This window comes from Aquarana catesbeiana, linkage group LG01 (genome assembly GCF_042186555.1).
Source record: "Aquarana catesbeiana isolate 2022-GZ linkage group LG01, ASM4218655v1, whole genome shotgun sequence".
Classification (NCBI taxonomy): Eukaryota; Metazoa; Chordata; class Amphibia; order Anura; family Ranidae; genus Aquarana; species Aquarana catesbeiana.
The window spans coordinates 513,901,654-514,045,832 of record NC_133324.1 but is presented as its reverse complement, the minus strand read 5'-3'; the positions used below and the strand labels follow the sequence as shown (position 1 = coordinate 514,045,832).

The window sequence follows — 144,179 nt, the reverse complement described above, 5'->3', positions numbered from 1 at the left end:
CCCGTCGTGCCCATAATGCCCTTCCTGCTGCATTCGCCAATCCTAATGATTGGGAACCCACCACTTCTGCAGCGCCCGTACTTCCACCTTTCACATCCCCAACCAAATGCAGTCGGCTGCATGAGAGGCATTTTCTTTATGTCCTTCCGAGTACCCCTACCCAACGAACCCCCCCCCCCCCAAAAAAAGATGTCGTGTCTGCAGCAAGCACGGATATAGGCGTGGCACCCACTATTATTGTCTCTCCTGTCCTGACAATCCTGGTCTTTGCATTGGTGAATGTTTTGAACGCTACCATTCACTAGTTGCGTATTAGCGTAGGGTACAGCATTGCACAGACTAGGCACACTTCACAGGGTCTCCCAAGATGCCATCGCATTTTGAGCGACCCGAACCTGGAACCGGTTATAGTTATAAAAAAGTTACAGTTACAAAAAAAAGTGTAAAAAAAAAAAAAAAAAACACAAAAAAAATATAAAATTAAAAAAAATTGTTGTCGTTTCATTGTTCTCTCTCTCTCTATTCTCTCTCTATTGTTCTGCTCTTTTTTACTGTATTCTATTCTGCAATGTTTTATTGTTATTATGTATTATCATGTTTGCTTTTCAGGTATTCAATTTTTTATACTTTACCGTTTACTGTGTTTTATTGTTAACCATTTTTTTGTCTTCAGGTACGCAATTCACGATTTTGAGTGGTTATACCAGAATGATGCCTGCAGGTTTAGGTATCATCTTGGTATCATTCTTTTCAGCCAGCGGTCGGCTTTCATGTAAAAGCAATCCTAGTGGCTAATTAGCCTCTAGACTGCTTTTACAAGCAGTGGGAGGGAATGCCCCCCCCCCACCATCTTCCGTGTTTTTCTCTGGCTCTCCTGTCTCAACAGGGAACCTGAGAATGCAGCTGGTGATTCAGCCATCTGACCATAGAGCTGATCAGAGACCAGAGTGACTCCAAACATCTCTATGGCCTAAGAAACTGGAAGCTACGAGCATTTCATGACTTAGATTTCGCCGGATGTAAACAGCGCCATTGGGAAATTGGGAAAGCATTTTATCACACCAATCTTGGTGTGGTCAGATGCTTTGAGGGCAGAGGAGAGATCTAGGGTCTAATAGACCCCAATTTTTTCAAAAAAGAGTACCTGTCACTACCTATTGCTATCATAGGGGATATTTACATTCCCTGGGATAACAAAAAAAATGATAAAAAAAAAAAAAAAAAAAAAAAAAATGAAAGGAACAGTTTAAAAATAAGATAAAAAAGCAATAAAATAATAAAGGAAAAAAAAAAAAGCACCCTGTCCCCCCCTGCTCTCGAACGCAAGCGTCGGTCTGGCGTCAAATGTAAACAGCAATTGCACCATGTGAGGTATCACCGCGAAGGTCAGATCAAGGGCAGTAATTTTAGCAGTAGACCTCCTCTGTAAATCTAAAGTGGTAACCTGTAAAGGCTTTAAAGGCTTTTAAAAATGTATTTATTTTGTTGCCACTGCACGTTTGTGCGCAGTTTTAAAGCATGTCATGTTTGGTATCCATGTACTCGGCCTAAGATCATCTTTTTTATTTCATCAAACATTTGGGCAATATAGTGTGTTTTAGTGCATTCAAATTTAAAAAAGTGTGTTTTTTCCCCAAAAAATGCCTTTGAAAAATCGCTGCGCAAATACTGTGTGAAAAAAAAAATGAAACACCCACCATTTTAATCTGTAGGGAATTTGCTTTAAAAAAATATATAATGTTTGGGGGTTCAAAGTAATTTTCTTGCAAAAAAAATAATTTTTTCATGTAAACAAAAAGTGTCAGAAAGGGCTTTGTCTTCAAGTGGTTAGAAGAGTGGGTGATGTGTGACATAAGCTTCTAAATGTTGTGCATAAAATGCCAGGACAGTTCAACCCCCCCCCCCCCAAATGACCCCATTTTGGAAAGTAGACACCCCAAGCTATTTGCTGAGAGGCATGTCGAGTCCATGGAATATTTTATATTGTGACACAAGTTGCGGGAAAAAGACAAATTTTTTTTTTTGTTGTTGTTGTCACTAAATGATATATTGCTCAAACATGCCATGGGAATATGTGAAATTACACCCCAAAATACATTCTGTTGCTTCTCCTGAGTACGGGGATACCACATGTGTGAGACTTTTTGGGAGCCTAGCCGCGTATGGGACCCCGAAAACCAAGCACCGCCTTCAGGCTTTCTAAGGGCGTAATTTTTGATTTCACTCTTCACTGCCTATCACAGTTTCGGAGGCCATGGAATGCCCAGGTGGCACAAAACCCCCCCAAATGACTCTATTTTGGAAAGTAGACACCCCAAGCTATTTGCTGAGAGGTATAGTGAGTATTTTGCAAATCTCACTTTTTGTCACAAAGTTTTGAAAATTGAAAAAAGAAAAAAAAAATGTTTTTTTCTTGTCTCTCTTCATTTTCAAAAACAAATGAGAGCTGCAAAATACTCACCATGCCTCTCAGAAAATAGCTTGGGGTGTCTACTTTCCAAAATGGGGTCATTTGGGGGGGGGGTTGTGCCACCTGGGCATTCCATGGCCTCCGAAACTGTGATAGGCAGTGAAGAGTGAAATCAAAAATTTGCACCCTTAGAAATCCTGAAGGTGGTCATTGGTTTTCGGGGTCCCGTACGCGGCTAGGATCCCAAAAAGTCCTACACATGTGGTATCCCCATACTCAGGAGAAGCAGCTAAATGTATTTTGGGGTGCAATTCCACATATGCCCATGGCCTGTGTGAGCAATATATCATTTAGTGACAACTTTTTGTAATTTTTTTTTTTGTCATTATTCAATCACTTGGGACAAAAAAAATTAATATTCAATGGGCTCAGCATGCCTCTTAGCAATTTCCTTGGGGTGTCTACTTTCCAAAATGGGGTCATTTGTGGGGGGGGGGGGTTTGTACTGCCCTGCCATTTTAGCACCTCAAGAAATGACATAGGCAGTCATAAACTAAAAGCTGTGTAAATTCCAGAAAATGTACCCTAGTTTGTAGACACTATAACTTTTGCGCAAACCAATAAATATATGCTTATTGACATTTTTTTTACCAAAGACATGTGGCCGAATACATTTTGGCCTAAATGTACGACTAAAATTGAGTTTATTGGATTTTTTTTATAACAAAAAGTAGAAAATGTCATTTTTTTTCAAAATTTTCGTTTATAGCGCAAAAAATAAAAACTGCAGAGGTGATCAAATAACATCAAAAGAAAGCTCTATTTGTGGGAAGAAAAGGACGCAAATTTCGTTTGGGTACAGCATTGCATGACCGCGCAGTTAGCAGTTAAAGCGACGCAGTGCCAAATTGTAAAAAGTGCTCTGGTCAGGAAGGGAGTAAATCCTTCCGGGGCTGAAGTGGTTAAGGTACTCCATCCGGCCCTGGGCTTTTCCCTTTAGATGATTCTTTTAAAACCTTGTTTAGCTTTTCTGCTGTAATTGGCCTCTCCAATATTACTGCGACTTCCTCTGATACTCTGGGAAGATTAGCATTTTGAACATACTTTTTAATTTTTTCTTTTTTCTGGGCCTCCTGTTGTCCTTGTCCCTCCACTTGCCTGACCGAATATAGGTGCTCATAGAAGTCTCGGAACACACTTGCATAATCTTTTGTGTTATGTACCATTTCCCCATTTTTATTTTGTATTTTCTCTATAAAATGTATTGATCTTTTTTTCTTCAACAACCTTGCTAAGGTCCTACTGTTTTTATTCCCCCACAAGTATCTATCTTTTGCTACTCTACTGAAGGTTCCCCTCATTTCCAGTTCCAGAAGATCCTTTAACTCATCTCTTTTCAGTACCAGCTCATGCTGCAATTCCCTGTCATGTCTTTTATAGTAGTTCTTTTTTTGATCCTGTTCTAATTTAAATATTTTCTCAATCAATTTCTCCCTCTTCTTACTCCACTCCTTCTTTTTCTTTGCTCCCATTGATATCAAGATCCCCCTAATATAGGCTTTGTGGGCCTCCCACAAGGAATTCTCTGCAATCTCATCTGTCTCATTAACAAGGAAAAATTGTTCTAATTCCCTTTTCAGAATTTCCTCCCCATGTTTACCTAGGAGATCTTTACTGAGTTTCCATGAATATGGTTGCCTCTGTACTTCCGGGATTCCAATTGTCACAGGAGCATGATCTGATAATGAAGTTATTTCTATGTTTGTAGACACCACCAGATCCAGCATCCTGTGTTCAATTAACCAATAGTCAATCCTCGTGTATGTCCCATGCACAGGGGAAAAAAATGTAAAATCTAATGTTTTTGGATGTTGTATTCTCCACACGTCCACCAGCTGATATTGGTGTAGGTGCTGTTTTATTGCTTTTAATTGAGTGTCACTTATACCCTGTGCATGGGATGTGCTATCCTGAACAGGACCCATGCAGAAGTTCAAATCACCTGCAATTATTACCCTTCCACTTTGGAACTCCCATAGTTTTCTCAAAGTTTCCCCTAAGAACCTTGCAGGACAGCTATTTGGGCAATATATATGTACTAGGGTACACTCCATTCCCCATAGCCTCCCTTTAAGAAAGAGAAACCTTCCCTCCCGGTCACATAATCTATCCTCCAAGGAAAACCGCACCCCTCTATCTGTCCCAATAGCCACCCCCTTTGATTTATTTGATATCGAGTCACCATAGTACCACAATGGGTACCGTGGGGAGTACAGTTTTACTTTTGTTCCATGCGAGAGGTGGGTCTCCTGGAGAAAGACCACCCCTGCCCCATAGTGCTCAATCTCTCTCAGAATTTTGTGCCTCTTAGCGGACGTGTTTAATCCTCTAACATTGTACGTCATAAAATTTACTGTTGTCATAATGGATTAAAGAGAGCTCCCACTTCCTGAAGGTAGATCATGTTTCATAGTTGAGGTCTTACTTTGCCCGGTCTCGGCAGTAACCCCCCCCTCTTCCCCTCCAACCCCACCCTCACCCTTCCAACCACCCTCACCCCACCACCTCTTCTCCCCCCCCACCCCCCCTCTCCCCCACCCCCCTGGCCACCAAACGGCCTCAATCCCACAGTCTGGGGCCTCCTCAGGTCCCATACTGCGTTCTTGCCTCCTAGGGTGTGGCTCCATTCACGGCCTCTCGCGTCCGAACCCCCCTCTCCCCCAATCCCTCCAAGGGGGAGGGGGGGGTAGGAAAGGCACCCGAGAAAGGCTTAAAATTCCCCCTGAACCTCAAGACTCCCCACTTCTTCTGATCTTTGTTTTAGAGTTATGGAACCCTCTCCTCCTCCCCCAGCCCCCCAGTCTCTGCCAATTCCTCATTTTATTTTTAAATTATTTTAAGTTACTCACTATTCCTAATTGCAGGCGTGGACAACTTTAACGCCTTAAAGGAAATCCCCCAAAAAATAAATAAATAACAGTTCACTTCCTGGTATGTAAGGCACTCCTGTGCCTAGATCCTCACGGTTGTATACATGCAGTGTGTGTCTAAGGCAATGTTTCTTAACCTTTTTTTTAGTTGTGGCATCCTTTAACCACTTCAGCCCCGGAAGAATTTACCCCCTTCCTGACCAGAGCACTTTTTGCGATTCGGCACTGCGTCGCTTTAACTGACAATTGCGCAGTCGTGCAACGTGGCTCCCAAACAAAATTGACGTCCTTTTTTCCCACAAATAGAGCTTTCTTTTAGTGGTATTTGATTGCCTCTGCGGTTTTTATTTTTTGCGCTATAAACAAAAATAGAGCAACAATTTTGAAAAAAACGCATTATTTTTTACTTTTTGCTATAATAAATATCCCCCAAAAATATATAAAACAACTATTTTTTTCCTCAGTTTAGGCCGATACGTATTCTTCTACATATTTTTGGTAAAAAAAATCACAATAAGCGATTATTGATGGGTTTGCGCAAAAGTTATAGCGTTTACAAAATAGAGGATAGTTTTATGGCATTTTTATTAATAATTTTAGTTTTTTTTAAATGGCGGAGATCAGCGATTTTTATCGTGACTGCGACATTATGGCGGACACATCGGACATTTTTGACACATTTTTGGGACTATTGTCATTTATACAGCAATCAGTGCTATAAAAATGCACTGATTCCTGTGTAAATGACACTGGCAGTGAAGGGGTTAACCACTAGGTGACACTGTCACTAGACAGAACGGGGAGATGCTGTTTACATCAGCATCTCCCCGTTCTTCCTCCCCGTGAGGCAATCGCGGGACCCACGACCCGACTCACGGAGCTGGCCGCGGGCGCGCGCGCCCGCTGGCCGCCTCTTAAGGGGCAATGTACAGGTACGTGGTTTTGCCTGTATGAGCCCTTCTGCCGCAGTATATCTACGTGAGGCGGTCGGCAAGCGGTTAAAAGTATGCAAAATCCTGAGGCACCTTAATTCAAAATTTTAAAAAAATTGAAATGTTACTTATCAGTGGGAAAACCTGAACCTGGCACGATGCACAGGACCAACTTGATGAAATTAACATTACATAAAAAGTCCCCCTTCACGTCAGAGGTTCCCTTAAGGTCGGAATCCCCCAATTACATCAGATTCTCCCCATCACATCAGATTCCTCCCAACAATGAGTCTTCTCATCACATCTGCATCCTCCCATCACAGAGCCCTCTGAATTACAGAGACCCCCCACCCCCAATTACCCAGTTCCCTTGTCACACCAGAGCTCGACCTTTTGTCAACACAGGATCTAAGGCTTTTTTCCCCATATTAGTGAAGGCCATTTAGGGCTAGGGTTAGGTTAGGGTTAACCCTAAGCCCTAACCCCTAAACATGGCTCCACTACACACTCTCTAATTGTCCATCTACATGGACTAGGTTGAGGGATAGGGGTTATTAGGATTAGGGTTAGGGGTTAGGTTCAGGTTAGGAGAAGGCTTATGTTTAATCTTAAACCTTACCCTATCCCCTTTAAAAGATCAATTGGAGAGTGTTCAGTGGAGCTGTTAGCGTTAGGGCTGCACCACTGTCCCTCTAGGGTTAGGATTAGGATTAACCCTAATCCCAACCTAACCCCTAACCCTAATAACCCCTCACCTTAGACCACTTAGATGGACAATTGGAGAGTGTGTAGTGGAGCCCTTGGGGTTATAGTTAAGTTTAACCACAACCTAAGGGCTTCACTACAAACTCTCCAATTGTCTTTGTAAGAGGCTTAGGTTGAGGGTGAGTGGTTATTTGGGTTAGATTCTTCTTTTTCATTATATAATAAAATATATAATATAATCAATTTTGTATTGTGTCTTACAGGAAAAAGATGTTAATACAAGAAAGCGCTTTCTAAGTGACCGTTTGTGTTGCGTTTGTTACAATATGATTTTTTTTTTATTAATCAGACAGAAGATACATGGGACATAACATTACAATGGTGGTTGGTCATAGAGATATTGTCAGTTTTTTGGCTTGAGTAGATTTCTCAACAAATGCGGGTTCATACAATGGGGTTAGATACCATTGTTGTATTAGGGCTCTTTCACACGCTTGCTCAGCGGGGATCGCTCCGCCGATCCCCGATGAGCAGGAAGATGACAAGTCCGTCGCTGCACACTGTGCAGCGACGGACCTGTCAGAGCGCCGCTCTCCCCTATGGGGGATCGGATGATGACGGACCGTAGAGTCCATCGTCACCCGATCCGATCCAAAAACGGATGGAAAAGTAGGGTTTTCCTCCATTACACTTTTTCGGATCGGAGCGGGTCGGATGTCAGCGGACAATCATCCGCTGACATTATTATTATTATTATTATTATACAGTATTTATATAGCGCCAACAGTTTACGTAGCGCTTTACAACTTGAGGGTAAACAGTAAAAATACAATACAATTTGATACAGTAGGAATCAGAGGGCCCTGCTCCTTAGAGCTTACAATCTAAGAGGGAAGGTCAAGAGATACAAAAGGTAATAACTATGGGTGATGTGCTGATTAAGAAGATAAATGTACAGTTGTTAGGTGGGGGCCAGATAGGCTTCTCTGAAGAGATGAGTTTTCAGGGATCGTCTGAAAGTGGATAAAGTAGACATCCGCTATTCCATAGGGATACACGTATGTCCGTTTTTCATCCGAAAACGGAAGGATGAAAAACGGACATACGGATCGTCCGTGTGAAAGAGCCCTTACAGTTTGAACAGACTATTGTCTCTATTGTTTGAGGTCTTTTTCAGCTCTCAAACTGAAAGAATGACTGTTAGATTACTGTCAGGTGTTGGCTTGATTAGACAATGGGTACATAGACAGAGTTTTCAACAGTCCATTGTTTCTACAGTTACAATAAACAGGCATGTTTTCTGTTGTTTGGTAACTATGGTAAACAGCCTGACACATAAAAGGGGTGAGTAGAGACACACACACACACCATCATGCTGTAACATCTGACACCACTCATGATAGAAGAAACTTGCCTGATGCTCCAGGAGAATCATTGCCAATGGAGATCACAAACATACAGTAACAGAAGATAAGTAACCTTTAAGTGTATTTGTACTATTATAGACCATAGGCTGTTCAGTTTGCTAGGCATTTTGCTTGTTATAGATACCTGTCAGTCTTGTATTGTATTACTAATATTGTAATAGTTTTGTATGTACAGCATCTTTGTATAGTAAAAGCACAATTTACACACTGCAGAAATCTCAGCTTCCTTGCTTATACCACAGAGTAACCTTGCTAGATAGACGCAAGCAAAACACCGTTATCGCTGACTTAAAGTTTAACTATAGGCAAAACCTTTTTTTTTTCATTTTGGATACAGTATGGGGGGGTTATAACTCTTGTCCCAAATTTTTTTTTTTGCCATCTGTTTCTCATTGTGGATATTTCCCTTCACTTCCTGTCCCATAGCCAAAACAGGAAGTGAGAGGAAATCCCTGAAAATTAAGGGAATTTCTTGGGGTACCCCAGGTCACCAGAACATTTCTCCCATTGGAAGATTTCCCCTCTATTACCTTTTTGGGGACAACCCAAAACTTCAGATTTTCTTTTTACTTTCATTTTCCATAATAATAGTAAACAGGACAAATAGAGAGGGTGAATCTCCCTAACGGGGGCACAGACAGCAAAAAAAACTGACAGGTGTTCCAATTCCTCTCCACAAAAAAAAAAAAGAAAAAAAAAGGGGTTTTGCTTTAAGTTATACCTTAAATGATGAGGCTTCGGAAAATTGGAGTGGTGCAGGAGCTTCAAAACAGAAGAAGAGCGCCTACTTCAAAATGTTTGGATTCTTAAGGATCATGGATCTGAGATTGTAAATTTCACACTCTGAAATCCAGCACACATTTATCTAAATCCGGCTGCTCCATCCTGAAATTACTGAGTTTAGATCCAGCTATGGTCAGCTTAACATATGACTTACATGTATGTATCATTCTTTTTTTTTATAGTACCACATCAAATATCTCTGAAGAAGATGAATACAATGAAGAAAGAGAGGAGTGGGAAACAGTGGAGAAAGATGGGTATCAGGAATCAAAGGACATCATGTGCAAGTAAGAATTCAGACAACAAGCACCATTTTAATTTTCCATGTGAGCACTGTTGTTAAAATATGAATGGCTATAAAATTGGCATATATGCTGAACAACAACAACTACATAGAGTTTCTGGCTGGGGAAGAAGGCCTAAATACACACAGCCATGATGTCCTTCATGGAAGAAATGTGAACCTCTCGTAGAGAGGAGAGAAGGAATCCTTAGAACAATCCCAATCAGGGCTTTTTTTCTGCGGGAACGCGGGGGAACGCAGCACAGAATGTATTTAATGGCGAGGGGTACTATAGTATGCTGGAGGGACTACTGATGCTGGCTGCTGGGGGATCTATGGTCGCTGGGGGATCTATTGTTGTGGGGGGTCTAGTGTTGCTGGGGAGGTTTATTGTTGCTGGTGGAGGATCTATTGCTGCGGGAGGGGGGTTACTTGTTGCTGGAAGGGATCTACTGTTGAGGGAGGGGTCTATTGTTGCTGACAGTTGGGAAATCTATTATTGCTAGTGGGGGTCTATTGTTGCTGGGGGTGTGTTATTGAATGGGGGTTGTCTATTGTTGTTGGCTGCAGGGGATCTATTTTATTGCTTTTCTTGTTATCAGTATCAAATGCTATACAAATTACTTGTTTCTGTATTCCCTGGAAGGGAGGGTACTGAGAGGTGGGTAGGGGGTGGAACCCAAGGTCGTTGCTCAGAGGTGTGTAGGGGGCAGAGACAAGGGCTGATTCGAAAAGGAGGGAGTTCCTGCACCTATTCCCTGAGAAAAAAAGCCCTGATCCCAATATTGCAAATGCTGCATTACTTGCATATACACTCACCAGCCATTTTATTAGGTACACCTTGCTAGTATCAGGTCGGACCCCCTTTGTTGGAAACATTCCTCAAAGATTTTGGTCCATATTGACATGATAGTATCATGCAGGTGCTGCAGATTTGTCAGCTGTACATCCATGATGCAAATCTCCCGTTCCAACACATCCCAAAGGTGCTCTATTAGATTGAGATTTTGAGACTGAGATTGTGACTGTGGAGGCCATTGTAGTACAGTGAACTCATTGTCATGTTTAAGAAACCAGATTGAGATGATTTGAGCTTTGTGACATGGTGCATTATCCTACTGGAAGTAGCCATCAGAAGATAGGTACACGGTAGTCATAAAGGGATGGACACAGGGCCGTCTTTAAGGCAGGGCAAAAGGGGCAGCTGCCCTGGGCCCTGTCATTGTTGTGGGGCCCAAAGCAGCTGGCTCATACTTGCCAATTATCCCAGTTTAAATTCCTTGTCCCTTGAAGTTTTTAGTCCCTTGCTGTGTCCTGATATCTCAGTGTGAAGTGCTGCTACTAATGCTGCCCAGCTCTGCCCTATTGTTGTGTACAGATGACTCACCTGCAGACCCTGTGTTTACATGTAAATAACCATCATTCATATGTAAACTAAAAGCGGCATTCATATGTATATCATGCAGTGATAAGATGATGTGCTGTAACCTCTAGCAACCAATCAGTGAGCAGTATTACTGTACAGTAATATCTAGAAACCAATCAACAAGCAGAAATCATGTGCTGTAACATCTAGCAACTAATCAAGTGAGCCATAATCTGTGCTGTAACCTCTAGCAACCAGTCAGTAAGCGGTAATGATACACTGTAAGCTCTGGTAACCAATCTCAATCGCTGCCTGATCTGATACAGTAAACTGATTTTAAGTCTAGCAGCTATTTATTGTATGTCTCAGAGCAGGAGGAGAGTGAAATGTATGGGGGGGGGGGCCAAGAAAACATGTGCCCAGGGTCCAATCGATATTAAAGACGGCCCTGGATGGACTTGGTCAGCAACAATACTCAGGTAGGCCACAGTGTTTAAATGATGCTCAATTGGTACTAAGAGGCCCAAGGTGTGCCAAGAAAATATCCCCCACACCATTACACCACCATAACCAGCAGCCTGAACTGTTGATACAAGGCAGGTTGAATCCATGTTTTCATGTTGCTTACGCTGAATTCTGATCCTACCATCTGAATGTCACAGCTGAAATTGAGACTCATCAGACCAGGCAACGTTTCTCCAATCTTCTACTGCCCAATTTTGGTGAGCCTGTGCGAATTGTAGCCTCAGTTTCCTGTTCTTAGCTGACAGGAGTGGCACCTGGTGTGGTCTTCTGCTGCTGTAGCCCATCTGCTTCAAGGTTCGATGCGTTGTGTATTCAGAGATGGTATTCTGCATACCTTGATTGTAACGAGTGGTTATTTGAGTTACTGTTGTATTTCTATAATCTTGAACCAGTCTGCCCATTGTCTTCTGACCTCAACATAGCATTTTTGTCCACACAACTGACTCTCACTGGATATTTTCTCTTTTTCGGACCATTCTCTGTAAACCCTAGAGATAGTTCTGGGTGAAAATCCCAGTAGATCAGCAGTTTTTGAAATACTCAGACCATCCCATCTGGCATCAACAACCATGCCACGTTCAAATAGTATATGTGCAATGGAAAAAATCTGGACAGCCGCACTCCGGATTGGAAAAGTAAAAATAAAATCCTCTTTATTAAAAAAATAATAACATGATTAAAATCCGTACATGGCTCTGTTGAAATAATGCAGCATAACCGCTAACGCGTTTCACGCTCCCATAGAGCGCTTACTCATAGCTGGTTTGTACGAAAGTGATAACCTCTTATATACACACTATATGTCTACCACATGACCCCATATTAATTACTTAACTCTGAACAGCTGGTCGTGAGTTTGTGTGGGGTTTTGGCATTGATGTAATTGGATGTGCGTCCTATAGTGGAATCACTATTAAAGACATGAATGCATAAACGAAATGACTAAGTCAACATATATAAACGATTAAAAAAATTTCTTTTTTAAAGATTTCTGAAAAAACATGTTTCTTGTTCACAAAAAACAACAGAACTGAGATGAATGCTGGAGCTCTGATATTCAAAAATGTAGATGTGTGAGTGTGTAAAATGTAATGCGGATAGATGCAGGTATGTGCAGATCGTGTGAGCTGGCAGCTGTGGGACAATGTGAACAGTGCATGAAATAAACGTTAGGTGCATGTGCATCTGGTGAAAAAATACCAATTTAACCTCACTCTTAATATTTATTAAAAAAAAAAAAATTTAAAAAATGTAAGAAAAATATATAAAGAGAGTGAAATACGTGTATGTGTGTGTATGAATATATACAAAAAATTAAGCAAATATGAATATGAAAATAAATGTATATGCATATGCGCATTTGTTGGATAAAAAACTTGCAAATAATGTGAAGATGTGTGTAAACTGGTCAAAATATTGGCTCCCTATCACAGGGATATAACCAACAATGCCCAGACTCAAAAAATCCATGTGATGAGTGGATGTTTTCCAATCAATCCCTACATGTATGGATATTTATCTTTACAAAGCAAAAAATAATAAGATATATCACGCATTGAGAGTCCCTCCGCTCCCGCTCACAAAAGTGCACTTCTAAAAACATGCATCGCTCCGCATGAGATGTAGGCATCCTAACTAGGTAACCAGATCAACATTGCTAGGCGTACTACTTTAAAGCAATCACATCTCTTGATAAGTCGTCTCCGAATGTATGGGTAGAATTATATGAGGTAGGCAAGAATGGAATGAGATGCAGTGTCTACACACATATCATTATTTCTTCTATACAAAAAATACTGTTAACCGTAAGAATGTGCCGATCTCATTCAATATATATAAATACGTGAATAACAGTCTCACTAAACAATTAATTATATAAATAAATGAGAAAATAGATGGGAAAATAAACAGGTAATCTACCTCCTTGCAGGCTATAACTTTTAGATCTATTTGAAGTACCTGGAGACCTTATAAAGGTAAAAATGACCATGTTCATGTATAATGAAAAAATTTTTTATCTATGAGGCTGGTGTTATGGCCTGCATACAGCTGCCGTTAAACAATAATGTCTACTTAAAAACAGAGTTTGGACAACAGTAGGTATGACAGATATGACAGATATAACAAATGACAAATCATTTCTTCTTGGTATAAGTATATGTATGTATGATTGATCATTCGCTTATATAAATAAGTGAGTGTATGACCTAATAAGAAGAGTCAGTTGTTAGAGATGCGTGAAGAGAAAGGACCGATATATCAATATGTACCCTTATGTGTTATTTTTTCTTAAATATCCATCAAAACAAAGTATAAATATAAATATATAACCTAGAAGGGGGGTGGGAGGAGAGGGACATAGGTGTACTACTCGAGGATATGTCTTCAAGGGTATTTTATTCGTAAAAATGTGAAACGTCCCACTCAAAGTTTAACCCCCCGCGGGATTCTAGTGTCTAATGAGAATATCCATAGGACTTCTCGTTTGCACAATATCTGGAATTTGTCTCCTCCTCTCACCGGTGTCATGATTCTCTCTATGCCCTGAATAACCAAGCTGGAGGTATCTTTATGGTGTGTGTAAATCCAATGTTTTGATACATTTGTCAAATTCCCTTTCTCGATGTTATACAGGTGATCATGTAACCTGTCCCTGAGACACCGTGTTGTGCGTCCAACATATTGTACCTGGCAGCTGGTACATGTAATAACATATACCACAAATTTGGTGTTACAATTTATAAACACTGGAATCAAAAACTCTTTTTGATTGCTGCATGATTTTATATGTTGACCCGTTTTAATGTACCCGCAGTAATTACAAGTTTTTATTCCGCATTTAAAGTTGCCTGTGAAATTAAGCCAATTGGATTTGGTACGATTTGTTGAAAATAAACTGGGGGATAATGAACGTCCCAATGTGGGTGCTCTACCGGATACAACCTCGATCCCTTTAGAGAGGATGTTGTTATATATTGGGTCCTCGTACAAGACAGGAAGATGTTTCATAATGATTTTCTTTATTAGGTTGAATTCCAAACTATATGGGGTGGAAAAAAACGGGATTCTGAGTGAAGTCCCTTTTTTGTATTGATTTTTTCTGGATGTTTTTTTTTCTAGAAGTGAAGATCTTGGAATGGATCTTACTGTATTGAGTGCCTTTTGTACTGATGTTTCTTTATAACCAGGGGCTTTGAACCTGTTGGCCATATTTTTGGCCTCAGTTTCAAAGGTTTCAGGGGAACTACATAAACGTTTTAACCTCAAGAGCTGACTGTATGGTATTCCTCTGATAGTATGTTTAGGATGTGCAGAGTCAGCTCTGAGTAAGGTGTTGCCACTGAGGGGTTTTCTGTACAAGCTGGATTGGATAACATCACCAGACCCTGTCAATTTTACATCAAGAAAATCTATAGATCCGGATTGCAGATTTCCCGTGAACTTTAAGTTAAATGGGTTGTCATTGAAATATGCAAGCCAGACGTCCAGATTCGCCTCCCTATCTGATGTAATAAACAACAAGTCATCTATATAGCGACAGAAAAAGACGGTGTCTTTACGGCGGGGACTATCCGGTCCAAAGATGCGGGACCTCTCCCACCAGCCCATATAAATATTGGCCAGTGAGGGGGAAAATTTGGCTCCCATAGAGGCCCCGCATTTTTGGAGAAAATAGTCCCCGTCGAACATGAAAAAATTATGTGTTAAAAGGTACTCCAAAGCTTGTACAATGAACTCTTGGAGAATCAGAGTGAGTTTGCCCGTTCTCCTAAGAAAATAAGCAACTGCCTGAATCCCCAGATGATGTGGGATGCTTGAATACAAGCTGGACACATCGCAGCTGATCCATTTAAAGTTGTCTTCCCATTTGATGTTTTGCAGTTTGTTCAACAAATCGTTTGTATCTTTTATATAGCCAGGAAGGCTAGTGGCTATTGGTTGTAGATGGGAGTCTACCCACTCCCCTAAACGTTCATTTAAAGAACCTATCCCTGCCACTATAGGTCGTCCTGTAAGGGGGTTTAACCCCTTATGGATCTTTGGTAAGTGGTGGAACACTGGTGTTATGGGGCATTCTGGAATGAGAAATTCTTTCTCCCTGGGAGTGAATATGCCAACTTGTATAGCTCTGTCTATGAGTGTGGAGAGTGTATTTTTGAAAGAAATTGTGGGGTTGGAAGGTAGTTTCTGGTATGTATGTATGTCAGACAATTGGCGCAATGCTTCTCTTTTATACATTTCTACATCCAGAACCGCCACCATGCCCCCTTTGTCTGCGTTTCTAATAACAATCTGGTTATCCACGGAGAGGCTCTTAAAAGCTTGTCTCTCTTTGACGGACAGATTGTCTTGTGCAAATTTCTTTCTAATACAGCTGTGAGCCAGGTGTACCAAGTCCCCCTCCACCATTTTTTGGAATGAGTCAAGATTCTTACCTCTGGCAGCTACCGGATAAAAATCTGATCTACCTCTAGAGATATCAAAATGGACATCCGTAGGATGTGGAGGAAAAGGATCTGACTCATGTGCCAAATCAATTAAATCTTGTAAAGCACAATTATCAACAAATAATATGGGTGAAGAGGGGGACTCACCTGTGTCACAGCTGTCCATAGACCCACTAGACTCCTCTACTGCCCTAATGTTGTAAAGCGCTGTGTAAACTGTCGGCGCTATATAAATCCTGTATAATAATAATAATACTGCACTATCGAAAAAGTGTTTTCTAAGGGTTAAAGTTCTTGAAAATTTATTGATGTCCAAAATCGTTTCAAAAAGATTGAAATGTCGGCTAGGGCAAAAATTTAAGCCTTTAGCCAAAAGGCTAATTTCCTCTGTATTCAGTTGTTTTTTGGACAAGTTAATCACACTGTGTTTTACTTCCTCGGCGTCTTCTCCCGCAGCATATAGCGTGTGTTGTTCATGACGTTTGTGTTTCCTACCACCTCTTCTTGTTTTTTTTGTAGGGGGCTTCTTTTTCTTGGTTTGCCTGGACCTGTGAGGGTTTCCAGGGGAGCGGCTGTTAATGGCTCTAGTAGGTTCCGGTGGAGTTAAAGATCTGTCAAGTGATGAACCCGACATGGTGCGTGCTAAAGTGTTGTCGGCCGACTCTCCTTCATGGTCATAAAAGCTCACCCGTTTACCCCGATTTTTACGAGGTCTGCTGGAATTATAGATTGGCTTGTTCCAGGTGTAAACCTTATTTCCTTGATAATCATCCTTGTCTCGGGCCATTTTGCCTTTCTTAGTATCGATTACTGCTCTTTCCATTCGATCTAGTTTTTTATTTAGCCTTTCATCAAGCTCAGAAAAGCCTTTAGATGTTTGAGAAGTGGTGAGGTCTTTTTGTATTGTAGAAATATCCAGTTGTAACTTTTCTGTTTCTCTTTTCTTTGAGGCAATCAAAATCTCCATAAGTTTAAAAGAGCAAGTGTCCAAAGTATCTGTCCACTGTTTTTTAAAATCTTCATCAAATAAATCTATGGTAGGACATTTTTTAATTCTTAATCCTCGAGGAATGTGCAAAATTGATATATACTCTGTAAGAAAAGTAATGTCCCAATAGGCTCTGATTTCCTTGGCCATTAATTGTTCTAATTTCCTAAAAAATCTTATCAATTGCATCTCATCGTCTTCCGACGGTTGTAAAGTGTATGCTTGCAGTGGCTGTCTTAAAGGATTATTAGACGGTGCTGTAAGAGTTCTGCTGAAAGCCGCTTCCGCAACAGGCACTTGTGTACTAGGATAATCCATGATTGATATCCAATGTGCTCTCTTAGTCCGAGACCAAGAGTGGTCTTTCAAAGGTTGTAAGGTTATAATAAATGATATATACCTTAATAGTGCGGGGAAATGACTGAGCTGGTGGAAAGAAATATATATCAAAAGTCCAGATATTGGAGATAAACAGGATAGTTGCCACGTTCAAAGTCACTTAAATCCCCTTTCTTCCCCATTCTAATTCTTAATTTGAACTTCAGCAATTTGTCATCACCACATATAGCTGCCTAAATGCACTGAGTTGCTGCCATGTGATTGGCTGATTAGCAATATGTGTTACCAAGCAATTGAACAGGTGTAGCTAACAAAGTGGCCGGTGAATGTATATACCATGTATTAAATTAAACGCCAATAGAAAGGCTGGCGGAAGTCCAAATGGACGTTTTTAATTATGCAGGTGCATGCATAAGGGCTGCCATGGCAGGAAATTGCCAACAATTGTCACAGCTGTTTTCCCTTAGAGGCCATACTGGCGATTCCAATATGAAACTCCATTGATACACACTCCACCCTATCAAAAAACCTATACAAAGCAGCCCAATTCCAGCCACACATCTCCCTACAGCGGGCTCCTGGTTATGTAGCTTCCTCTCTCAGTAAGTCCACCTAGGGCAGTTACCATAGTTCCTCCAGCACCCCCTCACACTATTCTGATTGACTGCAACCACAAAGAAAACTATGGGAGTTCCACCGTACTGCCTTCACAGTTTTCACCCTCTCCTACACCTTTTCAGGATTTGTGAAATAAATTGACAAGACTTTATTTTGGTGTTAACAAATAAAACTAAGTTTATTTTACATTCAGCTTTATGGATGCAATTTTTTCTAAGAAAGGAAAATATTGTTTTGACCTTCATAATAAAGAAACATGAAGGGAAGGTATACAATATATTTGTTATTTAAAAAAAAAAACAAAAAAAAAAACGTGGTTAATGCATTTGAATAGCTACAGTACTATAGTGAGGAAAAAAATGACATATACAATCACAGGCAATGTTGTCTATGATTACAAATTCAGTGTAAAAATACCAAACATGGGGTTATACAGTTATGGTAATGGACACAATTTATATATACTGCATCCGTTCTTATGTTCAAATAAACAGGCATTGTAATTATGAGGAGCAGACAACAGACATTGCGTTACGTGCATTACATTATTTTATTTTTTTGTTTGGCTTTTTTACATTTTTGCTGACTGATTGTGTTTTATCCATGGAGAAACATCACTTTCACTTTAGCACAAGAGGTGTTTTAGAACTGACGAAAAAAAACAACCCTATTTTTTTCCTCCATAACATGTTTAGTATACAAAAAATATACATTTGGAGAGTCTGCTGAGGCTCAAGATACAAGAAGTTATAAGCTTACACAATTCATGGTAGGATCAACAAAGTTTTTTTTTCCCATATTCAAAAGGTTACCAAAACAATGCTTATGCTATATTTACAGGAAGTAACAAAGGTTAGGGTTTTATTTTATAGTGTTTATTCGTTTCAGCCGTGGATGCAGTTTGTCCAATGTGAAGTCAAATGTGGATACGGTCATTCTTGTGATGTTGAAGAACTTCATCTGTTAACACCTTAAATCACCATAGTACAGCGCCAAAAATTCTTCGCTTGGTTTCTTTAGCAGAATTGGATGTGTTAAGTAGCTGCAACATCTCCTCTCATAAATCTTCCTCCACATGCTCTCTCGTCAAAGGATGTCACATTGTCCCAAGATTTGGCAGAAGCCATCGCTCTCAAGCACAAAAAAAAGCAAGGACACAGCAAGAACACTGTAAAGCACACTGAGTCACTCACTGAGACCGCATTGCAGCATGGGAAGTACATTGCATCATGGGGAAAAGCAAAGTGTCTTGGGAACTTACATATACTTTTGTCCAGCATGAAAAGTGGACAGAAAAATGGATGTAAACAAATGTGAAAATGTGAAAAATTTGTGTTAACAGAATGGAAATAACTGAAACTGAATGAAATTCAAATGGATGTAGATTGATGTAAACTGAACCTAAAGTGTTACTAAACCCAGGACCCTGCATTCCCTATACCTGGTCTCCCACAGTACACAGAACATGGGAAAAAAAAATCTCTCAAGTAATACACACCGAACTGAGCATGCGAAGCTTGCACCCAAGGCTCTGTTCTATCAGGGGATGGATTGGGGACAGTGGAAGAAGGGAAGGATCAGAGAAGACAGGATCAAACAGCCCTTTTATACAATGCATAGGATTAACCCAGTTCTACAATGAGTAAAACAAACATGATTTACTGTATATACGGACTGATTTTACTGTTGTGGGTTTAGTGACACTTTAACTGAAATTAAGACAGATGGAAGACCCCTTTCATACTGGGGCGTTTTTCAGGCGTTTTAGCGTTAGAAAAAAGCGCCTGAAAGAAGCTTCATCTGCAATCCCAATGTGAAAGCCCGAGCCCTTTCACATTGCCAGTGCCCGAAAAACGCTGGTAAAGTGCCACTTGAGACCCCTTTCACACTGGGGAGCTTTTCAGGTGCTGGCAGTGTGAATGGGCTCAGGCTTTCACATTGGGATTGCAGATGAGGCTTTCAGGCGCTTTACAGTCGCTTTTTTTAACGATAAAGCACCTGAAAAATGCCCCAGTGTGAAAGGGGTCCAAAAGTGGATGTTAGCTGTTGTAAACTGATGTAAACTAAAACAGTTTTTTCTTTGAAAAATATGACTGAACAGATGACGCCAGTGTGAAATTGGCCTTAGGCCTTGTGCTTTTCACATTTTTTTTTTTTGCTGGAGGCTCTGATATAAGGAAGTAAAGCCCTGCCTCTATCAGGATGACTGCTTTTACACCAAGACACAGTGAAAAACAATGCTAAGTCAAGGAGAAAGATTGACTGCAGGGGGGCCACAGGCATTACTGATGGCTAGTCCTTTGCCCTCTGCCTGCCTTTTCTTTGGGCATAGCTTTCAAAGTTCAGTTCCTCTTTAAACCTCATTTCAGTTACATAACTGTGTCCAAATAAATGTTTACAAGGATTTATGTACAGTATCCATAAATTCATGGACAATTATAATTCTGTAATAATATATTTTGTGTTTTATACATATACTCAAATACATGGGAAACATCATGAATGTTACAGCACTCTAGGGATAAAACCATTAAGAGGTCATTATGAGATGAGATAGTCCTCCACTATTTATATCTGCTTTTTTTTACTAAAAGCAGAAAGTGGGATTAACAAGTCATAAGCTTGGTATAAGCAATGTATAAGCACCACTGGGGAATTAATTCAGGAGAGTGCATAATACAGACAAGCCATTGCCTTTTTATCCTACGCCTAGGTCCCTAACAGAAGGTATTTACTTGTCAATATTTTCTATCAAATACAGAACTGGGGGGGATCATTCACTATTTGAGATAATGGAAAAGACATACCGATGATGACTTTATAGCCTAAATGATTGTTCCTATCACTTTCAAAGCATGAGACAGGAGTTTATGATGCATTAAGGGAAAGCTTCAATAAATGTCATCAGAAAGGACCGCAGGAGCCCAGTGGAATGTGTTAAATTTACTTGCCCTGCTTTCTGAGATGCAGTTCTCCAAAAACCCTATGCTAGAGCAGTGGCATTGCTTCTGGTACCCTGCCATCATTTAAGGCTGGATTTCTACTTGCAGTATGTTGCATTGTCCATGAAACTGTGTTGTGTTACAGCAGCCCATTCATTAAAGCGGAGCTCCACCCAAAAGAGGAAGCTCCGCTTGTATGTTTTCTCCCCCCCTCCACTGCCACATTTGGCACCTTTCAGGGGGGAGGGGGGACTTGTTTTTGACAGGTACCTGTCCCCACTTCCGGGTGAATTTGCCATGGCAAGGTCCCCTGGAAGTTCAGCCCCCCTTCTCCTTCCCTCGCCGCTGAGCCATTCACAAAGTGCAGTGTGCTTCGCGCATGCGCAGTTGGGAACCGGCTGTGAAGCTGCAAGGCTTCACTGCCGTTTCCCTTTACAAAGGATGGTGGTGGCAGCACTCGAGAGCCGACTGAAAACTCGGCTGGGGTGCCAACATCGCGGGATCCCTGGACAGGCAAGTGTCCTAATATTAAAAGTCAGCAGCTGCAGTATTTGTAGCTGCTGACTTTAAATTTTTTGGTGGGGGGGCTGGAGCTCTGCTTTAAGAAGTGCTTCACAACAGATCAGAAAATGCGCACAACTTTTTTTAGCCACACGGTATGTGCTTTGTGGTGTGCAGCAGTACATTGTGTGTTGCCCTTTACTGCACAGGTTATTGGAGTGCCACTTACAATGGATTTCATTGGAATGCACTGTACATAAAGCAGGTGTGCTGCTGTACCTCACACATTTGATTGTGCGTAACTGTAGTGCATTACTCTAAATAGGCCCTGGCTCGAATTACTCGCCTCAATAAAAATCTATGGGGCTGCCATTGCAGTGACAAATTACATTCAAATAATATCAGGAAGAAAAAGTAGAAAGTGCAGGGACTGGAATCTGGAACATAGCCCATCCCCAATCAGGGTAAACAGCCAATGAAATTAGCTTTTTACCATGGGATTAGCTGTGTCCACTCACAGCCGGTCACAAGTGTAAATATACAGCTGTTACTCACTATTCCCAGCATCTCACACTGATCCTGTGTGAGGAGAAGACCGAGGTAACTGTGAGTTAACCCTTTCCTAACACAGTACAGTGCACAACATGTCCCCTCCAATAAAGAGAACCTCTCAAACAGCCCCATAAATGGATCTGTCACACAGCCCATCAGTGGATCTGTCAGGACAACTCCTTAGTGCCACCATCAGTGAATCTGTCGTACAGTCCATTAGTGCCACCATCAGTGGATCTGTCAGCGCAGTCAATCAGTGGTTCTGTTATACAGCCCGTCAGTGGATTTGTCATACCATCCAGCAGGCCCCTTTCACACTGGGCCGTTGGCGCCCTCGGCGGTAAAGCGCCGCTATTTTTAGCGGCACTTTACCACCCTTTTTGCAGGGGTTTTGCCCGCTAGCGGGATGGTTTTAACACCCGCTAGCGGCCAAAAAAGGGTTAAAACGACTCGCAAAGCGCCACTGCAGCGGCGCTTTGCTGGCGGTTCGGCAGTGGTGCCCATTCAGTTCAATGGGCAGGAGCGGTATACACCGCTCCTTCACCACTCCAAAGATGCTGCTAGCAGGACTTTAAGCGTCCTGCCAGCGCACCGCTCCAGCGTGAAAGCCCTCGGGCTTTCACACTGGACAGACAGGAGAGGCGCTTTATAGGCACTATGCAGGCGCTATTTTTAGCGCTATAGCACCTGTAAAGCACCTCAGTGTGAAAGGGGTTTCAGTGGATCTGTCAAACAGCCCATCAGTGGATCTGTCATACAGCCCGGCAGTGGATCTGTCATAGAGCCCATCAGTGGATCTGTCATAGAGCCCATTAGTGGATCTGTCATAGAGCCCATCAGTGGATCTGTCATAGAGCCCATCAGTGGATCTGTCATAGAGCCCATCAGTGGATCTGTCATACATCCCGGCAGTGGATCTATCATACAGCCCATCAGTGGATCTGTCATAAAGCCCATCAGTGAATCTGTCATACATCCCGGCAGTGGATCTGTCATACATCCTGGCAGTGGATCTGTCATAGAGCCCATCAGTGGATCTGTCATAGAGCCCATCAGTGGATCTGTCATACAGCCCATCAGTGGATCTGTCATAGAGCCCATCAGTGGATCTGTCATACAGCCCATCAGTGGATCTGTCATACATCCCGGCAGTGGATCTATCATACAGCCCATCAGTGGATCTGTCATGCAGCCCATCAGTGGATCTGTCATGCAGCCCATCAGTGGATCTCTCATACAGTCCATCAGTGGATCTGTCATGCAGCCCATCAGTGGATCTATCATACAGCCCATCAATGGATCTGTCATACAGCCCATCAGTGGATCTGTCATGCAGCCCATCAGTGGATCTCTCATGCAGCCCATCAGTGGATCTCTCATGCAGCCCATCAGTGGATCTGTCATGCATCCCATCAGTGGATCTGTCATGCATCCCACCAGTGGATCTGTCATAGAGCCCATCAGTGCATCTGTCAGGACAACTTCTTAGTGCAGCCCAGGTGTTGGGCATTCTATCCCTGATAACTGCAGATCTAAGGCCTGGTTCACACCTATGGGTTTTTGGTGATTTTTTTGCAGAAACGCACTACAGTCCATTTAACATGGTGTCTTAAGGGACACCTTCACATCTATGCTTTTTTCAGCATTTTTGCAAAGGGTCAGGTTGGATTCACACCTATGCATTTATAATGCTTTTTGCATTTTGCATATTTGCTCTACAGTTCATTCAACATGGTTTCCTATGGAACATGTTCTGTAGTGCAAATCTCCAAAATGCAAAAAGTACTAAAAATGCATAGGTGTGAATCCAGCCTCAGGGATTTTTTAAAAACAGTGCTTTTTGGTTCAATAGACTTCAATGGAGATGCCGCAGAAAAGCATGTAGTGCATTTTGTTACATGTTTTTGATGCGTTTCACATTTTTTCACCTGCCCAACAGCAAATTGGCCAAAAAAAGCATAAAAAGTGCAAAACGCATCAAAAAACGTGTGGGAAATGCGTGTGCAAAAACACAGAACGCACTGAAAGAAGCACTGCAGAAACAGATCAAACTGCAAAGGTGTGAACCAAGCCTAAGACTTCAATGTCACGGTGTCTATTTGTCTATTGGATAGCACTTTGCACTTTATTTATGAATGTTTTAAAGGCAACTCTTTCTATTTGCACATGGAATTATTAACGTATCCAATTGTGGATGTTGTATGATTATTTGAGTCTCTATATTTATTTAGATATTTATTTTATGGTTTTATTGATTCGTTTGCACTGTATTTCTAGTGTTGTTTTTTTATTATTCTATGCATATATCATTTCTTTGACACATGAAATCTGAATTTAGAGTTTTGGAGCTGCAATTTTCTCAGAGGCCTTTGGAATTAACAATACAATATATTGTTTCCTTTGCTAGCTGACCAGTCATCTATTAGCGCAGACTACAGGATTTTGGCTTTTTATCACCTTAACATGCAGGCACTGTTTGAATGAAGACCCAGTGATCGCTTATTCAAATATTTTGGAAACAACACTTTTCATGAGGTGTGCTTACTTTCTCACATACTATATATACGAGGGAATTATCACCATTCACTCACAATCCCTTGGGTGTAGGCAGGTTAAAAAATAGTTCATATTAGCAATCATAATAATGGGATACATACTACTAAAATGTAACTATTTGGAATATGTGAATTTATGTGAAGTAGAGGTAAAAAAAAAACAAACTTCTACACCAAATTGAGAACCTGTCTCCACCCCAACAGAGATATCAATACACTTAAACTCTGTATTCTTATGCCACGTACAGCCGTACACACGATCAGAATTTCAGCCCGCAAAAAACCAATGAGAGTTTTTCGTCGGAAAATGCGACCGTGTGTATACTCCATTGGACTTTTGCTGGCCGAATTCCAGCCAGCAAAAGATTGAGAGCATGTTCTCAATTTTTCGGTCGGGAAAAGTTCCTATCCGAAAATGCGATTGTCTGTAGCAATTCCGACGTGCAAAATCCCTACGCATGCTCGGAAACAATTCGACGCATGCTCGGAAGCATTGAACTTAATTTTCTCGGCTCGTCGTAGTGTTGTGCGTCACCGCATTCTTGTCGGTCGTGATTTCAGCAAACTTTTACGTGACTGTGTATATGCAAGGCAAACTTGAGCGGAATCCCATCGGAAAAGCCATCATATCTTTTTCCGACGAGAAGTCCGATCATGTGTACGCGGCATTAGACTCTTTCAAGTAAGAATTAAGGGCCTAAATTAGTTGGTTTGCCACATTTGAGCTTCCTCTTAATAAAGTACAGTTGATCCCTGAGACTTGTTGTAGCCAGTGTTAATTTTGTCGACTAATATATTTTTGTCTACTAAATTAATACTATTTTAGTCTACTAAAACTAAAACAATTCAGATGACTAAAATATGACTAAAACTAAAATGTCATTTTAGTCAAAAGACTATGAAAAAAACACCTGAAATTTGACGTCAAAATTAACACTGCACTACCACATTAGTAGGGGGCATTTACTAAGCTGCTGAAAGAAAACAAAATTAAGAAAAAGGCTTTTTTTATTTTTTTTCTTAATATTTAATGTTGGTAATAGATTCAGGTAATATGTGCAATGGCATTTCAGGCAATAGAGTTTACAGTTTTTATGTTTTTTTATATTTTCAAGTTGTACTTCTGCTTGTCAAAAAGCAATATTTTTGTTTGTTTATGAAACTTGGTTTTATTTATAAAGACGTAATATATCACAATGGCTAAATCTGTGTCTGTAGTGCATGTTCAAACCTTAATACCATAAATAATAAACATGTTATTAGATTATTACTCCAGGAGTATATAATGTTTGGCAATTCTAAAAAAATAGTTCATTAAAATTTAACTAAACCCATTCGATTTTAGTCGACTAAAATGTATTGGAGATTTTAGGTGACTAAAATACGACTAAAAGTAAAACAATTGAAATTACTAGAATACACCTAAAACTAAAATGGCATTTTAGTCGAAAAACTAAAATACGACTAAAACTAAAATTACATTTTGGTCAAAAGACTATAACTAAGACTGAATCGAAATTTGATGTCAAAATAACATTAGTTGTAGCTTAACAACTTTCAAGTGTTCTTTTAATTTCTTGCTCTGTTTGTGTCCTCCTTGATGGTTTGGGTTTCCACAGAACCTGGGATGTTTTTATTCTTCCTGTTGCATGTTCCATAATATAAAATAATTTTAAAAACCAACAGGAAAAGTTGGACTGCTTTCTAAAAGCCATGGCAGAAGACCAGATCTGAGAACTCAAGCCCAGAGATCTGCACAGCATAGTTGCTAATTACTGTATACATAAGAACAATTGAGTGGTGTATGCCGCTAGCATACCCAGAAAACTGTAATATCAGTGCTGGCTGAACTGAGTTTAAATATGCTTTTCCTTATTTTTATGTCCTAATCTTGAAAAACAATTCATATATGTTGTTTAAAACGTACCTGCAAAAAAGTGAAATCTAGTAAACTGGCAGCAGATAACTGAATGTATAATTTTAGCTTGCATGCCAATGGGATCTCACTTAACTTAAAGCAAATCTGTGTTTTCTTCAATCAAACGGGAGCCAAAGGATATATGCTCCAAAGAAAGATGAGATTTTTTTGGCAATAATATATGGCATACACAGAAATCTTAAGAACTTTTTTTTTTTAAGTTTAGGCCAGCTAGCACTTACTAACAGAATGTACAAAAGGGGGTGCATCATTGGAGCCCCCTTTTTTGGGATGGCGGTCACCCAGCCCTGGTTATGGTTAGGATACAGGTAAAATGTACTGTCTCTTTAAATGTATACCTGAATTTTAGGTTGTCCAATCGGATTCCAGGGAATGTTCTGGTAGTCCCTGGAAAGGTGTTAAAAGGGGCTGCTGAGGGTCTTTACTTCCTCTTGCAGCGGCCAGACCTGAAGGAGAAGAAGCTCCTTCCCTCCTTCCCCGTCGCGGTGTATTTTATGTGGTTGGGTCACCCCGGAATCCGGGGGGGACGTATTTCTTTGTAAATAAAGGTGGAGCAGCCCGTGTTCTGAAAACTGGGCAAAGGTTTTGCTGTTATATTTATTTTCATCTGAATATTTGAATTATTATGTTTATTTGTATGAATTTGTGAAACCAATAAAATTACCGCGGCCAATTTTTTGCCAAATATGGTGTACGTGTGTGTTTCTATCAATAGGTTTCATGGTTGTACCCGGGGAACTAAGGTTATGGGCAAGGTAGGGCCTGCTGTCCCATGATATTTAGTGATCTCTCTTCTCACTTTTAAAGTGTTTACCAGTCTAGAGAAGTATGGGCAGTAATGCTTGTAGCCAAAGGATATACTTGGGTATATGTGGTGTGTCACACACACACCATGTGACTGCAATGTCACACAGGGTGTCCGTAGCTCTGCTTAACCTATGACTCCAGAGTCTTTAAGCACTTGACCTCCGGAAGATTTACCTCCTTCATGACCAGGCCATTTTTACAATACGGCACTGCGTTATTTTAATTGACAATTGCGCGGTTATGCAAAGCTGTACCCAAATAAAACTTATGTCCTTTTTCCCCCTTTCTTTTGGTGGTATTTGTTCACCTCTGCATTTTTTTTTTTTGCGCTATAAACAAAAAAAGACCGACAATTTTGAAAAAAAAGAATTTTTTTTTTTTTTTACTTTTTGCTATACAACATATCCAATAAAAAGAATGTAAAAATGTCTTTGCAGGAACATGGATCAATGCCTTCCCTACTGACAGAAGGGCGATCTGCCTTGTTTACATAGGCAGATCTCAGTTCTGGCTCTCTTCCTAATGATCGGTGGGTGCTGGCGGACATTGAGTCCACGGTAGCCGCAGATCAGCTCCCACTGTGTATAATCACAGCGGGAGCAGGTCTGCCGGCGGCACGCATGTGCACCCCAGACTCAGAGGTGCAGGATCACATACTAGGTTAGGATAGGGAATTTGTTCACTCTTGGCAGTTAAATGAAGCAGTGGGGTAGTGTAAGCATATCTTGAAGAGAGCTCAATTAAACTGGTTACAAAGGGTAATGATAAACAACGTGTACTCAGATTGGTCTAAATTGGTATGTGGGGTGCCCTAGGGTTCTGTCTTGGGACCAATTCAATTCATTCATAAATTATATAAAGGAAGGGATAAATAGCTCAATCTCAGTTTTTGTGCAGCAGGGCAATAACTTCACATCAAGATATAGAAAGTTTACAGAAGGACCTGAAAAAAATAATGGAGTGGGACAATGCAAGGCAAATGACGTTTAATGTGGAGAAATGTAAAGTAATGCACTTGGGGCAAAAAACAAATGCAAACTACTCACTAGGGGGAGAACCGATGGGGGAATTAAGGATGGAGAAAGATCTGTGGGTCCTAGTAAAAGACAAACTGAGAAATAGCATGCAATGTCAAGCTGCAGCTACCAAAGCCGACAGAATATTAGCATGCATAAAAAAAGGGATATACTCCAGGCATAAACCATAATCCTACCACTTTATAAAACTCTGCTTAGACCACATCTGGAGTATTCCGTCTAGTTCTGGTCAAAAGTCCTCAGAAGGGATGTGCTGGAACTAGAGAGAGTCCAAAGAAGGGCAACAAAACTAATAAGGGGATTGGAGGACCTCAATTACAAGGAAAGACTGCAAACACTAAATCTATTATCGTTGGAGAAACAACACTTGAGAGGAGATATGATAGCGATTTACAAATACCTCAATGGTCATCCCAGCATAGGAAACAACTATTCAGTTTCAAGGAGTGTAAGAGGACACGGGACACACAATGAGATTGGAGGAGAAGCGGTTTAACCTTAAACTGCGCAGGGGCGGTTTTCCTTATCAGGGCGATAAGGATGTCGTACAATCTCTTCCACAATTAGTGGTGGCTGCTGGGAGTATTGACAGTTTTAAGAGACTCTTAGATGTGCATCTTAAGGAACACAACATACAGGGATATGGGAAATAATTAAAGACACTGACACCTACACAGGTTGAACTGGATGGACTTTTGTCTTTATTCGACCTTTAAACCTTGTATTAGTAAATAAAATTAATAATAATTTAATGTAATTAAGTCTTGTTGTGGAAACAGGAGTACTTAGACTCCTCCAAACAAATTTCCGCAGCATTCATTGTAGCATTCATTGGATCTCAGAAGGGATGACAAATGAGTATTGCAAATTTTACAGTATTCAGAAGCCTTCAGAGTTCCATTCAAAATACTTATTTTCTGTCATAGCAAGCATATCAACACTCCACCCATCCAGCATATATGCCCACTCTATGGTATGTACCTAGGTGGCTTTCATGCATTCAATAATGTATGCTGTATTGTAGACCCATCCTTCCATAATAACTTTGTAACAATCAAACATCTTTTCTTGATATACAGTTTCTTTCCCCATCTACTAAGACAGCTGATTGGTTGATCAAATGCTTTTGATCCTAACATAAAAATACCTTATTAGGGCCATTATAGTGTTAACAACCCTTGTTGCTTATGACAGTAAATAATTGCCTATTTGACCAATTAACATTTTTCCTGTTCAGTTACACAGTTATGCCCAATACACACGGTCGGACTTTGTTCGGACATTCCGACAACAAAATCCTAGGATTTTTTCCGACGGATGTTGGCTCAAACTTGTCTTGCATACACACGGTCACACAAAGTTGTCGGAAAATCCGATCGTTCTGAACGCGGTGACGTAAAACACGTACATCGGGACTATAAACGGGGCAGTGGCCAATAGCTTTCATCTCTTTATTTATTCTGAGCATGCATGGCACTTTGTCCGTCAGATTTGTGTACACACGATCGGAATTTCCGACAACGGATTTTGTTGTCGGAAAATTTTATATCCTGCTCTCAAACTTTGTGTGTCGGAAAATCCGATGGAAAATGTGTGATGGAGCCCACACACGGTCGGAATTTCCGACAACAAGGTCCTATCACACATTTTCCGTCAGAAAATCCGACCGTGTGTACAGGGCATTATAGTTTGAATAGAATTAGCATAGAAAGAGACTGACAACTTAATCAGTCTTGATGATTTCCCTTTTACCCTACTTTCACACGTATGCATTTTTAGTTCGTTTTGCAGTTTGCAGAAACACACTACAGTCTATTTAACATGGTTTCCTATGATATGTGTTCTATGCGTTTTTCAGCCAGTGCATTTTTGGAAAGGGTCAGGGGACTTTTTCCAGCAGCAGGTTGCACTTTGCGTGTATTAGACTTCAATGGAGCCGCACCAGAAATGCAAGTATTGCATTTTTGATGCGCTTTGCATTTTCTTTTTTTTTTCACAAGAAGAAAATGTTGATTCAATTTTTACAGTACAAGAGATGCATATACACAGTTGTTCACATAGACATTGTTACTTGAATTGCCAAAGAATGAATGGGTTACACATTTAAACAGGAGAAATATGTGCAGAGCTGTTAAGTCACATCACATTAGGATATGGGTTTGGAGATAATAGATTCCAGCAATACTATTTACGGAGGTCCTGGGGGGGGGGGACCAGGGAAGGCAGAATACGCGGAAGATGAAAAAGGGGGGGGGGGGCTGGGAGAGGAAGAGGAGGGGGGGAGGAGGAGGAAGGGGGCAGGGGGCAAAAGAGGGACCCCATCTAGTTTGCTAAGTTCAGAGAGCTCAAACAATGATTAGACATTCAGGAGATCATAGCAGTGGTACGCTATTGCAGGGGAGGTCCAGCAGCAATATCTCAGTGATCATCCGCCACTTCTGTGCCCCAGGCATCTATCCATCCCGACCATATCTTGTCAAATTTGCCAGGGCAGTTTCAGTTGGCATAGCCAAGCTTATACAATGGCAACACCGAGTTCAGTGTTAGGCGCCATGAGGACACCCTGGGAGGTGTAGCGTTCTTCCAATGAAGGAAAATCTCTCTGCGAGCATAGAATGTAGCATAATTTAGGAATAGTCTAGTACAGGGATATACAATTAGCGGACCTCCAGCTGTTGCAGAACTACAAGTCCCATGAGGCATAGCAAGACTCTGACAGCCACAAGCATAACACCCAGAGGCAGAGGCATGATGGGACTTGTAGTTTTGCAACAGCTGGAGGTTATCCCTGGCCTAGTATATTTGCCCCTTACCCTAGAGTCAAAAACATTGAGCAGCATCATTTTGGGGTCTGTTTCCAGTTCCAGAGAGGTAACCCGGCTAAGGGTGCCAGCTATCTCTGACCAATAGTCTCAGAGGCGGGGACAGGGCCATGTCAAATGAAAGAAGGAGGCGGAGCTCTGATCACATCTAGGGCAGGTGACCAGGGTGTTAGGATTCATAATTGTTAACCACTTTGGAGTGTAGTAGGCTCTGTGGAGGAACTTGACCTGCATAAATCAGTCTTTGGCCGAGATCATGTTAGTGACAAAGGAAGACACACGTCTCCCATTCCTCCTCTGACAGATCTGGGATGTCTAATTTCCACTTATCTAGGGTTTTTTCAAGTTTCTTCAAAGGAGCTATGGACAAGTAGAAGTATAGGGAGGAGAGGGGTTTATCTATGATCTTGGCTGTAAGTAGTTCCTCCACAGAGTCTGGATTTCAATATGAGTTGCACTGGGAACTGTTTCCTATACACATGTCGAAGCTGGTAGTATCAAAACAATATCCACCCCGGTAGTGAGTAGGCACTTTTGAGATCAGAAAAAGGATCTCAGTTTACCCCCGTAACTATATGCTTCAATTTTTTTTTTTATAATTCATTCTTTATTAAACATTTTTCTCTTATTACAATAAATATTTACATGGCTTATCTCCCCAAGGCAGAGGACAATATTCAATGTTGGCGCGTATATATATATATATATATATATATATATATATATATATATATATACACGCCAACAACAGGGATGGCTCCCTCTACACCCCCTCCCCCATACCCTAAAAAAAGAGAAGAAAGGAAAAAAAAACAAAAAAACTCCCAGTTTTATAAGAGTGCTATAAAAATAATTTAAGATCTTCCAATATTATACTCTGTATACATTGTTGACTTAATACGTGTTAAAAGAGAGGGGAAAAAAAATTGAAAGAAAGGGAAAAGACCTTCTTTCAAGTGCTGTCCTCTATATGTGTCATTAACTTATTACACGTGAAAAAAAAGTAAAACCAAAAACTCCAATTTTATGAAAGTGTTATAAAACTTATTTAAATTATTCAAATATTAGTGCTCTATATATATTATTGACCTGTTATGTGTGAAAAAAAAAGGGGGGGGGGGGTTGATAGGAGGGATAAACCCTCCCCTCGTTTATGAATGCATTATAAAATAATTCAAAAATGTTCAAGTGCTTGTGCTTTGTGTATGTTAATAACTTATTACATAAAAAAGGAGAGGGAAAAAAAAGTGGAGAGGGGGGTGAGGGGAAAACTTACCCTATTTTTAAGTTCATTATATAAGAATTCAACAATATCAAGTGCTTGTGCTCTACCTCTGTTATTACCTATTAAATGTGAGTGAAAAAAAAAAAAAAAATGGGGGGAGGGGGATAGGGGGGATAAACCCTCCCCTCATTTATGAATATATTATGATAATTCAAAAATTTTCAAGTGCTTGTGCTTTGTGTATATTATTAACTTATTACGTGAAAAAAAAAAAACAACCAAAAAAGGAGGGGCAAGGGAAGGGGGAGAAGGGGGGTAGTGGAAGAGGTAAGCAAATGCCTCAGAGGGAGCCATCCTGTACAATCAGCATACGCCACACAATCACAAATTTAATTTAATAATCTTATCAACAAATACAGAAAAAAAAAAAAAAAAGGGATATAAAAGAAATGTTGTGGATCATTCCCTACTTTTTTTTCCCTCATTATCAAATTCCCCTTTAGAGTTTATCTTGACTTCCGGCAATGGCTTCTAATTTTGTCCAACACCTTATCAGTTTTCCCATTTTGCCCATATTTTTTCAAATCTGTCCTGTTTATTTCTGGTCTTATAAACCCACCTTTCTGCCTCCATCATCTCCTCCACCTCCCTTTTCCATTCTCCTAATGTGGAGCATATAGCCTGTTTCCGGTACCTGGGTATTAACCTCTTTGCTGCGTTTAGTGAATGTGGTGTGAGACTATTTTTATAAGATCTTGTGGATCCAATAGTCCCATGGAACAGGAAATGTATTGGTGTTAGTTCTATACATTTATTTGGCATTCTTTTGATCCATGGGGCTATTTCTTCCCAAAATACCTTGATCTTAGGACATGGCCACCAAATATGAAGATATGTACCCCTATCTTTACATCCCCTCCAGCAACGATTATCTTCATTTGGATATATCTGTGCTAATCGCACCGGGGTTCTGTACCATCTAGTCAAAAATTTGTATGACATTTCCTGAATAGATGAGCTTACAGATGATGAGTGTGTTACTTCTATTATTTTTTTCTTTGTGATGGGGTAAATGTACAGTTTAGTTCATTTTCCCACTCTTTAATAAAATATGGTGTTGTGGTTTCTTGTTTGCTAAGCATTAGTTTATACATCTGTGACAATAAATGATTGGGTTCTGATATCTTCATACACATCTTCTCAAATGTGGTTAACGTATTTTGGGGCCTTATTTGGTGTTCTATTTTTTTTTTTAAAGTTTTGCATTTGGTTAAATCTCCATCCTGCCATCTTCATGTCTCCTTGTAATGATATCAGTTCTACTTGGGTCATAAGAGTGCCTAGGGGGGCATATCTTAAACACATTGTGTTCCCTCCTGATTCCCATGGACCTAGCGCTCCCTTTTCTTCTCCGGGGGGGAACCATGGATAACCCCCCAATGGGGCTAAAGGAGATATTTCAGGAGCATATTTACCGTTTTATTTATTCTATCCCATACTGCCAGTGTGTTTCGAGTTAATGGAGATGTCCATTTAGATAGTCCCCTGTCCTTGGCTGGTATCCATGGTGCCCCCGCTAAATCCCTTTCTGCCATGTTTTTTTCAATCAACACCCATGCTTTGTTTTTAGAGTCATAACACCAGTTTATTATGTGTACCAGAGTCATTGCTCTGTAATACATTGCAATGTCTGGCAACCCTACTCCTCCCTCCTCTTTCCTTCTGCGTAAGATGTTATATGCTATTCTAGCTTTTCCATTCTTCCATATGAAGGATAGGAATTCTTTACGTACCTTTTTAAAAAATACTTGGGGGAGTGGTAATGGGTACTGTGTACAGTATATATAATAATCTAGGTATTATGTTCATTTTAAGGGTGTTGATCCTCCCAAACATTAACATATGTCCTTTCCAGCTATGCAGATCCTCTATTATTTTGGCAAGTAGGGGACTATAATTTTGTTCATATAGTAGTTTTACATCCGCCGATATATGTACTCCCAAATAAAACAAAGATTTCCTGTTCCAGATAAACGGGTATTTGTTTTGCAGAGATGTAGTTAATGGTGATGGCATATGACAGGGTAGTAATATCGATTTCTCCAAATTTATTTTAAAGTTTGATAATTTCCCATATTTTGTCACCTCCTGCATCACTTCTTTAATGGATTCTTTGGGTTTTGAAAGGAAAAATAACAAATCGTCAGAATAAGCTGATTATTTGTACTCTCTAGGTCCTATTTCTACTCCCCTTATGCCTTTGTTTTCTCTTATTTTGCATAGGAAGGGTTCTAACACGAGGGAAAATAATATTGGGGACAATGGACACCCATGCCTTGTACCGTTTCGTATATCCAGACCTCCTGATAGGGTCCCATTAACTTTTACCCTTGCTCTTGGTCCGGTATATAGTGCTGATACCCACCTCATCATACGTTCCCTCAGCCCTATTCCTCTTAGTACTTCCATCATAAATATCCAGTTCACTCTATCAAAAGCCTTTTCAGCGTCAATGCTTCAATTTGACTATACCCTTCCTTGCCCAAACCTGGGGGTCTGGAACGGCACTCATATGTGGTAGGTTGGGATTGCCCCAGAGAGGAATGTGGGGAGAGAACGTTTCAGGGGAGACAAAGCGTGTCCTAGCTTTATTCCAGACATTGATGGTTGTGCACATCAGCTCCGTAATGTCAGGGTGAGACCTCGCCCCCCTGAATACCACGTTGCTGAGGGAGGCGTATGACCATGTGATATTTCAGTTTTTCTTTTTTAATAAATCTGCAAAAATGTCAATATGGGGTGCTGTGTGTACATTAATGAGGAAAAAAAATTAACTTAAAATGTGTAGCACTAACTCTCGCTGCTGGTTTAAAGCGGGCTGTTACCTTCACTCTCAATACCTCTGTTTCACCGGCACCGGGTCTAGGGTCCCATTGAGTTTACCTCTGGACAATGTAGGCACCAAACACTTGAGTATATTTTCCAATGCTTTAATGAACAAGTAATAAAGGAAGTAGCAGGGAAGAGGCAGAAGGAAAGTTGCAGGGAAGCTCAAATACCTTTCCTTAGTATTCTTTAGAACATTCTTTGGAATTGAACACTTGTAGTTGAATGCACTTCCCTTGTGGGATTCAATCTTTGCCCGCCTGGATAGGCCTCTCTCACTTGCCTAGCAGCCAGTACGTAGCACGAACAAAAGTCTCTGCCACAGACTTGTTTGGAATAAAACCTGTACGATCCTCTGCCACAGGATGTATTGGTTTGCGATGAATGTCAGACACAGTACTTGAACCTTTAAGCCAACCCGGCAGTACTATGCAGTAAGATTACTTCAGGATATGTCCTCCAACCGAGTCACCAGGCCCCTCTCCAGACCAGCATTCTGCATGATCCTTCCATGACGGGTCCTCCCCTGGGATCTCCTCAGTTGTCCAGCTTCTTCACTCAGGATAGACAGCCCAGGACCATTTCTCTGCTGCTATGGTAGGCCCCAGACAGGCTTCTGGGCCCACCCACACGTCACAGCGACGTGGGCCTCCGGAATGGAGGACCACGAGGTGGTACTCTTAACGCATACCTGTCGGCCAGGAGGGCCAGCAGGTGGCTGAAAATGAACCCCTAAACATGGCGTCTCTCCCATAAATACCCTCTCCCAGAATGCAACTGAGGACCACCTCCACCGAGTTGTCTCCGGGACAGAGGAGCACTCATACCCTTCAACACGTTGCCTTTCCAACACCAGCCCATGGTGACAACGACACCCACCGGCACAGTGTGGAACTACACGCAACTCAGCCAAGCTGGAACAGAGGCAAACCTAACTTCACCTAACAAGTAACCCACAAGCTTTACCTATCAGCGGTAGATTAAAAATCTACCAGCGCTACAAATGATTTTAGCAAATGGCTTCAATATAGCAAAGAGTGAAAAATTTAAGGGGGGCTGAATACTTTCCATCCCCAGTGTGTGTGTGTGTGTGTGTGTGTGTGTTATATAGATTATATATTAGATAGAATCTCACAAAAGTGAGTACACCCCTCACATTTTTGTAAATATTTTATCCTATCTTTTCATGTGACAACACTGAAGAAATTACATTTTGCTACAATATAAAGTAGTGAGTGTACAGCTTGTATAACAGTGTACATTTGCTATCCCCTCAAAATAACTCACACAGCCATTAATGTCTAAACCGCTAGCAACAAAAGTGAGTACACCCCTAAGTGAAAATGTCCAAATTGGGCCCAAAGTGTCAATATTTTGTGTGGCCACCATTATTTTCCAGCACTGCCTTAACCCTCTTGGGCATGGAGTTCACAGGTTGCCACTGGAGTCCTCTTCCACTCCTCCATGATGACATCACGGAGCTGGTGGTAGAGACCTTGCGCTCCTCCACCTTCCGTTTGAGGATGCCCCACAGATGCTCAATGGGGTTTAGGTCTGGAGACATGCTTGGCCAATCCATCACCTTTACCCTCAGCTTCTTTAGCAAGGCAGTGGTCATCTTGGAGGTGTGTTTGTGGTCGTTATCATGTTGCTGCCCTGCAGCCCAGTCTCTGAAGGGAGGGGGATCATGCTCTGCTTCAGTATATCACAGTATATGTTGGCATTCATGGTTCCTTTAATGAACTGTAGCTGCCCAGTTCCGGCAGCACTCATTTAGCCCCAGACCATGACACTCCCATCACCGTGCTTGACTGTAGGGAAGACACACTTGTCTTTGTACTCCTCACCTGGTTGTCACCACACTCGCTTGACACCATCTGAACCAGATAAGTTTATCTTGGTCTCATCAGACCACAGGACATGGTTCCACTAATCCATGTCCTTAGTCTGCTTGTCTTAAGCAAACTGTTTGTGGGCTTTCTTGTGCATCATGTTTAGAAGAGGCTTCCTTCTGGGACAACAGCCATGCAGACCAATTTGATGGAGTGTGTGGCATATGGTCTGAGCACTGACAGGCTGACCCCCCCACCCCTTCAACCTCTGCAGCAATGCTGGCAGCACTCATACATCTATTTCCCCAAAGATATGGATATGATGCTGAGCATGTGCACTCAACTTCTTTGGTCGACAATGGCGAGGCCTGTTCTGAGTGGAACCTTTCCTGTTAAACCGTTGTATGGTCTTGGCCACCATGCTGCAGCTCAGTTTCAGGGTCTTGGCAATCTTCTTATAGCCTAGGCCATCTTTATGTAGAGCAACAATTCTTTTTTTCAGATCCTCAGAGAGTTCTTTGCCATGAGGTGCCATGTTGAACTTCAAGTGACCAGTATGAGAGAGTGAGAGCGATAACACCAAATTTAACACACCTGCTCCTCATTCACACCTGAGACCTTGTAACACTAATGAGTCACATGACACCTGGGAAGGAAAATGGCTAATTTGGCCCAATTTGGACATTTTCACTTAGGGGCGTAGTCACTTTTGTTGCCAGTGGTTTAGACATTAATGGCTCCGTGTTGAGTTATTTTGAGGGGACAGAAAATTTACACTGTTATACAAGCTGTACACTCACTACTTTACATTGTAGTAAAGTGTCATTTCTTCAGTGTTGTCACATGAAAAGATATAATAAAATATTTACACCACACAAAATCAGGCACAGCAGACATCGTTTGTAGGTGAAAAAAAAAAAAAAAAGCAAAAGGTGCAGTTTATTTATACTATATGCAGTGAAAAATATAACAGCAAAACAAAAAGAAACATGAAAAGAAATCCTGGTCAGCTTGACCGCCTACTACACATGTAGATTCCCTATCTAACAACTAGGTACAGCCTGGTGCTGCCCCAGTCCCTATTTTAGAAGTTTGCCACACAGGCATTGACTCACCACACAGGACAGGACAGGACAGGACAGGACAGGACAGGACAGGACAGGACAGATCCCACACTCCCCACTCTTCACAAACACAGAACTGGTTCCAGGATGGAGCATCTCCCTAAGCATGCTGGGTTTTTTTTATAGAGGTCTTAATGAGCCCACTTACTTTAGCTGGGCTCATTAACTCTTCCCCCTCCAACTGGTCAGTAAGATTGCACTTATTTACAGTATATGCTGAAGGCAGACAGGACAGACTACTTTTTGCATATTTAAAAACCTTGGATTTTATGGCTCCCCTTGCAGTTAAAAAGGAAAGCTGCAACCCATGTATGAAAAAGCTGCCTCTTTGCTGCTCCCCTGCCATTGCATGTATTCCACACTTCAGGTATATGGGATACCTGCTTCCCTGCTGCACACAGTGGCTCCTCCCACCAGCTTAGTGGCAGTACAGGGTGTACAAGCTGGTGGGAGGAACCACAACATGCAGCAGGGGTAGCAAATTTCAACCCATTTCACCAATTGAATGCTTGCAGAGACCAGTAAATAGCGATGACATTTCAACACACGGGTCACTGGAAAGGTAAGTATATTATCCTTTATTAGGTATATTATTATTTCAAAGTGAACCTGTGCTGATAGAGTCTCATTAACTGTGGTACAAGTTAATATTAAATGTAGAACAAATGAAAGTGTCAGTTTTGCACATAGCAACCAGTTAGATTCTGGTTGTCATTTTCCTACTGCAGGTTTTCAAGATTTGAGCAAGAATCTGATTGGTAGCTAGGGTCAACTTCCGTATTGTTTTTCTGCTGGCATTTAAAAGTGTAATGACCACCAGAAATGATGCATGCTAACAACCAGTGGTATTCATAAGCAAATACAAAAATTGCTGTGCTCACCCTAAACAACCTCAACCCAAGCTCCTGTATGAATATGTGAATGATATTTAAAAAAAAAAAACGTATGCAACATACAGCGCTACCCAAGAAAAAAGTATATAAAAAAGGAATAGTTAGAACCATAACATATAATTAATGGGAATAAAAGGAAGAGCATTGCAGTGTATAGATTATTTGTTATGGTATGAATTATTCATTTTTTATACACTTTTTTTGGGATAGTGCTGTATGTGGCCAATAAAGTATATCAACCAGTAGTCCTGGTAACTTTTTTTTATACTATTACAGCAGTAAAACAACAAAACATGGTTTCCTCTTATGTTTTCATATACTTTTAATATTGCCTTGTTAACTTACTGTATGTCCTTACTCTGAGACGTTCATTACTATGTTAAACAGACTATTGTACATGGTAATAACAGAACGCACTGGGTGATTTATAGTAGTAGGAAGATTCCATATAGATCATGAAATTTTTAGGTAAAAAAAAAAAAAAAAGGAAACAAGAACACAGTTAACATACAGAAGTTCATTTATTAGATACAAAATTGAACCTAAGGCTACTTTCACACTGAAGCGGTGCGCTTGCAGGACGGGAAAAAAAATGCTGCAAGCAGCATCTTTGGGAACGTGCGGGAGCAGTGAATACAATGCTCCTAAAACGCTCCTGCCATTGAAATCAATGGCCAGTGCTGCCGAAGCGCCCGCAAAGTGCTTATGGCCGCAAAGCACAGCTAAAACGACGGTAAAGTGCCGCTAAAAAGCGGCTGCAAAGTCCTTATGCGGTGCTTTGCGGGTGCTTTTAACCCTTTTTTGGCTGCTAGCGGTGGTTAAAAGCGCCCCGCTAGCGGCCGAAAAGCACCGTTAAAACGAAGGTAAAGCGCCGCTAAAAATAGCAATGCTTTACCACCGATACCCCCTCGCCCCAGTGTGAAAGTGCCCTAAGTCTTTCAATATCCAGCCTTAGTATTTTATACACAATGCTAAACTGAGTGTGGTCATTTTTAATTATTTTCTGCAAAAACAGTGGTGAGAACTCATATCTACATTGTACATGCAGAATGCTGTGTCAAAATCACTGATTTTCCTTACTGATTATTTGTCAGAGCTGCGTGAATGTAAAATGCAAAGTCTTTTTCCCAAATTCAATCAGCATGTATCACACCCAATATAATTACATGCTAGTTTCATAGTAAATTAAAACTGAACGCCAGGCAGATAAAAAAACAATTAATGCAGTTATTCAATAATTAAAAGTCATTACATGTATATTAATGGAGCTAATGTTTATTGCAACAGTGTAAATTAGACCAAGCCAATGAGAGGCAGCAGTAGAGGTCCATCAGGTTTTGCTGCAGTACACAGGTGCTGGCAGTGAACATGCTGACAAGAGGAGAGAGCAGTGAGCACTGATAAGCATAGCTCCGAACTGTCCTTCTTTTGAGAACAAATCCCTTTGCCCCTCGTGCAGCCTCAGGTGTCCTTATTTTTGGTTGGATATGTATATTTCTACAACAAAATGTACCATTTTACTACTTAAAGTAGTACATTTGTTAGATTGAAAAGCCAATATAAAACAAAAAATAGAAGTAAAAAAACAATTGTGTGGTTTAGCCATTCATTTCCCCATATTAGACCTTTGTGGTCCATGTAAGCAGGATCGTGGCAGAAATGTGTCATTTGCCTACATATTGTGTGCTTAAGGGTGTCCTTTATGATTTCAGAAAGTTGGGAGGTATGGATGAGTAACATTACTGTGCTGCTTCTCCCTCATTATCCAGTAACCAAACTTTGGGGTATATCCTTGACCAGGCTATGCTGCTGCTTTACTGGAGATGCAGTACCTGCATATGCTTTCTGGGATGAGTGCTGGATCACAAGACTGGCTGAACATAATTACGAATCCCTTGGTACATAAAACAGTTCACATACAGTAAGTGTGGTGGTTATAAACCCCATGTTTACTTGTCTCTCTCCAAAGCTCTAAGTTTCGTTTCTCCCTGGTGCTTCGTTCCTCATGGGTCACTTCTGACAAGTTCTCCGACACATGAGATAACATGAGCTAAAAATTTGTGTCGGGGAGGGTGCTTAGAGAGAGATAAGCAGGGACCTTGTCTATTCAGAATACAGCTCTGCATGTTCCTTCGTTCCTCTGCCTATGTGGGGGGGGGGGTCCCTTTCCTCCAATCAGCTCTCACACAGTGTAAATGTAGTCTCTCCACCCTTCCCTGTGTACTGCTGAGAGATAAAGAAAGATTTTTAATTTTTAACGCAATCTGAATTTTTGAAAGGGTATAAGAAGGGGAAGACTGCAGATATACAAGTAAAACGTATGTAGGAGGATTTGTTTTATCCCTGTGTATAATCTGAGGCTATTCACTTCATTGGGTATATATGAGGGTTTACAACCACTTTAAATGAAACTCTATAATGTTAAACATAGATCAGGTTGTAACATTTGATGCTTGAAATGGCTTTTGATGACCCATTTCTTAATATCTCAATCATTGCGTATGAGAATCAGGCAGTTTCTGTTGCCTTTGGTGGTAGTCACAGATGCCTATTATCACATAAGAAGGTTTTCCTGGTGCCTCCATGGCAGCATACCTGTGACAAGCTCCGCCTTGGCTCCTCCCTCAGGACCAGTGAATATTATAAAAGAAAATGATTAATGCACTCCCAGCATTCTCCTTTTTTTCCCTTATGGTCAATGAATGGTGGTCGGACGTCCCTTACCTCTGCAGTCGGCAGCTTCCAGCTGGGTTCAAGCTTCTCCCAGGTGCAGTTCCTATTCTTGGGCAGCTAAATGCACTGATAACATAGGGAGTCCCTTCTGTGGGTCTTTTTGGGACAGCAGTTGTCTCTAAGAGCTCCTATCTGCATTTATATACTGGCATTTGCTCAAGCATGCAGCAGGGAAAGCAGCTATATCTATTTTTCACTTAGCCTTCCATTTCTCCCTCCTATCATCCATTCTATCTCACTTTCCTTTCTTTGCGTTCCTCTCTTTTTTTTTTTTTCGCTTTCTTCCTCCCCCACCATCTTCCCCTCTTTGTGATATTGTACCTTCAATTCTGGTTACTATACCGGCTTTTCTGAGTCCCCCCTCAGCATCTTCCTGCCCGCTCTGCACATGAGCGGACGTCAGGAGCCAGCTCGGTGGGCTGGGCTGAGTCGGGGGGCGCATAGGTCCTAGTGCCACCGACCACGCATGCGCAGTCTGGCCTGAGGTCGTGGTGGCCATCTTGAATAGGGCCAAATTTTACATTTTTTGCCCTTGATTGTCAAAATCATTTTTTTAGAGGGTTATATCTTCCACAGATGCCCCTCTCCATTTTTTATTACTGGGAGCTTTCAGCATGGCAGCCTGTTGTCATCTGAGGAGGTTGCCTATGCGGGGAGCTCCTGGAGGGGACCCTGTTTTTTTTTTGCCAACGGTAAATGTAATTTCTTTCTTTTTCTTTTCTCAGGAATACCGTTTCCTTGCTGAAATACCAGTCGCTAACTCCTTTATCTTTCTCTAGATGCCTTTTCCGTCTGTTGTCCAAAATAAGCAGTACGCCACCCGAACAAGACCCTCTCCAACATTTAAGGTAGGGACCGTCGTCCAGATGAGTAAAAAAAAAAGAGAGCACTTATGCTGGTACGTTTATGTATTTCAGCCTTGTAAGCCAGAAGAAGTCCAAGCGGACATCAAGGCGACATAAACAAGCCTATGAGAGCCCCAACCAGGGCACACCATCCAGATCAGGATACCATGCAAGCGACGAGGAATCTTCCGTGAAAATCCCTAAACACATGCGGGCCGGGGTCATCCCATTACCAGCCAATTGGTCTGCAAAAGCTGTTTTAGAGTCTATGCAGCAGACAGAGAGTCAGAGGGTTAGCAGGTAAGCTGTCCTGCTCAAAGATGGGCAGGGGATACATAGCATAACGAGCAACAGCAGTTCAATTGCAGCAATTAGCTCAATCTCCTCCAGAGAAGTTAACTCTTCCTGGCCCATCCTCAAGAGAATCCTCTCACCACACAGCAAGTATCTCTCCTAGACATCTGGATGATGGTAGGCCATCTGAGGATACCTCAGAAGAGCTCGACCCTCGGACTTCAACCTTTTCCTAGTTCAGACTTATGTCCAGGCTGTAAAGCCAGCTATTGCCTGGGAGAAAGCTGACACTACATCTAAGTAGTCAAAAGATGTACTTCCCATTTCTAAAGAAGCAGGTTTCCTTCTTTCGGCTGGGTTTCCACTAGTGCGACTTGTCATGCAACTTGGGACTGCAAAGTTGCATGACAAATCGTACCCCATGATTTCCAATGAGTACCGTTTATATGTGCAATTTCAAGTCGCGGCGACTTCAGAGTAGTCCCTGCACTACTTTGGTCCACTGTGATGCGACTTGAGGTCCATAGACCTCAAGAATACACAGGCATTGTTTCAAGTCGCATCAAAATCGTGGCAAAGTCGTGCGACTTTCAGGTCGCAAGAGTGGAAACATAGGCTTACTCTGATGGATGATATCAGAGACATTGTTGAAGAGGAAAGGAAAAAATAAAAAAATTATGTTTTTTCCTCTCAATTGCCTAGGAAAACTTTATCCACAGCAGAACAAGATTCTGCATTGCCAGACGGTCCGCCGGAGGTAGACGCGGCAGTGGTTCGTATAAGAAAGCATTTAATCTCACCAATCGATAATTCAACCTCAATTGAGGATCCTTTAGACAGATGAATAGACCCCAACTTAAAGGAGCTTACCAAATGGCGAGTAAATGCTGGGAAGTCAGCAATTGCCTTATCTGTATCCAAAGCCCTGTGATCATGGACCGAAAACATGGAAACAGTGATTCATCAAAATGTTCCTAGGGAAAATATAGTCAAGGCTTTGGACGAATTATGTCTCTCAGTAGGCGTCACTGATGAGACAGCGATGCATACAATTTGTTACTTCGCAAGATCAAGTTCACTACTTGTGATAGCCATATGAGTATTGTGGTCGGAACTATGGGCAGCTGACACTGTGTTAAAACAAAATTAGTATAAATACTCTTTTTTTTATGGTAAATCACTCTTTGCAGAAAGGTTACAGAAAGCCATTTCCTGCGTCACAGGAGGAAAGTCAGACTTGATTCCCCAGAACTGCAGAATTAGATGTCGGATCACTATCCAAGCTTCTTTATGAGAGTTGGGTCTCAGTTCTTATCACTAACCAGACGATATCCTCCTTTTATCAAAAGATCCAGCCCAGCTAGTAGAACACAGGTGGACGCTGTGGCCTACACTATCAAGATACAGTTGGATGGTAAATCGTCAAACGAGTCATCTTTTCTCCAGTTTAGGCGCCTTATTCAACACCGCAAAAGGGACAGTGTGCCTGCCATCTCAGAAAGTGTGGGCGATCATTCAGAAAGCAAGGAGAGTGAGGACATGGTCCTATATAACAGCCTCGAGCTAAGTCAACTTAATAGGGATTTTTGTCTTTTTTGTATCCAGATGGTCCCATGGACACATGGATACCTCAGGCACCTTTTAGCTAGAATTCCTGAAGCAATGGAGCAAACAGTCTATCCCAGTCCATATATCAATCAAGTTTGATGCACAGGGATCTGCACTAACATAAGTTCGACTCGAACATCGGGTGTTTGCTGAATAGCGAACAATTTGGGGTGTTTGCGGCAAATTCGAAAGCAGCGGAACACCCTTTAAAAGTATATGGGAGAAATCAAAAGTGCTAATTTTAAAGGCTTATATGACTGGTATTGTCATATAAAGTATTTGGGGACCTGTATCAGGGGACATGTATCAATACAAAAAAGACATTTAAAAGTACTCGCGGCTATAATGAATTGTCTATGGGAGAAATCATAAGTGCTAATTTTAAAGGCTTTTATGCATGGTATTGTCATAAAAAGGGTTTGGGGACCCGGGTCCTGCCCCAGGGGACATGTATCAATGCAAAAAAAGTTTTAAAAACGGCCTTTTTTTGGGAGCAGTGATTTTAAAAATGCTTAAAGTGAAGAAATAAGTGAAATATTCCTTTAAATTTTGTACCTGGGGGTTGTCTATAGTATGCCTGTAAAGTGGCGGATGTTTCCCGTGTTTAGAACAGTCCCTGCACAAAATGACATTTCTAAAGGAAAAAAAGTAATTTAAAAGTACTCGCGGCTATAATGAATTGTCGGTCCAGGCAATACAGATAAAAGAAGTCATTGAAAAAAACGGCATGGGATCCCCCAGTCCATTACCAGGCCCTTTGGGTGTGGTATGAATATTAAGGGGAACCCCGAACCAGAATTTAAAAAAAAATTGCGTGGGGGTCCCCCCAAATTCCATACCAGGCCCTTCAGGTCTGGTATGGATATTAAGGGGAACCCCGCACCAAAACAAAAAAAATGGCATGGAGGTCCCCCCAAAAATCCATACCAGACCCTTATCCGAGCACGCAACCTGGGGGGGCGCAGGAAAAGAGGGGGGACGAGAGAGCACCCCCTGAACCGTACCAGGCCACATGCCCTCAACATGGGGAGGGTGCTTTGGGGTAGTCCCCCAAAGCACCTTGTCCCCATGTCGATGGGGACAAGGGCCTCATCTCCACAACCCTTGCCCGGTGATTGTAGGGGTTTGTTGGCGGGGGGCTTATCGGAATCTGGAAGCCCCCTTTAACAAGGGGACCCCCAGATCCCGGCCCCCCCTGTGTGAAATGGTAACAAGATACAAATGTACCCCTATCATTTGACAAAAAAAGTGTCAAAATGGTACAAAAGACAAGACACAACTTGGGACAAGTCCTTTATTAAAAAAGAAAAAAAGAAAAATGTCCCACAAAGTCTTCTTCTCTCGCTCCGCCGACGGACCGAAAAAAAACCAAAAGAAAACAAAGCCGCGACTGGCCAGCCTCCATGGGAGGCATCCGCAGGTGACACTTCTTTTATAACTGAGGGCAGGGCCACATGGTGACGTTCCCGGGTGACCCCACCCCCCTGACGCACAGGGACTTCCCTATGGCTTTCCCGGGGTATCAGAGGGGGGCAGGGCCACTTGGTTATGTAAATGGGTGGCCCCGCCCCCTCTGACTCCCCAGGAAAGCTATAGGGAGGTCCCCGTGCGTCAGAGGGTGGCGGGGTCACCCGGGAACATCACCATGTGGCCCCGCCCTCAGTTATAAAAGAACTGTCAAAGTGAAGATGCGTCATACGGCAGGTGCCTCCCATGGAGGCGGGTCGGTCGCAGCTTTGTTTTTTTTTTGTTTTTTTCGGTCTGTCGGTGGAGCCAGAGAAAATGAATGGACTTCGTGGGACATTTTTATATTTTTATTTTTTAATAAAGGACTTGTCTTGTCATTGGTACCATTCTGAAACTTTTTTTGTGAAATGGTAGAGGTACATTTGTACCCTGTTACCATTTCACACAGGGGGGGGGCCGGGATCTGGGGGTCCCCTTGTTAAAGGGGGCTTCCAGATTCCGATAAGCCCCCCCGCCCGCAGACCCCCACAACCACCGGACAAAGGTTGCGGAGATGAGGCCCTTGTCCCCATCAACATGGGGACAAGGTGCTTTGGGGGGCTACCCCAAAGCACCCTCCCCATGATGAGGGCATGTGGTCTGGTACGGTTCAGGAGGGGGGGCACTCTCTCGTCCCCCCTCTCTTCTTGTGGCCTGCCAGGTTGCGTGCTCAGATAAGGGTCTGGTATGGATTTTTGGGGGGACCCCCACGCCATTTTTAAAAAAATTTTGGCGCGGGGTTCCCCTTAAAATCCATACCAGACCTGAAGGGCCTGGTATGGAATTTGGGGGGACCCCCACGCAATTTTTTTTTTAAATTTTGGTTCAGGGTTCCCCTTAATATTCATACCAGACCCAAAGGGCCTGGCAATGGACTGTGGGGGAATAACATGCCGTTTTTATCAATAAACTTTTATGTGTATTGCCAGGACCGACAATCCATTATAGCCGCGACTACTTTTAAATTACTTTTTTACTTTAGAACAGTCCCTGCACAAAATGACATTTCTAAACACAGGAAATATCCGCCACTTTAGAGGCATACTATAGACACCCCCCAGGTACGAAATTTAAAGGAATATTTCACTTTTATTGTTTCACTTTAAGCATTATTAAAATCACTGCTCCTGAAAAAATACTGGTTTTAAAACTTTTTTTTGCATTGATCCATGTCCCCTGGGGCAGGACCCAGGTCCCCAAACACTTTTTATGACAATAACTTGCATATTAACCCTTAAAATTAGCACTTTTGATTTTTCACGTTTGTGTCCCATAGACTTTAACGGTGTTTGCGTGTTCGAACAAATTTTTTGCCTGTTCGCATGTTCTGCTGCGAACCAAACCGGGGGGTGTTCAGCTCATCCCTAATCTGCACTAGTGGACAAAGAGAGAGATGCCTGTAAAGCCACATCCATTAAGGCATGTCTTCTGGACCAGAGTTACCACAGACGCCAATGCAATAGGCTAGGAGGCACATTGTAACCAGATGTTGGTTCAAGAGAGATGGGCGCTCAATGCGGCAGACATCATCGCAAATATCCTGGAAATCCAGGTGGCTTATCTCGCATCGGCAGCATTTGCTCTCTCAGATCAAGGACAAATCAGTTCAGATAGACAATAGAGCTGCAATATCATACATACATCACCAGGGCAGAACCAACAACAGTTCCTTACTAAGGGAAGTGGAACCCATATTCATTTGGGCAGAGGGGAATCTGAAGGACCTAAGAGTATTTTATCTTGCAGCCCACTCAAACACAGACGCCGATCACCTATCCCAGGATTCCTGGATCCCAACAAATGGTCCCTACAACTGAAGTTATTCAGTTGGATTGCGGGCCAGTGGACCTATCCTGAACTGCATCCTTTTGCTACAGCAAGCAATACCAAGGTGCGGAGGTTTATTTCACATCTACCTCATCCTTGGGCAGAAACAATAGATGGCATAAAACAAGTAAAAATTTGCGCTGAACTGAAAAAAGCTAGCGGCCTCTGAAGACATCTGTTATGATGAAACATGTCAGGCAGGCTGACATCCGTACGCTGATTGCTGCAGCCGTTTGTTCCTATCATTGATGCATGCTGTTTTAAGCTTCAATTGAAATCCCACGGATGTTGTGGTCTGATGAGGGGTTCCAGTGGGCTGGATTTGCTGGATGCTATTGAGAATTTATCATCTATGCCTAATCCTTAACACCTTCTGGTAAGCAGACTACATTACCACGTGGTGACGAGTGACTCTTTCTACATCTGCACAATATATTTGGTGATTGGATTCCTCCCACTCTTCAATTTCATTTTTGAACTTTTCAGCGCCGCAATAATTTTTATGCAGAAGCAATAGATGCCCTGTCAAGTCCTTGGGCATGCAATCTAATTTAGGCCTCCTCTGGACTCTTTCCTCAAATTCTCTCCAGACTTGCAATATCAACAATAAACAGTGATAACAGTCCTGCCATATTTGCAGGGAGACCGATGATTCCCTAGGGCAGTGGTTCTCAACCCCGTACTCAAGTCTCCCCAACAGGCCATGTTTGCAGGTTTTCCTTTATCTTGCTCAGGTGCTTTAAATCAGAGTCAATGGCTTGGTATTTTGAACAGCTATTTTATCTAAGAGAAATTCCCAAAACATGGTCTGTTGGGGGTACTTGAGGACAGGGTTGAGAACCACTGCCCTAGGGCAATATTTCTTAGTGTCCAGCCTCCAGTAAATATTCCTCTGATACCCTTTCTTCTGGCTCGAGGCATCACACCCATCAGAATCCTCACAGACTGAACCTTCACATTAGAATGTTAAAACAGAAGCTTTATTCATTAGGATATTCATCCAGAGTTGCTTCAACTCTGCTCAAAGCACAGGAGCCTTCAATGAACAATACGTGTGACAAGGTTTGGAATAAGTTTAGATCTTTTGCGAACAGCAAAACTTCAGTCCTGATGTACCCTCTTCCTCCCAACTCCTTGACTTCCTGCAAACAGATCTTGATTTAGGATTAAGCAACTTAAAGGTACAGCTGGTGGCAATCTCTGCTGTGACAACACGAGATGGGCTGAAGATCCTTTAATAATCAAATTCTTCAAGACAGTCAAGAAGATAAGCCCACCCATTAAAACAAATCTTTCCCACTTGGGATCTCTCTATCACCCTGGAGGCCTTATTCAAACAGCCTTCTGCCCCATCTGATTTAGCATCCTTGTGAAATCTCACTTGGAAACTATTTTTCTTTGTGGCGATGGCATCGGGCTGGGGAGTATCAGAACTTCAGGCTCTGAGATCAGAAGACAATAATATTATTTTTTGTACTCGGATAGAGTGGAATTTAGACCGGTACATGGATTCATCCCTAAGTTCTCCTCTTCTTCCACTATCTCCAAGCCTTGGGCCCTGTCTATCTTTTCAGATCCAATTTTGACCTTTTTCATGAAGACGATATTACTTCGGTACTAAGACACTATCTTCAAGCTACAACTCCCTTCAGACTTTCATCTAACCTATTTGTAATACTCCAAAAAAAAAAAAGACATCATGCAAAGAATCATCGTCTGGGGCCCTCCTGCCATTCCGGTACTGCAGTATCCATTATGTCTAGTCATGTCTGTGAATATCAGAGCTTTTTCAATACCTCATGGGACATGTGGTTCAGCGGCAGCTGGGGAGCCATAGTTTGCAGATCCCTGCTCTAGTACAATAGTTTCATGGATAATCAAGTTGGTTAAGAATGTGTACAGGGATAGGGCACCGGAACCCCCCTCTTCAGTTGGGCTGTATGCCACCCTGTTGTTTTCTGCTTCTTAGATGGCCAGAGCAGACGTATCCATCAAAACGATCTAAAGGGTAGCACCATGGTCATCCCAACATGCGTTTACGAGACATTACAGAGTAGACCCGGCAGCTTTCTCAACTGTAGAAACTGGCAGACAGGCTATCAGGCTGGCATTTTTCTATTTTAAATTCTTTTTCAAATAAATCTTTTACTCTGCATCATCCCACCCATTTCAGCTAGTTATTTGTCACAGGTATTGTCATGAAAAAGTTCACCCATTGGTGGCGCTGTCGGTCTCTTGGATCGCAGTACCAGTGTCCACCAGCGGGTGTCTTCCAACATCCAGGACCTGTAATAAGAGGGCTCAACTGCTGGTGGCACTGTTGCATCCTTGGGCCGTAGTACCGATGTCCACCAGCGGGTGTAATCCAGGAGTGTGGAGCAGGCAGCACCTTCTGCGCTCAGGTATAACGTGAGGTCAAATCACTGCAGTCTGATAAATACCCGGCAAGCCCTCACATCCTTGCCTTGGTGTCTCTCTCACTGTGCCCTGATCTTGCTGCCTGTTATCTTGACCTTGAGCCTGCATCTGTCCTGACCTGATCCGATCCCTATCCTGAGCCCATCTTGTACTTGTCCCTCCGGTTCCCTGATTTACCTGGATCCCTGCCCTGCAGCCTATCCATCCATCCTCTCCCTGTCCTGTTGGTTCCCCGTCCTTTCCCATCTGACTGAACGCCTTGTGTATGACCTCGGCCTGGTTTTTGTTACAATTACGGTATTTCCCATCCATTTGTATATACCATTTGTTTGTGGGTCTGTGGTTGGTTTGCACTGTTTATATTTCACTTATTTGTCACCCATTTAATAAACACCATTATTTTTCACTTACCTGTGTTTCTGGTTTCTTCTGTGCAGTCCACACAGTCTGGTCTACTAAATTCCCTGATAGGTATGCTGCCATGGAGGCACCAGGAAAACAGTAAATTGTTTCATACTTACCGTAATTTTCTTTTCCTGGTGCCTATCCATGGCAGCATACAATCCCACCCGGTATGCTATATTACGTAGAATGCTGGGAGTGCACTAATCCTTTTCTTTTATAATATTCACTGGTCCTGAGGGAGGAGCCAAGGCGGAGCTTGTCACAGGTATGCTGCCATGGATAGGCACCAGGAAAAGAAAATTACTGAAAGTATGAAACAATTTTCTGTTTTCTTACCTATCTGTGTTGGTTTTGAACAGATTTCCCTTTACCTGCTAGTCAGGTACAGGAACTAAGAGAAAATCTCACCAATCAGTATATAAACAGCAATTAAAACAGAGAGGGGTTAGAGAGTTATCAAAACTGGAGCAGACAGAATCTTTAGCAGTTGTGCATGGCAACCATTCAGCTTCTATCTTCAGCTTGTTCAATAAAGTTTTGAAAATTAAAGATAAAAGCTCATTGGTTTTCACGCACAGCTGTTCCAGATTCTGGCTGTTCCAATTGTGATAAATTTCCCTAAGGCTCTGTTCACACCTGAGTGTTTTGTAATCGTGGGCAAAATGCAGGACACATTTGCGATGCCATTATTTCTTAATGGCACCCCAAACGCAGTGCGATTTTGACGTAATTGACTAGTGAAAAAACACACGAAAGTCACGGCAAAAAAAAACCCCGCAATGCCAAACGCGCTTGGCTCTGTGCCAAAATGTGGTACATGGCTTGTTTTTGGAGCAGAGGGAGGCCTATTCAAATGAATGGTGCAGTTCCGCAAAATGCCCCACCAAAATTCGCAACAAAAAACTAAAATAAAAACATGGCACAGCAGGTGTCGCTGCAGTATGCTTACAGTAGGTGTGAACGAAGCCTTAAAGTTTCTAACCCTTCCCCACTATCTGAAAAAAAAAACGTTTTGTCAGAAGTTGAGTGCCTGAAAACAGAAAAATATCACCCCCAAGGTTGATGGGCCTGTCTTCCAACTAGATCCTATCAATTTCCCATTCTAGCTAGAGCTGAAAAATGTATGTGTGGAGTTGAGCTTCAAAGGCAACATAATGAATCTGCCTTGTCTTCTTATAATTAGTTTACTGTTTTCTTTCTATAAATTCCCTTTTTTCATACAGTTCATGGTCACTGCACGGGGGCCTCTAAAATTACTTTTGCAGAAGCCTCGTAATTCATTCTTGCCCAATATTTAGCTGCTAAGCATTATTGCAGATGAGAAAATTGTTTATGAAACCTAATTAAAATCATATTTCAATCAAGGTTTAACCTATTGCATACATTGTGGGTGTACACGGAATTAAATAATAAAACAGCAAGGTTACTTATCAATAGTTTATAAGAAGAGAATTTTTTGGGGGTTTAAGGAGGCCTGTTATGCAAAAGCCAAATATTTGTTATTGGTGAAAAAAACTGAAATGCAGTGTATAATGACTCTTTCAAGTACTTTCTATGTGAAGCATTACCATACTTCAGCTGATTTGAGAATATTGGCAGCAGATAATGTACATATCGTCATACTTCTGTCTAATATGATAAGCAGCCTGTTTGACATGATAAAAACAAGCTTATTCATATGCAGACACAACCTCCAGAACCTCATTCTAAAAAAAAAAAAGTAAATGTTTAGTGTTCTAAATACAAATATCCTGTGTTATGACTGCTCCCAACAATAGTACAATAGACAGTAACATTGTTTACCTTGTCTACATTTGCTTTGTAACAAGATGAAACAGCAGTAACATAATACAGCATGTACTTTATAACTTTGTTTTCCATTTCACTAAAATAATAATTAAAAATAGCCCGTAGATTTGATAATAAACTTTCAAACCTTAGCTAGGCAGTGCCATGGGGGACATGTACCAAGGAAAATAAAACAAACAAAAAAATAATAATATAGCGATCAGCTAGTATCACATAGTCCTCATATGGGTAAAATGTTTGAAAAAATGACTCAGTGCACATATGAATGCGTACAACTGGCTTTTTGGTTAGCAGTGCTGGGCAGTGTTTCTGCTTTATTACTCCTTCTTAAGCCTCATACACATCAGGGCTGAATGAAAAAAAAACCCGACAGCTTAACAGGAGCCGATGAAACTACAGTGCCTTGAAAAAGTATTCATACCCCTTGAAATTTTTCCACATTTTGTCATGTTACAACCAAAAACATAAATGTATTTTATTGGAATTTTAGGTGATAGACCAACACAAAGTGGCATATAATTGTGAAGTGGAAGAAAAATTATACATTTTTTTTTTTTTCCAAATTTTTTTCCAAATAATTATCTGAAAAGTGTGGCGTGCATTTGTATTCAACCCCCTTTACTCTGATAGCCCTAACTAAAATCTAGTGGAACCAATTGCCTTCAGAAGTCACTTAATTAGTAAACAGAGTCCACTGTGTGTAATTTAATCTCAGTATAAATACAGCTGTTCTGTGAAGCCCTCAGAGATTTGTTAGAGAACCTTTGTGAACAAACAGCATCATGAAGGCCAAGGAACACACCAGACAGGTCAGGGATAAAGGTATGGAGAAGTTAAAAGCAGTGTTAAGTTATAAAAAAAATCCCAAGCTTTGAACATCTCACAGAGCACTGTTCAGTCCATCATCCGAAAATGGAAAGAGTATGGCACAACTGCAAACCTACCAAGACATGGCCGTCCACCTATACTGACAGGCCAGGCAAGAAGAGCATTAATCAGAGAAGCAGCCAAGAGGCCCATAGTAACTCTGGAGGAGCTGCAAAGATCCACAGCTCAGGTGGGAGAATCTGTCCACAGAACAACTATTAGTCATGCACACCACAAATCTGGCCTTTACGGAAGAGTGGCAAGAAGAAAGCCATTGTTGAAAGAAAGCCATAAGTAGTCCCGTTTGCAGTTTGCGAGAAGCCATGTGGGGGACACAACAAACATGTGGAAGAAGGTGCTCCAGTCAGGTGAGACCAAAATTAAACTTTTTGGCCTAAAAGCAGAACGCTATGTGTGGTGTAAAACAAACGCTGCACATCACAATGAACACACAATCCCCACTGTGAAACATGGTGGTGGCAGCATCATGTTGTGGGGATGCTTTTCTTCAGCAGGGACAGGGAAGCTGGTCAGAGTTGATGGGAAGATGGATGGAGCCAAATACAGGGCAATCTTAGAAGAAAACCTGCTAGAGTCTGCAAAAGACTTGAGACTGGGTTGGAGGTTCACCTTCCAGCAGGACAATGACCCTAAACCTACAGCCAGAACTAAAATGGAATGGTTTAAATCAAAGCATATTCATGTGTTAGAATGGCCCAGTCAAAGTCCAGACCCAAATCCAATTGAGAATCTGTGGCAAGACTTGAAAATTGCTGTTCACAGACGCTCTCCATTTAATCTGACAGAACTTGAGCTATTTTGCAAAGAACGGGCAAAAATGTCACTCTCTAGATGTGTAAAGCTGGTAGAGAAAAAGGCTTTCAGCTGTAATTGCAGTGAAAGGTGGTTGTACAAAGTATTGACTCACAAATGCATGTCACACTTTTCACATATTTATTTGTAAAAAATGTTTAAAACCATTTATCATTTTCCTTCCACTTCACAATTATGTAACACTTTGTGTTGGTCTATCACATAAAATCCCAATAAAATACATTTACGTTTTTGGTTGTAACATGATAAAATGTGGAAAATTTTTAGGAGTATGAATACTTTTTCAAGGCACTGTATCTGAAATTAGTACAGCGATCTCCCCTGCTGTGCTATTGTGTTCTGACAGGGGGACAACCCCCACCCTCCCACCACCAGAACACTCCGGTCAGCGCTCTCAGCCATTGGCTGAGAGTGGTGATCAGGAACGGATCAGTAGGCCTTTTTTGGTCAAGCCCCATTACAGATCCCATTCAATTCCCATTACAAATGGGAAAGTTACATCAGAAATTACTTTAAAACTGAGATCAGGGCAAACTAACGCAGCTGTATATTGTTATATGTTTTTAAAATGTTAGCAGTGCGAGTACCTGAGTTTGGCATCTTAAGAAACATCCAGGATACTTTGAAGGACCAATGTGTGGGGGTTCCCCTCTTTGGATGGATACACCTTTGTCTTCTCTTTTACAGCTTATTGAGGATACAGTAGGTCCTCTTTTTATTGTATGGCCCTATATTGGCATAGTGTGCATTTGGGGAATACTTAGTGTTATTTATGGTACGAGTTATATGTAGGACATTCTTATAGTGTTGTGGGCATATTTTGGCTATATAAAGGACAATTTTAAAATAAGATTTATTACATAATATGGGGAGTAGGGGTGTAGTTCGAAGACCTTTGGGCCACCACGGCTATGGTTAGACACATAGAGATTCTTGCTTATACCTCCGAGCGCGTAGCCTTCTCTCAACCTCCCTGCTAGCCCTCCTCCCTGGACGATCCCTCCCCTGGATACCGAACCCAGAAGCAGACGGACAACCTGTGACGTCATGCACGCTCCACGTGCGCTCCACGTGCGCTCCACGCCGGCCCCTAGTCTCTTCCTGATGGCCACAGAAGGAGCTCCCGGCTGGTAATCCACCTTCTGCTGCCCAGCATCCCTGCAGAGTCACCACCACAGGATCAGAGGGAACACCGAGGACCACATACCTATACAGATGAGCCTTTTATACAGTATGTTTTTATCCTGTAAGTGTGTTTTTACCTGGTGTCATTAAACATCATTTGTTAATACTACACTCAGGTGGTGCTTCCTTCTCTACCCCTCTCTCATCCATCACAGAGCCAGCTCTCTGAGGACAGCAGCCGCCTAGCCTACCAGCCTACTTTAACCATTACATTACCGGTTACCACTTAACCTTTGAACTTCCAGCCTGTCCCCTATGGACTAAGTTGCTCAGCCCTTTATATCTCCTGTTATATATGGACTTGTGTGTTTGCGCTTACAGTTACCAATACTCTGTTTATACTATTTGGCCAGTATTTATTAGCCTTTATTAATAGTGTTTGAAGTTTGTTAACCTCAGTTCCCCCATTTCATTCAATCTCTATAGGATTTATATATGCTCCCCATAATTTAACATCAAAGTTTCCTGCAGGGATGGGTCCCTCTGAAACACAGCAATCATGGTTCCTTGAATTTGGGGTCAAGATATAGGCATCTGAGCATTCACAGTAGGCAGTTTCTGTATACAATTTATGCTATCTATTTAATTTGTATGATCCTGTATGATGCTCCTTACTCTGTTTATAATCTTAGAAACGTATGTCAATTTTCCCTGGGGAAGTCGGCGTTGTCCTGTGAAACATGTTGGAAACGCTACATGAGAAGCCAACTCTGATCACTGGGGGGCATGATTATTATTTACTGGCAAATATGTAACTGTAATGTTTACTATTGTTACCTATGTGTTAGGGTTTGCATTTTAAACCTTTTTAACGCTTGTAAATGACCGGACAGAAATTCACAGCTTTGGCTGGTAAAATAGCTCCCACATACATTTTTAATGCCCAGCTCCAAGCTTAGGATCCTCCCACACTTCTACCACCGTTAGAGCACCCCCCAACCTATATACAATGTATAACTTTTCTTCAGTGATCTGATGGCGACTCACTTGGGTCAGACAAAGGAGACATCGCTGGTGACTAGATGAATGTAACAGCCAGCGCTGCTGTTTTTGTTTACCCAATGTAGGAGAATTATTTTTTTTTTCAGCCCAGACTTGAGCTTTATTCTCTTTATTTAGTAGTTTACCTGTTCAGCTTAAAGGCCTCATTCATTTGAGCAAAATGTGTCCTCACGTAGGTTCCTCCGGCTAGTTTATTGCAGATACTTGTAGACAGGATCCAAGGTGCTCATCCTGTGCAGATAAATGACAGGTGGAAAGGAGGCGAGGCTCCCACTGCTGTAAGCATCTATATGCATGTATTCTCACATCCAGTGGTTATCTGCAGTTAAGGCCGTATGTTTGCCCTTGGACGCAGATAGATTGCATCTGCCCCTAACCGCAGGAAACAGGCTTATAGATGCTAACAGAAGCAGATAGCCAGGGGCGTGGCTAGGTGGCAAAAAGACCAGGGGCTTCAGCCCGAAGTCTGAGCCTGGAACCGGGGGGAGGTGGGGGGGTGTTACCTACCTGACACGCACTGACCTACCTGACGCACACTGACCTACAACTGAATAGAAGGCTGACAGAAGCCATAGCTATCTCAGATAGCTATGACTTCTGTCGGCCTTTTATTCAGTTGCGCAGGCTGAGCAGCCACCGCTGATAAGAGTACCTGGGATTCCATCAGCAAGTATCCGCAGTATACCTCCTGTAGGAGGGCACTTTTTGCTCGTGTGAATGAGTCCTAAGAAAAACACTGTCATAATAACTTAAAATATCTGCTCACTGTAACTAATCTATAGTTTTCTGCTACACATTTATTTTTGTCTACATATCAACATCATATTCCATAGCACATTAGAGAACACAACCATTACATGAGCTTCTGTCTCTGAAGGAACCCAATAGCCATTGTAACTTAATGCTTTGTGTACACATGATCCCTAGATGTCTGCAGATGTATTTTGTAGTGCTTTTTTACAACATGACATTGCAAAAACAGGTGCAGGAAAGGTCAGCACTAGGTAAAAAGTCACCTTGAGTATATGTGTCTAGTCATCAGCTGTTGGTGTCATATATCCCAAGGAATGTCTTGCTAAAAGACAAAAGATGAAAACTCCAAATGCAAGGCCTCACAATAATGAAATATTGAGAAACGGACCCTGTAATTTAGCATGTGTTGCGTTAATAACAGCTTTATCAAAATCACAGGGAAAATTACTGGATGTGGGTGTGATATTGACATTAACTGCTAAGGAAAAGTTGAACTGCTGAGTTCTCACAGATTTGCTCTTGATCAGCGAGATCTAGATCAATATTTTCCTGCCAGCTAGCCCTATTGACAGATAACCAAACAACCTGTACTTATTGAAAACACAGGTCAGAGTCACGTTCTTATAATGGTTTGTTTAGTCATTTTATCACTAGAAATGTGTGCAAGCTTGAAGATAATGTAATAATACTTGAGTGCTGCACCCTTTTAGTACTTACAAATTTGAGTTGCAAAAGGAATGGCCTCTATAAATAAAACTTGTTCAGTGAGGGCATGCTTTAGCAACCCAAATTATATCCATTCAGGAGTCCTTACACTAATCTCTTGTGGTTAAAAAAAAAGATCTGACAGAACAAACTTAAAACGAAATCTACTTTGTGGGGACAGCATTAAAGTGTATATTACACCAACATTTCATATTCCTGATATGTGTCTGTGTTACCATGCACTAGTTTTAAAAAGTATCCTGTTATGTTTGCATTGCTTCCTTTCTGTGCAATGCCTGGTGATCTTACCAGTCCTCCTGCTTTCCTATTTCACACTGACCATGCTGGGTATGAAAGCACATCTATCCCTGTGTGGTCAGTTTTCTTCTTTGCACTCTGCTTAGGAGCACAGCCTGCCTGTACTTCATTGGTCAGACTTGTGCCAACATGCACACCTGCACAAATCTTCACTGGCTTGCAAGCGAGAGCTACAGCCCTCCTCCCCTGATGATGTGCATGGAGTGACAAAACGTAAAGGGCAGGGCCTGGTTCATAAAATCACCACGCTTTCTGTAGGACTTACAGGTATGCTGTACTTGCTTATAAGCCAGTCTTTCTGCTGTCTCACATAAGTATATTACTTGCAATAAACCCTATGTTCTTTTACATATGGTTTTGAAGCTAGTGGACCGCTACATAATCCACTTACAGTATATCAAGGCTGAAAGTCAGGCACTAGTGAACCCTTATAATCTAAAGATCATTTTCAACCGGTAAGGAGGCTTTATTACGGACACTTGTGCTTTGTCTTGTTTTCAAACACTTCACCTTCACCAGATTTTGTGCATTTCTTGTCATGGATTTAAAGGGGACTTGTACCAACATTCTGCAACTTTTTCTATTTGATTTGAATACCGTGTATGGTTCGAGATCACTTGATTTTTTTTTTCTCATTACTATGCCTTTTTTACTGTAGCATTATTTGGGTCCTATATAATTCATAGGAATAGCACACCTATTTTTCTTTGAATTATTGTACGTTTAATGTTTTAACATGTCATCTTGCTTGATTTTGAAAAGTTAATTACCCCTCCCCTCTAATTTTAGAGAGCGAAGGTATAGAAGGGTAAAAGAGGATGTCAATGTGTTTTTTTTTCTATGACTAAGGCCGCTGTGGCCTGAAACACGTTAGAACTTTTTGTATGCTGGCTTGTACACCCCGTTATAGAAGACAATAAAGATTGCCGATTTCTGCTCAGAGTTGCTGGCTCTTCCATACACCCGTTTACATTTACAAAGCATATGTTGAGCTTTGAGCAAGTTTTGTTGAAGCTATTAAAGTACCATTCAGCTCCAGTTTGTAAATGTTGAACACAGATCTTAAAGTGTTTGTTACTCCAGCATTTCATATTCCTGATATGTACCTGCTGTACCATATACTTGTACGAAAAAGGATCCTCTTCTGTTCGTTTTGCTTCCTTTGTGTGAAATCCCTGGTGTTCCTGACAGTCCCTCTGTTTTCCAATTAAAAACTGACCACACGAGGCAGGAGAGCACAGAGTGGCCAGACTTGTTCTCAAGGGTCATGGGTATCTATTTACTTAGCGTAACATCATCTTTCATATTTTACCAATAAATTGAGTTATATATTGGGTTTTGTTTTTTTATTTCTTAAAGGAGTTGTAAAGGCAGGAGTTTTTTTATCTTAATGCATTCTATGCATCAAGATAAAAAAAAAAACCTGTGTGTAGCAGCACCCCCTAATTGCCTACCTGAGCTCCTTCTCTCTCCAGCAATGTCCACGATCCCCTCAGCGACCCAGTACACACCTCCTAATTGGCTGAGACAGAGCAGCGGTGCTATTGGCTCCCACAGCTGTCAAAGTCAGGCAATCAGGGGAGAGAAGGGACGGGGCCAGGTTGGGGCTTCATGTCTGAATGGACACACGGAGCTGTGACTCGGCTTGGGTGACAACCTGCTGGCTGAGGGGCACTCAAAGGAGGGACCAGAGAAGAGGAGGCTCTGGGCTGCTCTGTGCAAAACCAACTGCAAAGAGGAGGTAATAGAACACGTTTGTTACTTTCAAAAAAAAAAAAAAAGTGAGCCTTTACAATCAGTTTAAAAGTATATTTTTTTTTCCCCAAAAGTGGATGTAAACCCTCACATATACCCAGTGAAGTGAACAGCCTCAGATAATACACAGAGATGAAACAAATCTCCCTACATAAGTTTTACATGTACATCTGCTGTCTTCATCTTTATATACTGTTTGCACATTGTGTTAGGAGATTTTCTCTTCCTGGTTACCACTGCAGTAAAGCCTGGGCATACAGCCAAGACGGATTGGAATATCAGCTCTGTCCCTTGAATCCCTCAGCACACTGCTAATTTATTTATAGCATTCTCCCCAACACAAAACTCCTGCTGCTTTTATCATATGCGATTGAGAACTTGTCAGACGTTATCAGGCTGATAACAGAAGAAAGGAGCAGGAGACAGCTACTGGACTTAGTGCTTTGAAGAGAGATAACAAAACCCTGCAGATGTATGTACCCAGCTCAAATCTCATGAATCGGGTTTACTTCCACTTTAAGTACCGTGTGACATAAAAAATTGCAACGGCCGCTACTCTATTCTGTAGGGTCTCTGCAAAAAAAATTTATATTATATTATATATAAAAAATATATATATATAAAAAATGTTTGGGGGTTCCAAGTAATTTTCTAGCAAAAAAAACAAAAAAAAAAACAAAAAAAAACACATATGAGAGAAGTGTCAGGTTTGGCCCGATAGGCAAGTGGTTAAACAAGCTGCTAGCAGGCTTCAGCACTACTTAAAAAACGACTTCTAGACAAAGCTTGTTTGGCTGTTCTTCTCTTGTCGATCACAGGAGTGCCGTTCGTTCGGCACTCCTGTGACCCATTTTCAGCAGACAGCGGGCTAAAGTCCACTGTCAGCTGATGTCACAGAGCCGTTCAGGCTTGGGTAAGATTGCGACAATGGAGTCGGTATCATTCCACATGCCTGGATCGGCACCCGGATCATCCTCTCAGTGAGCTGTTGAAAGCCTGAGCTGTCTGCTCCCACCCCCTCCATGGACCAGCACTCCAGTGAGTGAAGGGGGGGGGGGGGCAGAGCAGAGAGCAGGTGATTGACAGTCACCAGCTCTCTGCTCGGGGAGCTCTGAGAATCGAGCGATTGGCTGTGTTCAATTGCTTGGTTCTCAGTGTTAGAGGCGCCGGGGGAGCAATGCTGCATCCACCTGGGTAAGTATGATTATTAAATTTAAGAAAATTCCCCCCCCATACTTTTTTTTAAAGCTTGTAAACACCTGCTGAAGCCTGGGACCAGCTTGTTTAAAGTGACAAAAAGCACTCCCGTTAAGAGCTGTGTATAGCATTTCCAAACAGGACCTGAAGGGCACTTTAAAGGCTTTGGGTAGATTAGACATGCATCTGAATCTCCCTTTCCTCTGGAGCCCAATCTGCTTTCGGATTGTACTTCAGAGTTTGCCGGGTGATGAGGAATGGATTTTTGGCAACAAACATGTGCATTGCCTGATTATTGCAGGACATTTGTGCCACTTTCCCATTTGCTTGCGTGTCTAGCGTTCGGTGGACTTGCTGCCCAATTGCTACATGTTGGGTAAACTTTGCCACAGACGCAAAAGCATCTCGACTGTGGCATGTAAACACCCCCGACCACTACCTATTGCACCTTAAAGGGGAGGGCAGTTTGCGGGTGGCAAAAATATGCGGTCGAGTCCCTAACCACACATCTAAATGAAGCCTTAGAGAAAGCTGCACAAAGCTTATCAAAAGCATTCCAAAAGCTTGCTGTTCACACTACCCTAATACAAGCTGAAGCTTGTGTGAAGCAGGCCTTAGTTCCTCTGTATCATTCCGGCAGCCTTTCATCAAGGGCGATAACTATATTTGGCCAACATCTAGACAGGTACTAAGCAGATCAATACAAATTACACTTTCTTCATTAAAAACTCAAAATCTGATTTACCTGGAAACTCTGTAGTATCCCTTTAACCAGGCATACTCATAGTACAATTCATGTTTGTTCAGATCAGCCCCATTTTCATGGATATAGAACGCTATTCTTCAAGAGCACGTGTCTAGCAAAGGCATTCCTTAATAATAGTAGCTGTGATTTGTGGCTCACATGCTGGGGAACATATAGCATGTGACAGGAATTACACGTGTCAACAAGGAGCTGTTAATTCTACAGACCAACGTAAAACCGCAAAATCTGACTAGTTCAAAAGTCTTCTGACACAAATGAGTTAATCATATGTGCACACTTCTACAGATATTATTTATTCTATTTAAGAATTCTTAAAAAAAAAAAAAAAAAAAAAACACACAACTGTGGAGAGGTGTTGTGAACCTTAACCTAGTTCTTACATCCTTTTACAATAGTTAGTTCTCTAGCATATGGATAAAAATGCTGATTTATGCAACTCAGACTGTCCTACCTGACCAGAGATTGTTAGCATTTATGTGCAGCTTCAACCTTACTCATTCAGCCAATAAAAAAGTTCCATGTAGTGATTTTATCAATGTTTATAAAGGAATACTGCAATTGTTTAACTTGTATAGAACAATTTATATTAAAACTTACCATTAACAAAAGCACTTCCTCTTTCTTGATTGTTAGAAAGAAAATGCACACTGTATTAGATATTCTTTTTTTTTTTCCTTTATTAATTTTTTTTTTAAATAAAAAAGCAAAAAAAAATTGCAAAAAACCCACCCACAAACCATAGTTAATCAAAACCCACTTAAAAATAGCTGTGAACTAACCTACCCCAACCAAAAAGTAAAACAGTATGTGTGTCTCAGAATAGTAAAATCATCACAACCAACCGTCAAAATAAAATAAGCAATTCAGTGTAAGCAACTCCTACACCCTCCCTCGTAGCCCAATTTCAGCCCTGCACTGCAACCTGAAACAGCCCTGGTAAGGGAGAGTTAAGCAGCATGACTTGCAGAGCACTCTGGTGCACTCAAGTGGCAGAAGCCTGTACTGCAAGTATTAAGACACTTCTAAAGCTCAAGAAGCATTCCTGGCACTTCAATTAAAAAATCTCATAACTCCCTTTTTTCTCTAGCACTGTACGCATCAGGTGACCGTTAGCTAACAAAGTCACTTCCTCAAGTTCTTGCAGCATGGCCACAAAAATAAAGACTGAAAAATTTTCAGCATCTGCTTTATTAACAAGGAGTGTGGGTAAAAGGTAGGCACCAGCAGAAAGGGTCAGGATTCTTCATTGCCAGAGTCATCCTGGTCTTCATAGCAGCTGTCACCCTCATCCTCCATGTCATCGTCTTCATAGTAGTCATCATATAAAAGATCAGATCCCTCATCTGGAGCTGGAACTTTTGTTTTTACACAATATTCAGCTAGTGTTGTTGGGACCTTGACTCCATCCATCTCTGCATCTGCTTTTGTACTGAGAACCTGTTTTCTGTCAATGTAAACAAGAAAGGTGGGTAAATTCTTCTGTTTTTAGTGCTGAAGGCAACCTATATTGAGAAAAATGCAAAGGTTGATATCTATTGCCACCTATGCCTGGTTCTCCCTGTGATCAAGTCATTGACCCAGCAGAAATATGTATATAAAAGGAGTTTTAACCTCAGTGACTTCATGTGCTGCATACTTATTCTGGGCCAGTGACAAGGCAATCTAGCATTTCAGAAAGAGGCAGCCTTTGTATGTTCCTCAATAAAAAGGTATCCAAAGTGTTTAAGCAGAATGAACAAAGGCCAAATCAGGGAGACAAGTGTCTGTTCACCAAAAGCTAGCACCAAATTGGTTTCTATAAATAAAACCCCAGCTGTTGGATTTAATTTGGTTAATTTTTAACCATTTCCTCTGAAAAAAACGTACCTGAACGTCCTCTGGTTGAGTGGTTATACTGTGGCCATAGCTGCAGCTGTGCTTTGCCGGCGATGCTTTCATCTAAAAGCAACCCTACTGGCTAAAAAGCCACTGGATCGCTTTTACGGGGCTCCCCTGCCGGCTTACCATAGAAATGACCGAGGGCTAGAATGTGTCCGATCATCTCTACAAGTATTTTGTCACTTTCGGTTTCAGTTCAATGTAAACAGACCATTATTGGCTCGTGAAAGAATCTGATCAAACCAATCCTCTGATCAAACCAATCCTTTAAAGCGCTAGCAAACCACAAAGCTTTTTTTTTTTTTAAACCTACAAGGTAATAATGTGCTAGGATGCATCATATATTAAAACTAACCTAAAAACAAAGCATTCCAACTGTCACCGCTGACAGGGCTTCCATCTTTACCCGTCTACCTTCCAGGTTCACATCCTCCGGCCGTCCGATTGGCCACGCTGTCAGGTGGCCATTTCTTCAGAGCGCATGCGCCAGTGACGTCACTGGCCAATTAACAAGTAAATATCTCCTAAATGGTGAACGTTTAGGAGATATTTATTGTATCTAGAGGTAACCCTTATTATACCGGATTTATATAGCGCCAACAGTTTGCGCAGAGCTGGTCAGACAGTACAGTTACAATAGATTTAAATACAGGAGGAATCATAGGGCTCTGCTCGTTAGAGCTTATTATAGGCTTACCTGTAGGTAAATGTCAACCATGGGAGTTTACTCCCACTTTAAAGGGGTTGTAAAGGGTTTTTTTGTTTAAAAATAACAAACATGTCATACTTACCACCTCTGTGCAAGGGTTTTGCACAGAGCAGCCCCAATCCTCCCCTTCTGGGTTCCCCCAGCGGCGCTCCTGATGCCTCCTATTCTTGAGTGCCCCCACGAAGAGACCCATTGCATGGGGGTACTCATGCGGGCGTGCTCCCTAGTCCTGCTGCTGCATACATTGACACAGACAGCAGAACTTGGCCCCGTCCCCCAGCTCCCATGTCACTGGATTTGATTGACAGCAGCAGGCGCCAATGGCTTCTGCTGCTCTCAATCTATCCAATGAGGACCCGAGACAGCGGCTGGAGCTGCTGTGCTCGTCCCCACCAATGGAACGATCAGGTTCAGGTAAAAAGGGGGGCTTTGGGGGGCTGCTGCATTACAGAAGGTTTTCACCTTAATGCATAGAATGCATTAAGGTGAAAAACCTTGAGGGTTTACAACCCCCAAAGTTCTGGTGTCCAATAGACCCCCGATGTCTCAGTAAAGAGTACCGGTCACTGCCCATGCAATCACAAGGGATGTTGTTCATCCCTTGTGATACAATAAAAAAAAAAAAAAATGTAAAAAGTGCCCGTCTCCCCGAGCTCACCCACAAAGGCAAACGCATATGTAAATGGTGTTCGCACCATAAAATGTGAGGTATCGCCGCCAATGCTATAGCGAGAGCAATATTGTAGCACCAGACCTCCTGTGTAACTCTAAACTGGTAACCTGTAAAGGCGCATCAAGTGTTGCCTATGGAGATTTTCTACCGTAGTTTGTCACCATTCCACAAGTGTGCACAATTTTAAAGCGCGACGTTGGGTATCTATTTAGGCCTCATGTACACTGCTGCTGGTAAACAGACATTTAGGAGCAGTTGGGCGTTTTTTTCAGCTGCCCCTGAACTCTCCTCTAGGTTATCTTATCAGTACATGTACACAGGGTCGTTTCTAGGCAGCTGAGTTAAGAAGCATTTTTTGAAAAAAAAAAAAAAAAAGTGCAGGAAGGATGTTAAGAGGCATTTGAAACGTCAAATGCCTGCAACAGCCTGTAAATGCGGTAACTCGCGTTTAGTTTACAGCACTAGCCAACCAGCCACAGTATATATACTGTGTCAGGTCAGCTCTCCTGCGCAAACTGACGTACCCGTACATCGGTCTTTGTATGTTAAATTGCAGGCGCACACCGGCTGCATGTCGTGGATGCGATGTCCGTGGCGACCCTCGCTAGCAGTACACAGAGGCAGAACAGGGATCTGCCTATGTAAATAAGGCGGGTCCCCGTTCTGTCAGGGGACATCATGGAGATCCACTGTTCCCAGTGATTGGGAACAGCGATCTTGGGGTTGTCCCAGTGAGCCAATCCCCAACGCAGTTAGAACACACCCAGGGAACACAGTTAACCCCTTGATTGCCCCCTAGTGTTAACCACATTTATACATTGATCATTTTTATAGCACTGATCAACGTAAAAATGGCACTGGTCCCCAAAAAGTTTCACTTTGGGTCAGATCTGTTCGCTGCAATGTCCCAGTCCCGCTAAAAATCACAGATCGCCGCCATTACCAGTAAAAACATAAGAAAAAATAAAAGTCCATAAATATAACCACTATTTTGTAGACGCTATTACTTTTGCGCAAATCAATCAATATACGCTTATTGTGATTTTTATCAAAAATATATAGCAGAATACATATTTGCCTAAACTGATAAATTATTTTTTTGGATATGCATTATAGCATAAAGTAAAAAATATAAGTTTTTTTTTTTATTTATAGCACAAAAATAAAAACAGCAGAGGTGATCAAATACCACCAAAAGAAAGCCCGATTTGTGTGAGGGGGGGGACGGGGACGTCAAGTTTGTTTGGTTGCAACGCCGCACGAATGCGCAATTGTCCGTTAAAGCGACGCAGTATCACAAAAAATGGCCTGGTCATTAAAGACTTGCCGACTGCTGATGTACGTCGATTTTTTGGGGACAGATATCGTTGTTACGGCAGCAGCTAGCTGCCATAACCCCGGTATCCCTGTTTTCAGCCAGCTACAAGATAAAAGTGGTCTCTGCGGCGGATTCGCTGCGAGATCACTTTTATTGGTGGCGGGAGAGGGGGCCCCCCCTCCCACCGCGAGCCGATGCCCTCCGCCACTTACCGGAGCCGTCGGCAGCGGCGGAGGCAATTGCGTCTGTTGCCTAGCTGTGCGTGGAGACGAGTGAGGGGGAAGATGGCGCCCACCCGTCTCCATGACACTGCAGGGCGGAAGTGACGTCAAAATGTCACTTCCGCCCATACATCTTAAAAGGCACATTTTTTTCAATGTCATCTTTTTTATTGCATTTTAGTGTAAATATGAGATCTGAGGTCTTTTTGACCCCAGATCTCATATTTAAGAGGACCTGTCATGCTTTTTTCTATTACAAGGGATGTTTACATTCCTTGTAATAGGAATAAAAAGCGACACTTTTTTTTTTTAAACCGTGTAAAAATAAATAAAAATCATGTAAAATAAATACATTTTTTTTTTTTAAAACGCCCTGTCCCGATGAGCTCGCGCGCAGAAGCCGGTGGTCAAACCACACGTGAGGTATCGCCGTGATCGTTAGAGCGAGAGCAATAATTCTAGCCCTAGATCTCCTCTAAGACAAAACATGCAACCTGTAGAATTTTTTAAACGTCGCTTATGGAGATTTTTGAGGGTAAAAGTTTGACGCCATTCCACGAGCGGGCGCAATTTTGAAGCGTGACATGTTGGGTATCAATTTACTCGGCGTAACATTATCTTTCACAATATAAAAAAAAAATTGGGCTAACTTTACTGTTGTCTTATTTTTTTATTCAAAAAAGTAAAAAAAAAAAAAAAAAACGCACTTGTAAGACCACTGCGCAAATACGGTGTGAAAAAAAAGTATTGCAATGACCGCCATTTTATTCTCTAGGGTGTTAGAAAAAAAACAATATATAATGTTTGGGGGTTCCAAGTAATTTTTAGCAAAAAAAAAAAAACTGTTTTAAAAACATGTAAAACACCTAAATTCCAAAACGAGGCTGGTCCTTAAGTGGTTAAGAGGGTAAAACCTTCCAGGGATGAAGTGGTTAATGGAGATACATTTAACCATTTGCCAAAAAAATAAAAATGCTTCTAAAAACACAAACGCGCATGTAAACGCAGCAAAACAAACGTTTTTAAACATCGGTTACTTTCTGTCAAGTTAAATCTCTCAGGAGAGGTTTAAAACATCCCATGTACATTAAGCCTAACTCGGCAAAACATCTTTTATATTTTACCAAACAATTGGGTATTATATTGTGTTTTGTGCAATATAATTATGTATGTAAAATGTATATGTATGTAAAATGTATTTTTTTCCCCAAAAAAATTGTGTCTGAAAAAACTGCTGCGCAAATACCAAGTGATTTTTAAATGCATGTGAGAAGTGTCAGAAAAGGTTTAGGAGGCAAGTGGTTAAAGACATAGTTCCTGTAAGATAATAACTAGTGGGCAGGGTCACCCATTTATGTCACCAGGTGGCCCCGCCCTCAGCTATATAAGAACTATCACCCAGAAGAAGCATCAGTCGGCGGAACCTCCCATGGAGGTGGAGCGTTTTTTTTTTTGTTTTTTTTTTTTCGGTCAGTCGGGCGCCGTGGATTTACATCGTGGGACATTTTTTTTTTTATCTTTTAATAAAATGACTTGTCCCAAGACGTCTCCTGCCTTTTTTTACCATTATTGTGAAATGGTAGGGGTACAATGTACCCAGCTACCAAGTCACATTGGGGGGGGTGGGATCTGGGGGTCCCCTTGTTAAAGGGGGCTTCCAGATTCCGATAAGCCCCCTGCCCGCATACCCCCCATAACCACCGGGCAAGGGTTGGGGGGGGGGGGGGATGAGGCCCTTGTCCATCAACATGGGGACAAAGTGCTTTAGGGTCAGACCCCAAAGCACCCTCTCTATGTTGAGGGCATGTGGCCTGGTATGGTTTTCCTGCTGTCAGGTTGCGTGCTCGGATAAGGGTCTGGTATGGATTTTGGGGGGACCCCTACACCATTTTTGTTTTAAGGGGAACCCTGTGCCAAAATTAAAATCCATACCAGACCTGAAGGGCACAGTGGCTGCGTTTGATGGGCACAGTGGGGCTGCAATTGATGGGATTTTTTTCTGAATTTTTCAGTTTGTTTGCGCCCCCCCACAAATTTTGAGCACCAGCCGCTGCCACTGGATTGAAGCTGTTTCTTAGTACACCCCTGTGCACGGGTAAAGTCATGAAGAACCGGGTCAGTTTGTCGGGGGGGGTGGGGGGGGGGGTGGGGGTGGGGGGGGGCTGGCCTGCATGGAGCGAGTGTCCAGGTCGACCCCCGAGGAAGGCGATAGAGTGCGCTGGGCTTTGCACTGTGTTCTGCTATGGGCACATTGAGATTCCCAAACACCACTCTTAACCTATCTAGGTCTACCGGGGGGCACGCTGGCCTGTTCAATCAGCAGGAAGTCATCCAGATAATGAATGACCATCTGGCACTGGGCTTGGTGCAACAGGATCCAAGTGAGGGACTGTGCGAAGGTGTCAAAGAGCCACGGGCTACTTTTAGAGCCGAAGGTCAGTTTGGTGGCGAAGTAATATGCCTCTTTCCATTTAATGCCATGCCAGCACCAGAGGGATGGTTGGATGGGTAGACTCTTAAATGCGTCTGATTTGTCGGCTTTAGAGAGCCAGGAGCCTGTGCCTACTTTGATAATGGCCTGAATCGCCATGTTGACTTTAGCATATTTCAGGGAGAATTCCTCTGAAGGAATTAAGGAATTCAAACTCAGGATGTGGGAAGAATGAGGAGCAGACAGGTTGTACACCAAACAAATTTTATTCAAAAACTTGCCATTGACAAGCCCAATAGGGCTAACTCTACAGATGTTGAAAGAGGGCTGAGTGAAGGGGCCAATGATGAAGCCTCGGTCAAGTTTAGCCTGTAACAGCTGGTCTATGGCCTGTTCGTCGGTGGCTGCAGAGCGGAGGTTCCTGCACTCGTGAGTCGTGCGGGGCAGTGTGATGAGGCCAGTATGGAATCCTGCTGTAAAGCCTTGGATAAGGAAGGTGGCTAGTGAGGGAGTGGGGTGTGAGGTGAGGTAAAACCTCAGCCATAGGACGTCTACTCGGCCTAGTCCGGACATTTTCTGCTGCTTGATCTGGCATAAGGCATTAGAATGTATACAGATATGGAGCAGCAGGCATTGGCTGTAGTTGCACGATCCAAAATTAAATTTTTTACAGAGGGATAACCCCCCTGACAGAATGGTACATCCGAACTTGTCCACCTGGGGCGTCATGGCTAGGCCTGACAAGCCCTGAGCTGTACCGGAGGTGGAGGGAAGATCGAGAGGGCGTCTAACTGCACCAGATAGCGGTGTGGGTGGAGGACAGAGTGGTGAGCGTAGCACAGGAAAATGGCAGCAGAACTCTGTGTCCATGAGGCTCCAATTCCTGCCTGCTTGGAACTGTGTGAGCCTGACTTCAGCTTTGGCTGAGAATGAACAATGGTAATCATAAAATGAGAACCCCCCCATATTTATAGCCCAGGTCCACCATGGTGTGGAGATATAAGTCCAGCTCTTCTCTCCTGCTGGGGCTGGCTGAGCACACATCCCAAAGGTCAGCGCAAACTCTGCAATAGTTGATTTGCGGTTGAGCCTGGGGTCTTTGGGCTTCAGAACCACTGATATGGTGACATGAAAGTCCAGGTTTTGTTTTTTTTTTGTGTCTTGACTATGTATATATGTATTAATTTCTCCTAGAGGAGGTGAACGGTGGTTAAACGATCGAATTGAAACTATGAATAAAATTTGAAGGAAAACGGATTTGAGAACAGTTGGTGAAGCTATGTGGGCCGATGTGCCTTGTTGTGACTGGATTCGAACTGGACCGTAGGGTGAGCTGTATTGAGGGGTGTTCGTCAATGACGTGACAAGTCAAACAGTGATCTGAATTTAAAAGTGAACCGTAATGTCGCTAAGACGACCGACATTGAACAACAGTAGAGAGTGTATGACGGGATAAAAGAAACAAAAAATGTACGAATGACCCGACACGAAGAAGTGACTGTCCAACCTAAAGGAGAACAGGATAAACAATATACAAAATAATACCACTGAATGATTGAAGTGATGGTGACACAAATCGGGATGCTGCAACTTTGACCAACAGTGAACCGAACTGTGGAACATGGGATGAAATAAATGCGAAATTAAATGAGCGCAATGAAGCCGACACAAATGGGAGTGCTGCTAAAGCGACTGGATCGGCGTGTAGGGTATATGAATTAAATGACTGAAACGATTGGCATGACAGAGGCATGAATCGGTGTGTCGTGATAGCGACTGACAGCCAACCTGTCTATGGAATAGGAAATGATTAGGGGTAGCACAAGTTGACGTGAATTAGTGCATCGCGGATGCGACTGAATTCGAATCAGAGTGAGGGGTATGCGAAATGTAACAAATTAAATGTTTGGCATGATGGTGGCGCGAATCGGTGTGCCGCAACTGCGACTGACAACGAACAGGACTGTGGAGCATGGAATGACCAGAATGAGCCGACAGGAATCGGTGCGTCCTAGATGCAGATGCGACTGGATTTGAAATCAGAGTGAAGGGTGTGCGAAGTATCAATGGATGCCATGACAGCGAACCGGATTGCAAGGCATGGCATGAGAGGACTTGACAAAACTAGCCGGGACGAATCTCTCTCTCTGTGAAGCAAATAACAAATAGGACAAAATAACAGAAAAAGTCAATGTGCGTATGTCAATGTCCTATTTGTCGTTTGCTTCACAATAAAAATGAAATTGCCCATGGGAGGTGGAGAAGCGGTGGTGGTTGCCAGGAATATAATCCCTTGGATCTGTGCCGACTGGCAGCAGAGATGTGCAGTATCCTGGGGAGGGAGAGGAGGGAGAGGAGGGAGAGGAGGGAGGAGGGAGGAGGGAGGAGGGAGGAGGGAGGAGGAGTCAGTCTAGCTCTACCAAGAAAAAAAAAAAACCCTCATACAATCCCATATACACAATCCTATACCCACAGTTGATCCAGAGGAAGGCGAAAAACCCCAGCAAAGCATTATCCAATTTGCTACTCCCCTGGATCAACTTTAGCTATAAATGTTATTACCCAGTTATATTATTTACACCTAGGAAAGTATCCTGGCCTTTTTTAAAGCAATTTACTGAGCTGGCCAGAACCACCTGTGGAGGGAGTCTATTCCACATTTACACAACTCCTACTGTGAAGAAATCTTTCTGTATTTGGAGATGAAATCTCTTTTCTTCTAGACGTAAAGAGTGCCCCCTTGTCCCCCTAAAAAGTGAATAACTCAACACTAAGTTCACTATATGGACCCTCTTCTCAAGAAAGAATAAATAAAGTTCCTCTAATCTTTCCTCATAGCTGAGCTCCTCCATGCCTCTTATCAGTTTGGTTGCCCTTCTCTGCACTTTCTCCAGTTCTCCGATATCCTTTTTGAGAACTGGTTCCCAAAACTGCACATTTCAGATGAGGTCTTAATGACTTGTACAGGGGCAAAATGATATCTCTCTGCAGTCCATGCCTCTCAATACAAGAAAGGACTTTGCTCGCTTTGGAAACTGCAGATTGGCATTGTATGCTTTTATTAGGCTACCAAACCCCCAGATCCTTTTCCACTATGGATTCCCCCAGTTGTGTATGATGCATGCATATTCTTAGCCCCCAAGTCCATAACTTTACATTTATCAACATTAAACCTCATCTGTTGCTCAAAATATTAAAGATGTGTGCTGTCTCATGTGAACAAACACAAAAATTACCACCATGTGATTAAACGAACATAACATAATGTAAAACCAAATTCATCAAAAAATGTTCAAATCTTTCTATAAAATCAAGTGAACCACTTCCAGTGAAAGAATGTTTTCAATCCGTTTTTCCAAATATAATTAAATGTTAAAAATGAGACAACGCATACCTTTTATCATTTTGAGCACCGTATCTTCACCTCCTCCTATTCAAGTAGTAAAAGTGCGGCAGTCTTACCTATATTTAGCGCAAGATTTTTCTATACTATTAAACCTCATTTGCCACATAATTGCCCAATGAAAGTGCATTCAGGTCGGCTTGTGACTTGTGGTTTCTCAGGTGTCATCCATTAAAGCTGGGTGATAATCTGACTCAAATTCATTCTGATTGAGAAGTTATTGAACCTATAGAATACTCCCCATTAAGAGATTGTGTAATTTGCTTATGGCGAAAATCAGGTAAATCTGAAGATATTTAAAATGGGTATTGTGTCATTTCTGTTATCTGTTCACACAATACAGAATATGGTTTGTCTGGGTTTGCCACCAGGGAATTACTGGAATCAACTATCCTTCTCTGGATGCCTACATAGGTTTGCCTACATAGGTTTTCCATGTGTAAAGCCATTTTTGGACTCCAAGTAATTCGAGCATAGGTTCATTTTATTGGTTGTCTCATGCTTGTCTAGCAGTACTGTTATATGCATCTGTACATGCAGCAGGCAGAAGCAACACTGCACTGGTGTGGTGGTGATCAGAAACAATGTTTGGGTGCACCGGCTCTGGTGACACTGTACTAATGTAGTGGCAATCAGGACCACTGCTGATGCCTGCACTGGTTCTGACACTGGTACTAACAGGGCTAGTGAATAGGAACACTGTTGATGGCTGCACTGGTCTGACAACACGGTCACTGGTGTGGCAGTGATCGGAAACTCTGCTGCTGGCTTACAATGGTCTGGTGATATTGGGACTTGTGTGGTGGTGATCAGGAACAATGATGCTGGCTGCAATGAACTGGTGACACTGGGACTGGTGTGGTGGCAATCAAGAATACTGTTGCTGACTGGTCGGCAAAATTTGGGCTTGTGTGGTGATCAGGGGCACTGTGGCTGGCTGCACTGATATGACACTGCACTAGTGTGGCATTGATCAAGAACACTGACTGGCTGCACAGGTATGGGGACACTGTACTGGTGTGGCTAGTGATCATGGACACTGGCTTGCTGCACCACTATGCAGCGTCATGAGAGCAGTCAGTGTTCCTGATCATTAGCCACCTAAGTACAGTGTCATTAAAAAAAAAAAAAAAACTGTGAAAGATCGGTTTCTTCTGACAGCCGATCAATGTGAGAGGAAACTAGAGTGCTGGCTGCATCATGCAGTCTTTGTTTACATGTGTGATTGCTGCGATTGGTGACAACAACCATACAATACAATGTCAATTTGATTGGCTCTTTGTACTCTGCTCCCATGGACATGGTGATCGCAGCGTGTGCTGCTGTGCAAGCTAGAGGGTGCGCACAAGCGAAGAAAATGTGAGGCAGTTTTAAATTGGCCTAAGGTATTAATCGTGGGTCTCTAATGAATGGAAGTGCTGATTTAATTTCTAGTGAAAGGGGGGACATGTTCAGCTTTAAACAGCATTAAAGTAGTACAACATGATACCAGCCTGCTATATGCGGGTTACAAGAGACCCACCTCACTCCAAATACTATTTCATGTGTCAGATATGCTTGGGTGGGCGACGTGCACCATTCTACTCAAACCTCGTATTGACGGGGGGGGGGGGGGGGGGGGGGTGTATTAGTGTGTTTAGACACACGGCTCTGGATTTTCAGGAGATTGCTGCTCAAATTGATGCTGAAGGCAGATATATTTTCATATATTGTAGACTGTATGCTTTGACATGTGTTATTGCAATGGTTTATATCCCTCCACCCTTTTCTACTACTGTGTCGAGACAATTAACAACCTTTTTTGTCTAACAAACCGGACATCCCGCTTTTTATACTGGGGGATTTTAACAGTTGCTTACAGCCACAGATGGATAGGCATCCTCCTCCTGTTGGTTCACCAACATCTAGAGCGGGGATATGCAATTAGCGGACCTCCAGCTGTAGCAGAACTACAAGTCCCATGAGGCATAGCAAGACTCTGACAGACACAAGCATGACACCCAGAGGCAGAGGCATGATGGGACTCGTAGTTTTACAACAGCTGGAGGTCCGCTATTTGCATATCCCTGATCTAGAGGATCTCTGCTGCCTCGTTTTATTGAAGAGTTCGGCTGGCAGGATTTGGAGGATTAGATATCCCTTGATGCTGGCTTTTTCATGTTTTTCTAAAACTCACTCATCTTTGTCCGGGATAGATTTATGTTTGGGTAACACTGCTGCACGTGACTGTTAGCGATATCCGCTATGCACCCGCAGTATATCTGACCACTCCCTATTGATGATCCAAGTGCAAGCCAGGTTTCCAAGTTTGCAAGCCGGTCTACTACCCGAAAGCGGGCTCCTTGGAAAATGAACACCTTCAGGCTTAACTTGTTTCCTTCCACGGACCATATAGAGACCCAAATTTCACGTTTTTTTTTTGTGGACAGTTCCTCAATCAGATGTCCTTCTTGGATGGGAAGTTTTTAAATGTTTTTTGCGCAGCATACTTATCTCAGAGATAACGACTGTGAAAAACGCTAGCAAACAGTGTGAACCCCAACAGGAAAATATTTCTAATCCCTTAGACAACACTAAAGAATTATGGTTGTCCGCACAGGATGCACTTGTATGTTTGGCATCTTCTTCTGCGGAGTAGAGACGTTTCGTTAGGAAGCAGGCATTTTATGACAAGGGGGAGCAAACTGGCCGCCTGTTAGCCAAACTAGTTAATGCTCAATCTGCAGCTCCACCAATGGCAGCCCTAAAGTCTCAATCGGGCAGGCTTCCTAATACACCTGACCTGGTCGTGACTGAGCTGGTGCGATTTTACTCTGAATTGTACCAGTCTCGTATACACTACACCGACGACGAGTTGAATATGCATTTTTCGACTCTTGAGCTGCCTAGTCTTACTGTGACAAAGCGGGCACGATTGGACGCTCCTATTGATTCGGGAGGAGATACAAGAGGGGGTGGGTTCATTCCCGGCTTGTAAAGCAGCAGGGGAAGATGGTATCCTCATCAAGGTTTATAAAAAAAAAATTCTGCAATTATCCTGCCTCATCTCTCACAAACATTTAATGCTGCATTGAAAACAAATTGCCTTCCTGTTTCTCTATGTCCAAGGCAATTATTGTTCTACTTAAGCCGGGCAAATCTCCCATGGATCCAGGTTCATGCAGACCCATTTCCCTACTCCAAACAGAGTGGCGTTATTTGTGGGTAGTACTGGAGCACTTTGGATTTGGAGAGAGATTCATCTGCTGGGTGCGGCTCCTCTATCACACCCCGCAGGCCGCTATTCGGGTGGGCAGTGCAGTATACCCCTTCTTTCATCTTGGCAGGGGCACACTTTCACCCGTTTGCTCTAGCCACTAGGGGCTCGGATTTGTACCTCAATTATTGCTATATGCAAACGACATGCTGGTGCTGCTGGGGGACACAGATGCCTCGTTGAAAAAAGCTATGGCAGTGATCAAACTTTGGGGCCTATTCTTGCTTAACCATCAATTGGTCCAAGTGTTACCCCTAGAGGGCATAGTTGATCCCTCTCTGCACAAATTCTGCCCCCTCTTGGTAGTTGAGTTATTTAAGTATTTAGGTGTAGTGATTTCGCCCGATTTAACTAACTACTCCAGTCTCAATATAATGCTGCTGCTTACTAAATTCCGGGACAAAGTTAACTTTGGAAAAAGCTTTGGCTCTCTATGGTAGGAAGGGCTAACTTGGGGAAGATGATTTTAAATGCCTCAACTGCTATACTTTCTCCATAATGCTCCCATAGTTCTGCCTCAAGCTTTTTGGGGCTATCAATTCCATTTTTGGACAACTATTTTGGTGGCAAGGTTCACCTAGGATCCACATAGAACAATTACAAAAATCAAAAGGAAACAGGGGGCATAGCATTCCCAAACCCATGGGTGTACTATTTGGCTGCTCAACTGCAGCACGTGCAGGAGGGTATGGTTACCTATAGTCAGCTCTTGAAACTTGTAATTCCTCCCTGTCCATTATGCTTCACCACACTAGATCAGCTTCACTCCCAGAATGTTTAGAATCACAATTGTTTGCTAAATCCAACAGTCTCTTCCCCACATATAGGTTAATGCACAAAATCTGGAGTAAGGTCAAATAGCTGCAAGGGGTAACTGGGTTTAAAAAAATTTAGCCCTATTTGGAATAATATCCTGTACCCTGAACAGTTAAAACGCAACTATGCCCCTAAGTGGGGTGGTTATGGTATTACACACATGAAGCATATCTTTAGAGCTGGTAAATTGCTATCCTAGCGTTCGTTGTAGACTTTGTATGGTCTAACACAATCCATGTATTTTTACTATTTGCAGCTGTCCCACGCAAACCTGCCCTCTGACTTCTCTCTCCCCAGCACATATTTTTGGGCTGTTGCGGCACAGTGAAATACAGAAGGGCCTTATTTCTAATTGTTATGCATCCCTATTGAATATCTATCTATTTGGAAGCCTACCCCTGTAAGGCCATGGATCTGTGGGAGTCCGATGTGGGAGACTTGTCCGGTAAACTGTGGGAAAATACGCTGGAAGCAGTGCAAATTAGTTCTCATAATAATTCTCAGCGTTTATTGCAAATTCATTATTCAACTGTTTAAAATGGGGCTTTTGTCAGAACCAGTTTGTCCAAAATGTAGCAGAGATCATTGGGCTCTCATCCACATTCTGTGGAGATGTCCCAAGTTACACAGATACTGGACATCTGTTCTTGCAATGGTCAATAGAGTACTCCAAAACAGACATCCCTTCTGACCCCAGGCGCTGTGTGCTGGGAGTTTTTGAAAATATACTAGATGCCTATACTAAGGAATCGGTTTCCAAAGCCTCGTTTCAGGCGAATTATTCTCCTCCACTTGAAAAGCACTTCCCCTCCATCCCTTATGTAATGGCTAGACCATATGGGTACTACTTTATGATGTGAAAAGATTTACCAGCATCGTGGATGCCCTGCTAAATTTGAGAGGGTTTGGGGAGGCTGGCTTGATGCACCAGGCCTGGCCCCAGTAGACCTGATTATAGATAGGATATTGGGGTGAATGCTGTTGGTTTACCTAAACGCTTGCCGACCAGCCACCGCAGTTGTACTGTGGCAACATGGCTTGGCTGCACGAATCGCTGTCATGTTACGTCGCTTTTATATTTGGCCATTAGGGGCGCGTGCCCCCCACTCACCCACGGAGCCGATCTGTCATCTCCCCTACACAGTCCCCTCCCCCCTTCAGTTAGAACACACAATAGGGAACACGTTAACCCCTTGATCGCCCCCTAGTGGTTAACCCCTTCAATGCCAGTGACATATTTACAGTAATCAATGCATATTTATAGCACTGATCGCTGTAAAAATACCAATGGTCCCAAAAATGTGTCAAAATTGTCCGACGTGTCCGCCATAATGTCGTAGTCCTGATAAAAAAAAAAAATCGCAGATAGCCGCCATTACTAATAAAAATGCCATAAAATTATCCCCTATTTTGTAGGCGCTATAACTTTTGCGCAAACCAATCAATATATGCTTATTGCGATTTTTTTTACCAAAAATATGTATAAGAATACAGATCGGCTTAAACTGAGGAAAAAAAAAAAAATAGGATTTTTTTAATATATTTTTGGGGATTTTTTTTATAGCAAAAAGTAAAAAAATATTGCTTTTTTTTCAAAATTGTCACTCTTTTTTTGTTTATAGCGCAAAAATAAAAACTGCAGAGGTGATCAAATACCACCAAAAGAAAGCTCTATTTGTGGGAAAAAAAAAAAAAAAAAAAAAGGACGTCAATTGAGGCTGTATGTTCTCTATGTGAGCTCTATGCCGTTGGAAGCTGTAATTGCCTGTTTTCTACATTACAACTTTGCATTCTTTTGCGTTTATGGAACATGTATGCTTGAATGTGTTAAAAAAAAAAAAAAAAAAGTTCAACAAACCTCTGAAGACTTCACAGAACAGCTGTATTCATACCAAGATTAAAGTTGCACACAGGTGCACTCTATTTACTAATTAGGTGACTTCTGAAGGCAACTGGTTCCACAAGATTGTAGTTAGGGGCATCAGAGTAAAGGGGGCTGAATACAAACGCACGCCACACATTTCAGATATTAAATTTGTAAAATAAATTTGAAAACAATTTATAAATTTTCCTTCCAACTCACAATTCAGTGCCACTTTGAGTTGGTCACATAAAATCCCAATAAAATACATTTACGTTTTTGGTTGCAACGTGACAAAATGTGGAAAATTTCAAGGGGTGTGAATACTTTTTCAAGTCACTGTACATACTAGATATTCACAGTAAGTGACCTCACCTGATAATTTCTGTATACTCTTGATTACATCCCTTGCCTTCTTTCCATCTTCGATACATAACTGATGCATCCACATTGGCCGGCGAGAATGTGTTTGGTTCATTCAGAAGAGAGATTACACTGAGAAGGATTGTTCTGTGGAAATTCATTACACAATATCAAGTTACATTAAACCATTTTATTATCTCTATATACAGGAACAATAAAAATCAAGCTGTAAAAAAAGATGACGAATTAACCAGCATAAGGGTCAATTTATTTTAAAGCTGAATTTAGATAAAAAAAAAAAAAAAAAAAGTAAGAAGAAGAGAAGGAAGAAGGAGGGGAATGTATACCCACCATAAATTCCTTTTCTTTGAGGGACACTTTTGGTAATAAGCAAACAGGGGTTATGTTATGCCACCCACAGGAGAAATGGACACTAGACCCAGAAACTATTTATATTGTCCATTTAGAGAGACACAGCTTTGTGGTAATAAAGGACCAAAGGACATTCAAAAGAAGTTCAAACAGAGGTAGGCACACCAATAAACACAGGCAAAACAAGGGTATTAATGCGGTTTGCAGAACTTTTTGGCTGAAACTAGTGTGGTTGCATAAGTGTGCACACCCTCTTATAACTGGGGGCGTAGCTGTGTTTATAATTAAGCAATAATATTCAAACTCTTTTTAAATAGGAGTCAGTACACACCTGCAATCATTTAACCACTTGCTTACTGGGCACCTAAACCCCCCCTCCTACCCAGACCAATTTTCAGCACTGTCACTCTTTGAATGACAATTGCGCGGTCATGCAACACTGTAGCCAAATGAAATTTTTTAATCATTTTTTTTCCCACAAATAGAGCTTTCGTTTGGTGGTATTTCATCACCTCTGCGTTTTTTTATTTTTTGTTAAAAAAAATTAAAGACCAAATTTAAAAAAAAAAAAAAAAAAAAAAAAAAAATTACAAACCCTTTTATATTTTGTTAATAAATTTAGCAAACAGGTAATTTTTCTCCTTCATTGATGTACGCTGATCAGGCTACACTGATGGGCACTGATAGGCTGGACTGACGGGCACTGATAAGGTGACACTGATGGGCGGCACGGAAGGGCATTGATAGGTGGCAGCGATAGGCAGCACTGCTAGGGTACTACTGATGGGCATTGATATGTGGTACTGATGTATTGGTGGGCACTGTGGGCACATATGAGGCGGCTTTGCTTCTCACTGCTCGGGACCGATGTCCCTTCAACAGAAGCCGGTGATCTGCTTTTTTTTTCTCCTCACGCTGTCACGCTGTATGGTCTGATGAAACCAAAGTTGAACTTTTTGGCCATAATTCCAAAAGATATAGTTGGTGCAAAAACAAATACTGCACATCACCAAAAGAACACCACACCCACAGTGAAGCATGGTGGTGGCAGCATCATGCTTTGGGGCTGTTTTTCTTCAGCTGGAACAGGGGCCTTAGTCAAGGTAGAGGGAATTATGAACAGTTCCCAATACCAGTCAATATTGGCACAAAACCTTCAGGCTTCTGCTAGAAAGCCGAACATGAAGAGGAACTTAATCTTTCAGCATGACAAGGACCCCAAGCATACATCCAAATCAACAAAGGAATGGGTTCCCCAGAAGATTAAAATTTTGGAATGGCCCAGTCAGGGTCCAGACCCCAATCCAATTGAATACCTGTGGGATGATCTGGAGAGCGCTGTGCACAGGAGATGCTCTCACAATCTGACAGATTTGGAGTTTTTTTGCAAAGAAGAGTGGGTAAAAATATTGGCAAGTCAAGATGTGCCATGCTGATAGACTCATACCCAAAAAGACTGAGTGATGTAATAAAATCAAAAGGTGCTTCAACAAAGTATTAGTTTAAGGGTGTGCACACTTAAGCAACCATAGTTTATTTTTACTTTCCTCCACCTAAAAGATTTCAGTTTGTTGTTCAACCGAGTTGTACAGTATTTGGTCACATTAAAAAAGGTGGAAAAAGTTCTGAAATGATTCACACACAAAAGCCATAAAGTCTATATGGTAAAGGAGGTACAAATTGAAAGTCCACTATAGTAATGGCTGCTACATTTCTCAGGATATTGGATCACCTCTATATACTGAGAAAACAAAAGGAAACAAAAAAAGGAGCCGTCATCTAAGTGTCTATTTATTAAATGAACACTGAAAACAATTAAGATTGCACTCACAGGATGGAAGAGAAATTGGGCATATTATCAATCACAGTCTGTATAGCTGTTCCAGAGGGCCAATAGTCCAGGGGTGGTTTTGTAGACTCTGTATACTCTATTGTAACAGGATGAAACCGTAGCTGCACAATAGTAGGCATGGCAGGTAGATCTGTCATATACTGAGTACAGCTGCTGTGTGCAAACCAGAGTGGCTCCACTGGGCTGACAGATGAGCTTAGACTTCCCTGGACTATTGACCCCCTGGAACAGATGCATAAACTGTGATTGATGAATCATCTCAAAGAGAGTGTGAAAGAGGACCTAGTTGATGGAGAGTGTGATGAGTCTGAAGCATTATGGGTGGAACTGTACATGGGTGTGCGTACTACAAAAGGTGATCATTGGAGTTTGTTATAGACCACCCAGTGTTAATGAGGAGATGAGGCCCGACTAGAAATGATGCTCTGCTGGACCTGGTAATCTCAAACTATGCAGAGCTTATTACCAATATTCATATAAAATGAACATCTGGGTAGCAGTGACCATAACATGTTTTCATTTAATGTTAGCTGTAAGCAACCAACATACGGGAAATATAACAACACTTAACTTTAAGAGAGCAAAATTTTCCTAGGAGGAGGGCTGCTCTCCAAGACTTAAGCTACGAGGGAATATTGGCATCAAACACAGAACAGAAATCTGAATTCTTCAAAAAGACTGTACGCAAACTCACTACAAAGTACATTCCCATGAGCAATAAGTTTAAAAGGCTAAAAACAAAACCAATGTGGCTTTGTTAAAAAGTTAAAAAAGCTATAATTAAAGAAAAGAGCTTTTAAAAAATAAAAATGAAGGAACACTATCATTGTTTAAATATTACAAAGAATATAACAGAATATGTAGAACGGAAATCAAAGATGCGAAAATTCAAAACTAACGGCAGATTGCAAAAGATAGTAGAACAAACCCCAAAAAATTCTTCAAATATATTAATAGTAAAAAAGGTCAGGTGTGAGCAAGTAGGTCTTTTACAAAATAATCTGGAGTGGATGACTGGGGACAAAGAAGGTAAAATTTATTAAATACCTTCTTCAGCTCTGTGTATACAAAAGAGCATGTCCATAATGGGAATGGTATTGACACTGCCCGGAATGATCCACAATGGCTCAAAAGTGATATGGTCCAGGAATATTTAAACAGAATAAAGATAGATAAAGCACTTGGACCAGATGGCTTCCACCCACGAATCCTTAAAGAATTGAGCTTGGTCATTTCAAAGCCATCGTTTCTAATTTTTAGGGACTCGTTAAGGACTGGAATAATACCACTGGATTGGAGTAGGGCCAATGTGGTGCCCATATTTAAAAAGGGATCAAAATCTTTACCAAATAACTATAGACCTGATAGTTTAACTTCTACAGTCGGGAAGATACTGGAAAGTTTAATAAAAGACCACATAGATGAGTTCTTGCTGGAAAAAAAAAATATTTTAAGAAGTTGTTAAACAAATCTGATTTATTTTCATGAGGTGGTAAGTAAAACCTTAGACAGGGTGGCTGTGGACGTTGTATACTTGGATTTTGCAAAAGCGTTTGAGCCAGATGCCCGTACATGGCTAATGTATAAGGTAAAGTCTACAGGTTTGGAAAGATTGGTTTGTAAATGGATAGAAAACTGGCTAAAAGACAGAATTCAGAGAGTAGTGGTAAATGATTCTTACTCTGCATGGTCTAAGGGTATTAAGTGGTGTACCCAAAGGTTCAGTGTTGGGACCCTTACTTTTTAATATCTTTATTAATGATATAGGGTCTGGGATTAAAAGTACCATTTCAGTTTTTGCAGATGACACCAAGCTATGCAGTGGAATATTGTCCTTACAAGAGGTCTCCAACTTGCAAGATGACCTTGATGCATTGTTTAATTGGGCAACTATGTGGCAAATGAGGTTTAATATTGATAAATGTAAAGTTATGCACTTGGGGGCTAAGAACATGCATGCATCATACATACTAGGGGGGAGTACAACGGGGGAAATCAATGGTGGAGAAGGATCTGGGGGTTTTGGTAGATCATAAGCTTAATAATAGCATGTAATGCCAAGCTGCAGGGTTTGCCCCTGTAAGAATCATTAGTAAGACCTCGTTTGGAATATGCAGTTCAGTTTTGGACACCAGTTCTCAAAAAGGATATTGGGGAACTGGAGAGAGGCATGGAGGAGCTCAGCTAAGGGGAAAGATTAAAAGAACTGAATTTATTCTCTTGAGAAGAGAAGATTAAGGGGGGATACGATTAACATGTACAAATACATAATGGGTTCATATAGTGAACTTGTGGAATAGACTCCCTCAAGAGCTGGTTCTGTCCGGCTCAGTAGATTGTTTTAAAAATTGATTCTTTCCTACATGTAGATAATATAACTGGGTACTAACATTTATAGGTAAAGTTGATCCAGGGAAAATCCGGTTGACTCTCAGGGGGATCAGGAAGGAATCCCCTGCTGTAAGCAAATTAGATCATGCTTTGCTGGGAATCTTCACCTTCCTCTGGATTAACTGTGGATATAGGATTTTGTATATGGGATTTTAATTTTTTATTGGTTTAACTAGATGGACTGTCTTTTTTCAACCTGACTATATAACTATGATATGCCCAATTACCAGTGCAATCTTAATTGCTTTTAGTGTTCATTTAATAAACAGATACACGTAGATGGCAACGCCTTTGTTTCCTTTTGTTTATACTAGCACCATTGCAGAGAGGGTTTTTTTTTTTTCCAACCTTTACTATCGCTTTAATAACTCTGCAAGGAATTCATGGAAAACTATCCTGAACTGAAAAGAGGACTACTTTGCCAATCGGAAAAAAGACCGGTAGTCCCTGCAGACCGCAGGACCATCTCAGGGAAATACCAGTCGTGTTGCCTGTGCAGAGAGCAGAGATGTGGGAGGAACCCAGTAGGCCCATCCATTACAGGCTACCTGAAGAAAACTACAAGAGGATACAATCACCCTGCATGGAGATTACTGCACAATTCTGGCAGAAATACCCAATACACCAAGATTAATGTAAGAATAAACATGGCTCTTCTATTCAATATTGCTTATCCCAAAGTTCAGCTTTAAAGCAGATAAGCTGCTAGAAGGGTAGAGCAGACCTGTGATGGTAGTTGCAAACAGATTCATAATTTGTTATAACCTAGGCAGAAGTATTCTTTGAAGAAGAGGTATATTGAATGTTGAACTTGACCAAGGATTGTGGACTTTGCTTTTGCAGACTTGTGTTGCCCCATAATCTACAACACAGACCGGTTAAATCCATTACTGCAACATAGAGGCCTATGATCAGACAGATACAGAAGCGGATGCTTACCGCACATTTTGAGTAGGGTTCCACCGTTCAGAAGGAAGTTCTCCACTCTGGGGGTCATCTACTGGAGGATGCAATATGGAAATACACACATCTCCATTCTGTTGGGAAAATTGCATATAATTTAACAAACTCTACAATAGCTCAAAATAGTTGTTCTTCACTGCATGATTTCATTTGTAGATTCTTCCTCTAGGTGCCATGGGTTTCCTGGTGAACAGCTTCTGGGATAAACTCCAAGCCATTAAATTTACACTATAACTTTTTCAACTGGTGACCCAAACTCTTTGCTCCACCTGCCAACAACAGTCCCAACTATCTGGATCGCCAAAGCAAGGCAGCAGTGAAGGAGTGATGGACTATTTTGTCCCCAACCTAGGGACCAACGAAGGTTGCTTCTGCCTCTAAGAAAGGGGCAGAAAGCTCTGACATGAGAAGGGCAGGAAAGACTCTTTTTAATATTTGGGCTTCCTGGCCCATGAATGAGGAAGAGGAGCAAACTCTCAGCCAGGGCTGCCATTGTGGAGTAATCTGAAATTAATTCTAAACCTCAAACATGTGCAGATAGTTTATGTGTAGTGCAATATGGTCTTGTGCATGTCTGGGTCCTAATTTTGCATGGACACACATATGTATAATGTGTGTATTTTGGTTTTTAACTAAATTTCTTATCTTTTTTTTATATAGGTATTTAAATAGGGAAGGGAGGATGTCCTTTCTTTATTTTGCATAAACTAATGAAACTAAAGGCTGCTTGTCCAGTCGTAAGCTTAGTTTGACTGCATACATTACTGGCCATTTGAGATGGGGTACAGACAAGACGTAAGCTTTCATTAAGTTGTTCAGAAGGAATATTTAGGTTTTCATTGTTCACTTTCTAAATCCCTGTACAGGAAAATATTACTTACCTCATAGATGTTTGGATGCCACATTTTTGTAAGGAATCGGAATGTTGGAGGAGAGTATGGATAATCTATCGGGAATTTTAGTTGAGCCTGTTACAAAAAAAAAAAAAAAAAAAAAAATTCAGGTTAACATATATGAAAATACACATAATAAACCTTCATCAATGCGGTATAATGGAAGGAAGGAGCCAAAGCTTTCCAATCAGCAGGAAGCATAAGCGGTGTGCAGCTAGCCGCAGCTGTCAGATTTGTACTCATTGTACAAATGAATGGCCAGCATCGCTGCTGTTCACATATAGCCGCCCATCCAAGTATTAACATGCAAAAAAATCTCTGACTGACCCTGGACTTTGTGTGCAACTAGAACTCCACAGAAATGCCAACCCTGGATGCACACTAAGTGGCTGCAATTAATGGGCCAGTTTGTATGTAGCCCTAGTACAAAGTGTTGCTGCATATAGAGGTGGTGCTTAGTCACCTCTTAACACAGCAAACCACCTGTAGATATGCACCCAAGTAAATTAAGCATTAAACTAGTAGTTCTGGGAAACCAAAAAACGTTTAGATCGAAATAAAAAAGTTGAATATAAAAATAAAAATAGTGGTTTTCAACCAATGAGGCATCAGCTGTGGCCCTTGAAATCACTAAGGGGCTACAAATAACATTCAGTATACATAATGCTACAAAAGATGATCATAGAATGAAGACTTGATAAAGTAATCAGACTATGGACATGCTTCGTATGTGGTTGGAGATTGGAAACATGCAGGATACAAGCGACAGTGACTCTGTTACACGACTGGTAGAAATCCCTGCTTTTAAAGCCCGTTTCCAAAAACACACTTCACTGCTGGCTACTGGTGTCCATGGGCAGCAGGTTGAGACTTAGCAACTGACTGTGGAAACTTCACACTGGACCTCATGCAACTTGGATTCTGTGCCTCTCCACTCTTGCTCCAGACTCTGGGGCCTCGATTTCCAAATGAAAAATGCAAAATTTTACACAGTTCGTGAGGATTTTGGGAGCCATGTCATCTGCTGTTGTTGGTCCACTGTGTTTTATCAAGTCCAAAGTCAGCGCAGCCCTCTACCAGGAACTTCAAGAGCACGTCATGCTTCCCTCTGCTGACCAACTTTATGGAAACGTTGATTTCATTTTCCAGCAGGAATTGGCACCTCCCCACACTGCCAAAAGTATCTAGTTTAATGATCATGGTATCACTGTGCTTGATTGGCCAGCAAACTCACCTGACCTAAACCCCATAGAGAATCTGTGGGGTATTGTCAAGAGGAAGATGAGACACCAGACTCAACAATGCAGACGAGCTGAAGGCCGCTATCAAAGCAACCTGGGCTTCCATAACACCTCAGCAGTGCCACAGGCTGATCACCTACATGCCACACCACATTGATGCAGTAATTCATGCAAAAGGAGCCCGGACCAAGTATCGAGTGCATACTATACTGTACAAAGACATACTTTTCAGTAAGCCAACATTTCTGTATCTAAAATTTTTTTTTTTTTTTTAATTGGTCTTATATAATATTGTAATTTTCTGAGATACTGAATTTAGAGTAATTGGTGAGTATAGCCTCAGATACAAGAATATAGTATAACACATAAAAGTGCCATCATCCCGATTTAGAATAAAAAAAAAAAAATATATGGAGGAGTGGAGGTGTGGGGGCAGTTGCCACCACTTGCCTGCTCGCACGTACACGCCTCAAAAGGTGGGGGTGGGACTATCTCGGCACTTGATAATTAATCACAGTTAAATTAAAAAATACAAATTTTAATGAATACAAAAAGACAAGGATATACAGACCATATTAAAAACAAAGATTGGTATACACCACAATTAACAAATAACTTGTGGGTGTCCCCGTGGAGTTTCTGTTGGGGGGGGGGGGGGTATACATGAAGTTCCTCAACCGGTTTCGCGGTAAAAAACGCTTCTTCAGGGGGAGTCTATAAAACAATTAGTATTTTTATAGCAATGTAGAAGGTACAGTAAAACAAATTTAGGGCAACATAATATATTTCAAATATCAAAAAATCAAAAAAGAGAAGACAAGCTCACCCACTCAGACGGGGTCAGTAAAACGACAGGACCCAAAACAATTCCCCCCAGGGCGGACACGGGGGATTGTAGAAACAGGATCTGGTTGATTGAATAATAAAGAGTAACGTAAAATTATAGAGCCTATGGATGTTTTGGATTGCACACCCAAGTGTGATAGGAAGGTGGACGGAGTGGAAGGGTGAAAAATGGCGTGAGGATAAGTGCATAGGAGGGGAGGGAAGGGTAGGGGGGGGGTTGGTGTGGGAACGGAGAGAAGGAAAGATAAGGGGGGGGGGGAGGAGAGGGGGAGAAAGGAAAGGGGGGAGGGGGGGAAAGTTTCAGGAAAAAAAAAAGAAAAAAACAAGGAGGAGGGGGGAAAAAAAAAAAAAAAGGGTGGGAGGGGCGGGAAAGGGTTGGGACAGGCGGAAGGAGTGCAAGAAAAACACAGAACCCATAAAACGTGTATATCAATCGAAATACGGTATATACAGATAGTAGTAAGGTACACGCTACTCCTAGAGTCAGACAGTTGATACTACAGGTTAGGGATACAGCAGTTCTGCCGCATATGATCCCACAATGACATGATAATCTGTAAAGTACAATGCTACATGAGATCAAACACTGAAGGCTGGGAGCCAGGGACAAGGGAGGAATGGAGTACAGATGATGAGGGGAATGGGAAAAGGGAGGGGAGGGGGGGGCAACCCTGCACCTCTCACCAGAACATACTAACCTTCAGAGGAAGCGATCTCCGTGACAGCCGTGTTAGTGTGTTCTGGTGAGAGGTGCAGGGATGGACCCCCCCCCCTCCCCCTCATCGTCTGTACTCCATTCCTCCCTTGTCCCTCCCTTCCTCACCCCTCCTGGCTCCCAGCCTTCAGTGTTTGATCTCATGTACCATTGTACTTTACAGATTATCATGTCACTGTGGGATCATATGCGGCAGATGGCAGAACTGCTGTATCCCTAATCTGTAGTGTCAACTGTCTGACTCTGGGAGCAACGTGTACCTTACTACTATCGGTATAGATCGTATTTCGATTGATATACACAGCCCATGCAATTAAAATTGGTTTACTATATATCTGGTGAGTTATAGTGCCTTCACATACTTTTGTTGATCATTTGGACGTTATGGGTTCTGTGTTTTTCTTACACTCCTTCCGCCTCCTCATTCCCTCCCCCCTCTCCTTGTTTTCTTTTTTCTGAATTCTCTCCTCCCCCCCTCCCCCCCCCCCCCCCCTTATCTTTCCTTCTCTCCGTCCCCACACCAACCCTCTCCCTTCCTCCCCCTCCCCTCCCATGCACTTATCCTCACACCATTTTTCACCCTTCCACTCCATCCACCTTCCTCTCACACTTGGGTGTGTAATCCAAAACATCCATAGGCTCTATAAATGTGTCCGCCGTGGGGGGGGGGGGGGGGGATTGTTTTGGGTCTTGTCATTTTACTGACCCCGTCTGAGTGGGTGAGCTTGTCTTCTCTTTTTTGATATTTGAAATATATTATGTTGCCCTAAATTTGTTTTACCGTACCTTCTACAATGCTATAAAAATACTAATTTTTTTATAGACTCCTCCTGAAGAAGCGGTTTTTACTGCAAAACTGGTTGAAGAACTTCATGTATACTCCCCCCCCCCCCCCCCCCCCAACAGAAACTCCACGGGGACACCCGCGAGTAATTTGTTAGTTGTGTTGTATACCAATCTTTGTTTTTAATATTGTCTGTATATCCTTGTATTTTTGTATTATATTCATGAAAATTTGTATTTTTTAATTTAACTGTGATTAATTATCAAGTGCAGAGATAGTCCCAACCCCACCTTGCAGCAGGGGGTCGAGTGCGTCCCTGTTCTCAGTTTCAGGGGCGAATCAGGTCCAAATTGTTGCCCGAATTCAGACCTGAAAACGGAGCCGAAAGATGCACAGGACCCTTTTCCAGGGCCCCAGTGGTGTGTGAACCGGTTCCATTAGGAGACGGTCACAGTCTCCTGTCATGCAAATTGGATGTGGAAAAAATCCACATCCATTTCGCAAAAGTGGGAACCCAGCCCTAGTCCGCTGCAGTGCCATTCAGTTGGCATCCAATCAAACCCGTGCACCACAAAACACATGGCAATGCACTGCCTATTAGAGCTGCACGATTCTGGAAAAAGTTACTGTGACGGGAGGGCCCGTGGAACTCAGAATCCCTTGAAAAGTAGGGGATGCCCTTGTTCCAGCTCCCCATACCCCTCTTATGTCTAAGTCACCCTGTGCTATCCTGGCACAGGGTGAGTGAGAAAATATATCTTGGACTACTTAAAAAATGGGACAGTAATATTTGTCCACAATATCTCCTAGGATGTATGTAGAGACTATTATTGGTTTGATTGATTCTGAACTCAACCTGTTAATTGAGTGAGCTGATCACATTAGCCTCCAGGACTGGCTAGGAGACGAACAGTCTAATCCTACTATAGTTGTTGATGACTAGGCTGAGGAGGGGGGAGATCATTGTTTGTATTGTTAATTGTAATTAGCGCCTGCTATTGTGTGAAGCTCGGTGCCCACAAGTCTGTGTCCTACAGGTCATGTTTCTGAGTCATCTGGTCTGGGTAAATGATTTAGTAAACTAGCTCATGTTAATTAGGTTAATTAGGTTACGGGTGTATTGTTAGAGTAATATGAGCAGGAGGGGGGAACCTCATCTTCTACTGTATATAAGACTGTATTCTGGTTCTAATAAAGATATAGCCAATGTTAGCAGTGAAGCAAGTGTCGCCTTGTTTTGTGCTTGGAAGCGTTTGGAATATCTGATATCTGTATCCAGACTACAAGGAAGTGGTATACTGATGGAAGCACTCAAGTGGAGTGTGGGACGTTCCGTGACAGTTACCAGTTAAACTTACCGGTAACAGTGTTTCTAGGAAATCTTCCAGGATGGTACACCTGAGAGATGACTGGTCTCACCTGACAGGAAATACAATCAACAATAGAGGTTAAAAGCCCCACCCTTCCCTCTGCAGTTGTGGCAAAGTATTAGCCCACACCAGCGCACAAGGGTAAATTCTGTGAGAATTAGATATCACCAACAAGGGGTGGGAAGTAGGCCCTCTGTCCTGGAAGATTTCCTAGAAACACTGTTACCGGTAAGTGTAACAGGCAATTTTCTCCAGTCGTCTTCCAGGACGACACATCTAAGATGACGAACAAGAAGCTCAGGCCTACCTCAGGGTAGAACCACTGCTTGTAGGACTTTCCTGCGGAATGCCAGGTCCTGAGGTGACAACAGCCCCACCCTGTAGTGCCTCAGAAAGTTGTTCTGGCTTGTCCATGTAGCTGCGCTGCAGATCTGGTCAATTGATGTGCCCGCCTTCTCTGCCCAGGAGTTCGCCAGAGATCTTGTAGAGTGCTTTTTCAGGTGAGCTGGGATTGGTTTATCTGACTTCTCGTACACTACCGAGATGGTCTGTTTTATCCATCTCGCTACAGTTGGTTTTGAGGCCTGGAGAACCTTCCTCTGGCCACAGAAACTAAGTGGTTGATTTTCCTAAAGCACTTGACTAGCCAAATAAACTAGCAGACACCGTCTAATGAATGGAAGGTGCCTCCCTTTCATTCTGGGGATTTTCACAAAATGAAGGGAGAATGATTTCTTGTGACCTGTGGAACTGCAATGTCACCTTTGGCAAGTACAGGGGATTCTGCCTAAGGATAACCCTGTCTTCTAGAAGTAACAAAAAAAAAAAAAAAGGCTCTTTAAATTGTCAGACCCTGTAAATGACCTATCCTCCTAACTTAATAGGGATCTGAGCCACCAACTCAAAAGGCCCCCTAGTTAGGGTTCCAAAGTTAGGTCCCACAGTGGAACCCTATCGGGGGTTACCCTTTCCCTGGCTAATAAAAATCTCTTTATAAGAGGATCCAGGGAGAGTCTATCTAGAAATATGGAGAGGGCCGCTATCTGGACCCTGAGGGTAATAACTGCCAGATCCTGGTCAACCCCCTCTTGGAGGAAGGGATCATCCCCTGGGAGACCTCTCTCACCTGACACCAACAAGAGTAGACTCTCCAAATCTTTGCGTATATCCGCCTGGTGACTGGCTTTCAATCACCTTTTCCAAACACCCTGTTTCTCTGAGGGTTTCCCTCTCAAGCACCAGCCCGTCAGGGAAAGGAACCCTGGGTTGGGATGGAAAAATGGACCCTGTCTGATTGGCAGATGTAGCAGGGGTGGGTGGGTGGGGGGGGTTGACCACTTCTTTAGGGTGGGGAACCAGGTCCTCCTTGGCCACCAGTGCTTTTAGTATCAGACTGCAGTCTCAGCTTGGCTCAGCTTCTGTAGCACCCGGGGATGAGTGCCTTGGGAGAAAACGCATACGCCAGGCCGAACTCCCACCTCTGGGCTAAAGAATCCACCCTCTGGAAACCCCGCTCCCTGGCAAGGGAAAAGAACCTCCGTACCTTTCCATTTTTCCTGCAGGCAAATCGGTCTATTTTGGGTCTGCCAAAGTGCTGACTTACTAGTAAAAACACTTCGCTGTTTAGTTCCCACTCCCCCTGATGGATGGGCTGTTTGCTAAGGTGGGCTGCTTCTGTGTTGTAGGTTTCTTTTACATGGACCACCGAGATTGAGGGGATTCTCCTCTGTGCATCCTAGGATCTCGTGGGATAACTTCGTTAACCTCTGGGACCTGGTTCCTCCCTGTCGGTTTAAAAAGGATACCATAACCGTATTGTCCGAGAAGACCTGGACCTTTTTTCCCCCCAGATCCGGTCCTCGAAAACCATTAAGGCTTTTTGAACCACCAGGAACTCCCTGAAGATGGAAAAGGCCCCAACTCTGACCTTGGTCCCAGGCGCGGAGGTCTTCCAAGTGGGCCTCCCATCCCCAGGCTCTCAGGTCGGTCGTCACTCTCAGGGGTCCAGGGCCGACCCTCAGCCAACCTGCTTGGGTTGAGCCACCAAACCAGCGACTCTCCAACCTCCCTTGGGAGGGACACTGATCCATCCAGGGACTCTTCATCTGTCCCAGGAGGAGAGAAGGAATAGCTGGAGGTCTCGAGAGTGGAGCTGTGCCCAGGGTACCACCGGAATGCACAGTCATTACTCAGAGTACCCTCATGATGGACCTCAGAGACCTCCTTGAGTTCATGGAGTGTCGTCACTGCCCCCAGCACCTTCTCTATCTTTTTATGGGGTAGGAGAAGCTTTTGGGCAACAGTGGCCACCAGGTATCCCAAGTATACCTTTGACTGCGATGGTTCCAAGGATGATTTCTCCTGGCTGATCATCCATTCTAGTGACTCCAGGATGGACATCACCTTGTCCCGTTCTGTCAACAGCTGCTGTTGCGACTGATCGTCTATTAACATGTCCTCCAAATAGGGAATCAGAGCAATTTCTTGGAAGTGAAGAAAGGATATCACCTCTGCGAGGACTTTGGTGAGAATCCTCGGACTGGCCGCTAAGCCTAAGGGAAGAGCCCTGAATTGCCAATGTAGAACCCCCAGTTTTGTGAGTACCGCAAAAGGCAGGAACCTCTGGTGTTCTGGGGAGATGGGGACATGGAGGGATGTGGCCTTCAGATCCACCGTGACCATTAGGACCCCCCTCAGGAAGTGCTTCCTGACACTGTAGATGCCCTCCTTACGGAATATCTTGTACTGCAGGCATCTGTTTAGTATTCGTAAATTTATAATTAGCCCAAACTTGCCTGAGGGTTACGGAACCACAAATATATGAATAAATCCCCCAATCGATCTGACTTGCTGGGACTGGGACGATAACCTCTGCCAGCTCCCGGATGCTCTTACTTTAAAAAAGGACTGGAGAGTCACAAGCATTTCCAATTGCACAGTGAGAAAATCTTTCATGACTTGCGAGGTCTCTGCTTGCTAGTTTATGGATACACTTCAAACAGAACGGCTTAGTGTGGTCCTGTGGGAGCTCGTCATTGCAGTACCCACAACGTTTAGAAGGGGCTTTTGATTTGGACCTGCTGGCATTCCCCTGGGCAGGGCATTCTGTTTCTGAAACATAGAAATACAGCCCGTTAGTCGCTTCCTCCAAGCCCTCTGTAGAGTCCTGTAGGGGTGAGGAATAGGGCCACCCCTACCCTTACCCCACGCCAGGCCTGTTGTCTCCTCAGAGGACGGGCCGGGAAAAGCCACAGCACTTTTCTCCATCAGTGCCAGGCAGTGCCTCCGCCGGCCATGGAAGAAAAGGGACTCGAACCCACACTCCGCTGCCCTGCCCGATTGTCAGCGCGCTGAGGGAAACACAATCAAGAACTCAAGAACTGAGGAGCAGAGGGAAGGGTGGGGCTTTTAACCTCAATTGTTGATTGTGTTTCCCATCAGGTGAGGCCAGGTGTGCCATCCTGTAAGATGACTGGACAAAAATGAGAAAACAATTTTTTAGTTTAGAATAAAGATTCTCTCACTATTCTCATAACATCATCTTTCACATTATACAAAAAAATTGGCCTAACTTTACGGTTTATTTTATTTTTTTATTCATCGAAGTGTATTTTTTCCCCAAAAATTTGCGTTTGAAAGACCGCTGCCCAAATACAGTGTGACATAAAATATTGCAACGACTGCCATTTTATTCTCTAGGGTCTCTGCTAAAAAAAATAATGTTTGGGGATCCTAAGTAATTTTCTAGTAGAAAATACAGATTTTAACTTGTAAGCAACAAGTGTCAGAAAGGATTATGCACCATACACACGATCAGACAACAAAACCGTGGAATTTTGTTCGAAGGTTGTTGGCTCCAACTTTTCTTGCATACACACGGTCACACAAATGTTGGCCAACAATTACGAACGTAGTAACATACTACGTGGTTTTTCAGCTCTTTAGCGCCACCCTTTGGGCTCTTTCTGCTAATTTCGTGTTAGAAGTTTGGCGAGTGTTGATTCGCGCTTTTCTTTTTGCGTTTTTCATTTAGCGCTATTATTCTTCTTCTTATCACTTGAAAAAAAAAAGCCTTTGAAAATTTGTTTGCAATAACTCCATCAGTATCACCAGCAAAGCAGCTTCATTATTATCCTATTAAAGAAGAGAATTGTGCACTGAATTTGGAGATTTCATAATTTGCCACGTCACGAATATTAATTCTCCATTACGAACGATAGTTTACAAGACCGACCGCTTCTGAGCATGCGTGGACTTTTGTGCAACGGATTTGTGTACACACGATCGGAAAGCCCGACAACAAATGTTCAATGGAGCATACACATGGTCTGACTTTCCGCCAACAAGCTACCATCCAACATTTGTTGTCGGAAAATCCAATCGTGTGTACGGGGAATTAGTCTTTAAGTGGTTAAACTGACCTCATATACAGAGCGAAGCTCATCACTAGGTTTCCCTTCATCTCTCAGCACTGAGCAATGTTGATAAACATTTGCCAGATTTTTTTTTTTTTTTTTTACAGCTGTGAGTGAGCAGAGAACTTCTCTGCGCTTGTTACATGAATGAATCGTGGAAATGCCGGAAATAAGATCGTGAGGGTGGTTGAATTGAGATCAGGATTTTTTTTTTTTTTTAAACGATTAATTGTGCAGCTCTACTATCTATGAAAAATAGAGTATGTTCATTTTTTGGGCCACCTTAATATGCGTTAAACATTCCAAAATGAACCACATAGATCTGAACAGGCCCCACGGAAAAGAACAGTAAAAGATCTCATACTAACTGCTGTAGGACAGCGGACCTAGAGGGGCAAAGACCTGGTTACATACATGAACAGTGCATATGAAGAGAATACATGGATTTCTGAACTCAGACATGCATGCATCATTTCGGGATTATATGATCCTCAAGTGATTAAAAAAAAAAAAAAAAAAAAAAGGGTTTAGTTAAAAAGTTAGGTTTTGTCTAGTTATATTTGATACAGTGAGGGGAAAAAAGGATTTGATCCCCTGCTAATTTAGTACGTTTGTCCACGGACAAAGAAATGATCAGTCTATTAATTTTAATGGTAGGTTTATTTTACCAGTGAGAGACAGAACAAAAAGATCCAGAAAACTGCATTTCAAAAAAGTTATTTCACTCATTGAAATGAAAATCAATTTATAAGTATTTGATCCCCTATCAGCAAGATTTCTGGCTCCCTGGTGTCTTCTATACAGGTAACGAGCTGAGATTAGGAGCACTCTCTTAAAGGGTGTGCTCCTAAGCCCAGCGTGTTTCCTGTATAAAAGACACCTGTTCACAGAAGCAGATTCAAATCTCTACACCATGGCCAAGACCAAAGGGTGCCAACCCTTGAATTCATACCAGGAAACATAAGCCTTCCAGACTCTATAGTGTATTGTTTTGGAAGATGGTTTCCTTGCATTAATCAAATTAGAGATAACTGGCCCGGAAAGCCCACGTTTCTTTAGAATGTGGGTTTCAATAGCCAGGCCGTTAAATTTAGCGTTCATAAAGTAGGATGGAATATCGGCCCCTGTGAGAACAGGTCTGGCCTTAGTGGAAGTGACCACGGACCCTCCACTGGCATCTTTACGATTTCTGCATACCATGACCTTCTGGGCCATGCTGGTACTGCCAGAATTACTGGTTTTCTTTCCAGCTTGATCCTGAAAAGAAGTGGAGGCAGCAATTGAATAGGGGGAAATGCATAGATCAGTGAGAACTGATCCCATGGTATCACCAACGCATCTGTTCTGCATGTGAATGGATCCTTTGTTCTGGACACAAAGTAGACTAATTTTATGTTGAACTGGACGCTAGAAGACCTACATCCGGAGTCCCCCATCTTTGACAAACAACCTGAAAATATGTCAGGATGAAAAAAACATTCCCTTGGGACTAATCAGGCGACTTCAGTAGTCCGCCTGCCAACTCTATTCCCGGAATGAAGACTGTCGATGGAATATTTCTTTCTGCCCAAGTTAGAATACGGTTCACCTCTATCTGCACTGAGAGACTCTTGGTGCCCCCTTTGGTGATTGATATAGGCCACAGCCGTGGCATTGACAGATTTGATCCTGACAGGACATTGCCTTAACCTGGAAGTCCAGGCTTTCAGAGCCAGTCGCACTGCCCGAATCTCTAGGATGTTGACGGGCAAGGCTCTTTCGGTTCTTGAACACTGTCCTTGGACAGTTGTCCTCTGTCGTTACCACTTTCCAGATAACCCGTCTGAAGGATTTACCTTTTAGCAGAATCTTTAGTAACCACCAATTGAGGCTTTGGGACACCCTTGGGGACAGCCGCATTGGCAAGTCCAAAGCTTGGATTGTTTTGTTCCAAGCAAATAGAATACTGTTTTGCAACAGTCTCAAATGGAACTGGGCATAGGGAACTGTTTCAAATGAAGCCACCATCTTTCCTAACAACCTCATGCAAAGGCGAATGGAGGGATCTTCTTCTGACTTGACCATCCGCATCAACTCTCTTATGGAGTTGTTTTTTGCCTGGGCAAAAACACCTTTTCTGGGCTGTATCTATGACCAGACCCAAATACTCCAGCTTTTTTAGTGGTTTTAAGGGAGACTTCTCTAGGTTGAGAACGCAACCCAGACTTTTCCAGGTAACTGGTTGTAAAGCGTACACCGATTGGTCTATTAGCAATAGATCGTCTAGGTATGCCAAGACTGTTTATGCCCTGTGCCCTTACCTGGCTAGAGTTGGGGCTAGCACTTTTGTGAACACTCGGAGTGCTGTAGCTGGCCCGAAGGGCGAGGCTACAAACTGAAATGCTGTTCTACTTCGAACCACAGAAACCTTTGGTGAGCGGGAAATATATGGACATGCATCCCAAGATGCCGATAGACACCAGAAGTTTTCCTCATTGTAGGATAGAAACTACTGACCTGATCGACTCCATAGAAAGGAGCGGATCTTCAGGAACTGATTTAGATTCTTTTAGATCTAGAATGGATCTGTTGAATTTCTGCATGGATCTGTACATGTACAGGAAACGCATGAAAAAGGCAGTGAAGGTTTTAAGGAACCTAAGAAGAGACAGAACTATTAGCTGACTCTACTAGAGGTAGCTTGAAAGAGGCACGAACCATCTCTGTAAGAGATTTGTACCAGCAAACTCTCAGATTGTGAGGCTGAAAAAACTCCATTTGTCTCCTCCGCAGAGGAGTAATCAGTTTGCCTTTCTTCCTGATCACCTGAGGGTAACCCCTCATCCTCTACCCACTGTTCTTTTGATAAGGGGGTCTAAGGTGGGGGAGGGGGATCTAACACGCTTCCTATCCTTTTGCATAGCGGATGCGGTTAAAGTCGCTAATTTTCCTTCTAGGCCCCGCATTTTCAATCATGTATACAGGGGCTGAATGTTTTCTCCTCTAGAGTCTGACGGTGGAGGCCTAGAGTCCGTTTAAATAGGACATTTATACCTTCTTTTGAGCAAAAGAGTACCTTTCCTGCTAGAACTCATTTGGATGTATTTGACCAAATCCTCCCCAAATAGTCGCTCCCCATGAAAAGGGAAACTAGTCAGAAGCTTTTTTGCAAGATGCTTCGGCTGACCAACCACAGGGTCCTACACATATGTTTTAGCACAAGTGCAAGGCGGGACACTTGGTGGATAGTCTTTTATGGCGTCTATGGCGAAACATAGCACCTTTGGTAATTTGACTAACTCACGGGCCTTTTGTGCAGGGGCCTCCCTAAGGGCCTCTTTGAACTGGTCCTTTAGGGACTAAAAAATGATGCCTACTGCAGCGACTGCAGGCTGAGAAATGGCACCTGCCAGGAAAAAGGAGGATTTTATCAAAAATTCCAACTTCTTATCTGTTGGATCCTTAAGAATTTGTGCATTGTCTACTGGACAAGTTAAATTTTTATTGATGCTGGAAACCGCAGCGTCTACTGCTGGTACTTTCCATCTTTTGTGAATTTCTCCTCCATGGGATAGAGAGCTGAGAAACTCTTTGGAGGAAGAAAATGCTTATCCGGATGATCCCATTCAGCATAAATAAGCTTTTCTAGTAATACATGAAAAGTTTGTAAAGGTTTTAAAGAACCCAAGGAAGGGACCGAACTTTCAGCTGACTCTGTTAGGAGTAGCATGAAAGTGGAACGAACCATCTCCGTAAGAGTTTGTACCATCAATCTCTCAGATTGCGAGGTTGCATAGGGTTCATCAACTGTTTCCTCCGCAGAGGAAAAATTGGCTTGTTTCCTACGTGATCGCCTGAGGGTAATACCTCATCCTGTGCCCACTGTTCCCTTGGTAAAGGGTTTGAGGTGGGGGAAGGGGGATCTAGCACGCTTCCTATCCCCTTGGATGGAGGATACGATTAAAGCCACTAATCTTCCTTCTAAGCCCTGCAGGGCAGAGGATAATGCATATTTAATCACGTATACAGGGGCTGAAGTGTAAGAAGCAGTTGCATCAACAATAGGTTCCAAAGACTCACCCTGGATTGCCATATCTGGTATCTCCAGAGAGGATAACAGCGTGAAGGCATGACTGGAGTTCCCAGCACCTAGGGGTGGTATTTTTGGCACCCTTGTGGTAGCTCTGGAAGTCACAATGCTAAGCACAAAAACAAAGACACTTTAAAAAATATACCATTTGCTGAGCAATAATGTTACCATACAGATCAATTTCTGATGCTGAATAACAACTGTATTTCCTGTACTGGAAATACCTGCATACATTGTTTACGTGACCCAGCGCTCCTGTGTGATAGCCTCTTCACTTCGGCTGCTCTTGATAGAGACTTTGTTATAAGAGCATCACGTGGACGCTGAGTCCTGCACACGGCGCCGCCTGTCTTAAACCCTGAAAGTTTCACTGTATGGGTGCAACAAGCTTTAAACAGGCAAGTAAAACATAATAAAATGTTATTAAACTGCTGCTGCTAAACCTCCCAAGCTCCGCTTGATGTATAAAACAAGCCGCGCCGCACCCTCGAGGTGGGGGGGGGGAATAGATAGAGAGATATATATCTCTCTATCTCTAGTTAGTAGTTGAAACTTATATTCTCATTAAAGTGGTGTTCCGGCCGTGTTTTTTTTTTTTTTTTAAAGTCAGCAGCTACAAACACTTACCTGTCCAGCGAGCCCGCGATGTCAACCCACCGAGGCCGATCCGTCCATCGGATCGGCTGCCGGCGCCGCCATCCTAACTAAGGGAAACAGGCAGTGGAGCCTTGTGGCTTGACTGCTAGTTTTCTTACTGTGCATACGCGAGTCTTGCAGCGCTTTGTGAATGGCCCCGTTGGTTTCTGGGACAACACATGTCCCAGAAGGCAACAGGGCCGCTCCCCGAAGAGGAAGAAGCGCCGTGGAATAGGAAGAGGCAGATCAGGAAGACAGGGGTTTCAGGTATGTTAAAATTTTTTTTTTTCCAAATTTTTTTTAAAATATTGATGCACTTTATTTTAGGATGGCCCTCCACTTTAAGTGTAAATCAGTTTAGCGCTGACACATTGTCAAATATGCATAACTACCCAAAATGATGTAGTACAGCTTTTACATTGCTGTACCCCCCAGCCCCTTAGTTTCCCCAATCTGGGGGGGGGGGGGGGGAGGGGGGGCATTTTGTTCAATTCAAACCCCCTCGTGCAACTGGGACCACACAAGCTGCTGTAGCTGGACAGAGCTGCTGGGAAACATAATAAGGTATGTGTATCTTTACTCCCTCTAGAGGAGATTTTTTTAGGCATTACAATGTTTAATATATGGAAGAAAGGCATAGGTGGACCTTACAGTTCCTAAGCTTCTTCCCTTCCCTTATCCTCGCTGCAGGATACTACTGAAACAGACAGATCCAAACTTCACCCATCACGGCGGGCAGCGTTAGTAAACCTTCAAAGACAGGGTCCCTTTTAATAGGGGTTCCACTCCTTTGGACCTGTATAGCACCCCTCAGGAGCAACTTTAGGTAATGTAGCAAGACCAAAAAAGTCCTGGTTCCTAGGGTCCAGCCCTCAAAGAGAAGCATTACAGGCAAAACCTCGTTCTTCTATGTGAGGCCTGGGTACCATCCTGTGGCCTCAGTGACGTGGATGGATCTGGTTGTGGAGGTTTTTTAAATCCAGCATGGATCCCTCCTGGAGCTCCTCAGAGCTCATCTTCACTTGTGACCAACACCTTAGACCCTGGCGAAAAATTTGATGTGCTCCTGGAAGGAGGGGTTATATAGGGAGTGAACTTCCTTGATTGGGTATACCAGTGTCAACACCTGAAGGTGGCCCATATCCCATTAAGTAATTACTTAGGCTCTGTGTCCCATGATGTACCATAAAGAAAATTGAATGTCATTTGAAAAAAAAATTAAAAAAGAAGTATCTGTAAGAGCTATGGGCGGAAGTAACGTTTTGACGTCACTTCCGCCCTGCAATGTTATGAAGACGGGTGAGGGCCATCTTCCCCTCACTCATCTCCATATCACACGCGGAAGAGGACCCGATCACCTCCACCGATATCGACGGCTCTGGTAAGCGGTGGAGGGCACTGGAGCGCGGCAGGAGGGGCCCTCTCCTGCCACCGATAAAAGCTGAAGAAGAGGATACCGGGGTTATGACAGCTAGCCATAAAGGGGAAGGGAAAGTACCAGTTTTTATCAGTACTCGCTTTCGCATTCCTTGTCTAGGGGAGGACGATATCCCTTGCCCCATCCCCTCCCATAGCATGTCACACACAGGACCATTCACCAAGCGCAGTAGGGATCCAGCTGTGGTTCCTCAGGAAGCCAGCTCTGGTATGCAAGATGGTGGCGCTGAGGACCTGCAGCTATAAGAAGAAGGGAAGACAGCACTAGACCCAAGTCAATGGCAAGAACCTGATTTCTAAAGCCTCAGACACACGATCCGAAAATCAGACGACAGATTGTCCGTTTTTTTTTGCATGCTAGTCGCATATCGAAAATGATGAGTCTACTAAAGTTCTGAAAATTTTCGTACCACAGAATAAAAAACGGAAGTGATGTCATGTGTTGTAATATGTTTGTATTGCATTTTTGAACGACAACTGTACAGATTAAACTAAAATCATACGTGAAAAATTTCTGTGCTTGTCTGATCAGATAATAAAATCGGATGAACAGTTGTGATCGGCTCTCCAAACATCTGTACCTTTGTCGCTTCAAAAGTGGTATTTTTCGTACACTTTTCGGATTGTGTGTACAGCCTTTGAAGTCAGCAGCTACACTATATACAGCAGGCAAAAATAGGTATTGGACGCGCCATCATTTTTTCTAGGTAAATACATTTCTCAAGGTGCTATTGACATGAAATTTTCACCACATCAGTAACAACGCATGCAACCCACACATACAAAGAAACCAAAAAAGTTCAAAAAAGTTAAAAAGGTATGTGTAATAAAATGGATTGACGCAGGGAAAAAGTATTGAACACATGAAGAAAGTGAGGTTCAAAAAGGCATGGAAAGCCACAAGCTGAAATCTATCAGTAAATTAGAAAGCAGTCCCCTGTCAGTGCAAATTAATATCAGCAAGTTCAGTCTCAACAGATAGCCTATAAAAAAAAAAAAAAAAGTGTCACACAAGAAACATCTCATGATGGGTAAAAGCAGAGAGCTCTCTCAAGACCTTTGCAACCTTGTTGTTGCAAAACATACTGATGACATTGGTTACAGAAGGATTTCTAAACTTCTGAATATTCCAGTGAGCACTGTTGGAGCCATAATCTGGAAGTGGAAAGAACATATTTTCACCAAAAACTGGCCACGACCAGGTGCTCCTCGTAAGATTTCTGACAGAGGAGTGAAAAGAATTATCAGAAGAAGAGTTGTCCAAGAGCCAGGGACCACTTGTGGAGAGAAACCTGGAATTAGCAGGTACAATGGTTTCAAAGAAAACAATAAGCAAATGCACTCACCCGCCATGGCCTGTATGCACACTCACCATGCAAGACTCCATTGCTGAAGTTCGTTTAAAGTTTGCTGCTGCACAACATTTAGACAACCTTGTGAAATACTGGGAGAATATAATCTGGTCAGATGAGATCAAAATTGAACTCTTTGGATGCCATAATACACACCATGTTTGGAAGTCAAATGGCACTGCACATCACCACAAAAGTACCCCCATACCAACAGTGAAGTTTGGATCTGAGAACATCATGATGTGGGGCTGTTTTTCAGCATACCATACTGGCAAACTTCATATCATGGCAGTAAGGCTGAATGGAAAAAATGTACCAAGACAGTCTTGACAAAAATCTGCCGCCATCCACCAGGATGATGAAGATGAAACCAGGGTGGACATTTCAGCAAGACAATGATCGCAAACACTAAGCCAAGGAAACTCTCAATTGGTTTCAAAGAAAGAAAAAGCTGCTAGAATGGCCCAGCCAATCACCTGACTTGAATCCAATAGAAAATCTATGGAAAGAACTAAGTAGAGTTCATAGAAAAGGCCCACGGAACCTTCAAGATTCAAAGAATGTGCGGAAAAATGGGCCAAAATAACACCTGAGCAATGCATACGACTAGTTTTTCCATACAGGAGGCATCTTGAAGCGGTCATTACCAACAAGAAAATAAAACAAGGAGAGAGGCGCCTCTAACAGTAGATGTTTGTAAACACTTTAATTAGCATACAGTTTATGCACTCACATTTGGAAGAAGTATCATGAGCATATCAGTCCCAATAAGTCTAGGTGCCGCTCCTGCTAGCTGCTCCCTCCATCCGTGTTGCTCCGGCGCTGTCTGAGAGAGTGTCACTCCATTGCGGATGGATGACGGCTGCTGTGGAGGAACTCGAGGGTCAGAACGAGGCTTTGAACTCAGGGATATGACGTCACCAGTAATGGATGCGTTTCATGAGCATGTGCGCTGCGATAGTACGGCAAGCTGCACTCCTTTCTTAACAGACTTAAAAGAGTGGACCACATAGGCTCATTATAAAAAGGTGATGGACTCAGGAGGGGAGGAGAATTATCGGAGTGGGCCACACTGATTAAAACGTACCAACATGCAGTGGAAGACAAATAAAATACATACAAGTGCAAATTTAAACCATTGGAAGACGCTTAGTGGAACAAACTAAGATTCTTTTAGAAACCATATATATATATATATATATATATATATATATATATATATATATATATATACACACATACACACATATATATATACACACACAAACACACACACACAGGGGCAAAAAAGTATTTAGTCAACCACCAATTGTGCAAGTTCTCCCACTTAAAAAGATGAGCGGCCTGTAATTGTCATCATAGGTATACCTCAACTATGAGAGACAAAATGTGGAAACAAATCCAGACAATCACATTGATTTTTGAAGAAATTTATTTGCAAATGATGGTGGAAAATAAATATTTTGTCATTTTCAAAAGTTCATCTCAATACTTTGTTATATATCCTTTGTTGGCAATGACAGAGGTCAAACGTTTTCTGTAAGTCTTCACAGGGTGTCACACACTGTTGCTGGTATGTTGGCCCATTCCTCCATGCAGATCTCCTCTAGAGCAGTGATGTTTTGGGGCTGTCGCTGGGCAACACGGACTTTCAACTCCCTCCAAAGGTTTTCTATGGGGTTGAGCCCCAAAGAATGATGTTGCCACCCCCATGCTTCACAGTAGGTATGGTGTTCTTTGGTTGCAACTCAGCATTCTCTCTCCTCCAAACACGACAAGTTGTGTTTCAACAGAACAGTTCTACTTTGGTTTAATCTAACCATATGACATTGTCCCAATCCTCTTCTGGATCATCCAAATGCTCTCTAGCAAACCTCAGACAGGCCCGGACATGTACTGGCTTAAGCAGGGGGGCACGTCTAGAACTGCAGGATCTGAGTCCCTTGCGGCGTAGTGTGTTACTGATGGTGGCCTTTGTTACGTTGGTCCCAGCTCTCTGCAGGTCAGGTCCCCCCGTGTGGTTCTGGGATTTTTGCTCACTGTTCTTGTGATCATTTTGACCCCACGGGGTGAGATCTTTCGTGGAGACCCAGACCGAGGGAGATTATCAGTGGTCTTGTATGTCTTCCATTTTGTAATTATTGCTCCCACAGTTGATTTCTTTACACCAAGCTGCTTGCCTATGGCTGATTGTCTTCCCAGCCTGGTGCAGGTCTACAAATTTGTTTCTGGTGTCCTTCGACAGCTCTTTGGTCTTCACCATAGTGGAGTTTGGAATGTGACTGTCTGAGGTTGTGGACAGGTATCTTTTATACTGATAAGTTCAAACAGGTGCCATTAATACATGTAATGAGTGAAGGACAGAGGAGCCTCTTAAAAAAAGAAGATACAGGTCTGTGAGCCAGAAATCTTGCTTGTTTGTAGGTGACCAAATACTTATTTTCCACCATAATTTGCAAATAAATTCTTTCAAAAAAATCAGACAATGTTATGGTCTGGATTTGTTTCCACATTTTGTCTCTCATAGTTGAGGTATACCTATGATGAAAATTACAGGCCTCTCTCATCTTTTTAAGTGGGAGAACTTTCAGAATTGGTGGCTGACTGAATACTTTTTTGCCCCACTGTACATATACACATATACACACACACACACACACACACACACACACACACACTTAAAATATGCAAAAAAAAAAGAAAAAAGATGATATATCGCAACAATAAAAAATAGGTATCAGTAGAATCCATAGATACTAATATTAAATTATTAATGCCAATACTGAAATTAATTTTAAATTAATTTTATAAATTGATGTTAACGATTAGAAAATTCAATAAACAGGGAATAGAAGCAAATAGTATCAAAATCAAAGCACAAAATCTGAAATAAAATAAATTAAATGGAAAACAAACAATTAAGGAGGATTCGCTGTTAGAAATTGGTCTCAAGAGGTAAAGAATAAATAAATTACTAAACATTAAAGCAGGTGAATGAGACCCGACGATCGTACGCATATTTATATAGCACTGGTAAAAAGAGAACTAGAAAGGCCATGGAATAATCTACTATCAAGTTATATTATGATGAGTTAACTGCATAAGTCACATGATATCAAGGAGTTGAAGGGGAGGAAGGAAAGGAAAATGGGGGTGATGTTTATTTGGGTTTTAGTTATATTTAATTAGGAATTATAATAAAATTATATTACTTTTTGATGGGGGAGAGGGGGGAGAGAGAGAGAGAGAGAGAGAGAGAGAGAGAGAGAGAGAGAGAGAGAGAGAGAGAGAGAGAGAGAGAGAGAGAGAGAGAGAGAGAGAGAGAGAGAGAGAGAGAGAGAGAGAGAGAGAGAGAGAGAGAGAGAGAGAGAGAGAGAGAGAGAGAGAGAGAGAGAGAGAGAGAGAGAGAGGGTTATCTGTAGTATTTAACCATTTATAGCTATATATGGTATGTACGTGCCCACATACATGTAGACCCATGTTCTGTATATGTGCATAGAGACCAACCCATTTTTACTTTTCCAAGATCTTAATACGTTTATACACAACCTTACACTAAAAAGATACGAAGAATCTGCTGCCCACTGTTCTACTCCCCATACTGTATCTCCATCTGTTACGGTCAATGATCAGCTCCTTCTGGACGCCAGTTCTATAGATCTCTTGGATACATCAATTTTTTTTTTTTTTTTCAAATATAATTTTATTCAACAACTGGGGAAGGCACATCAACATAACAACTTATACATAGGCAAGTGAGAAATGTTGAGGGCGCAGCCTCTATCAGAAGAAAAGATAATGAGGACACAGCCTCTGCCATTGTAACATTTCCAAATCTATCATTTGAGCACTTATAACAGACATGTGTGATCTTAAAGGGGTTGTAAAGGTAATTTTTTTTTTTATTTAAAATAACAAACATATCATACTTACCTTCACTGTGCAGCTCGTTCTGCACAGAGTGGCCCCGAACCTGGTCTTCTGGGGTCCCTCGGCGGCTGTTTCAGCTCCTCCCCGCAAGCATTTACCACCTTAATGCGAGCTCCCTCGCATGGTGGTGAGTGCTTGCGGGCGCGCTCCCGTGATACAGCCGGCGGCTATAGCCGCTCGCTGTATCACTCGGCCCCGCCCCCCGGCGCGCCGCGTCATCGGATGTGATTGACAGCAGCGCGAGCCAATGGCTGCGCTGCTTTCAATCCATCCACTGCAGCCAATCAGCGACCAGGCTGAGCTGCAATGAGGACGAGCAGCGAAGATTCGAGGCGTCAGGTAAGTAAAACGGGGGGGCTGGGGGCGGCGGTACTGTCAAAAGTTTTTTCACCTTAATGCATAGAATGCATTAAGGTGAAAAAATTTTTATCTTTACAACCCCTTTAATGCCTTATATTGAGGTGCTATATGAACCATCAGTGCCCTCCCACTCCATTTTCCAAAAACTTAGAATTCAAGAAAAATAATTTTGAAACAGAAAAAGAAAATATGGACAGGAGAGTATAAAAAGGATAGAGAACGGAAAAAGAGCGATATCAGAAATCAGAAATCCATAGGGGATACATCAATTTTTGCCCAAAACCCCTTGAGTCTTTTTACACAACATTCTGCTACTTTACCTCCTATAGTTCACACATCTTTTAGGCCCAAGTCTATTTTCAACCCATCCCATGCCAAGGGTCCTTATTGGAGAGTTTTTACAGGAGTAGTATATGCAGATTTTCTTAAACTGTGTCAGTCATCAAATCTCTCCAAAACTAATAATCTCTCCTCAGCTCAGATAAAAATCACTGCAATTTTTGACAGAGGCTAAAGACAGTCATTAAATTGGCAACAAGGAGGGATAGTGCTACAAAATAAAGACGACTACATGTGTGAAACAGAGATTGCTTTCTGATGGCACTACGTATATGAAAATTGCTAGAGACTCTACACTCGATTTTGCTAAAGAAGTCGATTCTCTAGTAACCTCAGCATTACAGGACGGTATCATAAATAAAATGGAAAAATCTTTTTTACGTAAAGATTACTACCAGGTGCCATATTTTTACCACCTCCTTAAAAGGTCCACAAAAACTTAGACCTCCCCCCCAGGTAGACCCATTGTGGCCGCAATGGACAGCGTGACCACGGGGCTAAGTGTTTACATAGACCAGTTTTTACAGCCCATAGTGCATCAGTTGCAGTCCTATATTAGGGATGGAACACAGCTTTTGGAATTACTGTCTTCATACAGGTGGGAGCCGACTTACGTATGGCTCTCACTTGATTATAGAAGCCACACGTGTTTGCCTTACACACAGTAATTTCAATTTGGATAGAGATTTTTATTTACGATTGCACGGCACGGCAATGGGTGCTAATTTTGCCCCCTCGTACGCGAACCTAGCAATGGGTTTTTGGGAGAATCACCATATTCTCCAAAATAATCCTTTCGGCTAATATGGTTTTCTTTGGGAGATATATAGACAACATAATTGTCATTTGACACGGTACCCCTGATTCTATGGATCCTTTTCTAAATTACTGCAATGACAACCAGTATGGTCTGTCTTTCACTTCAGTAACTGACAAAAATACCCTGGCCTTTCTAGATTTGGAATTAAGTCATGATGAGGATTCCACCACCATTTTTGCAAAAAACTATATCAAACAGACTGCCGGTAACTCGTACCTACATCACAAAAGTTGCCATTACCCGAAATGGATCGCCAATATCCGTAATGCCACGTACACACGACCGGACTTTACGGCATACTTTGCCCGGCGGACCTTGACAGACTTTCCGAATGAACGGACTTGCCTACACACGATCAACCAAAGTCCGACGGATTCGTACGCGATGACGTACGACCGGAGTAAAACAAGGAAGTTCATAGCCAGTAGCCAATAGCTGCCCTAGCCTCGGTTTTTGTCCGTCGGACTAGCATACAGACGAGCTGACTTTTCGACCGGACTCGAGTCAGTCGGATAGATTTGAAACATGTTTCAAATCTAAGTCCGTCAAACTTTTGATAAAACAAAGTCCGCTGGAGCCCACACACGATCGAATTGTCCGACGAAATCAGGTACGCCGGACCAAGTATGCCGCAAAGTCAGATCGTGTGTACGCGGCATAAGGGACAATTCTGCCGTTTGCGACAGAATTGCACAAGAGATAGGGCAGGGATGGCAGCAGGGAGATGACGTCAGAGTGCCCTGTTAAAGAAAAAGTTTAGTGATAAACAATATTCTGAGCACCTTGTAGATCAAGCATATTACCTCAAAGGCAAAGCTCCAAAAAAGATCCGTGAACCTGAAGATCATTCGGTCCGATTCACCACCACCATTTCAATTTCAGTTTAAAAATATACTGACCAATGATTGGGACATCCTATTACAAGATCCCAACCTTAAAACTGTTATCCCTCAACCTCCTAGGGAGACCTATCGTACAGCGCCGAATCTAAAAAATAGAATTGCTCCTAGCAAAATCAGACCTAGCATAGTTCCCTCTACTAAGCCAGTACTCATACCACTGGTAGGAATGTACCAGTGCCGCAAGACCATTTGCAAGACTTGCGAATTTGTCAGACATGCCCAAAAGCACGAAAGGTAAAATCTATTGAAAGATTTCTTCAACTGCTCATCAGACTTCATGGTGTATGGGCTCACCTGTCCGTGCAGCCTAATTTATGTAGGCTGAACTATATGAGCCCTTAGGACAAGGTTTGGTGAGCATAGGAGACTCATTGAAGGAGGGACTGATCCACATAGCATCCCAAGACATTTTTCTGAGGTCCACCAACATTCCACCAATGGCCTACAAGTCTGGGTCATTGAACAGATAGCCAAGTCCCTTTCTGTCGCTGAACGTTTTAAGAAACTTTGTGCCAGAGAAACGTTCTGGATTTATAACCTTGATGCCCTTTCACCCAGTGGCATTAATGAAGCCATTGAAATTTCTACTATTATATAAATATATTGTAGCCTAGCAGCCATACATTACTACATAACATTTTTTTAAACCTGTATTTATTTTACTCTAGGTTTATTATGGGGGAGGCGGGATCTGAATTTGTAAGTATCGATAATGATATGATCTAGTGATAAAATATATAACCTTAAACTGTTAATAGGGTTATCTATTTTTTTAGTGGGGACTATTATATGTCTGTGCCTCTATGCACATATACATGGGTCCACATGTATGTGGGCACGTACATAATATATATATATATATATATATATATATATATATATATATATATATATATATATATAGTTACTGTATTTATTGGCGTATAACACTCACTTTTTCACCATGAAAATCGGGTGCAAATAGCGTGTGCGTGTTATACGCCAATACTTCAATTTTAGCTGCCTCGGAGGGGACAGGATGAGCGCCGTCAGATTACATACAATGAGAATCTCCTGTTTACATGGCGTCCTCTGTAATAGGAAGTCCCGTCTCCTGAGCCGCCATTGGACCACTGTTCTGTCTATCATAGGAGAGTCTCACTGTATCTAATCTGTCGGTGTTCGTCCCCCCCCCCCTCCCCTCTAGGCTGTAGATGGTCATCGATCAGACAGCACTGATGGCAATGGTGAGGCTGCTTCATTGAAGGCATTGGTGAGGCTGCTGCATTGATGTCAATGGTGAGGCTGCTGCATTGATGTCAATGGTGAGGCTGCTGCATTGATGGAAATGGTGAGGCTGCTGCATTGATGGCAATGGTGAGGCTGCAGATGGGCATTGATCAGGCTGCATTGATGCAATGGTGAGGCTGCAGATGGGCACTGACCCTTATTTTGCTTCAAAGTTCCTTATTTAAAATGTAAGATTTTTTTTCCTGAAACTTCCCTCTTAAAATGAATGTGCGTGTTATACCCCTGTGCGTGTTATACGCCGATAAATATGGGTAAATACTACAGATAACCCTCATTTCTTTCTTCCTACCCCCCCCCCCATCAAAAGTAATATATTGGAATTATAATAAAATTATAATACCCAAATAAACATCACCCCCATTTTCCTTTCCTTCTTCCCCCTTCAACTCCTTGATATCATGTGACTTATGCAGTTAACTCATCATAGTATGATTTGATAGTAGATTATTCCATGGCCTTTTTAGTTTTCTTTTTACCAGTACTATATAAATATGCATATGATCATCGGGTCTCATTCACCTGCCTTAATGTTTCGTAATTTAATTATAAATTTATTTATTCTTCACCTCGAGAACAATTTCTAACAGTTAGCGATTGCTCCTTGTTTTCATTTTAATTTATTTTATTTCAAATTTTGTCCCCTTGATTATGATATTTTCCCCTCTCACCTTCCAGGACAGCTACTTGAGAGATGATTGGCTCCGCCCTCTACAGGAAACACAAATCAGATAGCATTTAAAAGGCCCCTCCCTTTCCTCTGACCCTCAGTTGTTTTGTGTTTCCAGTCCCTCCAGGAGCACCGACACGTTTTTTGTTTTCCTATGGTCTGGTAACTGTGGTTGGTGGACCCCCATTCTCTGGTTTCATCCAGTACTAGTTGTGACCAAGTCCTGGATGATGGTCTGTACCAGAAGGGTTCCCTATTTCTAAGGGTTACTTGCCTTTGAAAATGCTGGCAACTCCCTTCTTTTCCCCAGCGCTGCTATGTGGAACTGTGTCCTCCCAAATGCTTCATTCTGGTGTACCAAGATGGCGTCAGGAGGACTTCCTGTGATGCAGCCGGAAGTCACATGACGCACTTCCGGACGCCGAGTTCTCATAAGGAGCATGGTGGAGACACTGAGGACATGCTGCAGAGGAATGGCCTGCTAAAAACGCCATTCTAGGCGCAGTTTTTGCGGTACAGCAGCAGTCTTCTCGGCGACCGTTCTTCGCTTTCTTCATGGAGCTTGAGGACAGGTCTGAGGATGGAACATCCGCTCGTATTGAACCAGCGGCAGCATCCGGGTCCCATAGTGCCCCCAAGGTAAGCCCTGGTCTGTGGATAGCTGCAGCAAGGGACTTCTTTTGTTTGGATACTTTTTTCATGGCCCTTGCTTCTGCTCTCTTCTAGGCCAAACCGGTGAAGAAGAAATGTGGGAACTGTAGAGCCAGGCTCTCTGATAGTTAGAAAAAGCTATTTTGTGAGGATTGTATCCCACCCAGAGCTAGTTCAGAGTCTTCCTCCTTTAAGGAGTTAATGACTTCTATGAAGGAGGTAGTGGATTCTTTTCGGTCACTGAATGACAGGGTTGCTAGTATAGGCCCTTCCTCCTCTAGACCCATAGCTCAAGGTCTGCCAGGTCCCTTCCCTTATTAGTATCTGAGACTATTAGTTCACGCAATACCTCTGATCTGGAGGAAGGTGAGAATTCAGTCTCTTCATCTGATGAAAAGTCTGCATCAGAGGAGGATACAGGTAGCTCATCCAAGTATCTTTTTCCAGTGGAGGATATTGATGAACTATTAAAAGCAATTTATACCTCAGAGCAGATTGAGATCCCACAGCATGCTCAATCTGTGCAGGATAAAATGTATAGGGGCCTTCAAGGACGGAAATCTAGAACCTTTCCGGTACATCAGTCTCTTAGAGACATGATTCTATCTGAATGGAAAGAACCTGAAAAAAGGTTGTTCCAATCCAGAGGACACAAAAGAAGATTTCCTTTTCAGCCTGACTTTGAGGAGGTTTTCTTTAAGTGTCCTAGATTAGATGCCCCTATGTCACAGGTGTCCAAAAGAATAGATCTTTCTTTTGAGGATTCTGGGGTCCTTAAGGATCAAATGGATAGGAAGGCCGACTCATTGCTGCATAAGGCCTGGGATGCTTCAGCTTTTTCTTTAGGCCCAGCGGTTGCATCTACCTGTGTGGCCAGAAATTTAGATGTATGGGTACAGCGTCTAGATGAGCTTCTGGCATCTGACACCCCCAAGGAAGAGATTAGAGAATCTCTCCCACTCATTGCCAAGTGAGTCGCCTTCCTAGCTGATGCAGCAGCAGATTCAGTGAAATCCGCAGCTAGGGCTTCTGCTCTCATTAATTCAGCTAGGCGAGCTATCTGGCTTAAATCTTGGGAGGGTGACCTTACCTCCAAGAATAAGCTCTGTGGCATTCCTTTCGAAGGTAAACTATTGTTTGGTTCTTCCTTAGAAGAAGTCTCATCTCGTTCCTCTGAGAAAGGTAAACGATTCCCTTCTTCCCAAAGGAATAAACCCCAGAATAAGGCCCCTTTCACACTGGGGCGGTGGGGGCGTCGGCGGTACAACAGCGCTATTTTTAGCGCTGCTGTACCGTCGTTCTTGCAGCGGTATTCGGCCGCTAGCGGTGCGGTTTTACCCCCCCGCTGGCGGCCGAAAAAGGGTTAAAATCCCTCGTACAGCGCGGCTATAGCCGCGGTATTGCCGCGGTATAGCCGCGCTGTCCCATTGATTTCAATGGGCAGGAGCGGGGAAGGAGCGGTGAATACACCGCTCCTTCCCCGCTCCAAAAAAGCGGTTTGCAGGACTTTTTTCACCGCCCTGCCTGCGCACCGCTTCAGTGTGAAAGCCCTCGGGCTTTCACACTGAACAAACAGCGGAGGCTGTTTAGGGGCGGTTTTCAGGCGGTATTTTTAGCGCAATACCGCCTGAAAACCGCTCCAGTGTGAAAGGGGTCTTAGAGGCCTTTTCGTGGCTTCCAAAACAAGGCTAATTTTGAAGCCAACAGGCAACAGGCTAAAAAGAAATGGTCCTTTAACAAAGACAAACTCAAAGGGGTAACTCCCTTTGCTCCTTCAGCCCCTTCCAAGAGTACCAAGTGACGCCAGGTTAGGGGTAGGGGGAAGATTTGCCATTTCATCAAGGAATGGGCAGAAATTTCCACCAATTCCTTCAAACTCTGTTAAAGGGTTACAGATAAAACTACCAGAAGGGAATTTTCTAGATCTCGCCTGGTGGGAGCAGCGAGAACATCTGCAGAAGGGGAAGGATTGGGCACAGCATTGCCTGGTCAAAATTACCACAGACGCCAGTCTGTGGGGTTGGGGTGCTCATAGTTACATATATATAGTTAGTAAGGTTGAATAAAGACACCAGTCCATCCAGTTCAACCTGAGTGAGTACACCCTCACATCAGTCCCTACCCTCAAGAAACCCACAATCCAAGGTCCCCAACTCACATTCATATACTAGGGCCAATTTTGGACAGAAGCCAATTAACTTACCAGCATGTCTTTGGAGTGTAGGAGGAAACCGGAGTACCCGGAGGAAACCCACGCAGGCACAGGGAGAACATGCAAACTCCAGGCAGGTAGTGTCATGGTTGGGATTCGAACCAGCGACCCTTTTTACTGCTAGGTGAGAGTGCTACCCACTACACCACTGTGCCGCCACTGTGCTCACTCACAGGATTGGCGGGCTCAAGGAGCCTGGTTGCCAGAGGAAGCAGGTCGCTCCTCGAATTTCAGAGAACTTCTGGCTGTGAGGAAAGCACTTATGTCTCTGGGAGAGAGGGTCTATTCAAAGGACCTTTTAATATTTTCAGACAATGCCACGACAGTGGCGTACTTGAACAAACAAGGGGGCACTTGCTCGGAATCACTTCTGTCATTAACGCAACAGATTCTGTCCTGGGCAGAGATCTATGTCTCTTCAGTAAGGGCAGTTCACATCAAGGGGTCAGAAAATGTGCTGGCGGACTTTCTGAGCAGGGTGAGCATCAGTTCCAGCGGTTGGGAACTACATCAAGGCGCGTTCCAGGAGGTGGTGCTAAGATGGGGTCTCCCCACAGTGGATCTTTTTGCCTGCAGTCTCAACAAGAAACTACCGGCGTTCTTCTCTCTGGAGAGAGAAACAGGGTCCTTGGGGATGGCTGCACTGTCCTTCCCTTGGGACTTCAACCTGGCCTATGCCTTCCCTCCTTTTCCCCCTAGTGGTTCGGAAGATTATTCAGGACAGAGCAGAAGTCATTCTGATTGCCCCCTGGTGGCCCAGAAGGAGTTGGTTCTCCTCTCTGAAGGCCCTATCTGTGTATCCTCCCTGGCCCCTTCCAGTTCGAAAGGATCTACTCCATCAGGGACCAGTATTGCATCCAAACCCTCAGACCTTCCATTTGACGGCCTGGAGGCTGAGCGGCGCATCCTACAGTTAAGTGGATGTTCAGAGAGGGTTATTCATACTGTCCTGGACAGCCGTAAACTGGTCACAAGAAGAATCTATGGGAAAGTTTGGAAAACTTTTATTTCCTGGCAAAGGAAATTTGGTTTAGATTCTTTTTCCACTCTGTGCATTTTAGATTTTCTGCAGGAGGGAGTGGAAAAGGGACTCTCTGTCAACACCCTTAGGGTTCAGGTTGCTGCCCTATCTTTATTTTCAGAGAGAAGACTAGCGGTAGATCCCTTAGTCAGGAGGTTCCTTTTAGCCAGAGCTAGGCATACTCCCAGGATCCTCAAACATGTTCCCCCCTGGGATCGGTCGTTGTTATTAAATGCACTAACAAGGGCTCCTTTTGAGCCTTTGCATGAGGCTTCCCTGAAAATGATTTCTTTGAAGTTGTCCTTCCTTTTGGCTATTACGTCAGGATGAAGGATTTCTGATCTAGAGTCCCTTTCCTGTAAAGATCCCTTCCTGAGAATTTTAGAGGATAGGGTGGTGGTGATTAAACCCGATCCACTCTATCTACCCAAAGTTTCTTCCAACTTTCATAGGTCCCAGGAGGTAGTCCTCCCTAGTTTCTGCACCTCTCCCAAAAATGCGGAAGAGGAAAGGTTTGGTCTTTTAGACATAAAGAGATGTCTTCTACTTTATCTAGAAAAGACCAGTGGGTTTAGGAGTTCCTCCCAACTGTTAGTTTTGTTCAGTGGCCCCAAGAAGGGGTCCAAAGCATCTAAAAGTTCTATTGCAAGGTGGATTAGGGGAGCCATCTGTGAGGCATATAAAGCGTCAGGTCGCACCCCTCCTTCTATAATTAGGGCCCATTCAACAAGATCCATGGCCACATCATGGGCAGAAAGAGCGGGAGCTTCATGGGAAGATATCTCTAAAGCTGCCCTCTGGTCTTCCTCTCATGCATTTGTCAAGCATTATAGAGTTCAGATGCTTTCCAGCCAGGACCTTTCCTTTGGTAGGAAAGTGCTTCAGGCTGTCGTCCCTCCCTAAGATATAATATCTTGCTTATCCTCTCAAGTAGCTGTCCTGGAAGGTGAGGGGTGAAAACCCCTGTTAGACTTACCGGTAACGGTATTTCCAGGAACCTTCCAGGACAGCGTCTATATTCCCACCCTATTCTATTTTTTCACTGGTCAACTAGGTTTTCCTGGTGGTGGTGTGTTTTATGTTTTCTATTTTTCTCCTCTGCCGAGTGCACCTTCGCTGGAGGTTATTTGATTTTCTAAACAACTGAGGGTCAGAGGAAAGGGAGGGGCCTTTTAAATTCTGATTTGTGTTTCCTGTAGAGGGCGGAGCCGATCATCTCTCAAGTAGCTGTCCTGGAAGGTTCCTGGAAATACCGTTACCGTTAAGTCTAACGGGGGTTTTTGCTTTTATTCCCCGTTTATTGAATTTTCTAAATTGTCAACATCAATTTATAAAATTTCAATGTTGGCATTAATAGTTATTTAATATTAGCATCTATGGTTTCTACAGATACCCATTTTTATTGTTGCTATATTTAATGTAATAATAATTTTTTTGGATCAATTATGATTAATCAATTTCTTATGATTGATCTCCCTTCTTATATAACATGCCTATTACATCAGCACAGCTTATCTAGTATACGTATTTTAAAAAGGTTTCCAAAAGAATCTTAGCTTGTTCCACTAAGCGTCTTCTAATGGTTTATATTTGTACTTGCATGTGTTTTTTTACGTATTGTCTTCCACTGCATGTTGGTACGTTTTAATTAGTGTGGCCCACTCTCCGATCATTATTCTCCTCCATCCCCTTTATAATGAGCCTATGTGGTCCACTCTTCTAAGTCTGTTGAGAAAGGAACGCGGCTTGCCGTACTATCGCAGCACGCATGCTCATGAAACGCGTCCATTATTGGTGACGTCATCTCCCTGATGCCATCCTTGCCCTGAGTTCCAAGCCTCGTTCTGACCCTCGAGTTCCTCCACAGCAGCCGGCATCCATCCACAACGGAGTGACACTCTCCCAAGACAGCGCCAGAGCAACACGGACGGAGGGAGCAGCACCTAGACTTATTGGGACTGATATGCTCATGATACTTCTTCCAAATGTGAGTGAATAAACTGCATGCTAATTAAAGTGTTTACAAACGTCTACTTTTAGAGGCAGAGCTCTCCTTGTTTTTTTTCTGCAGTCTGGGAACCTGGTTTCTGTTCTCCTATGACGGCAGCCCTAAGAGTTATTGGACATTATTCCCCATATTCCTTAATACCCCCTTTCCACATGGATCAGCAGAGACTGTGTATTTAATGACAGTATTTGTAATTGGGAGATACATGAGCCTAAGTCATTGCGCCTATACCTGTATTTTTGTCATTACCAACAAGGGATTTTGTACGAAGTATTAAATAAGTTTCAGTTAGCGTGTTCAATACTTTTCCTGTGTCATTCCATTTTATTACACATAACTTCATTTCTGAACATATTTGTTTTGGTTATTTGTATGTATGGATTGCTACCGACATGTGGTGAAAATTTCATGTCAATAGCACCTTTAGAAATATATTTACCTAGAAATATAGTGACTTTTTAACCACTTCCCATCCGGGCCAATTCTAACACTTCGCTCCGACATGTAAAAGTCATAATTTTTTTTTTTTTTTAATTACTCAGAACCCCCAAACATTATAGATTTTTTTTTAGCAGACACCCTAGGGAATAAAATGGCGGTCATTGCAACTTTTTATGTCACACGGTATTTGCGCAGTGATTTTTTAAACGCATGATTTAGATAAAAAAAAAACAGTAAAGTTAACCCAATTTTTTTTTGTATTATGTGAAAAGTGATGTTACGCCGAGTAAATCGATACCTAACAAAACACGCCAAACTTTGGTACTTAAAAATTTTCATAGGCAACGTTTTCATTTTTTTTTTTTTTTACAGGTTACATGTTTAGAGTTACAAAAGAGGTCTTGGGCTAGAATTGTTGCTTTTGCTCTAACGCACGCAGCGATACCTCACGTGTGGTTTTAACACTGTTTATGTATGTGGGCGTGACTTGCGTATGTGTTCGCTTCTGTGCGCAAGCATGCGGGGACGGGGGCACTGTAAAATTTTTATTTTTCACTTTAAGCCCGGGTTCACACCTATGCGAATTAGATGAGGCTTACACCGCATCTAATTCGCAGGACATTTTAAAATACATTCATATGAATATATCTGGTTCACATATGTGCGTTGCATTCGCACTGCGCATTGCACAAAAAACGTGTGCGTTTTTTGGGCATTGCGGTGCGAACTACAAGCCTATTATCTCCTATGGGAACGCATCTGATTCGCAGATGCATTGCGTTCTGAACAAGGATTTTCTCTTTCTCCTCACTACACCTCCCCCTCTCCCCCCCCCCCTCCCTCCCCCTCTCCCTGCTCTCTAATCCTGAGCAAAAACGCAATGAATCCGTTGAACAGGAGATTGTTATCTCCCCAGTGAAACCTGAGCTTCAATTCGCACCGTACATGTGTGAAACCAGGCTTAAAAAAATTTTTTTGATCACATTTATTACAATTACAAGGAACGTAAAAATCCCTTGTAATAGGAATAGTGTGTGACAAGCCCTTTTAATGGAGAGATGTGGGGTCTCCTCCAGGCTGGAAAGGCTGAGATAAAAAAAATAAATAAACTCTCTCTGCTTTTCCAGCCGTGTCCTTGGCTTTGTTAACATCCACAGGCCCGGATGTGACATCATTACGTTGTGCCCGGGCCTCTGAGTGTCAGAGATGACTGGGGACCATCTGGTCCCCAGTCATCTCTATGGTAAACTTCCGGTGGTGACCGATTCGTTCTCCAGCTCACCAATCCCACGGGTGAGCTAGGAGAAGCACTCGAGGGTGGTGGGAGGACATCCCCTCCGGCCGCCTGTAAGAACGATCAAGCGGCTGAACTGCCGCTATGACTGCGTCGGACCAGTCTGGTCGAAAAGTCCGCACGTGTGTACGCAGCTTTATTGTAATTTTCCTTTCCTGGTGCCAATTCATGGCAAGATAACATTACATGTATGCTGCTATGTTGGTGCCAGGAAATTGTATCAAATACCGTAATTTTTAGGGTTGCACCAATAACAGTATCGATACTAAGCATTTGTAAGAGTACTTGTACAAATGCTCCGATGCCTGAAAACCAACACCTTTGCAGTGTGATTTGAGCCAATACAAAATGAATTGCTCTAATCTCACTATAAAGAATTGCACGTGATTTGAATAGAGATGTGGTGCGATTCCTGTCCTAACAACAAGAGGTTTCCCGGCTGAAGTCACTACGACAAGCCTGGGTTCACACGGGAGCAGTGCAGGCAAAACCACATGCGATTCGGACAGGAACCTTTGTGGTGCAATTAAAGCCCATTCATTTTGTATGGGCCCAAATTGCACGGCAAAGGTATCAGTACTCGGCAAGTACTTGACCCAAAGTATTGGTACTTCTACTCGGCGGATAAAAAAAAAAAAAAAAAACAAAAAAACACACACACACACACACACATTGGTGCAACTCTAGAAATTTTCCTTTCCTGGCTTTAATCCATGGCAGATTACTACCATATGCATGCTGCTATGTTGGTGCCAGGAAACAGAATTTCCCTCAGGTCCCTCACTGATGTGGAGCGGGTGTAGTGTGCCCTCAGGGGTGGTGCGGGTTAGCTGCATCTCTCTATATAGTTCTACTATGTCCTGCAGTTTTGGCTACAGCCACTGCGTGGTCAAACCGCTCCACTAGAGCTGCAACCTCATCCCTTTAAACCCGAACACATCTGAATTAAACAGGTTCTGAGGTTAGTTTAATGCAGATAAGGCACTAAGTGAGTTTAATTACCACCTTAATCAGCCACAGAACCTGTGTAATTAATGTGTGCGGGTTTAAAGGGATGAGGTGCCAACCCTACACCCCACCTAAGGCTTGGTTCACATTGGTGCAATGAGGGAAACCCTGCGAATCCACATTGTACCTGAATAGCAGGCAGTTCACACTGCCTTATGCGAACCGCTGGGAGTGTCAATACAAAATTAATGACGTCCCCCCCCCCAGATCGGTTTGCATATTGCACGGCAAACTGTCAATTCGGACAGGAATTGGATCTAGGGTTGTCACCTCATCCCATTAAACCTGAACACATAAGAAATACACAGGTTCTGAGGCTAATTTAATGCAGATAAGTGAGTTTAATTATCACCTTAACCACTTCCCTACCCGCCTATAGTCAAATGACGTCCACAGATGGGATCTCCCATCCTGGGTGGACGTCACATGACGGCCTCGGTAAACACACAGATCCACGTCCTGTCAGCTCAGAGGAGAGCGATCTGTGTTCCCAGAACACTGATCGGTCTCCTTCACTTGTACGTTCCCACCCCCTACAGTTAGAAGCATTCCCTAGGAAACACATTTAACCCCTTGTGTCCCCCTAGTGGTTAACCCCTTCACTGCCTGTCACATTTACACAGTAATCAATGCAATTTTATAGCATTGATCGCTGTATAAATGTGAATAGTCCCAAAAATGTGTCAAAAGTGTCCGATGTGTCTGCCATAATGTGGCAGTCACGAAAAAAAAAAAAAAAAAAAAAAAAAAAATCGCGATCGCCGCTATTATTAGTAAAAAAAAAAAATAAATAATTTTTTTTTTTTAAATGCCATAAATCTATCCCGTATTTTATAGACGCTATAACTTTTGCGCAAACCAATCAATATACGCTTATTGCGATTTTTTTTACCAAAAATATGTAGAAGAATACGTATCGGCCGAAACTGAGGAAAAAATGTATTTTTTTTTTTTTAAATTGGGATATTATAGCAAAAAGTAAAAAATAGTGTTTTTTTCAAAATTGTCGCTCTTCTTTTGTTTATAGCGCAAAAAATAAAAACCGCAGAGGTGATCAAATACCACCAAAAGAAAGCTCTATTTGTGGGGAAAAAAGGACGTCAATTTTGTTTGGGTACAACGTCGCACGACCGCGCAATTGTCGTTTAAAGTGCAGCAGCCCTGAAAACTAAAAATTGGTCTGGGAAGGAAGGGGGTGAAAAGGCCCGGTATTGAACCGGTTAATCAGCCAAGTTAATACTTCATATGTGTTCGGTTTTAAGGGGATAAGGTGGCAACTCTAATCGTATCGCATGGGTGTGAACACCTATGCGATCCAATTCTGGTGCTGACCAAAAAAATGGTCCTGCACGTCTCTGGTCCGAATGCAATGCAAATTCAGCCATACACTGTGTATGGCTGAATTTGCATCGCACAGACATGGCATGTGGTTTGTATTGCAGTGCGGTGCAAATCACATGCGATGTTGGACAGCGCACCAATGGGAATCCAGCCTCAGGTGAAGGGGCTTTAGAGGGATTTTCTCTCACTTCCTGTTGCTTCTCTGACAGGAAGTGAACAAGAATCTCCCGAACAGAGATCTGAGAGGGCTTCAACCCTTCATAACCCTATGGAAAACTAACAAAAACTCGTGTCTTCAGACATCCTTTGCCCTAGTCTTCCACCAGGTCTGTTACCTAGGACAAGCTGCTTCCTCCTCACCTTGAAGTACCCCCCTTCGTAGAAGGTGCTGGGGGGCCCAAAGATCGCCACCTCCCAGTTGTACAGATCCCCCTCATCCACCAGGGTGACCCGGAACCCCTCCACTGGCTCCTCCTGCAGCCCCTTCATCTCTAAGAGGAGCGCCTTCTGAGAACTGGGCACCGGCATCAATTGCCGAGCCATGGCGGCTCTGCTCCGGAGTCTCTGCACGATCCCTGTCCGGTTTACAGCGGACACACGACACCTCAGGAGGGCATAGCATCGACAACAGCTCGCCGCCTAACTACCACAGAAAGGGGGAGGCGCGAACTACAACTCCCAGCAGCCCGGGGCCGTGACGTCTCTCAGCGGCGCTGCTGTTGTGTCATGTGGGTGGGGAAGGGGAGAGCGCATCCCCTCACTGGAGCAGTGCTGGATGGGAAGACAAAGCTTCAAACTGTTTCTGACTTCAAATTTGTGTGTCCCTGCTAATGGTCTAATTTATTTAACCACCAAAAGTGTTAGGCCTCATTCACACAACCATTCAAAAAATAAATAAATAGCATACACTAGTATTTTCTGAATGCAGCTGCATTGTTTTTAATGGAGACATTCACAAAGGTGTGTAAATGAGCTGCTTTCAGGCTCCGTTCACGCCATTCATTGGAATGGGGTGCATGCACCTTTATAAAAACATGACCGCAACTCTTTTTGATCATGTGGTTTCCCTGTGGTTCCCACACCCACTATCGTGTTGTGTGGGGGTGCCACCTCATCCTATATTAACCACTTGCCGACCAGCCGCTGTCATTATACTGCGGCAGGTCAGCTCGTTCCCACGAATCGTTGTAGCTGTATGTCGGTCCCTTTTAATAGCTATAGCAGGCGCGCCTGCTGCATGGCAGTGGAGCTGATGCACATGCCTGGCGCTCAACTTCGATCGATCCACAGAGAGGCAGAACGGGGATCTGTCAATGTAAACAAACAGATCCCCGTTCTATCAGAGGAGTAGAGAGAGATAGTCTGTTCCTAGCGATCAGGAACAGCGATCTCTCTGTACTCCCTGTCAGTCCCCTCCCCCCACAGTTGGAAACACATTTAACCCCTTGATCGCCCCCTAGTGTTAACCCCCTTCCCTGCCAGTGACATTTACACAGTAAGCAGTGCATTTTTATAGCACTGATCGCTGTAATTGTCAATGGTCCCAAAAAATTGTCCAATCTGTCTGCTTCAATGTCGCAGTCCTGCTAAAAATCGCTGATCACCGCTATGGATGAGCTCAGGCATGTTTGCAAACAGCACATGCAGAGCCCGCCAGGAGGTCGGCACTGGGGAGCGCTAATCACAAGCAGTGAGACATTGTCCAATGCACGGCTGCAAGGATCAGGAAATGTCTCACTGCCTGTGATTAGCGCTCCCCAGTGCCGACTTCCTGGCGGGCTCTGCACATGCTGTTTGCGAACACGCCTGAGCTCATCCTTAATCACTGCCATTACTAGTATAAAAAAATAATAATAGTAAAAATGCCATAAATCTATCGCCTATTTTGTAGACTAACTTTTGCGTAAACCAATCAGTATATACACTTATTGTGATTTTTTTTTTTCACCAAAAATAAAGTACAGTGGAACCTCAGATTAGGAGCATAATCCCTTCCAGAAGAATGCTCGTAATCCAAAGTACTCACATATCAAAAGCGAGTTTCCCCATAGAAGTTAATGAAAACGAAAATAATTTGTTCCGCATTGACTTCAATGGGATGCAATACCGCATGTGGCCAGAGACGGGGGCCGCCGGAGAGCCTCGTAAAACGTCCGAAAAGGCCAGAGGGACACTGGCTGACCTCAGAAAGTCTTCCTGCCTGAGATTTGCCGAGGTCAACCGTGCCGTACTCGGGCCTTTCTGTGCATTTCCAAACGACGCCATACGCGACTCTCGGCTCCGGCGCCCCCCACCTCAGGCCAAAAGCGGTACTGCACTTTGGCCCGAATACTGCTCGTTTTGCAAGACAACCCTTGCAAACCGAGTTACGATTTTTAAAAATACAGTGTTCGTATTGCGAAACGCTCGTTAACCACAATCCGATGTTCCACTGTAGTAGAATATAGTTATATATGCAGCGTTTGGTAGATTTTTTATCTACCGCTGATAGGCAAATTTAGTGGGTCGCTTATTATAGGAAGTTAGATTCCCCTCTTTTCCAGCTTGGCTGACGTTGCATGCAGTTCCACATTGTGCCAGTGGGTGTCATCACCATCGGCAGGTATTGGAAAAGCAACGTGTTGAAGTGAATGAGTGCTCCTCTGTCCCGGAGATAACTCGGTGGAGGGGGTCCTCCGAGTTACATTCTGGGAGAGGGTATTTATGGGACAGATGCCATGTTTTAGGGTTCGTTTTCAGCCACCTGCAGGCCCTCCTGGCCGACAGGTATGCGCTAGGAATACCACCTTGTGGTCCTCCGTTCCGGAGGCCCACGTCGTTGCGGCGTGTGGGTGGGCCCAGAAGCCTGTCTGGGGCCTACCACAGCAGCGGAGGAATGGTCCTGAGCTGTCTATCCTGAGTGAAGAAGCTGGACAACCGAGGAGATCCCAGGGGAGGACCCATCATGGAAGGATCATGCAGAGTGCTGCTCTGGAGAGGGGCCTGGTGACTCGGTTGGAAGACGTATCCCAAAGTAATCTTACTGCATAGTACTGCTGGGTTGGCTTAAAGGGGTTGTAAAGGTAAAAAATTTTCCACCTTAATGCATTCTATGCATTAAGGTGAAAAAACTTTTGACAATACCGCCGCCCCCAGCCCCCCCGTTTTACTTACCTGACGCCTCGAATCTTCGCTGCTCGTTCTCGTCATCTTAACTGCAGCTCAGCCTGGTCGCTGATTGGCTGCAGTGGATGGATTGAAAGCAGCGCAGCCATTTAGGGCTGAAACAACTAATCGATTAATCGACAACTAATCGATTATGAAATTAATCGATTACTATTTTCATAATTGATTAATCGGCCAGTAATATAATGGGGTTAAAGAAAAACTAAAATGAGCCCTTTATAGTACAAAAAGAGCAAATAATCGGTACTGTAAATATTACTTTCACAGCTCTACAGTAAAAAAAAATTAACCCCTTTACAGTAGTAATTATCTGCTTTTTTTTGTACTATAAAGGGCCAATTTTCGTTTTTTTTAACCCCATTGTGTTACTAAATGTCTTAGACCTGGTTCACATCTATATGTTTTTTGGTGCTTTTTGCAGAAACGCACTGCAGTTCATTTACATGGTTTCCTATGGGACACATTCACGCAAAACGGTGCTTTTTTGGTTCAATATACTTCAATAGAAAAGCTGCAGAAAAGCATGGAATGAGTTTTTTCAGCAATTTGTGCTTTTTAATCTGCCCAACAACAAATTGGCCAAAAAAAAGCAAAATGCAAATCGCAGCAAAAACACATGCACAAAAATCAAAAAGCACTGCAGAAACAGATCAAAAGCAAACTGCATAGGTGTGTACCGAGCCTTATGCTGGCCACACCGATCAATTTTCAGAAAAATCTTTGTACATTCGCTGAATGAAAGAATGGTGTTTGAAATTTTCACTTGTTTTTAACATTCTGTTTTTAAGATGAATGTCATTTCTGAACGAAAACCACATACACTGTCTGAAAATTCCTTTGACCAAGTTTTGTATTTCAAAATTTTCCCGTCACTGTGGTTGAAAATGAACATCGATTTGACCCCACTAACGATTAGAAAATCGAACGAACATTCTTAAAATGACATTGTTTTTGTTTTTAATAAAAAAATAATAGTGTATATACAGTATATCTCCTCTAATAGTATATACAGTATATCTCTTCTGTCTGTTATTCTCAGAGTGGATTAGATATTTTGCTCCCCAACCATATAGTTGGTTATTTATATTTACAACTGCATAGAGATATTTAAGAATAAATTACCTTTTTTAAAAACTTTACATATTAACTAAAATTATACACCACACTTTTTTTTAAGGTTATTAACCGATTAATCGATTAATCGAAACAATAATCGGCCAACTAATCGATTATGAAAATAATCGTTAGTTGCAGCTCTACCATTGGCTCGCGCTGCTGTCAATCACATCCAATGACGCGGCGCGCCGGGGGGCGGGGCCGAGTGATACAGCGAGCGGCTATAGCCGCCGGCTGTATCACGGGAGCGCGCCCGCAAGCACTCACCACCATGCGAGGGAGCTTGCATTAAGGTGGTGAATGCTTGCGGGGAGGAGCTGAAACAGCCGCCGAGGGACCCCAGAAGACCAGGTTCGGGGCCACTCTGTGCAAAACGAGCTGCACAGTGAAGGTAAGTATAACATGTTTGTTATTTTTAAAAAAAAATAATTTTACCTTTACAACCCCTTTAAAGGTTCAAGTACTGTATCTGACATTCATCACAAACCAATACATCCTGTGGCAGAGGATCGTACGGGTTTTATTCCAGATAAGTCTGTGGCAGAGACTTTTGTTCGTGCTGCGTGCTGGCTGCTAGGCAAGTGAGAGAGGCCTATCCAGGCGGGCAAAGACCGAATCCTACGAAAGGGGGACTATTCAATTGCAAGTGTTCAATTACAAAGAATGTTCTGAAGAAATACAACAGAAAGGTATTTGAGCTTCCCTGCTACTTCCCTTGTTCATTTTATTAAAGCATTGGAAAACCTACTCAAGTGTTTGGTGCTTATATCGTCCAGAGGTAAACTCAACGGAACCCTAGACCCGGTGCAACAGAGGTATCTGTTGCACACACACAATCAGCCTAAACTGATGAAGAAAATTTTTTTTCTTTTGGATATTATAGCAAAAAGTAAAAAAATTGTTTTTTTTTCAGAATTGTCAGTCTTTTTTGTTTATAGCGCAAAAAATAAAAACCGCAGAGGTGATCAAAATACCACCAAAAGAAAGCTCCATTTGTGGGGGGAAAAACAAAAAAAAAACCCCATAAATTTTGTGTGTACAACGTCAAAGGCTGACTGCCTTCCGCAGATATACTGCAGCATAAACTGATGTAAAGGAACAGTGATCTGTGTTGTCCTAGTGAGCCCATCATCCCCCACGTAGTTAGAACACACCCAGGAAACACAGTTAACCCCTTGATCGCCCCCTAGTGTTAACCCCTTTCCTGCCACTGTCATTTATACCTTGATCAGTGCATTTTTTTTTTTTTAGCACTGATCACTGTAATAACGTCACTGGTCCCCAAAAAGTGTCAATTAGGGTCAGATTTGTCCACCGCAATGTCGCAGTCCCGCAAAAAAGATTGCAGATCGCTGCCATTACCAGTAAAAACATTACAAAAAAAATAAAAATAAATAATCCTTGTCCATAAATCTATCCCCTATTTTGTAGACGCTATAACTTTTGCGGATACCAATCAATATACACTTATTTTGGTTTTTTTTATTATACCAAAAATATGTACGATAATACATATTTGTTCAAATTGAAAATAAATTATATAATAAAATAAATTATAAATAAATTATTTTGGCATATGTATTATAGCAGAGGTGATCAAATACCACCAAAAGAAAGCTATATTTGTGGGGGAAAAAAAGGAATCAATTTTGTTTGTGTACAGCGTAGCACGACTGCGCAATTGTCATCTAAAGCAACGCAGTGCCATATCGCAAAAAAATGGCCTGGTCATTAAGGGGGAAAATCCTTCCAGGGCTGAAGTGGGATGAGGTGGTAACCCTAGTGGCATTCAGAATGAACAGCAGGCCTGCGCTTCTTGCAAGAGTGTCAGATCCGTAACACAAAATCCGGCATGTCTAAAAGCATGCGCTGTACATGCTTGTGCATCTAAATGCATATATTCACGTTTCTAAGCCCATACATTTAGTCTAAACAAAGGGGAAAAATAAAATATAATGTATGCATACATGTCTTTACACATCGTTATGTGTTTAAATACATTTACATGTAAGCATTTTACTGATCGTAAAGCCGGCCATACATGGGTTGAATTCCCAAAGCATTTTCTTTTGAATTTCGCACCAATAGTGGGGCTGCAGTGACGGCCAATTTGCATGTGGCCATCAAATTTAAGTAATCGGGCATGTTGGAAAAAATACCGAATTTCTAATCAATGATGGGAGATCATGCCAGAAATATAATCGAAAAAGAAAATGCGCATGAGCTGTGACCTGGAAAGAAAAGAAGATTCCCAGCCACGGAAATTATTTTCTACAACATGAGGTGAAATTAAATGTTTGGTTGGTCGAATTTTGAAATCAATGGTGGCACCATCGAATCACAAGACGTGCAAAATTTCAGATTTTTGGAAGAAAATTAGTTTGGAATTCAACACATGTATGGATAGCTTTACACAGGAACTTTTCTCCTAGAAAACAAGTGTCATAACAATAGTGATATTTTTATGGCCATGTGACTGAAGCCATAGGCTGGGTTCACATTGGTGAAAAAAAAGGGGGAATGACAAGTTTGGAAATTTTCTGCCGAACGAACGATAAATTGAAAGGTTAATGTGTTTCCCGTCCGAATTGTTTGCATTAGATATATGTAAAAAAAAAAAAAATATTCATTTATGTCCACTGAACGATTTTTCAAAACGTAGGATTCGACCCAGGACTTTAAATGAAGTGGGTACCGTTTCCAAAAGTAAACATAACAGTAGTAAATACAGTATAAGGTTTATTCAAGTAAAATTGTTTACATGCATAGATAACACCAACAGTTGCCAATTTAAAAAAGATACATAAAGAGATATTGGTACATATATGTAATGGCAGTCATAGTACATAGGCATCATACTACCAGACTAGTTTACCGAGATCCAGCTCGCTCTCCAGGGGTGGATGTGTATAACAATGTAACTAGGATGAAAAAAGTATATTATTTGGCAATATGACACAGTATTGATTATAAAGGCACAGGGTAGGAGAGGTTATGGGTCCCCATACTCACCACTGAGATTGACCATGGCTAACAGGTGCCCCACCAGAGAGCTGAGGGGGGCAGAGTCCGATGGGACCCCACCAGGGGCCAAATGGAGAGCAGGCGTGGCGTGGGTGTAGTGATGTATCCCAAGAGACCCCGTTAGTCCATAAAGAGTATAGGCTGTGAACATAAGTATGTTTGTCAGGCTTCTAAAAGTAGTAAAGTAGAATAAGTATTGGCATAAAGATATGTATGCATGAATGAAAGGCCTGGGCCCGAAGATGGTAGGGACATGGAGATGATAAGAAACATAGGATAGCAGAGGGATACTAACAGGTGACAAGATAGGAAAGAAAAGAGAGGAGAGAGAGAGGTGAACTGTGATTGTGCAATGGTGTTGTAATGATGTATCCCTAGAAACCTCGTTAGTCCATAAAGAGTATAGGCTATAAATATGAGTATGTTTGTCAGGCATCTAAAAGTAGTAAAATAAAATCAAATGAGTACTGGCATAAAGATATCTATACATAAGTAAAAGACCTGTGTCAAGGAGGGTAGGGACATGGAGATGGTGGAAAACATAGAATAGCAGAAGGATACTAGCAAGTAACAAGATAAAAGGGAGAGGAGAGAGAGGTGGATTGTGAATTGTGTGGCGGGATCTGTGATGTCAAAAAAACAAATAAAAATAAAAATAAGTGCTCAAAAGATGAACTGTGTATGAGATTTGCAAGTGTGCCTAAATGTAGTAAGTACCTGAGTATGGTGAACATCTTGAGTATAAGAGTAATGAAACACAGCAGGCAACCTCCACAGCTGTGTGTGTCCTCAGTGAGGCTGGGTTCACACTGGTGCGACACGACAGCCGTCCTACTTTGGATCCGACTTTGCCCTGCGACATGAAGCCGGCATGTGTCCGACTTTCAATGAACGGGGATCCGACTTGGATCCCCGCCAATGCCCGGCACTGTGTTTGGTATGAATCTTTAGGGGGAACTCCGCGCCAAATTTTAAATAAAAAACCGGCATGGGTTCCCCCTCCAAGAGCATACCAGGCCCTTGGGTCTGGTATGGACCTTGAGGGGAACCCCCTACGCCGATAAAAACGGCGTGGGGGTCCCCCCCAATCCATACCAGACCCTTATCCGAGCACGCAGCCCGGCCGGACAGGAATGGGGGTGGGGACGAGCGAGCGCCCCCCCTGAACCGTACCAGGCCGCATGCCCTCAACATGGGGGGTTGGTGCTTTGGGGGAGGGGGCGCGCTGCGGCCCCCCACCCCAAAGCACCTTGTCCCCATGTTGATGAGGACAAGGGCCTCTTCCCGACAACCCTGGCCGTTGGTTGTCGGGGTCTGCGGGCGGAGGGCTTATCGGAATCCAGGAGCCCCCTTTAATAAGGGGGCCCCCAGATCCCGGCCCCCCCACCCTATGTGAATGAGTATGGGGTACATGGTACCCCTACCCATTCACCTAGGGAAGTGTCAATAAAAAAAAACCACAGTACACAGGTTTCAAAATTAATTTATTGGGCAGCTCCGGTATCTTCTTCCGACTTCTCCCGGTGTTCCGCCTCTTCTCCCGGGCCCCGCCGCTATCTTCTTCCAGCTCTATTGCCAGCGAGGGGCCCGGTCTGCTGCCGCTGTCTTGACGCCGCTGTCTCGCCACTTCTTCTCTTCATCTCTTCTTCCGATGTTGACACGACGCTCTCCCCGGCTGGAATGCTCTCTGTGCGCTCTGCTCTGACTTATATAGGCGGTGACCCCGACCCCTTATGCCGTCACAGTCCCTGGGCATGCTGGGACTGTGACGTTTTAGGGGGCGTGGTCATCACCCGATGACCACGCCCCCTTATGCCGTCACAGTCCCAGCATGCCCAGAGACTGTGACGGCATAAGGGGGCGGGGTCACCGCCTATATAAGTCAGAGCAGAGCGCACAGAGAGCATTCCAGCCGGGGAGAGCGTCGTGTCAACATCGGAAGAAGAGATGAAGAGAAGAAGCGGCGAGACAGCGGCGACAAGACAGCGGCAGCAGACCGGGCCCCTCGCTGGCAATAGAGCTGGAAGAAGATAGCGGCGGGGCCCGGGAGAAGAGGCGGAACACCGGGAGAAGTCGGAAGAAGATACCGGAGCTGCCCAATAAATTAATTTTGAAACCTGTGTACTGTGGTTTTTTTTTATTGACACTTCCCTAGGTGAATGGGTAGGGGTACCATGTACCCCATACTCATTCACATAGGGTGGGGGGGCCGGGATCTGGGGGCCCCCTTATTAAAGGGGGCTCCTGGATTCCGATAAGCCCTCCGCCCGCAGACCCCGACAACCAACGGCCAGGGTTGTCAGGAAGAGGCCCTTGTCCTCATCAACATGGGGACAAGGTGCTTTGGGGTGGGGGGGCCGCAGCGCGCCCCCTCCCCCAAAGCACCAACCCCCCATGTTGAGGGCATGCGGCCTGGTACGGTTCAGGAGGGGGGGGGCGCTCGCTCGTCCCCACCCCCATTCCTGTCCGGCCGGGCTGCGTGCTCGGATAAGGGTCTGGTATGGATTGGGGGGGACCCCCACGCCGTTTTTATCAGCGTAGGGGGTTCCCCTCAAGGTCCATACCAGACCCAAGGGCCTGGTATGCTCTTGGAGGGGGAACCCATGCCGGTTTTTTATTTAAAATTTGGCGCGGAGTTCCCCCTCAAGAACATCTGAGCACAAGTCGCGTGCCGAAGTCGGATCATGCAAGACGGCAATCCGACTTTGATCCGACTTCAATGATAGTCAATAGGCTGAAGTAGGATCAAAGTCGGACCAAAGTAGTACAGGGAGCATTTCTAAAGTCGGAACGACTTGTGTCGGACCAGTTAGGACGGCTCCCATAGGGAAACATTAAATTTCACACGTCATGCGACATGAGCTCCCAATGTCGGAGCGTTTGTCGGACCAGTGTGAACCCAGCCTGAAGAGTGAAATTGAAATCCAAGCCATGCCTGACCTCCAATTTAACCCCGGAAAAGCCCAGGTGGCTCTGCCCCCAACACCATAGGACGGTTTTTCGGTCATTACATGATGGCACTATCGTTTGCTCTCACGGCCGAATGTCAGTTTTTTTTAAATGGATTTGGCCGATTTTTCGTATAGTGTATGGCCAGCATAAGTCTCCCATGGTTGAGATGCAGGATCTTTCATTCTATTACTAGTGTAGGGCCCACTGATAATGGGGTAACTTTGATGCAGTAAGTGGGCTTAGCACTATATGACCTTATAGTGTGACCAAATCCCCATAATTTTGAATATGTTCAGGTGTTTTAAGTAGCCTTTCATGATCTAAATGTCATTTTTGTACGTGTGCGCTGTAATCTATTTTTTTCTATTAACTGTGTATTGGCACTGTGAACTGCCTGCAAGTTGGGTGCGACACAGTGGATTCGCAGGGTTCTCGCATTGCACCAATGTGAACCGAGCCTTATACTATAGGCTTATACTATACTAATTCATGCGGCCATAAAAATTGTTACACGTGTGTTTCCTATGAGGAAAGAGCCTATGTAAATGATCAGTAAATTACTGTATAGATGTGTATAGATGCATTTAATCCTTTTGGGCCCAGGAGCGAGATGGCAGGTGCCAGCGGCTGGAGGGGAAGGAGAAGAGTGGACACACATCCGCTCTACTCCCCTTCTTGTTGTGACCAGGAAAGTGACTTCACTTCCAGGTAGGGTTGCCACCACATCCCTTTAAAACCAAACACATATGAATTACGCAGGTTCTGTGGCTGATTAAGGTGATAATTAAACTCACTTGGTGCCTTATTTGCATTAAATTAGCCTCAGAACCTGTGTAATTCATATGTGTTCGGGTTTAAAGGGATGAGGTGGGAACTTTACTTCCGGGTCAAGCTCTCCGTGTCCCCGGCTAGCTTAGTCGGTGTTCCATTAGTATAGGTAACGGAAATGACGTTCCGTCAGCTGAATACTTACTGCGCATGCGCAGCATGTTTGCTAATCTGACAGAACACCTACAGTCAGAAGGCCGCTGCGGACATCTTACTACACCCAGCTGTCTTGAATTTCACAGTCATTATAGCAATAAATTGAGCAGATATAAATATTCGTAGTGTATTAAAATCTGTGATGCTGTTTCAATGTTACATTTTTAAAGAAGCTGGACGCCAGCAGTAGGAAGGTGGCACAGAGGCCATCTTGGTACACCCCGCACTGCTCAGCATTAAACCTTTACGCTTTGAAAATGTAACATTAAAACAGCATGACAGATCTGAATATACCATGTTTATTTACAGTATCTCACAAAAGTGAGTACACCCCTCACAAATCTTTTCTTCTATCTTTTCATGTGACAACACTGAAGAAATTACACTTTGCTAAAATGTAAAGTAGTGAGTGTACAGCTTGTATAACAGTGCAAATTTGCTGTCCCCTCAAAATAACTCATCACACAGCCATTAACGTCTAAACCACTGGCAACAAAAGTGACTACACCCCTAAGTGAAAATGTCCAAATTGGGCCCAAAGTGCCAATATTTTGTGTAGCCACCATTATTTTCCAGCACTGCCTTAACCCTCTTGGGCATGGGGTTCACCAGAGCTTCAAAGGTTGCCACTGAAGTCCTCTTCCACTCCTCCATGACGACAATCACAGAGTTGGTGGATGTTAGAGACCTTGAGCTCCTCCACCTTCCCTTTGAGGAAGCCCCACAGATGCTCAATAAGGTTTAGGTCTGGAGACATGCTTGGCCAATCCATCACCCTTACCCTCAGCTTTTTTTAGCAAGGCAGTGGTTGTCTTGGAGGTGTGTTTGGGGTCGATATCATGTTGGAATACTGTCCAGTCTCCAAAGGTAGAGGATCATGCTCTGTTTCAGTATGTCACAGTACATGTTGGCATTTATGGTTCCCTCAATGAACTGTAGCTCCCCAATGCCGGCAGCACTCATACAGCCCCAGACCATGATACTCCCACCACCATGCTTGACTGTAGGCAAGACACACTTGCCTTTGTATTCCTCACCTGGTTGCCACCACACACACTTGACACCATCTGAACCAAATAAGTTTATCTTGGTCTCCTCAGACCACAGGACATGGTTCCAGTAATCCATGTCCTTAGTCTGCTTGTCTTCAGCAAACTGTTTGCGGGCTTTCTTGTGCATCATCTTTAGAAGTGGCTTCCTTCTGGGACAACAACCATGCAGACCAATTTGAAGCAGGGTGCAGCGTATGGTCTGAGCACTGGCTGACCCCCCACCCCTTCAACCTCTGCAGCAATGCTGGCAGGACTCATACGTCTATTTCCCAAAGACAACCTCTGGATATGACGCTGAGCACATGCACTCAACTTCTTTGGTGGACCATGGCGAGTCAAGATCTGAGTGGAACCTGTCCTGTTAAACTCCTGTATGGTCTTGGCCACCGTGCTGCAGCTCAGTTTCAGGGTCTTGGCAATCTTCTTATAGTCTAAGCCCTCTTTATGTAGAGCAACAAATTCTTTTTTTCAGATCCTCAGAGAGTTCTTTGCCATGAGGTGCCATGTTGAACTTCCACTGACCAATATGAGAGAGTGAGAGCGATAACACCAAAATTTAACACACCTGCTCCCTATTCACACTTGAGACCGAGTCACATGACACCAGGGAGGGAAAATGGCTAATTTGGACATTTTCACTTAGGGGTGTACTCACTTTTGTTGCCAGCGGTTTAGACATTAATGGCTGTGTGTTGAGTTATTTTGAGGGAACAGAAAATGTACACTGTTATACAAGCTGTACACTCACTACTTTACATTGTAGCAAAGTGTCATTTCTTCAGTGTTGTCACATGAAAAGATAGAATAAAATATTTACAAAAATGTGAGGGGTGTACTCACTTTTGTGAGATACTGTATATACGCTCAGTTTATTGGTAAAATGACTGTGGAATTCAAGACATAGCTGGGTGTAGTAAGATGTCCACCTGCATCTTATGACTGCAGGTGTTCTGTCAGATTAGGAAACCTGCGCATGAGCAGTCAGTATTCAGCTGATGGAACGTCTGTTCCATTACCTAATCTGACAGGTCGCCGATTCTGACGGAACACTGGGAAAAGATATTTTGCAATGCAATCTGCATTGCAAAACATTCAGTGGAGCACAGAGGAGACGTGCAGAGTCTTTTAGACCCTGCATGTCTCATTGAAACGTACCTTTCACCTAAAAAGCATCACATACTGTAGGGGACTTTTTGTCCCCTATGTAATGGCAAAAAGTAATATGTATGTATGTAATGAAAAAAAAAGTTAAGCACCTAAAATCCCCCAGAAAAAAAATTTTGTTGCCCCCCCCCCCCACATATAAGCACATACGAACATAAACACATGCGTCGGGGACGCCTACATGTGAAAACGTCGATTGCGATACACATGTTACATATCGCCGTGCACGCCAGAGGAAGAGCAATAATTCTAACACAAGACTTCCTCCATAACATTAAACTGATACCTAAAGGGGGCTTTTAAAGCATCGCCTATAGAAAATATAGGGTACTGAAGTTTGACGCCATTTCACAGGCGCACGCAAATTTAAAGATTGGCATGCTGGGTATCTGTTTATTCGGTGCAACTTCGTCTTTTATATTTTACCAAAAATGTGGGTAGAGTATTGCGTTTTTTTGTCCTATAATTCACTTTAATATTAGTGTGTTTTTTACTGAACTTTTGCATTCCCTAGACCTTTACGGTAGTAACGTGTGACATAAAAAATGAACTACCACTATTTTATTTTCTAGGGTGTCTGCTTTCAGAAAATATATAATGTTTGGGGGTTTTGTGTAATCTTCAGGCCAAAAATGGCCTGAAAACAGCTCTGGCAGTGAAAAGGTTAAACACATAAAGACGCGTATAATTCGTTTTTATGATACTTTATTCTTCCCCTTTGCTTATGCTGGCCTTACACATATAGTATTTTGTTTGAAAATGTTTGTTAGTTAGTGGGGTTAAGTCAACGTTCATTTTTCGACCACAGTGAAAATTCGAAGGCGCAGAACTTTTCTCGATTGAACACATTTTCTGACAATGTATGTGGTTTTTGTTCAGAAATGACATTCATTTTAAAATTGAGTGTTGACTGCAATTGAAATTTTCGAACAACATTCGTTCATTCATCAAATGTACAAAAAATTTTTTTTACGAATATTCTTGTCCGAAAATCTATACATGTATGGTCAGCATTAGACTTAAAGTAATACTAAAGTCTCATTTTTTTTTTATCTGCTCTGTGAAGTGGTTTTGCACAGAGCAGCCTGGATCCTCCTCTTCTCGGGTCCCTCGCTGGCACTCCTGGCCCCTCCCTTCTGCTGAGTACCCGAGCCAAGCCGCAGCTCCCTGTGTCCATTCAGACACGGAGCCGTGGTTTGCCCCCCCCCCCGCCCCTCTCTCTCCTCATTGGTTCACTGACTTTGATTGACACCAGTGGGAGCTGATGGCGCAGTGCTGCCGTCTCAGCCAATGAGGGAGAATTCCAGGCAGCCTAGACATTCCTGCAACATCGCTGGATCGAGATGGGCTCAGGTAAGTATTAGAAGGGCTGAGGCGGGCTACTGCACACAGAAGGTTTTTCATCTTAATGCATACAATATAATGTATTACCTGGCACTCTCAAACCCCTTCCTGCCCAGGCTAATTTTCAGCTTTCAGCACTGTCACACTTTGAATGACAATTGCTCAGTCATGCAACACTGTACACAAACAACATTTTTATAATTTTGTTCACACAGATAGAGCTTTCTTTTGGTGGTATTTAATCACCACTGAGTTTTTTCTTTTTTGCTAAATAAATGAAAAAAGTCAGAACATTTTTAGAATAAAGCGTTTTTATTCATTTCTGACATAACATTTTGCATTATATATACATACATATACATATATTTATAGGCCAAAATGTATTCTGCTCCATTTCTTTGGTGAAAATAACCCAAAGCAGTGTATATTATTTAGTCTGTAGGAAAGTTAGAGTCCGCAAATTATGGTATATATCTGAAAATCGATCCAATCCCAAAAATGTGAGGACAGTACAAATAATACCCCCCCCCCCCCCAATCACCCCTTTTTGGAAAGTGGACAGTCCAAGGTAGTTAGTAAGAGGCATGGCAACATTTTTGAAATTGTAATTTTTGTTGTCATCATTTTTTGGAAAATTAAAAAAAAACATACTGTCACCAATGCAGTACAGCATCATCATATAAATGGTGTGGCGGTGATCAGGGCCATTGACTGGTGACAGTATGTAAAAAAAAAAAAAAAAATTTATTATTTTCTTTTTTATTACTATTTTTTTAATGACTTTTTTTTATCCCTGTGACCAGAGCGATACAGTGTTACCAAAGTAACACTGTACTACTCTGGGGAAGTTCTCAGGATTTTTTTTTTTTTTTAACACATTATGGTTGCTTATACCAGTGAATTTCACTGGAATAAAATAACCTTTTTTACTTAATGAAATGGAATCAGTGTGTATTGTTGTGATTAGCTACAACTAATCACATGGTACAGATGGGCTGTGATTGGCCCCGTCTGTACCATGTGATCACTGTGACCAATCACAGCTAATAACACAATTGTACACAATAGATAGCATAAAAGAAAGCCATCCATTGTTTACAATTGCCATGTGATCTGCTGTGCATGGTCACAGTGATCACATGGTACCGGCAGCGTGCCAGTGCAGTGATCAGTCATCGGCTGTGTCCAGTGGACACACCCGGTGACAGATCATGAGGTGCGTTCCGGGAGGATGACATATGATGTCCACCCAAAATGAGGAAATGAATGAGAAAAGCCTATTGTAATATGATGGCCAGGCAGGAACTGGTTAAAAAAATGTGCAAACCAGAACATGCCAAAAAGCTCCATGGATTTCTTTGCCGTATTTGTGATGTGTAAGGCAGCCCATTGAAATCAATGGGCTGCCCTAGGCTTGTCACGGTTAAAAAAAAAAAAAAAATAATAATAATAATTCTGGATAGGGAGGGTTATAACCCCCTGCCAGGTTTTTTTGCCATGTGTGTCCCCATTGGGGAGATTTCCCATCACTTCCTGTCCTATAGCCAAAAAGGCTGTAAAGTCAATGAGCCACACCGATGACAGAAGACGTGATTGCGTTCTGGTGTGAACGGGCCCTTAGGACGCACAGCTACAGGGACATAGTTGCTTGTCCCTGTACACAGGTGTTGTGTCTTTACCAATCCCCCAACTGCTCCCCCTTGTGTTGCAAAGGCAGCGGAGGGGGGGGAGTACATATGCCATTAGTTGTGATTCTATTTGCATGGCAAAGATTACCCCCACTCAGGCAGTACCCCCCACTGAACGCAACCCATTCAGCTGCTAGTGTGGGGATTTACAGCCTCCTTCACATAGCCATTTAGCTGCATCCACCAGATTCCAGCAGCAAGGATTAGCATGTTTTTGCAGCTATATTGACAGGTGCACGCAAATAGCGGGAGCCGCTCAGCCTGTGTAAAGTACTGACAGGCTGACAGCGACCGTCGTTCACATGTAACTGCATAGCTGCACACCAAGCAAGTACCTGCGGTTTGGGAAGGGCAGTCAAATGCATCCAGGCTCAGTCACCCATCATTGGTGTGCGGCTTAATGCAAACAGTCAATACTTTACACAGGCTGAGCAGTCGCTGCTCTTCACAACCTATTAGCAATAATTCTAGCCCTAGACCTCCTCTGTAACTCAAAACAGTAAAAAATTTTAAAGCGTCGCCTATGGGGATTTTTAAGTACCGAAGTTTGGAGCCATTCCACGAGCGTGTGCAATTTTATAGCGTGACATGTTAGGTATCTATTTACTCGGCGTAACTTCATATTTCACATTATGCAAAAAAATTGGGCTAACTTTAAATGTTTTTTTTTTATAAAAAAGGTGTTCAAAAAAATTACTGCGCAAATATCATGCGAGATAAAAAGTTGCAACGACCACCATTGTATTCTCTAGGGTCTTTGCTAAAAAAATATATATATATATTTAATGTTGGGGGTTCTATGTAATTTTCTAGCAAAACAAATTATGAATTTTACATGTAGGAGAGAAATGTCAGAATTGGCCTGGATGGGAAGTGGTTAATTTCAGCCGCCAGAAACATGCAATATGGAAATAAAAAAATGCTTAAAAATAATTTATATATCAGTTAAAGGGACAGAATTAATCTCTATAAAACAATGATAGAAGACCATACATACATATTCCCACTTCATGAGTCTCTTGTATTCTCTCCCTGCCAAAGCAAACAAATCAGATGAGTGTCAGGCTGTTGTATGATTCCCCCCCATAACGGATGACTTAACTTCTGTCTGATCTCACCAAAACTTCTGTTTTTCTTTTAAAATATATCTTTCTTAGCTGATTAGATGGTTTACCAACCCCTGCCACAATGCACAGCCAGCAGATGACACCACTACTTCCTGTTGCAGCTTTACAACTTCCTTTTTGACCTGCCCACTCATTACACTATGAAAGCTCATCGCCACACCACTGAAAATTTTTTGCATGCTTCTCACGGACTTGTAGAAAGTATCACGGTCAGTGGGTTGGGATAAGTGCCAGGCAACCAAAAGGCCAACAATAGTCATCCCTGGGCTTCTGTCATGTCAGGTTTATTTATTGTCCCTGGCACTGGAGTTATCAACTTTTCTCACTAGAATTTGATATTATATTTTTCTTTATACATGAAATGTAAGTTAAGGTGCTAAATCCAATTCCTCTTTTTTTATTGCAGATGTACGTAGTCTTCACCAGACACAGCTCACATGACAGGCCTGCTCCAGTGAGCGAAGACAAATGTGACGAGATTCCACCAGAGTGTGACGCTTGCATTGAGACTCCACCTGTATGCGATGTTCACATTGAGACACTACCCGTATGCGACGTTCACATTGAGACACCACCCGTATGTGGCATTCACATTGAGACTCCACCCGTATGTGGCATTCACATTGAGACTCCACCCGTATGTGACGTTCACATTGAGACTCCACCCTATGTGATTTTCACATTGAGACTCCACCCTATGTGATTTTCACATTGAGACTCCACCCTATGTGATTTTCACATTGAGACTCCACCCTATGTGATGTTCACATTGAGACTCCACCCGTATGTGATGTTCACATTGAGACTCCACCCGTATGTGATGTTCACATTAAGACTACAGCCAGAGTGGGGCGTTCACATAGAGACTCCACCAGAATGTGACATTCGCATTGGGAGTCCACCAGTATGTAACATTCACGTTGAGACTTCACCAGAGTGACGTTTTACCACAGTTTGATGTTCACACTGAGACTTCACCAGCGTGTGACGTTCCACCAGAGGATGACGTTCACATTGAGACTCCCCCAGAGTGTCACATTCCACCAGAGGATGACATTCATATTGAGAGTCCACCAGAGAGTAATGTTCACATTGAGACTCCAGAGTGTAACGTTCCACCAGAGAGTCATGTTTACATTGAGACTCCACCAGAGTGTGACATTCCACCAGAGGATGACATTCACATCTAGACTTCACCAGAATGTGACCATCGGTCCCCCAGCACAAGGGAGATCATCCCAATGACATTGGATGGCTTCAAATTCCACTGCCTCCTCAGACAAGGGACTTTTGCAGATGTAAGTAATTGGATCTTTTCTTTGATTTAAAAATTTCAGATAGAGTGGGGAGAGGATTAGAAACTGTCGGGTTTTATCTCTATCCAGGGCTGCATTAAAGAGATTTCCCCTCACTTCTTGTCCTGCCAATGACGGGTTTCACCAGACAGGAAGTGAGAAATCAAACAAGAACACAGACAAAAATCCCCTCTGGATTTCCCAGCATGATTAGTGAGACTCCAGAAGGGAGTAAGAGAAGGTCCTGTAATTTCAGCAGTTTCACCCATGTAGACCCTGTGATGCATAAAAATGCCATTTAGGTGATTGTAGCCATTACTGCATGCCCATAAATGAAGCATTCAATGTGAATGATCTTCTCTAATTGTTATCTATAATTTTCTCCCTCTCTGTCCCCGCCAGGTGGTTTTGGCATCACATACCTCCACTGATGAGCCACTCGCTGTCAAAATCCTGACCAAGAAGAAAACCCTTGAAGATTTCCACGTCAATGAGAGCAACATACTGAAGGAAGTTGGTGTCAGCCGATTGTGCATTCATGCATACAGTACCTTCCAGACAAAGGTAAGTGATTCAGCCTTCTACATATTTTGTGGGAGAGGTCAGTGTTCAATGTTTATCCTCTTAGAATACCACTGTGACACCTACCTTTCTCACAACTCACCCAAGGCTGCATAGGGATTCACTGAGGGAATCATTATTATAACCTTGATCTTTCTTTTCTCTGAACAGACGGATGCATTCTTCATCATGGAACACCTAAATTCTGCAAAAGTCTTAATGGAAAAAGCACCACTAGATATTGAGATCGCAAGGTAAGGCAACAAGGTACCATGGAGGTAGAACATAGTACTGTACATAAATCATACCAAAGCGTAGGCATGTTCTAGATACGAGATTGCGCCAGGAAGGTCTGACTCAGTAGATCTGTCCTACCAAAGCTTTACCTATACATGTACAATTACACACTAAGCAGACGTTCCAGGCACCAAACATATCTCAGCAAACTTCCTGTGAGATGATTTTGAATGATCTGTTTTCCCCGAGAATGATCTGTCAGGGTGTGACAGATTTTGCAATGTGTCCATATACATATTGTTATATTCCAATCTAACTATTATTGACCATTCCATCATCCAATGGAAGTCTTCCACCTTCCATCTGATCCATGGGCAATCTCTAACCTATCTCCTCTCAGACTTACAAGTAATTATATTGTATGGGGCCCTACCAAAAAATCAATTCGATTTAAACAGGTCTTTGTACAACGTAATTTTTGACAAAGTTAGTTTGTAAATGTAAAACATTTTTTGTAGTTTTGGATGGAGAGGGAAAGCTTTTTTTATTGCTTTCTGTTTTGGCCATACCGACACTTTAAGAAAGACTGTCCAGTCACATTCAGTCATATTTTGACATCTTTACTATCACGTAAAACAATTTGTGAGAGTTTGCTACAAATTCATCATCAATTTCAAATATCCATACAAAACACTTCTATGTATTATGCTCAATTCTGCTGCTACTGACAATATTTTCTTTCAACAGGATTTAGTTATGGCCAGCATACATGACTATACCTATACATTGTAGCGTTAGGATACATTTTTTGGCTTGGATTTCCATACAAAATGCTTCACATCAATCTTTTCTATCTCTCCAACAGATTTATCACAGCCGAGATTCTTTGTGGCCTGCGGTTCCTTCATGCCTGGGGAAATGTACACTGGGATCTCAAACCATACAACATTCTGCTGGATAGCATCGGACACGTGAAAATCACATACTTTAGCATCTCAGCAATGAGTGTGGGCAAAGCCTTGGCCCTGACCTTCATGATGGGTACTCCAAAGTTCATGGCACCAGAAGTATTGGATCATTTTTGTGATCTTCTTGTCAGTAAAACAATCAGTAATAACCATTCTACTCTTTTTTTTTATATTTCCACAGATCTATTTGTGGAAGCCATTTGTATTTTTCATTGACTAAGGCCCCTTTCACACTGGGGCGGTATGCAGGCACTATTGCGCTAAAAATAGCACCTGCAAACCGACCCGAAACAGCCGCTGCTGTCTCTCCAGTGTGAAAGCCCACTGGTGCGGTGCGCTAGCAGGATGGGAAAAAAAGTCCTGCTAGCAGCATCTTCGGAGCGGTGAATACACCGCTCCTGGCCATTGAAATCAATGGGACAGCGTGGCTATACCGCCGGCAAAGCGCCTCTGCAGAGGTGCTTTGCGGTGGTTTTTAACCCTTTCTTGGCCGCTAGCGGGGGGGTAAAACCACCCTGCTAGTGGCCGAATACGAACGGTAAAGCGCCGCTAGCAATAGCGGCGCTTTACCACCCCAGTGTGAAAGGGGCCTAATTCTCCCTGGGGAGTTATAGTCTATATGATGTTGACTGGAGATTATCCATTCATGTGCACAAAGAAGGACAACAACTCAAACAACATCCCATTCGATACAATGCTGGCATACTCAATCCTCAACCATATTACGATGTTCCCCGAGATTTTCAGTGAGGATCTGGAGGACCTCATAGGGCAAAGAAAAAGTAAACGCCCATTTGTAGCCAGCAAAAAAAAAAAGGCTATTCTGTTACTATTATAAAAGTAGAATTGCAGAATCAGCTGTTCTATGTTGTTTGGGAAGCACAGATTAGGCCACGCCCTACGCGTTTCATCATTGGACGTCTACAGGAGCACGAATACTGTACTGAAAAATATTGTATTACAAAAGGACTTTTTTGTTAATGCTTATTGCACGTGTTGTACTTTTAAGCAACCATCTTTACATCCACACTCCCTTCCCTTTACCCTTCCTTCCTTTCCCCATTTTCCCTACCCCCCCCTTCCTCCCCTCCTGTTTCTTCGCATTTGCGATTGCCTTACACATGGGAAAACCACCAGATACAAGCACTATGGTATATATGACTAAACCAGCTATATACTGAATGTGATTTTGCCTTTATTCTTATTTCACATTCTTTTCTTTATCACGAATATTAGTTTTTTATTTAAAAAGAGAGGTGAACACAGGACACAATAGGACATCACAAGATATAAGAGGAACAGCGCCACACCCATCCGTAAAATTCGTTAAGGTAGGTGTTTTATTTTAGCTTACTGATACATGAGTGAATAATGCGCAGAGCTTTATTCTACAAATGTACCAAGAAGAATCTGCACCCCATCTGTTCCCAAAGTTCAGGAGGATAATATGTCTAAAAGAGATGATTTCTGTCCTCTAAGAGACTCATTTCTGGAACAGTGTACCAGCTTAGCGCATTATCATCTTAGAGTTCTTCAACGTCAACACAAATTTCTAAATGGCAGCCTTGTAACCATTTCTACCTTTGTCTCTTCTCTTTAACAGATCTGCATCAGAGGTGTATCAAATCAACACCTTTCTTTAAAGCACCCAATCACACTTTTGAGCAGTACTACAACATAGGTTGACACATGTTCCATGCATTATCATGTTGCAGTGCCATACATTGTCAATAGTTGCCCAACACATGAACCCAATGCACCTCTGACACACATAGATTATAGCACACTATATTGCACATCACAACAAGTGTGGTGTGCTGTGTCAGAAGAAACGGTGCATCTGTTTTTTTATATTTTCTGGTGTGTTGGCGGGCCATTTAATGAAACACAATGCGTTGGAACAAACAGCTGTGATTCCAGTCTTGTATCTAGTAATAAATTGATTAACGCTGGTTTCACATCTCCGACAGATGCGGTTCACAGCAAGGGTCTGATGTGTCCCTGTTCTCTGTTTCGTGGACGAATCATTGCCTAAATTTTGCCTGAATTCGGCCCTGAAGTGGAGACAAAGATGCACAGCGTTCCTGTGCAAGCCACTCTGCAGCTGCAATAGAAATATGTGAACCGGCTCAATAGAGAGCTGGACACAATCTCCTGTCATGTGACAAGTGGACATGTTGTTTTGCCCTACATGGTGAAATCACAGAAAAACTTTAAAGCAAAACTTCACTTTTATTCAACATTCACTGTTTTTAACCACTTGAGCTCCGAAAGATTTTACCCCCTTCATGACCATAAAGCTCTGAGGCGCTTTACAGGTGCTACAGTGCCAAAAATAGCCCCTGCATAGTGCTGTAAAGAGCCTCTCCTGTCCTCTTCGCAAGAGTGGTGTGCTTGCAGGATGGTAAAAAAAGTCCTGCATCTTTGCAGCTCTGTACTTGAAATCAATGGGGCAGTGGCACTTTGCGGGCGGTTTTAACCCCTTTTCGGACGCTAGTGGGGGTTAAAAGCGCCCTGCTAGTGGCCGAATAGCGTTGCTAAAACGACAGTAAAGCGCTGAAATATAGCACCGTTTTACCGCCGACACCCGCCCGCCCCAGTGTGAAAGTAGCCTAACTTATTCAGCACTGCGCTAATTTAACTGGTGATTGTGCGGTCATGCAACAGTGTACACCAACGTGAATCATTTTCACACAAATAGAGCTTTCTTTTGGTGGTATTTGATCACCAGTGGGTTTTTAAAAAATGTTATGGTATAAATGAAAAAGACCAAAACTTTTGAAAAAAAACAATTTTTTCATTTTCTGCTACAAAACATATAATAATAATAATAAAAAAAAAAACAACTAATTTCTTCATAAATTTTGGCCAAAATGTATTCTGCTACATGTCTTTGATAAAGAAAAATTCCAATAAGTGTATATTGATTAGTTTGAGTTAAAGTTATAGATTCTACAAACTATGATATATATACTGTATATATTATTTTTTTTTTTTTTTAATACTAATAATGGTGGCTGCATTCTATTACAGATCTCCGTACAGAGCCCTGTGTTGATTGTCAACATAGAGCTCTGGGCTGTGATTTCACACAGCCGATCAGCAGGTACTGGCCGTGAACAATTGGCCAGGACTTGCTGACAGGCTCCTGCTGAGTATAATGACAGCGCATGTGCGCCCCCTAAACCTGGAAGCAGGCAGCGACATACGGTATGACGCTTTGCATGTGTGGTCCACCTGTCTACACTACATTGCAG

The 144,179-nt window shown here is 42.7% G+C and overlaps 1 protein-coding gene and 1 long non-coding RNA gene across 3 annotated transcripts; both read right to left on the bottom strand.

Moving 5' to 3' along the window:
- Nucleotides 1-62,865: 62,865 nt before the first annotated feature.
- On the bottom strand, nt 62,866-120,970 carry CDC34 (cell division cycle 34, ubiquitin conjugating enzyme). 2 transcript variants are annotated; one of them, XM_073594034.1, is made up of 6 exons: nt 120,606-120,970; nt 102,695-102,826; nt 85,085-85,171; nt 84,180-84,277; nt 78,638-78,772; nt 62,866-63,140 (listed from the first exon to the last, which is right to left on the bottom strand). In XM_073594034.1, exons 1-6 carry the CDS (start codon nt 120,786-120,788, stop codon nt 62,930-62,932), a joined length of 846 nt encoding a protein of 281 aa, XP_073450135.1. In that variant the 5' UTR covers nt 120,789-120,970; the 3' UTR covers nt 62,866-62,929. The 2 variants fall into 2 exon arrangements, with proteins under 2 accessions (XP_073450135.1, XP_073450136.1); XM_073594035.1 differs by lacking the exon at nt 102,695-102,826 and having other exon boundaries at nt 120,606-120,962.
- On the bottom strand, nt 85,188-87,933 carry LOC141104128 (uncharacterized). Its single transcript, XR_012235479.1, has 3 exons — nt 87,882-87,933; nt 87,164-87,244; nt 85,188-87,051 (listed from the first exon to the last, which is right to left on the bottom strand). It is a non-coding gene; the product is annotated as an uncharacterized lncRNA (long non-coding RNA).
- Nucleotides 120,971-144,179: the final 23,209 nt, after the last annotated feature.

Coding starts and splice junctions, on each gene's coding strand:
- CDC34 (XM_073594034.1), bottom strand. CDS start 120,788: ATGGCTCGGCAATTGATGCCGGTGCCCAGTTCTCAGAAGGCGCTCCTC. Junction 84,278..85,084: donor GGCATCCAAACATCTATGAG/GTAAGTAATATT, acceptor TTTTCCCAACAG/AATGGAGATGTGTGTATTTC. Junction 63,141..78,637: donor GAGTATACAGAAATTATCAG/GTGAGGTCACTT, acceptor TTACATTGACAG/AAAACAGGTTCTCAGTACAA.